Source organism: Salmo trutta, chromosome 22 (assembly GCF_901001165.1).
Source record: "Salmo trutta chromosome 22, fSalTru1.1, whole genome shotgun sequence".
In the NCBI taxonomy this organism is placed as follows: domain Eukaryota; kingdom Metazoa; phylum Chordata; class Actinopteri; order Salmoniformes; family Salmonidae; genus Salmo; species Salmo trutta.
This window is the reverse complement of record NC_042978.1, coordinates 27,142,798-27,286,976: the sequence shown is the minus strand read 5'-3', so window position 1 is coordinate 27,286,976 and position 144,179 is coordinate 27,142,798. Positions and strand designations below refer to the sequence as shown.

The 144,179-nt window shown below is 43.4% G+C and overlaps 6 protein-coding genes across 10 annotated transcripts; 4 read left to right on the top strand and 2 right to left on the bottom strand.

Moving 5' to 3' along the window:
- Positions 1-46,835: 46,835 nt before the first annotated feature.
- On the top strand, positions 46,836-57,656 carry LOC115158494 (sodium-dependent phosphate transport protein 2B). Its single transcript, XM_029707498.1, has 13 exons — positions 46,836-46,910; positions 47,818-47,867; positions 47,977-48,111; positions 49,960-50,088; positions 50,435-50,578; positions 50,949-51,060; positions 51,224-51,419; positions 53,595-53,690; positions 54,558-54,678; positions 55,345-55,512; positions 55,947-56,063; positions 56,235-56,359; positions 56,479-57,656. The coding sequence occupies exons 2-13, from the start codon at positions 47,822-47,824 to the stop codon at positions 57,028-57,030; spliced, it is 1,941 nt and encodes a 646-aa protein (XP_029563358.1). The 5' UTR covers positions 46,836-46,910; positions 47,818-47,821; the 3' UTR covers positions 57,031-57,656.
- Positions 57,657-61,949: 4,293 nt separating this feature from the next.
- On the bottom strand, positions 61,950-74,175 carry LOC115158492 (protein sel-1 homolog 3). The gene is made up of 24 exons (XM_029707497.1): positions 73,909-74,175; positions 72,740-73,310; positions 72,394-72,520; positions 71,628-71,749; positions 71,291-71,406; positions 70,249-70,313; positions 69,922-70,045; positions 69,634-69,766; positions 69,413-69,553; positions 69,057-69,277; positions 68,767-68,946; positions 68,555-68,677; positions 68,282-68,422; positions 68,110-68,172; positions 67,845-68,021; positions 67,610-67,737; positions 65,337-65,420; positions 65,005-65,086; positions 64,729-64,804; positions 64,404-64,507; positions 64,111-64,232; positions 63,886-64,000; positions 63,426-63,489; positions 61,950-62,874 (listed from the first exon to the last, which is right to left on the bottom strand). Exons 1-24 carry the CDS (start codon positions 73,972-73,974, stop codon positions 62,573-62,575), a joined length of 3,447 nt encoding a protein of 1,148 aa, XP_029563357.1. The 5' UTR covers positions 73,975-74,175; the 3' UTR covers positions 61,950-62,572.
- Positions 74,176-77,973: 3,798 nt separating this feature from the next.
- On the top strand, positions 77,974-79,775 carry LOC115159010 (proteasome subunit beta type-11-like). Its single transcript, XM_029708417.1, has one exon. The coding sequence runs from the start codon at positions 77,998-78,000 to the stop codon at positions 79,174-79,176; it is 1,179 nt and encodes a 392-aa protein (XP_029564277.1). The 5' UTR covers positions 77,974-77,997; the 3' UTR covers positions 79,177-79,775.
- Positions 79,776-90,553: 10,778 nt separating this feature from the next.
- On the top strand, positions 90,554-94,682 carry LOC115158491 (proteasome subunit beta type-5). The gene is made up of 3 exons (XM_029707496.1): positions 90,554-90,873; positions 91,485-91,791; positions 94,102-94,682. The coding sequence occupies exons 1-3, from the start codon at positions 90,658-90,660 to the stop codon at positions 94,389-94,391; spliced, it is 813 nt and encodes a 270-aa protein (XP_029563356.1). The 5' UTR covers positions 90,554-90,657; the 3' UTR covers positions 94,392-94,682.
- Positions 94,683-108,725: 14,043 nt separating this feature from the next.
- LOC115158490 (cadherin-24-like) lies at positions 108,726-137,336 on the top strand. 2 transcript variants are annotated; one of them, XM_029707494.1, is made up of 14 exons: positions 108,726-108,855; positions 116,877-117,658; positions 125,123-125,417; positions 125,540-125,659; positions 127,609-127,776; positions 128,897-129,078; positions 130,176-130,432; positions 130,603-130,739; positions 130,901-131,022; positions 134,279-134,396; positions 134,675-134,983; positions 135,139-135,331; positions 135,478-135,919; positions 136,072-137,336. In XM_029707494.1, exons 2-14 carry the CDS (start codon positions 117,056-117,058, stop codon positions 136,969-136,971), a joined length of 3,846 nt encoding a protein of 1,281 aa, XP_029563354.1. In that variant the 5' UTR covers positions 108,726-108,855; positions 116,877-117,055; the 3' UTR covers positions 136,972-137,336. The 2 variants fall into 2 exon arrangements, with proteins under 2 accessions (XP_029563354.1, XP_029563355.1); XM_029707495.1 differs by lacking the exon at positions 116,877-117,658.
- A 3,398-nt stretch (positions 137,337-140,734) lies between these two features.
- Positions 140,735-143,190, bottom strand: mdp1 (magnesium dependent phosphatase 1). Of its 4 annotated transcripts, none has more exons than XM_029707492.1 (6): positions 142,928-143,190; positions 142,061-142,124; positions 141,803-141,910; positions 141,513-141,620; positions 141,159-141,244; positions 140,735-140,869 (listed from the first exon to the last, which is right to left on the bottom strand). In XM_029707492.1, exons 1-6 carry the CDS (start codon positions 142,965-142,967, stop codon positions 140,784-140,786), a joined length of 492 nt encoding a protein of 163 aa, XP_029563352.1. In that variant the 5' UTR covers positions 142,968-143,190; the 3' UTR covers positions 140,735-140,783. The 4 variants fall into 4 exon arrangements, with proteins under 4 accessions (XP_029563352.1, XP_029563353.1, XP_029563351.1 ...); XM_029707493.1 differs by lacking the exon at positions 142,928-143,190 and adding an exon at positions 142,389-142,608; XM_029707491.1 differs by lacking the exon at positions 142,928-143,190 and having other exon boundaries at positions 142,061-142,382.
- Positions 143,191-144,179: the final 989 nt, after the last annotated feature.

Sequence of the window (144,179 nt, the reverse complement as noted above, 5' to 3'; positions counted from 1 at the left end):
AGCGGGGTGGAGAGGGTAACATTGAGATTTTCAGGTCTCTCCTTGGTGCCTACATTACAGACACTAGGGATGACTGTTAGGAGGGGAGAAGTGGGGACCAATCACAGAAGTGAACAGAGTTATCAGGGCTTAATCTCGACTGAGACCCTGGGACACCCTGGGTTACTGAGGATGTTATGGCTATCATTGACAGCATGTTTTAAAAAAGATGAAGATGTGTAATCATGCCTGTAAAAGCCCTGCACTCTGAAATATGAGCCAAATTAAATCTCTGCTTGGCTTGTTTTCTGCTTCACTAACTCAGGTCATTTTTATATCTATGTTTTTAACTACAAGCATTAGAGAAATGACATGCTTCAGGCAAAGATGCTGTTAAATGATATCTGATGAAGAATTACCCAGTGTTTGCACTGGAATTAAGGATATGGGCTATTTCAGTGTTGGATTGCCACATCTTAATCCAACAAGGCTTCAAGGCAATTGGTATTATTCTGTATGTAAATCTGTAATATGCCATTTAGTATGATATGTTACCTTACGTTAAGTTACATTATGAATGGATTAGAGGTTGTACAGTATCATATGAGTTAGAAGACGTATAGTATCATACATCTTTCCCGGATATGCAATAACATACGAATTGGATGATATAATTGAACATCTGTCTTGGGCAACGTATTATATTACACATCTTTCTCTGAGACCAAGTTGCTTGTTGCCCTATAACAAAGGTTTGGGGAATTTACGTAGAAGGTTAGGTGAATTGGGTTAAGTTTAGAACAAGAGTTAAGAAACATGCTACAGTTGTCCCAGACGCAACTCGAACATGCAACCTTTGGATTGCTAGATTGTCACGGATTACGTCCGAACAACCTCCCTACTTTGGATTCTGTTTCAAGTAACTAGACCATTAATAGGTATCATACAGTGTATCTACTTACCCATTAATTAAATACAGTTGAAGTCGGAAGTTTACATACACCTTAGTCAACTACATTTAAACTCAGTTTTACACAATTCCTGATATTTATTCCTACTAAAAATTCCCTGTCTAAGGTAAGTTAAGATCACCACTTTATTTTAAGATTGTGAAATATCAGAATAATAGTAGAGAGAATGATTTATTTCAGCTTTTATTTCTTTCATCACATTCCCAGTGGGTCAGAAATTGACATACACTCAATTAGTATTTGGTAGCATTGCCTTTAAATTGTTTAACCTTTCTGGGGTATGTGGGACGCTAATATACAACTATTATATCCCATTTTAAAGATACACTTCTCGTTAATCCAACCACATTGTCCGATTTCAAAAAGGCTTTATGGCGAAAGCATAACATTAGATTATGTTATGACAGCGCCTAGACAAGAAAACTACACAGTCATTTTCCAAGCAAGGAGAGGCGTCACAAAAACCAGAAATACAGCTAAAATGAATCACTAACCTTTGATGATCTTCATCAGATGGCACTCATAGGACTTCATGTTACACAATACATGTATGTATTGCTCGATAAAGTACATATTTATATCCAAAAAACCCATTTTACATTGATGTGTAATGGTCAGAAATGTTTTTCCTCCCAAAACCTCCAGTGAATGAGCACATCAATTTACAGAAATACTCATCATAAACGTTGATAAAATATTCAACTGTTATTCAAAGAATTATAGATACACTTCTCCTTAATGCAACCGCTGTGTCAGATTTCAAAAAAGCTTTACAGCGAAAGCACATTTTGCAATAATCTGAGTACGGCGCTCAGTCACAAAACCAAACCCGCCATTTTGTGGAGTCAACAAAAATCAGAAATAGCATTAGAAATATTCACTTACCTTTGATGATCTTCATCGGAATGCACTCCCAGGAATCCCAGTTCCACAATAAATATTTGTTTTGTTTCGATAAAGTCCACCCTTTATGTCCAAATACCTCCATTTTGTTTGCTCGTTCAGTCGAGTAATCCAAATCCACTGTGCTCGCGCAGTGAGTTCAGACGAAAAGTTTAAAAAAGTTTAAAAAATTATTACAGTTCGTAGAAACATGTCAAACGATGTATAGAATCAATCTTTAGGATGTTTATCATAAATCTTCCATAATATTCACGTGAGTGCGCGCCAATGAGCTCATGTCATTTTCTCAGTCATCTGATTCCAATGGCTCTTATTCTCTCCCCATTCACAATAGAAGCATGAAACAACGTTCTAAAGACTGTTGACATCTAGTGGAAGCCTTGGGAAGTGCAAAATGACCCCACAGACACTGTATATTGGATAAGGAATCACTTGAAAAACTACAAACCTCAGATTTCCACACTTCCTGGTTGGATTTTTTTCTCAGGTTTTTGCCTGCCATATGAGTTCTGTTATACTCACAGACATCATTCAAACAGTTTTAGAAACGTCAGAGTGTTTTCTATCCATATCTACTAATAATATGCATATCTTAGCTTCTGGGACTGAGTAGCAGGCAGTTTACTCTGGGCACCTTCTTCAGCCGGACGTCAAAATACTGCCCCCTACCCTGATGAAGTTAATTGGGGTCAAACGGTTTGCGTAGCTTTCCACAAGCTTCCCACAATAAGATGGAGGAATTTTATCCCATTCCTCCTGACAGAGCTGGTGTAACTGAGTCAGGTTTGTTGTCCTTAAGCCATTTTGCCACAACTTCTGAAGTATACTTGGAAGACCCATTTGTGACCAAGCTTTAACTTCCTGACTGATGTCTTGAGATGTTGCTTCAATATATCCACATCATTTTCCTACCTCATGATGCCATCTATTTTGTGAAGTGCACCAGTCCCTCCTGCAGCAAAGCACCCCCACAACATGATGCTTCCACCCCCGTACGTCATGGTTGGGTTGGTGTTCTTCGGCTTGCAAGCCTCCCCCTTTTTCCTCCAAACATAACGATGGTTATTATGGCCAAACAGTTCTATTTTTGTTTCATCAACCAGAGGACATTTCTCCAAAAGGTACGATCTTTGTCCCTATGTGCAGTTGCAAATCGTAGTCTGGCTTTCTTATGGTGGTTTTGGAGCAGTGGCTTCTTCCTTGCTGAGCGGCATTTCAGGTTATGTTGATATAGGACTCGTTTTACTGTGGTATATAGATACTTTTGTACCAGTTTCCTCCAGCATCTTCACAAGGTCCTTTGCTGTTCTTCTGGGAGTGATTTGCACTTTTCGCACCAAAGTACATTCATCTCTAGAAGACAGAACGCGTCTCCTTCCTGAGCGGTATGACTGCTGCGTGGGCCCATGGTGTTTATACTTGCGTACTATTGTTTGTACAGATGACCGTGGTACCTTCAGGCATTTGGAAATTGCTCCCAAGGATGAACCAGACTTGTGGAGGTCTACAATTTTATTTCTGAGGTCTTGGCTGATTTCTTTTGATTTTACCATGATGTCAAGCAAAGAGGCACTGAGTTTGAAGTTAGGCCTTGAAATACATCCACAAGTACACCTCCAATTGACTCAAATGATATCAATTAGCCTATCAGAAGCGTCTAAAGCCATGACATAATTTTCTGGAATTTCCAAGCTGTTTTAAAGGCACAGTCAATTTAGTGTATGTAAACTTCTAACCCACTAGAATTGTGATACAGTGAATGATAAGTGAAATAATCTGTCTGTAAACTATGTTGGAAAAATGACTTGTGTCATGCACACAGTAGATGTCCTAACCGACTTGCCAAACATATAGTTTGTTAACAAGAAATGTATGGAGTGGTTGAAAAACGAGTTTCAATGACTCCAACCTAAGTGTATGTAAACTTCTGACTTCAACTGTAAATACTAAAAAAAAGCCTTGAATCTCTTTTTTGAATGCGGACCAGCTACAAAATGTTGGAATTCTATTACATTTGGTCGACACACCTGTTCTGATAGCAGTCGTCACACACACTTTCATCATACAGAAGTGCTCAACAATACATGTATATTTCATATGGCTCTGAGGCCAGGCTGCTTAATCTACTACACATAGTGCCTACCATCTCCACAACACGCACACGCATTCACACTCTCTCTCACACACACACACACACACACACACACACACACACACACACTGTTACGTTCCCCAGTTTCTGTGTTGTAGTTTGTGTATTTGTGAGTGTGTGTGTTTCAGGAAATGGCTTCCTGAAATTCTCCCCAAGCAGCTGATTGGTCGGCCCCCATTGATGATTGGAGAGCTGACCCCGCCCCCTCGTCAGGACGCAGCTGTCTTCAATTACAGTCTCCTTCTGAAGCAATATAAGCCAGTGTTCTGTTGCTCAGAGAACCAGTTGAATGCTGAGAGAGGAGGCTGATGGCTGAGGGTTATATCATGTTGGTTGTTGCTAACAGAGTTGGTATGTGCTATGTTAGTTGTTGCTGGGAGCAGGCTTGGTATCTTCTGTGTTAGTTTGTTGATAGGTCAGATAGAGCTTATTTGATATCCTGTGTTTGTCAGTTTTTTTTTTTGTGAAATTGTTTATAATATTCTGTTTCATTTGTTCCTGGTGGTGAAGGGGAAGGCACCTAGGGAGTGCTTAGGCAAGAGGCCCGCGGGCATATATAGCCAGTAGTTTACTGTCTATGCACACTAGGTAAGACCTGGGTGGACCGTCCCCTGTATTTTGGTTAGTGCACCAGGTGGTGGTAGGTAGGTAGGAGAGGGGACTTTCTTTGCTTTGGTTCCATCCAGCCCCTTTTCCCCAAAATTACCGTGCGACGGAATAAATTCCTTGCAAATGGTAATTCTCTGCCTTTTTGTCATCCTTACTCACACCTACAGTCCCATATCTTTCACACCATGTTGAGTTGTTGCAGGGTGTTGCGTTCCCTCTTCCTAGAGGCGTCACACACACACACGCTGGAGCAGACCCAAGGGGTTTGTCCCTAGTCTGCTGATTCCCTGGGATCCTTTAAGTTGAGTAAAATGAGTCATTCCCCTGACACACAATGGCCCACAGTAACAGCCTGTCCTCCACCGAGCCCAGATAGCAGAAGAATGCCTCTCTAGAAGGGGTGGGCTGAGTGGTTTATATTGTCTCCACACTGAGGTCCTAACCCCCTGTGTTGGCCCTCTCACCTCTTGTGTTCTCTAACATGCCTTTACTGACTGTGACACACTGGCCAGTGAGACGATGACCCAACGATTAAAAGGCCATAAGTCACAAGACATCCCCCACCATCTACCAGGGTGTGTAAAGCGTTTCATTGAAAGTGTGGTGATAAAACCCTAACAATACTGGAACACTGAGATGCTACTACCACCCCTGTCAGGCCATGAATATTAACAAGGGGGTTTTATCTTTCTCCACAAACAGCAGCAGAGACAACGGACACCTCTGTGCTGATCATGCTGCCTTTCATTTAGGATGAATTATCAGCTGAGCCCATTGGATCTCAGGGATCAGACATGTAGAGGGCTACCTCTATTTTTAGCCAACAGCTGCACCTTAAGCTGTAACTGTTTACCTCTAGTATTATATTGTGATTTGTCCAAAGATTATTTCACGAATGTCCATCACTTGCATATGCCTCCATATCTAAGAGCGGTGGTTCAGGACTCCTAACTCAAGTAATCAAAGATTCCAAGTCCTTAAGAGCTAGAGCAAACCTCTGGGATCATATAGATGATCATTTTCAGTCAGGAGTATGTTCAGCTGTTAGGTAAAGCTCTCTCTCTCTCTGCTAGGGCTGGTCTTTAATGAAGTGGAGAGAAAGCCATCTTAGCGGCTAATGCTCTGTAAGAAACACACACACACGTACACACACACATGCCCTTTATACGCACACACACACACAGGCACGCACACCCAGTGCAGTTCTATCAAGCAACGGTGGTGCTTCTATTGCATCGCTATAGAGCCTCCTGCTATATATGGCTGTACCTGTTTCTGCTCTAGCTACCGTGCTAACAGTGCTGTTATTTCTGTGGCATGGAAATGTGAAGTGAAGCCCTGTAATGAGGCTGCTAATAGTCTGGTTGACCTCTGACATTGTGTCTCTGTCAAGGTTCTGCAGGGCGATAGCCACGCCAAATAATCACTTCCACAAAGGACTCCCGGGCCTTTCAAATGTGACTTTTAGCCCTGCTTATAGGAGTAAAACGTTAATTTTGTGAACTTCAGCTAATGTTCACCTGTCACTTGTCATCAGTTTTGATTAGGTTTGTGAGATGCTGTTTGTCCTGCTTTATTAGTTTGCGCTGCGATGAAACGATCTGTGTTTCATTACGGCCTCCTGGAAACAATCCTCTGTGTCATTTAGGTATGGATTACACACACAGGCACAGGTCACACGCACGCATTGACACACACAAACACACGCACAGGGGAGTATACTCTTTCTGTTCAACAGACTAGACTACAAGTGTATACCATTTAAATGTAGATGTTTTTTGCATTGGATATATTTACCATATCATATGGAGACAGAAACATAAACCTTTTACCTTATAAGTAGACAAAATTGCAAATGATTAAATCCTTCCAATAGGAATAAAAAAAACTTTTTAGTTTTGAATTGAACTTTAATTAAATGAGTTGACTCTTCACATGGGATGATTTCACTGAACAACAAAAGAAAAGGAATATTGGATGATCCCCAATGATCCATCGCATCTCCCAAAAACGTTTTCAACATCTGTAAAATGAAGAAACTAAGGCTTTGGTTCTCTTCCTCTCAGGCTTCCATGTCTTCTCCCTGGACCTCGTCAATGTCCACCTCTTGAACATCAGACTCTGAGGCCTCATCTTCACTGTCACTTTCCAACCTTGTTGAGGATGTCTCGTTGTCAGGCTCAAAAAGCCTCAAATTTGCCCGGATGGCCACCATTTTTTTAACCCTTGTATTGGTCAGCCTGTTGCGTGCTTTGGTGTGTGTGTTCCCAAACAAGGCCCAGTTGCACTCTGAGGCGGCTGATGTTGGTAGGATTTGGAGGTTGATGGAGGCAAACAGGGGAAAGAGCCTCAGATCCACAAAGTCCCTTCCACCAGGTGGCTGATGAGATATGTTGGCACGACTGCCATATTTCATCTCCACCCCAAAGCCCTTGCTTGGAAGTGTACATCGCCAGACTGCCAAGAACCTTGCCCTCATCCAGGCCAAGGTGGCGAGACACGGTAGTGATGACACCATGGGCCTTGTTGATCTCTGCCCCAGACAGGATGCTCTTGCCAGCATACTTGGGGTCCAACATGTACGCTGCGGCGTGTATGGGCTTCAGGCAGAAGTCTTCACGCTTTTTGATGTATTTCAAAACTGCAGTATCCTCTGCTTGGAAACACAGTGAAGTGGGCAGGGCAGTATGGATTTCTTCTCTTACATCTGCAAGCAGAGTCTGAACATCATCATGGCATTGTCTCCTTCAATCTGTGCAATGGCTACTGCTATAGGTTTCAGGAGTTTCAGGCTGCTCACCACTCTCTCCCAAAATACATCATCCAGGAGGATCCTCTTGATGGGGCTGTCCATATCGGCAGACTGTGATATGGCCATTTCTTGGAGAGACTCCTTCCCCTCCAGGAGATTGTCAAACATGATGACAACACCACCCCAACGGTTGTTGCTGGGCAGCTTCAAGGTGGTGCTCTTATTCTTCTCACTTTGCTCTGTGAGGTATATTGCTGCTATAACTTGATGGCCCTTCACACACCTAACCATTTCCTTGGCTCTCTGGTAGAGGGTATCCATTGTTTTCAGTGCCATGATGTCCTTGAGGAGCAGATTCAATGCATGAGCAGCAAAGCCAATGGTGTGATGTGAGGGTAGGACTCCTCCACCTTAGACCAAGCAGCCTTCATGTTCGCAGCATTGTCTGTCACCAGTGCAAATACCTTCTGTGGTCCAATGTCATTGATGACTGCCTTCAGCTCATCTGCAATGTAGAGACCGGTGTGTCTGTTGTCCCTTGTGTCTGTGCTCTTGTAGAATACTGGTTGAGGGGTTGAGATGATGTAGTTAATTATTTCTTGCCCACGAACCTTCGACCACCCATCAGAGATGATTGCAATACAGTCTGCCTTCTCTATGATTTGCTTGACCTTCCCTTGAACTCTGTTGAACTCTGCATCCAACAAATTAGTTGATAAAGCATGTCCGGTTGGAGGGGTGTATGCTGGGCGAAGAACATTCAGAAATCTCTTCCAATGCACATTGCCTGTGAGCATCAGAGGTGAACCAGTTGCATACACAGCTCGAGCAAGACATTCATCAGCATTTCTCTAACTACGTTCTTGAAGTTAAGTCAAAATAACTTCTGATTCCAGGAGGACCATGAGCTGCTATCAATAAGGTGTCTGCTTCATCATTTTCACCTCGAATAGAAGTAGAGGAACATTTGTCAGAGGTTTCTTGTTGTGAGCACTGAGGGAACTTTATGCACTTGGCCAGATGATTCTGCATCTTTGTTGCATTTTTCACATGATTTGGCACAGTATTTGCAAATGTACACAGCTTTTCCTTCTACACCAGCTGCAGTGAAATGTCTCCACTCATCGGATAGTGCCCGTGGCATTTTCCTGTAAAGATTAGAAAAAAAAGTAAAACAAAAGCTAATACAATTACATGTACAGATAAATAGTTAAGCAGTTAGATTAGACAATTCCTTTGTAAGATAAATGTTTTAAAATGAAACATGCATGGAAACAGGTGAATTAACACACTAAAACCCACATGGTAGCAAAACTAACTAGCATAAATTGTTAACAAGTTAGATATGATTTAAACACTTTGCTGTAGGCTACTGTTTCCTAGTTAACAAAAAAACATGTATGTCATATAAAATATAATCACCCCACCCAGTATTGTAATCAAAACTTACCAGAAAGCATGTAGTCCTTGGCTCAGACAGTGTAGTAGTGTGGGCTCAATAGCATCTCATTAGTGTGCAAGATCTTGAGAATCAGCTGTACATGTGATGGAAGAATGCACTGTGCATGCAGAGGGTTGCAATTCCATTGAATTGGGGATAGTTTAAGCAAAATATGCCACAAGACCTAGAATTGCCTGATGTGTATCCCACAAAAAAGGTTCACTATTATAAGATAACTTTTCTGATGAATTTAAGCAAAATATCCCACATTTCTGGAAATTTATCAGAAAGTTTCCGACCCTTTGCAACCTTAATCCTCTGTACTCAATATTTATCATGTAATCAAAATTGGTAGTTTGATACTTTGAGTTGAGTATGTTTACTTGGATGGACATAGCACACGATATCTGTTTAGTGATGTCATAGCAAACGGGCGACAGCTTACGAAAGAGGAGTACCCTGAACAAACGATTGTTGAAATCTGAAAGTAATTCAACTGGTACGACCATACTTTTGTATGTCTATATTGTAAAGACATTTTATAGGCTCGTTTCCCATCAGAAGAGCTAGAGATGTGTTTGATAAATCCCTTCATCAACATCTGTTGGCATGCAGCAGCTACTATCAGTAAACTTTATCTGTGTTAAACTTTTACCAGATCCCTCCACTGAGGCGCTTTCTTTACCATCGGAGATTACATCAGTCCATAACGCTCAGCCCTTTCATCTTATTTTTGGATTTCTGAGCGTTTGAACATGACTCCTTTAGCCTGACATGGTTTAAAAGCCAAGACGAGTGGTTTCCTTAATTTTACAGGAGTAATCACAAACAAGCTTATGAAAACCCTCCCCTGTGGACTTGCTTAATATAAACAGACACAGGTGATGTGTTTATAGCCTAAACTACAGAGACCAAATTGGGTGAATATGGATCTGTTAGACAATATTTTTCTCAATGCCTCTCATTCTCCTTTCTATTATCCTGCTTGTCCAGTATTTGGGTAAGGGTTGATCCCCTGTCACAGCCACAGACACATACTGTGTGGTTAACAGTTTCACTTGTCTAGTTTCCTGGAGTTATTGAGAGAGAAAGGCATCTCCACAATATAACGTCCTTCAGATGGTTCTGGAATATTATGTCTCAGCTGTTCTGCAGTTACTAGTGTCTGAATATGATGATCTCTCCCATTTTACCATATGTCTATGGCATGTTACGCTTAGTGCCTTTGGAAAGTATTCAGACCCCTTGACCTTTTCCACAGTTTGTTACGTTACAGCCTTATTCTAAAATAGATTCAATGAACAAAAAATCCTCAGCAATCTACACACAATACCCCATAATGACAAAGCAAAAACAGGTGTTTAGAAATGTTTGCAAATTATTTCCATAAGTGTTCAAAACCAAGCCATGAGGTCGAAGGAATTGTCCGTAGATCTCCGAGACAGGATTGTGTCGAGGCACAGATCTGGAGAAGGGTACAAAAAAATGTCTGCAGCATTGAAGGTCCCCAAGAACACAGTGGACTCCATCATTCTTAAATGGAAGAAGTTTGGAACCACCAAGACTCTTCCTAGAGCTGGCACTGAGCAATCGGGGGAGAAGGGCCTTGGTCAGGGAGATGACCAAGATCCCGGTGGTCACTCTGACAGAGCTCCAGACTGAGCCGAAGGTTCACCTTCCAACAGGACAATGACCCTAAGTACACAGCCAAGACAATGCAGGATTGGCTTCGGGACAAGTCTCTGAATGATAATTCAGTTTTTATATATATATATATATAAATTAGCAAACATTCTAAAAACCTATTTTTACTTTGTCATTATGGGGTATTGTGTGAATATTAATGAGGGAAAAAAACGATTTAATCAGTTTTAGAATAAGGCCGTAACCTAACAAATTGTGGAGAAAGTCAAGGGGTCTGAATACTTTCCGAAGGCACTGTATACATACTCCTTTGGGAGCAGACCTCCATCCATGGGATGAGTCCCAAATGGCACCATATTCCCTATATAGTGCACTATTTTTGTCAGAGTCCTATTGGCCCTGGTCAAAAGTAATGCACTATTTAACAGCACCTCTCACAGAAAAATACTGTGGAACAACACGCCTTTGCTAATTTGACTCACATTCTCAGACACTTTTGAAACGCGTCGTAACCTATTGGTAAGAACAGCACATCTGTAATTATCGCAAACCCTTAGAAAAATATGAAAAGTCCAACTATCCTGCGCAGTCTAGTATTACAGCATGTTACCCCTGTGTCCTCCTGGTGAGTTACCTACTACTGCCATCTGCAGGTGGTTACAGGAACATCTCACTGGTCCTACAAACTGTTACTTCTGCTTTCTGACCATGTAATACTGTATAACTCTAAACAATGCTTTGGACCTTGATAACAATAGAGAGTTCTACCAAGGAGCTGTTAAAATCAAACCCATTTACATTCAAAACGTGTTTACTGGGATTCTCTGCCTCTAACCCTATTACGGGGGCTGAGTCACTGGCTTACTGGTGCTCTTCCATGCCGTCCCTGGGAGGGGTGCGTCACTTGAGTGGGTTGAGTCACTGACGTGGTATTCCTGTCTGGGTTGGCGCCCCCCCCTTGGGTTGTGCCGTGGCGGAGATCTTTGTGGGCTATACTCGGCCTTGTCTCAGGATGGTAAGTTGGTGGTTGGAGATATCCCTCCAGTGGTGTGGGGGCTGTGCTTTGGCAAAGTGGGTGGGGTTATATCCTGCCTGTTTGGCCCTGTCCGGGGGTTTCATCGGATGGGGCCACAGTGTCTCCTGACCCCTCCTGTCTCAGCCTCCAGTATTTATGCTGCAGTAGTTTATGTGTCGGGGGCTAGGGTCAGTCTGTTACATCTGGAGTATTTCTCTTGTCTTATCTGGTGTCCTGTGTGAATTTAAATATGCTCTCTCTAATTCTCTCTTTCTCTCTTTCTTTCTTTCTCTATCTCGGAGGACCTGAGCCCTAGGACCATGCCTCAGGACTACCTGGCATGATGACTCCTTGCTGTCCCCAGTCCACCTGGCCGTGCTGCTGCTCCAGTTTCAACTGTTCTGTATGCGGCTATGGAACCCTGACCTGTTCACCGGACGTGCTACCTGTCCCAGACCTGCTGGAAGCTTGACCTGTTCACCGGACGTGCTACCTGTCCCAGACCTGCTGTCCCAGACCTGCTGGAACCCTGACTTGTTCACCGGACGTGCTACCTGTCCCAGACCTGCTGTTTTCAACTCTCTAGAGACAGCAGGAGCGGTAGAGATACTCTCAAAGACCGGCTATGAAAAAGCCAACTGACACTTACTCTTGAGTTGCTGACTCGTTGCACCCTCGACAACTACTATGATTATTATTATTTGACCATGCTGGTCATTTATGAACATTTGAACATCTTGGCCATGTGCTGTTATAATCTCCACCCGGCACAGCCAGAAGAGGACTGGCCACCCCTCATAGCCTTGTTCCTCTCTAGGTTTCTTCCTAGGTTTTGGCCTTTCTAGGGAGTTTTTCCTAGCCACCGTGCTTCTACACCTGCATTGCTTGCTGTTTGGGGTTTTAGGCTGTGTTTCTGTACAGCACTTTGAGATATCAGCTGATGTAAGAAGGGCTATATAAATACATTTGATTTGATTTGATTCAAGGGTTATTTACATTGTTGTATAAGCTCACAAGACTGGTGTCAGAGTACTGTTGGTCTTAAAACCCAACCCAGAACCGTACACAGTAAAAACATCAACCCAGAGGAACACAGCCACATGAGTCACTAGCTCTAATGAGTTCAGGGCAGACGGCTGCACGTTTCTAATGAGTTCAGGGCAGACGGCTGCACGTTGGGCCTTCCCCGGTTGCAGGTGCCATAAAACCAAAAACTGAAACTCTGGTCTCAGAATAATATCTGAATGATGAATTATTGAAATGTCCTGGCCAACAAATCACCCCTAAGCTAGGTTTAAAACACAAATACCCTCTCAAAGTGACTACTTTCTGAAGGAGATTTAATGAGACTGTTGCTCTGGACCAGTCAGAGACCCATAAAGAGAAAGAGAGTATCACCAGCTTACTGTTTTTACCTCAGTCTAAACTGTCATTCAAAACTTTCAGGCCATTTCGTATGTTCTGTCTGCAAACCGTACCAGGTACACTGTACCCCCACTTATGTTACTATGATTTGGATGGTGTAATGTCGGAACATGGAGTAAATAACAGGGTTTAAATTAATACAGTACTACATGTACAAATACATTATTTCTCAGGTGCTGAGTAAAAAGGACAATGAAGACCAGGCAATGGTTGAAACTTCCGTCAAGCAAACTTTGGGAACATAGATCAGAGTACGGCTGAAATCTGGGTACAAAATCACCAGTTGCAAGGCATTCAGGTCAATGCTGTAACTTTTGAATTACTTTTTGGGTCTAATTATTTTCACACCAAAGCAGTTAGTGGAGCAGTGTTATAGGAACAATGGAACAACACTAATGCCTTTTGAGGCAGTGCCACCTTCTGGAACGGCATAGACAACATGGACCAGTTGTAGACCGTAGAGTAACCTAACACTGACTTCTATCATAGACTTGTAGTAGGCAGGGGTATACGTTGCCTATGACGATGTATTGTATGGAGTGCGTGGATGGTTACTATATCTTAGTATGCTAGGTTAGTGTGGTGTGAGGATGATGGAGGAGTTGGAGAGAAAGGAGGGTGGTGTGTTGACCCTGAAGATAATGGTGTATGGAGAGTAAAGGTGTTAGCATACTGAGGTTCGGTTAGCTCCTAGCAGAACTCGGCTTGTCGAAGCGATCGTCATACTCCCTAAAGAACTTAGTTTGAAAAAAAGTGTCAATATTACTGTTGTTTGTCCCTCTTGAGCCACCATAGCAACAAGATAGCCAGAAACATTTTCACAAAATAGTCCAAATTAATCTAAGATAAATCAAGAAATCTGTCATTAAGTTTTTGCCAAGGAGGTCGTAGTCGCACAATTACATCTAGCTAAGATGTTTGGTGTAGTATTTCTCAAGTACAATTTTTTGGAATGAAAATTAGTAGTACCATTTGGACTAATGATTACACCCCTGTAGACCAATCACTGACGAAGGGGCGTAGACTTCGGCTACCGAACTTCGACTTGCCTCAATATTTTTTTTTGGTGTACATGAACAGCTGAATAAAACCTTGCCGAAGACCAAAGTGAACCCCCCAAAATGTGCATAATATATATGCGCAAACTGTTTAGACTGGGAAGCATACGGTAAGCTTTAGGATTGTGGTCTGTTGACCATGAGGGCAGTGGTGTGTAGGGTATGAGGATGAATAGTTATAGTGGAGTGCGTTGTTCACACCTTTTCTCCTAGGCTCATTGAGCAGTGATTGATGCAGCTCATAACTCAACACGAAATATCTGTGTCCCACCAGGAGAACATTGATTCACTTCAGCCATATCATTCCCGTCACAATACACAACATCACCATAACAGTTCAGAACTACACCATAACAGTCTCTAATTAAACACCTCTAGGAATATCCACATGGATTTGAAGAGATTAACGGAACTGCTTCTCTCTCCTCCTTCTCTCCTCTGCCATGACGAAACCCCAGTGGAATGTCTGTCTGTCCAGAGAGGTTGGTTCCATAGAGATTAGAAGAGTGATGGCTGTGGACAGAAGGTCCTGTGTGAAACCTTCATCCCTGTCTGGAAGAGAGGGGCCAGACACGTCCTGAACCAGGGGTCCTCACTGCTGGGAATCTGCACCTGCTCTGACCAGTCACAAGCCTGACAACCACATCTTATAGTGTGACTACCTCAATTGTAGCCTATAAAATAAACATGCAACAGTACGAGGAAAATATGTGTGATTATAATCCATTGGAACAATAAACCATGGAGTCCATTATGTTTATCCAGGAAGAGATGCTCAGTTTTGAGTCTTGATATTGCATCAACTATCAGAATGATGGGCTATGTGTATAAATGCATATTGTATTTTCTGATAATAATAAAACATGTCAACTCCACCAGGCCATGGTTACTCCCCTGGTTGGTGGCTTACGGGGCTGTCCTCTGGATAACCTTCCCTGTGTCCAAGGAGAATGTGCCAGGCTGTTTAGTGTAAAGACTTTAACAGGGGACAGCAGCCAATCGGCGACCAGCTTGCTTTCTTTTCATCAACACAGTTCTTGCATCACAACCAATCACGTCTCTGAGTCCCTGTCTGACACGAGCAGTGCCCGGCACTGGGCAGTCCAAACATCTGATCCTGTCATCCCGGCACAGCACACAGAGGTGAGGGGAGAAATCACTCGCACATGGGCCCTAACACACACACACTACTGTGTTTGGAGAAATGGCATGCTCCACACTCCTGACGCACAGGATTGCTCCAAACGCACAGGATTGCTCCAAAAGAATATAAATACATTCACCGGGAAACATGAGATGGTATCAGGAGAGGTCCAGACTTTTTGTGGAGTAGTAGGAGAGTCAGGAACCATACAGGAAGCAAGATAAAGAGTGTTCCTATAGACGTACAGTACCTTCGGAAAGTATACAGACCCTTTGACTTTTTCCACGTTTTATGCTACAGCCTTATTCTAAAATGGATTAAATAAAAAAATGTCCTGAGCAATCCACACACAACATCCCATAATGACAGAGCGAAAAAAGTTTTTAGAAATGTTGGCAAATTTTAAAAAATATATACATTTAAATAAGTATTCAGACCCTTTGCTATGAGACTTGAAATTGATCTCAGGTGCATCCTGTTTTCATTGATTATCCTTGATATGTTTCTACAACTTGACTGGAGTCCACCTCTGGTAAATTCAATTGATTGGACATGATTTGGAAAGGCGCACACCTGTCTATATAAGGTCCCACAGTTGACAGTGCATGTCAGAGCAGCAAGCCATGAGGTCGAAGGAATTGTCCGTAGAGCTCCAAGACAGGATTGTGTCAAAGCACAGATCTGGGGAAGGGTACCAAAACATTTCTGCAGCATTGAGGATCCCAAGAGCACAGTGGCCTCCATCATTCTTAAATGGAAGAAGTTTGGAACGACCAAGATGCTGGTGGCAGCATCATGCTGTGCGGATGTTTTTCAGGACCTGTGAAGACTAGTCGGGATCGAGGCAAAGATGAACGGAGCAAAGTACAGAGAGATCATTGATGAAAACCTGCTCCAGAGCGCTCAGGACCTGACAACGACAACAACAAGGTTCACCTTCCAACAGAACAACGACCCTAAGCACACAGCCTAGACAAAGCAGGAGTGGCTTTGGGAAGTGTCTCTGAATGTCCTTGAGTGGCCCAGCCAGAGCCTGGACTTGAACCCGATCGAATATCTCTGGAGAGACCTGAAAATAGCTGTGCAGCAACACACCCCATCCAACTTGACAGAGCTTGAGAGGATCTGCAGAGAAGAATGGGAGAAACTCCCCAAATACAGGTGTGCCAAGCTTGTAGCGTCATACCTAAGAAGACTCGAGGCTGAAATCGTTGCCAAAGGTGCTTTAACAAAGTTCTTTGGTTTTTGCTTTGTCGTTATGGGGTATTTCATGTAGATTGATGAGGGAAAAAAACATTTTAATACATTTTAGAATAAGGCTGTAGCGTAACAAAATGTGGAAAAAGTCCAGAGGTCTGAATACTTTTCAAAGGCACTGTATGTACAGTATGTATGTGTGCATAGAAGTACAGTACATGTGAGTGAACTATGTGTGTATGCTTTATACAGTAATGTTACATTTATATTGTGTGTGTGATTGATTGAGGAATCTAGAGTGTGTAGGGGCATGTGTGAGTGTGTGTGTGTGTACATGGCCCTATTCTGCACAGTAGGCTCTTTGTGTATCCCTGTAAACTTCAAGAGGCACCACCACTCAGCATGCTCCAAGTTTATGTCAACGCATTTCTGACAACATTTATATAACGTTTACATAAACCTATAAATATACAGGTGTATTTACCTGCTGAGACAGGAGAACGGCCTTTTCCCATGTATGCTGTGAGAGCTGGCTCTGTGAAACACATCGCAGCAGTGATTTGTATGTTTTTTTTAAGGTTCAGGTTTCAGGTTGACACGTTGGAGCCATTGGCCATGTGACTGTCTGCAAGGTCAGCTACACTTTTACTTAGCGGTTAACAAACTCTCTTCATTTCTCCTTGAACACACGTTTCTCTCCTGTCATTCCACGGTGGGTTGTAATTACTAATTATTTGCACTCCAACTTTCCCACATAAAGAACCTGTTTTACCAGGATGCTCTGCTCTCACTGCAGTGAGGGTTGATGCTGAAGCGTCGTGGTGACACTGTGCTAAAAGGTTTAAATGAATCACCCAGCACAGAGGTTTTCCTCAGCCTGACCTGGCTGGCTTCTCCCTTCCTGGTCTTAATGCTGTGGTATTAGCTCAGTTGAGACTGATTTACAGACTCTTCACAGCACAGTATATTAAAGCGGCGCAGCCTGCCAATTTTCAGGGGTGTTGCAGGTGTCACTGGGAGAGTGTGAGGTGAGCTGGACCAGTTCAATGGCCCCATTATGAACCTAACACGTGCAGAGAAGCACAAATATACTGCTGAAAAAGATATCTCTCTCTCTCTACAACTCAAACGCACCTGTTCTGGACAAGACACGTTATGTACTTGTATATACAGAGAATCTTTCCCACAAGCACACTGTTCGGCATATACACACACAGGCACACACTCACACACAGATGGACCAACAAAGTTACAGCTGGAGTGTTAATATTGTTTAATCAGCTGTCATTTAGCAAAGAACGATAATCAACCATTTTGTTTGAGGAGAAACTCGGTAAACATGTCTCAGACTTCCATGTTGCTTTTACAGTATTCCCAAAATATTTACAGTTAGCTTTGGCCAGAAGCACTGAAGGGGACTGTGCTGAGCTGTGCTGCGCAGCGAGGTTTCCAGACACTTGACACACTAGATTTGGCTAAACAAAACCGAATACACAGAGGTTACATAAACATGTCTTCTCTTCCTCTTGACCAAAACATGTCTAAACAGTCAAAGACAGACAGAGAGAGAGTGCAGAAGAGTGATAAGGAGAGAAACAGAGGAAGAGGCATGCTTTTGGACTGCTTTATTGTTATATCCACTATGGAGCAGATAACCTTGCTGCTCTGAGACTGTCCATCACCTATACAGCATGCAGCTTCTACATATTACAGTAGGTATCTTGTGGTAAACATCCAACTCTGCTGTCCTGTAATCTGTGTGAGGAGGGTCATCTATTAACAGCGGGTCATCAGCCACTGGAACACAGAGTCTGTGAATCATCTCAATCATGGTGGATCACACATCACCTCTCCAGCCCTGGTGTTACAATGTAGGCCACACACTGACACACTGTGACCCAGAGACAGATTGATGCTTAACATCCCCAACATTAACTATCAAATATCCCATATTTCTCCCCTGAGTGTGACATTTTTGTATGTGTGGGGGGACATTTAAATGCAGCAGAGATATTCATAGAGCACATGTATACCACCCTGCATCCCACTGCTGGCTTGCTTCTGAAGCTAAGCAAGGTTGGTCCTGGTCAGTCCCTGGATGGGAGACCAGATGCTGCTGGAAGTGGTGTTGGAGTGCCAGTAGGAGGCACTCTTTCCTCTGGTCTAAACAATGCCCCAGACACTGCCCTGTGTAGGGTGCTGTCTTTCAGATGGGATGTTAAACGGGTGTCCTGGCTCTCTGAGGTCATTAAAGATTCCATTGCACTTATTGTAAGAGTAGGGGTGTTAACCCTGGGGTCCTGGCTAAATTCCCAATCTGTCCCTTATACCATCATCCCCAGCTTACAATTGGCTCATTCATCCCCTGAAACTGTTCCCCAGGTTGTTGCTGTAAATGATAATGTGTCTCAGTCAACTTAGCTGGTAAAATGTATCATGTTGTGTATCTAATATCTTTCTCTTCGTTTCCCCTATAATTTCCTGCACTTGGTGTCTCATTCGCTCTCTCTCCCTTCCTCTCTGTTTATTTCTCTCTCTACCCACCCCGGTCTCTCTCTTCTGTCTCTCTCCCCACCCCTGTCTCTCTTCTGTCTCTCTCTTCTCTCTGTCTCTCTCTTCTCTCTCTCCCCCCACCCCTGTCTCTCTTCTCTCTCTCTCGACTCTCTCTCTCTCCCCACCCCTGTCTCTCTCTTCTCTCTCTCCCCACCCTTGTCTCTCTCTTCTGTCTCTCTTCTCTCTCTCTCCCCACCCCTGTCTCTCCCTTCTGTCTCTCTCTTCTCTCCCCCACCCCTGTCTCTCACTTCTCTCTCTCCACACCTCTGTCTCTCTCTCCTGTCTCTTTCTCTCTCTCCTCCCACCCCTGTCTCTCTCTTCTGTCTCTTTCTCCCCACCCCTGTCTCTCTCTCCTGTCTCTTTCTCTCTCTCTCCCCCACCCCTGTCTCTCTCTTGTGTGTCTCTCTCTCTCTTCTGTCCTTCTCTTTTCTTTCTGTATATTATAGCATTCCCTTCAAAAGAAATCTCAGCAGCATTTCCCTCTCCATTAATCTCAGCTAGGTCAGTCTTAAGCATTGAGCTCCTTAATGTGACCTGACAGTTGATTGGACGATCATTAGCCATCAGAAAGTTACTACCGTTTAGACCTCATTACATTGATTTCCCTTTGAAGGCTGAGACCCTGAATCACAAATCTGCTAGGACCAATTTAATGTCACGATAACCAGGTGGCTGGGCGCTTGCAGAATAGGTTAATGACAGAAACAGAGGGCATTTCATCATGACCATGTAAGGTTTTCTCCTATTGCTAATTCAAGCCATAATAAATCTCCATTTAAGTCAGTGCAGAGTTTTTATAGCTTCAACACAAAGTAATCTGTGATTAATAGGTTAATTCATACTGTCTAGTTGTAGCATACAGTCACATGTGTTTGTTACTGTTATTAAATGTGGCAACACATTGAAAATAACCTATGGATTCAGTCTTGTATATTTAGATACAGATGTTGGATCTTAATTTGATCACCCTGTTGCAGGATAACTTTCCTGAAATGTAGGAAATGTAAAACTTATAGCGTATTTGAAGTTTAAAAAGACTTCTGAAATGTGCCATTTCCACTTTGAAATTTCAGACTTGATTTTCCCTTATGAAAAATGTATTAACCCCTACATTTCCTGTTGCTGCAGGATTATTTTCCTGCTGTATCAAACTGGTTCAGATTAAGATCCTACATCTGTGTCACCTGCTGCATTCATGAGACATACAAACCCCGCTGTTAACTACACTTCTCACTCAACTTTTAGCAGAATCAAAAATCCCTTATTGTCAATATCCCCCCCTTGGCCAAGTTTGTCTCAAACTTACGCCTGCTTGTTTAGATTGTGTCTGATTGGTTTGTGTATGAGGGACATTACTCCTTCCCTCTCTCTCCCAGTAGGTAGAGCTGACATGTCAGGGCCCGGGGCTGAACCCGGGTTTGATTTGCGAGTTAAAAGAGCAGAGATAATCACAGGGCCTCTGTCTTAAATGACCAAAGCACTTTGTGTTTATGGGCTCATGATGCAAGCCAGAGACACAGACCAAACCGTTTTTAATTTGTCCAACAAGGTTTTAGTTAAGACTCCACAAAGCAGGGACCTGAGGAGCTGGGGGAGGGAGGGAGGGAGGGAGGGAGGGAGGGAGGGAGGGAGGGAGGGAGGGAGGGGAAGGAGAGAGAGGGGAACAAAGGGAAGTGGGGGAGAGAGAAGGGGAGAGAGGGAGAGGGATAGAGGGGGGAAAGGGGAATAACAATGAATCAAGCTGAAAAAGTGTCGCCACTGAGCCTCAAGGTGCCCAAATGGAGCCATTTTTAAGTGAAAACACCCATTGCAGACCAGCCCATTGGGGGACATTAACGGGCAGGGTGGAGGGGTGATGTTTGCAGACACAGGGAGATGGGAGGGAGGGAGGTGGGGGGAGACGGAGAGAGAAAATTGTTATCTTATAACGCAATTATCCTGTGTTTGTTTTAGCTCTGCCGATAGTTCTACAGGCGTTTCTGAAATGACCTTTTTAAGTAAAAAAGTATGCATCCTTGGTCTAGTGTACTCAGCAGGCTAAGAAAATATATCACATAATTTGACTCACTGTGACAAACTAAGTAAATTTCCAAACAGACAGTATAACATTTCACCCAAAGCAGTTCCAACGCGTGGCATTTCTTGGTCATTCCTTCCTTAACACACTTTAAATGGCTCATTTGTAGGGTCAGTCGAGCACACTTTAGTTGGGAATTCCTGAAGTATTTCAGATCCACGCATTGATAAACTCAAGCCAACATATGTGCTAGTAATTAGAAATAAAATGTCTAATGTTTGGCAACTGTAGTGTAGTGGGCTTTAATAAATCCTCTTTGGGCTAGGGGGCAGTATTTTCACGTTCGGATGAAAAGCGTGCCCAGAGTAAACTGTCTGCTACTCAGGCCCAGAAGCTAAAATATGCATATTATTAGTAGATTTTGATATAAAACACTCTGAAGTTTCTAAAACTGTTTGAATGATGTCTGTGAGTATAACAGAACTCATATGGCAGGCAAAAACCTGAGAATAATCAAACCAGGAAGTGGGAAATCTGAGGTTTGTAGTTTTTCAAGTGATTGCCTATCCAATATACAGTGTCTATGGGGTCATATTGCACTTCCTAAGGCTTCCACTAGATGTCAACAGTCTAGAATGTTGTTTCAGGCTTCTACTGTGAATGGGGAGAGAATAAGAGCTGTTTGAATCAGGGGTCTGGCAGAATGCCATGAGCTAAGTCTCGCGCACGGCTGTGAGCACGAGCTGCATTCCCTTTCCTTTCCAAAGACAAAGGAATTGTCCAGTTTGAATATTATTGAAGATTTATGATACAAACATCCTAAAGATTGATTCTATACATCGTTTGACATGTTTCTACGAACTGTAATGGAACTTTTTTGACTTTTCGTCTGAACTTAGTGTTCGTGCATTGTGCATTTGGATTAGTGAACTGAACGCTCGAACAAAAAGTAGGTATTTGGACATAAATATGGACTTTATCGAACAAAACAAACATTTATTGTGGAATTGGGATTCCTGGGAGTGCATTCCGATGAAGATCATCAAAGATAAGTGAATATTTATAATGCTATTTCTGACTTTTGTTGACTCCACAACATGGCGGGTATGTGTATGGCTTGTTTTGGTGGCTGAGCGCTGTACTCAGATTATTGCAAGGTGTGCTTTTGCCGTAAAGCTTTTTTGAAATCTGACACAGGGGTTGCATTAAGGAGAAGTTTATCTTTAATTCTATGCATAACATTTGTATCTTTCATCAACGTTTATGATGAGTATTTCTGTAAATTGATGTGGCTCTCTGCAAAATCACCAAATGTTTTGTAGGCAAAACATTACTGAACATAACGCGCCAATGTAAACTGAAGTTTTTTGGATATAAATATGAACTTTATCGAGCAAAACATACATGTATTGTGTAACATGAAGTCCTATGACTGCCATCTGTTGAAGATCATCAAAGGTTAGTGATTAATTTTATCTCTATTTCTGCTTTTTGTGACTCCTCTCTTTGGCTGGAAAATGGCTGTATGTTTTTTTGTGACTAGGCGCTGACCTAACATAATCACAAGGTATGCTTTCGCCGTAAAGTCTTTTTGAAATCGGACACTGTGGTTGGATTAACAAGAAGTTTATCTTTAAAAGGGTGTATAATACCTGTATGTTTGAGGAATTTTAATTATGAGATTTCTGTTGTTTGAATTTGGCGCCCTGCACTTTCACTGGCTGTTGTCAAATCGATCCCGTTAACGGGATTTGATCCCTAAGAAGTTTTTAAGGAAAGAGAAGCAGGGACTGGGGTGGGCCCAGGTTGCACAGAACCTGACCTGAGGGATCAGACTTTAGCCAGGAACAGGAGATGGGAGAGAGGGGGAGAGAAAGAGAGCAGGAAGAAGGGGGATAACATGTAAAAAAATGGGATTCTAGACTGTTGGCAAACCTGAGGGGTGTGATTCATAGAGCCTCAACTAGACATTACACACTCTGACTGAAGCCGTCAAGACGGTTCTGCCTTACCCTGCTTTTCCATCCACACAGATCCTCAGCCTGGTGGTGCTCATCAGAGCTACTGTAGACATGCACAGATACATACAGACGGGAAGGTGAAAAAGCTACAAATGAATCTTTTTTTTTTCTATACAAAAGACAGGATGGAAACTATGCATGGGAAATGGGGCTGATTATGTTTAAATCTGAAATATCTGCAGTAAGCTAGGGCATTCCTGAAGATGGGCGGTGATGGATGGATGTAAGAAGAAGATGTTTGTGGAAAAGTGTAATTCTACCACTTAATTACCTGATGGGGCAGCAGTGGTTAGAAAGGCGAGCCAGTAGCCAGAGAGTTGCCAGTTCGAATCCAGGGTCCGACGGGAAAAATCTGGCATGAAGTGAGCTGGCAACCGGAGGGTTGCTGGTAACAAATCCTAGATGCCATTGCCTGCTATTGTGCCCTTGAGCAAGGCACTTAACCCCCCACAACAACAGCTCCCTGGGCACCCAGTGTAGCAGCTTCCCGCACCGCAGCAAAACCTGTGTATGTATGTGTGTCTTTCAGCGGGATTGGGTTAAAAGCGGAAGCCACATTTCATCTGGACTTTGTGCAATTAACCAATAAAGTGATCTTAATTGAGTCATCCATCGTTTTGAAATCAATTCCATGTACATTAGCCTACAGTATACCTAAAACAGGACATGCTAATATCAAGGATTCAGTCAAAAACATGAATTCATGCCTAATAAAGTCAATGATTCATGATAAGAAGATATGGGCCCAAATCCTGTAAAAACATGAATTCACCTTATACACATAACCATGGTAGTATTAGTGCTTGTTGCCAAATATAATTCACAATCCTTCTTAAATAAACATTTGATGTATCACCCCTTTCCTCTCTGGGGCGAACGTCTGTTATTTTACGAACTAATTAATGAGTAGCTGGTTTATTCCCTATACCATTTCCTAGCCTCACATTAATGACTGATATCCTTCATGTAAATGACAGGAAACAGGACAACTGATATCCTTAATTTAAATGACAGGAAACAGGACTGCTGATATCCTTAATTTACATGACAGGAAACAGAACAACTGATATCCTTCGTTAACATGACAGGAAACAGGTCAACTGATATCCTTCATTTCAATGACAGGAAACAGGATAACTGATATCCCCCATTTACATGACAGGAAACAGGACAACTGATATCTTTAATTTAAATGACAGGAAACAGGTCAACTGATATCCTTAATTTAAATTACATGAAGCTAGACAATTGATATCCTTAATTTAAATGACAGGAAACAGGAATTCACCACTTTATCTGACCAGTTAAATATGATTTATAGATCAAAGCTGCCCATTTGAATCTATTTCCCGTGCAGTCCCTGGGCTCCTACTGCAGATTCCTGTCATATCTGAAAACCTTAGCAGATATACCTAGCCAGTTGGCCTTACACTGTGAAGGTTGAAGGCACATAATTTATCTTTGTTTCAAACTACGAGTGGACAGAGAGCAGACAAGCTACTGTGGCTGCCAGGCTGACTGTTTTTCTCCTTGGAAGTCTTGATTTACGAAGTATTTCTGAAGGTTACTCTAATAGAAAATAAAAAATGATTACTGATGTTTATGGATAGGCTCAAGTTGTTTCAGCACCCATATTTACTTGACAGGCAGGAATTGCTAGTTTTCTGATGAAAGTCAGATGGAACCCTTGAGCATATAAAGATGGGCAGGCATGTCACACACTCCCAGAGTACAGTATATCTATACTGTACATTAAAGCACGCACGCACGCACGCACGCACACACACACACACACACACACACACACACACACACACACACACACACACACACACACACACACACACACAGAGAGAGAGAGAGAAGCAGAAGACAGACGACATAAATCATAAATCTGTTACATTTTACCCACATGCTATACCTGAAACATACATGTACATTATAAAATAAAAATGTCTTATATCATTGCCCTTCTATGCAAACATTTTGCACGTCTGCTCCATAAATCAGTACACAAAATGTGCCGTGGAGAATTATAACACAGAGAGAAAACATACAGAGCCTGTTAGCTGTCCAGGCAAATATGGATTCGCTGTGCTTCTTTAAAGGGGAAATTTATGGATGTGTGCTGTTTCCTCTAGAGAATGCTGCTAATTCCCCTAAAGAGGAAAAGATACTGTCTCGGAGAGGCGTAAAGAATTGGCTCCAGATTCACTGGGAGCACAGCCCCGGCTTAGACGTACTCCACTTTATTTATTAAAGAAAGAAAAGTTGTTACAGGACTGTTTCTCTTGAACGCAGCCCAAGCGTATCCAGTTCTGCGGTCACAGGAAGAAAATGTATTTCTCAGTCCACTGCATACTAACACAGCTGACAACACTAAGTCCCCCTCTCAATCACTCTTTCTTTCTCCCTCCCCCTCTGTCTTTTTACGTCTCTCTCTCCTGTTCTCTGTCCCTCACACACACTCTGTCTCTCTTTTACAAGAGGTTTCAACTGCTCCCTCTCTCTCTTTTTCCGTCAATGTTGGGAACAGTTTGTACTGTTCAGGCTACTGGTATGGATATGGTCAAGTACTGTAGAGTACTCAAAAGCTACAGTATATGCTGGTTACAGTATGCAGGTTACCAACGTTTTTGGTAAATGGTGGAAACTTCTTTATACGAGTTTGTCCCCCCACCCCCACCCCCATCCCACACACACACACATCCCTTTTCCTTGTCAACATTTCCAGAGGGACATAATACCTCCAGTAAAGTACAGTACAGGTTAGCGAAAGGTGAGCATTAAGGGAACGGGAGGTAATTCCCAGCTAATATCGGCATATGGGACTATTAGAGCACATTGTCTGGGGCTGGACATGAGACAGACAGAGACAGGACTATTAGAGCTGCCTCAGAGCACTACGGACAGCACAATGCTAATACAAACATACCATCATGACTTCTGGCTTGGCAATTTAAGACTGGTTGTGTCACTGGCGGACAAAAGAGCTCACACAATCACAAAAATACTTGTGTGCAAATATATTATGCTACTAAGAGTGCACAGTATGTTTTGCAGCATATGGGTGTGGTACTCCCACCTTCGAACCCAACACCAACCGGATTGTGAATGGAGAGGATGCCTGCGCCCATAGCTGGCCATGGCAGGGGAAAACTGATTACTTCCCTGTGTCACGTTTGTCGTACGAAGGAGACCAAGGCGCAGCGTGTGTATCGTTCCACATTTTATTTAAACTGTGAAACTATGTAAGACATACAAATAAACTACTATACAAAATAACAAACCGTGACGAAGAGGTGAAACATACACTACCTCAAAATAATCTCCCACAAAACCTAGTGGGAAAAACAACTTCAATATGATCCCCAATTAGAGACAACGATGACCAAAATCCCTCCTGAGATGTGTGCAAACCTGGTGGCCAACTACAAGAAACGTCTGACCTCTGTGATTGCCAACAAGGGTTTTGCCACCAAGTACTAAGTCATGTTTTGCAGAGGGGTCAAATACTTATTTCCCTCATTAAAATGCAAATCATTTTATAACATTTTTGACATGCGTTTTTCTGGATTTTTTTGTTGTTATTCTGTCTCTCACTGTTCAAATAAACCTACTATTAAAATTATAGACTGATCATTTCTTTGTAAGTGGGCAAACGTACAAAATCAGCAGGGGATCAAAAGTATTTTTTCCCCCCACTGTAGAAATACATAAACTAGACAAAACCCGCAACATAGAAAAAATAAACAAGATCCAACATAGACATAAATAAACTAGACAAAACCCCTGTCACGCCCTGACCTACTAGCTTTCTATGGTCAGGATGTGACAGTACCCCCCCCCCCCCCCCCCAAAGGTGCAGACTCTGAACGCACAACCTTAAACAACAAAAAAAACAGGGAGGGTTAGGGTGAGTGTCTAATGTCGGTGGCGGCTCTGGTGCAGGATGAAGAACCTTCACATCCCGCTGATCCTCCTGCATCGGAGGCAGTTCTGGTGCGGGACGAAGAACCCTCACATCCTGCTTATCCGCCAGCATAGGAGGCTGGAGGCTCCAGACTGGGGGACGTCACTGGAGGCTCCGGACTGGGGGCCGTCTCGGGAGGTTCCGGACTGTGAGCCGTCTCGGGAGGTTCCGGACTGTGGGCCGTCTCGGAAGGTTCCGGACTGTGGGCCGTCTCGGGAGGTTCCGGACTGTAGGCTGTCTCGGGAGGTTCCTGACTGTAGGCCGTCTCGGGAGGTTCTGGACTGTAAAACTGTCGCCGGAAGCTCTGGACTGGGAACTGTCGCTGGAAGCTCTGGACTGGGAACTGTCGCCGGAAGCTCTGGACGGGGAACTGTCGCCGGAAGCTCTGGACTGGGAACTGTCGCCAGAAGTTCTGGACTGGGAACTGTCACCAGAAGCTCTGGACTGTGAACTGTCGCCGGAAGCTCTGGACTGGGAAGGCGCACTGGAGGCCTGATGCGTGGGGCTGGCACAGGTGGCGCCAAACTGGTAACACACACCTCAGGGCGAGTACGGAGAGCAGGAACAGGACACACCGGACTGGGCAGGCGCACTAGAGGCCTGATGCGTGGGGCTGGCACAGGTGGCGCCAGACTTGTGACACGCACCTCAAGGCAAGTGTGAGGAGCAGGCACAGGGCATACCAGGCTGGATAGACTCCCTGGAGGCCGGGAGCGTGGGGCAGGTACAGGATATACTGGGCCGTGGAGGCGCACCGAAGGTCTCGAGCGTAGAGCTGGCACAACCCTTCCTGGCTGGATGCTTACTTTCGCCCGGCAAATGCGGGGCGCTGGCACAGGACGCACTGGGCTGTGAATGCGCACTGGCGACACAGTGCACTTAGCCGGCGCAGGATATCCTGGACCGAGGAGGCATACTGGAGACCAGGAGCGCTGAGCTGGCACCACCCTTTCTGGCTGAATGCTCACTCTAGCCCGGCAAATGCGGGGTGCTGGCAACGAGCGCACCGGGCTGTGAATGCGCACTGGAGATACAGTGCGCGTCACCGCATAACACGGTGCCCGACTGGTCACATGCTCCCCCCGATAAGCACGGGGAGTTGGCTCAGGTCTCCACCTTGACTCTGCCAATCTACCTGTGTGCCAGTCCCCCCAAAAAATTTGGGACTGCCTCTCGTGCTTGCCTTGATGGTATAACGCCTCGTAATATCGCCGTTCTGCTCTCGCTGCCTCCAACTCCTCCTTCGGACGGCGATACTCCCCGGGCCTTGTCCAGGGTCCTGCTCCATCCAGTATTTCCTCCCATGTCCAACTCATCTTCCCCGTAAACGCACGCTGCTTGGTCTTTTGGTGGTGGGAGATTCTGTCACGTTTGTCGTACGAAGGAGACCAAGGCGCAGCGTGTGTATCGTTCCACATTTTATTTAAACTGTGAAACTATTTAAGACATACAAATAAACTACTAAACAAAATAACAAACCGTGACGAAGAGGTGAAACATACACTACCTCAAAATAATCTCCCACAAAACCTAGTGGGAAAAACAACAACTTAAATATGATCCCCAATTAGAGACAACGATGACCAGCTGCCTCTAATTGGAGATCATCACAAAAAACAACAACATAGAAATACAGAAACTAGAACCCCACATAGAAATACATAAAGTAGACAAAAAAAACAACATTGAAAAAAGAAACTAGATCCAACATAGACCTTAATAAACTAGACAAAACCCCCTGTCACGCCCTAACCTACTTAACCATAGAATCCTGACTGCTGGACACTGCATTTGGTGAGAACCACTGCCAGGATGGAGTCCAGAGTGTCAGGTATTACTAGAGAATGTAAGTAGAAAGAGGTCATTGAGGTCATGAATGTGAAGCAGAATATTGGGAAAGTATAGTGTACTGTAAGTCTGAGTATGCAGATACAGTATCATTCAAGGTAACTTGATGTTTCTCTGTGATGTTTGATATATCCTCCCCATGCATGCCTGGCGATGTGTACCATGTGGTGATGGGAGAACAGGACCAGAGTGTACAGGAGGGAACTGAACAGATCAGAGACGTGCTGCACATCCTGGTTCACGTTGACTGGGACATTCACATGGTTGCCGCTGGTGAGTATCCATCTGATAGACCTAAAAAATGCCAAAGACTGCCACAAACCTTGTATAAAATATGTTGAATTTGTACCTGTGAAACAACGTCAGATCTTCAATATTATATATCCACTATCAGAAAAAAAAACAAGGCTGGGCAGCACTTCCTTCTGGAGAGTTGATTTATCTACAGCTATTAATTTGGTCTCCGAATCCAGGGTTTTAACCAAAGCCAGCATTTAATATTTGCCACTGACTACTACCAATGTGCTATCTTGAGAATGATTATTACGAGATCTCTTAAAGGGAAAGTTCACAATTTTTCTACATCGTAATCATCATTTCCATCACCAGTCCAACATGTGTGAAAATGGCACGTTTCTATGATTAATAGTAAAAAAATAGAGAAAGATAAGTGTTTCCACTGATATCATCAACCAATTACTAGACAATTAGTAGGCGATGCCAACTCACAATTGGTCAAAATCACACGATGCACACCGATGATGTCATTGGAAACACTTATCTTCCTCTATCTTTTTTACTACAAAACATAGAAATACACAATTTTCACATCTGTTGATGTTGGGGTGTTGCTGGAGATGATGAATATGAAGTTCAAAAATGTGGAAGTTTCCCCTTTAATAACTAAATAGATGCACTTTTGCTATTGAAGTCATTGCATTTTTGTTTGAGATGTGAATTTAACATATAAATTATTAATTTGTAGAAACTGAATATTGAACAAACAAACCAAATATCAACATTTGAAGGAGATTTATCTTCTGCTTGGATAGTTCCATCTGTACCACTGACTTAGTGTTTGTCTACAAAATTGATATGTTGGATTCACAATTCTATCTCAAACAAAAAGTTAAAGAATAGGACTAAATCAAATCAAACTTTAAATGCACTTTAAAGAAAAGTTCGATTTGATTTAGTTCTATTCTTTAACTTTGATTCTTGATTGAGATGGAGACGTGAATCCAACATATCAATTATTAATTTGTAGCCAAACTGGAATTAAAGCCAGACTAAGTCAGTGGCACAAAATCTCCTTAAATTGTTGATATTTGGTTGCGTTGAAAACCAAACACAATTCAATATCACTTGAATAGCCTATTAACTTGTTGACAAGCTAACAAATGATATGTTGGATTCACATCTCCAACTAAACCAAAAAAGTTAAAGGATAGGATTAAGCCAGTGACTCAGATTAAACTATACAAGCATTAGATATCCTTTCAATGTTGATATTCAGTTGCCTTGTCAACCAAACACAATTCAATAATATTTTTGTAATAAAGTAAATAGCCTAAACTAATGTAACAGTATTTATTCAACCTTAAAATGACTAACACATCCATGGTAACATTTTGAGGTTAGCCTACTGTAACTATAAATATCTTCTTATGTAATCATAGAAAGCGTGCCTGTTCAAGATAGCATACAAAGGTCGCAGGTCTGTGTAGATCTTCATAATTGCTATAATAATCTGTGCAGAATCTTGAACAGCAATCATTACACTATGTATTTTAAATGTAATCTCAACTGCAATCCAGGTCATTTGGTTGTGCTATTAGATGAAGCACAGTGATAACACATTAAGTTGTTGTATAAATACAACATATCTGACATTGTATTCCCATTTGAACTTTGATGTGCTTTTAAATGGTTGAATACGCAGTGATAACACATTTAGATGACAAGTAAACCGAAAATCAGACATTGTTTTTCCATTGGAATTTGGTTGTGCTTTTTGAAGGCATAATGATACCACATTGGGAAATCAACAAACTTCTGGCTGTCTTTTTGAGTGGGTGAATAAAGGTTGAAATATCATTGATCAACGTCTCAACCAAATATTACCTAGTATGACGACGCTTGCGATGCAAGGATTGTGGGTTAGATTCCCGCTGGGGCCATCCATATGAAAAATATGTAAGCACTACTTTAAGCCACTTTGGATAAAAGCATCTGCTCAGTGGCATATATTATATGTGTGGCTATGAGAAGACTGTGGGCTTGTGGCATGTGAAGTTTCATTTCAGGCTCCCTATTTGCCCCTGTTGATGTTAAGCCACGCAACAGTTTTAAAGGGACAGTGCGAGATTTTAGCAACTAAGCCCTTTTTTCTCTCTACCCAGAGTCAGATTCATTAAAGGATACAAATTGTATGTCTCTGCTTGCAGTTTGAAGCATGCTAGCTGTACCTGCAGACTTCCAGTCATTGCGCTGACGCTAGTTAGCAATGGCTCATAAAACTACCTTCAACTTCCTTCAAACTGCACGCAGAGACATACAAATTGTATCCATGAATTCATTTGACTCTGGTTAAGCTTGATTGCCGAAATCTCACACTATCCCTTTTAAACTGTAATCCTTATTTTCTACATTTATTTTACTTATAAATGACTGATATATAGCCATTTATTCTTGAAGAATATAACTAATAAATGCTTCATGAGTTTAGTTTAACCCCATGAGAACCCAAAATACAAGCTTGTTGTTCTCCAATGTTTGTTGACAATATAAATGTAAACAAACACTGTATATCCTCAAAACATGGTTAAAACTACATAGATCTGTCCATGAATTTGAAAATGGTTACATTTCTCCAGGCCCATCCCTCAGCTTTATACCAAAACAGAGGATTCTAGCTTTAAGATGTATGGAATGTAGACATATACAATATAAACCTGTTATGTAGAATATGAAATGTCGACATACTGTAGTATCTAATCCTGTTACGTAGTGTTTATGTCCTAGTGTATAGTGTGTAACTGTACCCTCCGTGTTCTGTTCCAACCCAAGGTCCAATGCCTGATCAGCTGCAGAAGGCCCTGCTGCTCTTAGTGGGGAACAGTGTGTGAAGCCAGAGTGACTGGCAGGACATGGTGGTGAAAGACACCATGATCTGTGCTAGAGGGGGTGAATTGTCAGGATGAGTGAGTGAGACAACAAAATATCTTGAGATCATATTCTTCTGATAATAGAGTATCACATTCACCATAACCTGTGTCATAGCTAATGTTTGTAAAACAAGTTATCTCTCTCTCTCTTTCTGTCTCTCTCTCTACCCCCCTCCCTCATTTTGTGGTATGTCCAGGGTGTGACCAGCTTCGTGTCCTCTTGTATCTGTAACGAGGTGAAAAAAAACAACTGTCTTCACCCTCATCTCAGGAGGAATAGCAAACTATAGTGTCTACATCTGTGGTGAGGAGCATTGTGGAGGGGGAAAATGTCATGTGAACCTGGCGGTCACATGATGGGGATATTGTTGCATTAGGCTTTCAGATATCAATTACACCTAGTATAAATTGTTTAGTGTAGCGTATCAGGAAACCTTATGATATAAATCATTCATCAGTAGGTTTATTGGAGATCAGCGCATATTCCCATTCCATGAACATTTACAGTCACACACTTTTAATGTGAATGTATAAAGAAACCATACCTGTCAGCATTACCTTTGTCTGAGTAAGTTCTGTCAGCATTACCTTTGTCTGAGTGAGTTCTGTCAGCATTACCTTGGTCTGCGTGAGTTCTGTCAGCTTTACCTTTGTCTGAGTGAGTCCTGTCAGCATTACCTTTGTCTGAGTGAGTCCTGTCAGCATTACCTTTGTCTGAGTGAGTCCTGTCAGCGCTACCTTTGTCTGAGTGAGTCCTGTCAGCATTACCTTGGTCTGCGTGAGTTCTGTCAGCTTTACCTTTGTCTGAGTGAGTCCTGTCAGCATTACCTTTGTCTGAGTGAGTTCTGTCAGCATTACCTTTGTCTGAGTGAGTTCTGTCGGCGTTATCTTGTCTGAGTGAGTCCTGTCAGCATTACCTTTGTCTGAGTGAGTCCTGTCAGCGCTACCTTTGTCTGAGTGAGTCCTGTCAGCATTACCTTTGTCTGAGTGAGTTCTGTCAGCATTACCTTTGTCTGAGTGAGTTCTGTCAGCGTTATCTTGTCTGAGTGAGTCCTGTCAGCATTACCTTTGTCTGAGTGAGTCCTGTCAGCGCTACCTTTGTCTGAGTGAGTCCTGTCAGCATTACCTTTGTCTGAGTGAGTCCTGTCAGCATTACCTTTGTCTGAGTGAGTTCTGTCAGCATTACCTTTGTCTGAGTGAGTTCTGTCAGCATTTTTCTTGGTCCTGGAGAAAGAGCTCCGGGGTCACGGCTTCATTCCTCATCTCCTGTGTGATTTGAGATAAACGAGCGGCCGTCCATACGGAACACCTTGGAAGGAGCGTTGCTGATCAATCACCGCCGAGGCCTGAGAAGTGTCAGCGTTGGCGAGCCTGCCGTGGAACGGGTGGGAAGAGAGCAGAGTCAGGAGTATGGGAGGGTGGCAGTGGATAAATTGGTGCTGATGGCTAACCTTGACTTTAAATTGCTACCACTCTCCACTGGTTGGATCAAACAAGGGAAGATATGGAAAATATAGACCCCCCCAGGCCCCTCCCCTCCTGTTCATTTTTTTCTCTGCCATTATATTAGATTTTTCTAAAACCTTGCTGTGCAGGCCTATATTAAAAGTGTGAAACAATTACAGTCAAAAGACCTTCTGTTTTCCAGTCAGCAGTTTTCTACTCAGGCAGAACTCTGTGATCAGGACCAAGCGTTCACCGCAGTGTGGGGATGTCACTTTAAATAAACCTTTTTCCCCTGGGTAACCTGCAGTGCTCCCAGCACTATTATGCTACATAGCCTGATCCTATAGCGCCATGCAGGATTATATTTGGGATGACAATGGCCCTATTAAAGTAAGCTATAGGCCTAGTACCTATTCTTTTTTCTGTGGTAACCTTATTACCCTCTAGTTTTCCTTCCCTGAAGATACACATTATAGGTATCAGTACAGTATGCAATAAAGTAGGCTATGCCCACATCCACTTGGAAAACATTGTAAAATTGGATAGAACATTGAGACGTACCCTGAGGTATCATGTGACAGCTGGTTGGGATAAAGTTCTACACACAACGAGACTCGGGGTGAATTTCTGCTGGAGTTTCTCATGGCCCTCGCCTCGGCCATGCTTACGTAATGTGTGTGTATGCAGATGTCTGGATGAGTTAGGTCTCCGGGGGGCCACATACTGCACCTTGTGGGGATGCAGCCTGCTGCTGCTGGGACAGAAGGAGCTAGGCTACACAACGCAGTGGCTGTGGGGCTGTGGAGGGTGTTCCATATGTGTTCCCCAGTTAACTCTCAACACAGCTGATCTTCTGTTCTCAGAACACTATGAATTAACTGGAAAAACAAGCAGAAATGTTAGTCCTAACATAATGCTCTTGTTTTGGTAGAAAGTAAAGTCAGGTCTTACCTATCAGATCTACCACATCTAGGTAAGATGAGTATACAGTATGTTCAAGTGTTGCAGTATAATGTGTGTTATTACCAGTCATTCATTACCCTCTGCTGGTGATCAGGGGAATCTCAGGAGCTGGACCACCTTGAGGATAGACTCCTATAGGGAGAGGCTACAGGGCTATGAGGGTGGAAGAGTAACACCACTCATTGGAAAGCAAATGAGCTCCCTAAGTCAAGTCTACTGTCTAAGACTATTTTGATAGAAAAGTCCAAAGGACTGTAATCTATATGAGACCGGCAGGCACAGGGATAGATAAGGGTGTTAATAGTTAACCTAGTAAAGTGGGGCGGCAGGTAGCCTAGTGATTAGAGCGTTGAGCCAGTATCTGAAAGGTTGCTAGATCAAATCCCTGAGCTGACAAGGTAAACATCTGTCATTCTGCCCCTGAACAAGGCAGTTAACCCACTGTTCCCCGGTAGGCCATCATTGTAAATAAGATTTTTTTTTTAACTGACTTGCCTAGTTAAATAAAATAAAGGACACACCTCGTGGAGAGTTCCAACTCTTTAGATTTTTTATTTATTTAACCTTTCTTTAACTAGGCAAGCCAGTTCAGAACAAATTCTTATTTTACAATGACGGCCTACCCCGGCCATTATAGACCGCTCTGCCAGTCCACAGTTTGAGATGGTCACTGCACATCTGATTTAGAACATACTAGAACATGAATGAAAGCTCGACTTGACATTCAGTATCTGAATAAGGTTTTATATTACAGTACTGAGGGCTTTCAGAAAACTTAATCCCGAACCTGAAAAGGTAAATGAGAAGCAGTGAACTCTGTCCAGTCCATAGTGACTGTGTGTGCTGATGCTGCTAAGTAGTTTTCCATCATCCCAATGCAGTGTGCTAGGCCCATGTGGTGACCTTGACTGCAGATACAGCTTCTCTCTCTAAAGCCTCCCAGGATGAACTAGATGAGACGAGTTCAAGCAGTTGAGAGTGTTTATGGCTTTATAGACTCCTAACAGAGTACTATAGTACTGGGTGGACCCTAGCAGTAAGGAGACAAGAGAATAAACTCTGAACCTGCGTGGACAACAGAGCCAGCGTGGCAGATAGCTACGCAGCATCAACTCAAAGGCGCTCTGGGCAATCATTAACCCTTATGCCATAATTGTGCATAAAGGAATAAATAAAATAAGACGATATCAGATGCAATTCAATTGTGAATATATAATTCGATAAGACCTCTTGAAAAAATAGTTAATTCCATGCCAAAGATTTTGACCATGGTCATGTTTCAGCATGTTACATTGTATATGATCGTGCTGTAATCTCAGTTTTAATCCATCCAAATATATATCTGATTAGAGTGTGGGTGGAGGACCAATCCAAGCAGGGTAAAGGTTGTGCCACAGAATGTGGGATTCCTTAAGTCATATGGAAAAAACGAAATTGTATCAGTATCCATGGTTAATAAATGACTGGATGAATTGTAAAACAAAGTCGCATATAAAAGTTTCTGTAGTATTTGAGGTTACATGTTAGTCATGAACCCTTTGTAAAGTGACGTGTATTATAGGGTAGCAGACACTCAACCTCCCCTCCCTTCACCTTTCACACGCTTATCTCAATTGTGGGTGTATTTGTAGGTCATTGAAATTAAAATAATGTGTGCACTCAGAATAGGTCAAGGACATCTATCCTGGGACAGTATACAGACATTTGTATACATTGTCTGGAGGAATGAAGATTAAAGGGCACAAAAATATTCCAGACATTCGCATACATTAAAGTTTAAACACTAGCTTTTGAGACAACATAATCTGGCATTGGATAAATCTGACGGTACCAGTCCTGAAAATAAAATGTATGTTTAAAAAAGGTACTGACAAAGTTAAAGTCTTACTGATTGAGACATTTGAATCTTCATTTTAATCAAGTTCAAAAATAACTGACACTTATTAGGCCTATCTGGTTATTATTCCACCATCTGGAGCAAACCTTATTATCCACTGGGTTTGCTGCAGGCAGAAAATCCTAAGAAATGCACTTTAATTCACACAAGCTGTCACCAATCAATCATTCAATAATTGGTTGTGCTTGAGTGTTTGGTGGGGGGGATCGCCTAAGCCAGCGGAGGCGTAGCTCTATGAAATGTAATTGCACAAAGCCTATTATTTGGCAGGGAATACTATTTGTAGCTCAATGTTTCTACATCTCACTTTGCTCAAGCTGATCCTCTCCAACAGACACAATTCCTGATCATCGGAGGTTATAAAAATAGGCTCATTAGGACAGTTAAAGGGGAGAGACAATGAATCCAGCCAGAATCAGATTATCACTTGAAAAAAAGAGTGTGTCAATACCCCGCTGGGATGTTATTTGCAGATGAAAACAATATATTCTGTAAAATGTATAATTTAGCATTAGATTATACATGGAAAAACAGACTACACAGCAAATGAGGCTGGTGAGGGGAGCTATAGGAGGATGGGCTCATTGTAATGGCTGGAATGGAATCAATGGAACGGTATCAAACATGTGGAAACCACATCTCTGACTCCATTCCAATTATTCCATTCCAGCCATTACAATTAGCTTGTCCTCCTATAGCTCCTCCCACCAGCCTCCTCTGATACAGAGCCATCTGAAATAAAAGAAACACATTATGCTGTCTAGGAAGAATGCTTCTACCCAAGACAGTTTAGATAGCTGACAGGTCATGCCGTGGAGGATATAGCGAAATAGTCTCATCTTTACATAACAAGACAACATCAATAAACAAAATATTTCACAACATATTCACAACATATTCTTTGTCTGTTCTTAAAATATAGGTATGATTGGCATTTTTATATCAGAAAATGTAGAGGGGGAAATGTGGACTATTTTCAGACAGTGATGATTTTAGCATGTAAATCTTGGTGGGGCAAACAAAAAAATGTAGGATGCATGCCAGCAAAGCAACAACACAACACTAAACAATACATTAATTGCACTATAACGGTGACAAACGGTACCCACAAACTGTTTGGGCCTACATAAAGCTGTCCCAACAGCAGGGTGCAAACAGCAGTCCCAACACCTTACCACTGCTACAGTTTATTCAGCCTCATTTACTTCCTTTAAAAAAACACAGCTGATATGGCTGACTTGCTTAAACAAATGTGGTTTCTACTGACAATTGAGATGTACAAACTATGGTATAAGGGGACGACAAGCGGATAAGAGGCAATCCGTAATTTCGATTAAGACATTAATGAGCGAGCTAGGACGGACGTAATCAATATAACTATTTGTTCAGCACTTTTGAAATGTACAGCGACAGAATTCAGAACATTGGACGTTCTTACAGTGTACTCCCTGTACAACAAGTCAGAACCGTAGGATAAATAAATGGCGCATATAAACAGACAATGAAAGCTCTTACAATACTCGATGATTACATTTCTCTAAAACAGATTATAGGCAAACAAGCACACACTGGCCACGAACGATGTGTTTACAATACAACAGACAATTAATAAGTTAAATATTTATTTTGATAATGGCCTTAAGTTAGGCAGCTGATGAGAATAATTGTTGGCAAACATTTAATTTGAAGTCAATCCACATTGTTGCCAATTTATTTTGGACTAAATGGATAATTATGTTAGATGATGATGGTATGCACACGTGACAATTCATTCACACTTGCTGTGAGGAGGCGCTATATAGGGCTCTTGAGGTCGGATGACCGAAATGCTCTGTCGGAAAAAATGACCAAAACGCCTATCCCTACCCATTGTTACATCTGCACCTGCCACACCCTCTACTGCTCATCCTGTGTCTCCCTAACCTGCCACCCCTCCCCCAGTGCTCTCTCCCTGTGTGTGTGTGTGTGTGTGTGTGTGTGTGTGTGTGTGTGTGTGTGTGTGTGTGTGTGTGTGTGTGTGTGTGTGTGTGTGTGTGTGTGTGTGTGAAAAAAAAAAATTATGAAATGTATGCATTCACTACTGTAAGTCGCTCTGGATAAGAGCGTCTGCTAAAATGTGTAAAGTGTAAAGTGTGTGTGTGTGTGTGTGTGTGTGTGGGTGTGGGCAGAGACAGGTGTGCTGGAGGCAGAGCAGATCCCCACCAGCTGCAACATGTTCCATAATCAAGACCTCTACAAAGACTCAGCCCTGTCACTTCCACACTGCCAGATCGTAAAATCTGCTCAGTCTGCGTTTTTAGCTGTTTGTTCCTGCATAGATCCGGATTTCGTGTTGTGCCTGTTGTCCCTTGCCTGATGCTGTTTTCCTCTCAGCTACAGTTCTGTCCGCTCTAACTCTGGTCTCTGTCTCCAGTCCCACATCTTGTCAGTCCTGCTACCCTGTCGCGGACCCCCCACTTTACTGCTCCGTTGGATTCCTCTCCGGACCTGCTTACCTAGCTCCAACTCCCCTCACTCCAGCCTTAGCCTCAGCATCTGGCTCCCTGCAACCCGTCCAAGCCTTTCCTGGCCTGCACACCATCTTCCCACTGTTTTCAATAAATACCATGGTTACCTTATCCCAGTCTCCTCATCTGAGTCTGCTCTTGGGTTCAGCTGCTCTGCTCCGCGTAACACCCATAACACTAATCACCTTTAATAGAAGATGAACTATATAGCCTGCCAGGGGCAATAATAAATCACACCCGTATTTGTTTTTATTATTGTATTGCAGTAGTAATAGTAATCTGTGAGTCAGTGATTATGCTCTTGTGATAAGCGTATTAATGCCGTTCTCATCAGTGGGCAATGGGCATCTCTCTATGCCATCATGATATGAACTTTAGTTACTGTCATAGCCACTGTATGATGTCATGGGACTGGAGATGAGACAAATTTTATGCAATGTTTGTTGTACATGATCCCCGTCAAAAAAATGTAAGATTTTGAGGTAAATATTGCAATTGATATGGCCAAGCATTAAATATTGTAGTTACTTTTGAAGTCAGGGCACGCATGGAGGCCTACATCAAATCAAAGTGAATTGTTCATGTACACAGATTGCAGATGTGATTGCAGGTGCAGCGAAATGCTTGTGTTTCTAGCTCCAACAGTCCGTAATAATACCTATCAATACAAAACAATACGTACATAATTCAAAAAGTAAAAAGAAAGTCATTAAGAAATATCAGAACGAGCAATGTCAGAGTCCGGATTTTATATATATATACACTGCTCAAAAAAATAAAGGGAACACTAAAGTAACACATCCTAAATCTGAATGAATGAAATAATCTTCTTAAATACTTTTTTCTTTACATAGTTGAATGTGCTGACAACAAAACCACACAAAAATAATCAATGGAAATCCAATTTATCAACCCATGGAGGTCTGGCTTTGGAGTCACACTCAAAACATAACACTCACACTACAGGCTGATCCAACTTTGATGTAATGTCCTTAAAACAAGTCAAAATGAGGCTCAGTAGTGTGTGTGGCCTCCACGTGCCCGTATGACCTCCCTACAACGCCTGGGCATGCTCCTGATGAGGTGGCGGATGGTCTCCTGAGGGATCTCCTCCCAGACCTGGACTAAAGCAGCCGCCAACTCCTGGACAGTCTGTGGTGCAACGTGGCGTTGGTGGATAGAGCGAGACATGATGTCCCAGATATGCTCAATTGGATTCAGGTCTGGGGAACGGGCGGGCCAGTCCATAGCATCAATGCCTTCCTCTTGCAGGAACTGCTGACCCACTCCAGCCACATGAGGTCTAGCATTGTCTTGTATTAGGAGGAACCCAGGGCCAACCGCACCAGCATATGGTCTCACAAGGGGTTTGAGGATCTCATCTCGGTATCTAATGGCAGTCAGGCTACCTCTGGCAAGCACATGGAGGGCTGTGCGGCCCCCCAAAGAAATGCCACCCCACACCATGACTGACCCACCGCCAAACCGGTCATGCTGGAGGATGTTGCAGGCAGCAGAACGTTCTCCACGGCGTCTCCAGACTCTGTCACGTCTGTCACATGTGCTCAGTGTGAACCTGCTTCATCTGTGAAGAGCACAGGGCACCAGTGGCGAATTTGCCAATCTTGGTGTTCTCTGGCAAATGCCAAACGTCCTGCACGGTGTTGGGCTGTAAGCACAACCCCCACCTGTGGACGTCGGGCACTCATACCACCCTCATGGAGTCTGTTTCTGACCGTTTGAGCAGACACATGCACATTTGTGGCCTGCTGGAGGTCATTTTGCAGGGCTCTGGCAGTGCTCCTCCTGCTCCTCCTTGCACAAAGGCAGAGGTAGCGGTCCTGCTGCTGGGTTGTTGCCCTCCTACGGCCTCCTCCACGTCTCCTGATGTACTGGCCTGTCTCCTGGTAGCGCCTCCATGCTCTGGACACTACGCTGACAGACACAGCAAACCTTTTTGCCACAGCTCGCATTGATGTGCCATCCTGGATGAGCTGCACTACCTGAGCCACTTGTGTGGGTTGTAGACTCCGTCTCATGCTACCACTAGAGTGAAAGCACCGCCAGCATTCAAAAGTGACCAAAACATCAGCCAGGAAGCATAGGAACTGAGAAGTGGTCTGTGGTCACCACCTGCAGAACCACTCCTTTATTGGGGGTGTCATGCTAATTGCCTATAATTTCCACCTGTTGTCTATTCCATTTGCACAACAGCGTGTGAAATTTATTGTCAATCAGTGTTGCTTCCTAAGTGGACAGTTTGATTTCACAGAAGTGTGATTGACTTGGAGTTACACTGTGTTGTTTAAGTGTTCCCTTTATTTTTTTGAGCAGTATATGTGCAGCGAAATATATATATATACAGATACAGTATATACTGTAGCTAAACAGTGCATTTGGAATATATATACAGATACAGTATATACTGTAGCTAAACAGTGCATTTGGAAAGTATTCAGACCCCTTCCCTTTTTCCACATTTTATGACATTTAAGCCTTGCTTTAAAATGTATTATTTGTTTTTCCACATCAATCTACACACAAGACCCCATAATGACAAAGCAAAAACTGGTTTTTGGAATTGTTTACAAATATATAAAAAATGAAAGACAGAAATACCTTATTTACATAAGTATTCAGACCCTTTGCTATGAGACTCAAAATTGAGCTAAGGTGCGTCCTGTTTCCATTGATCATCCTTGAGATGTTTCTTCAACTTGATTAGAGTCCACCTGTCGTAAATTCAACTGATTGAACATGATTTGGAAAGGCACACACCTGTTTATATAAGGTCCCACAGAGCATGTCAGAGCAAAAACCAAGCCATGAGGTAGAAGGAATTGTCTATAGAGCTCCGAGACAGGATTGTGTCGAGGCACAGATCTGGGGAAGGGTACCACAACATTTCTGCAGCATTGAAGGTCCCCAAGAACACAGTGGCCTCCATCATTCTTAAATGGAAGAAGTTTGGAACCACCAAGACTCATTCTAGAGCTGGCCGCCTGGCCAAACTGAGCAATCGGGGGAGAAGGGCCTTGGTCAGGAGGTGACCAAGAACCCGATGGTCACTCTGACAGAGCTCCAGAGTTCCTCTGTGGAGATGGGAGAAACTTCCAGAAGGACAACCATCTCTGCAGTACTCCACCAATCAGGCCTTTATGGTAGAGTGGCCAGACGGAAGCCACTCCTCAGTAAAAGGCACATGGCAGCCTGCTTGGAGTTTGCAAAAAGGCACCTAAAGTACTCTCAGACCATGAGAAACAAGATTCTCTGGTCTGATGAAACCAATATTGAACTCTTTGGCCTGAATGCCACACGTCAAGTCTGGAGGAAACCTGGCACCATCCCTACGGTGAAGCATGGTGGTGGCAGCATTATATTGTGGGGATGTTTTTAAGTGGCAGGGACTGGGAGACTAGTCATGATCCAGGGAAAGATGAAAGGAGCAAAGTACAGAGAGATCCTTGATGAAAACCTGCTCCAGAGCACTCAGGACCTCAGACTGGGGTGAAGGTTCACCTTCCAACAGGACAATGACCCTAAGCACACAGCCAAGACAACACAGGAGTCTCTGAATGCCCTTGAGTGGCCCAGCCAGAGCCCGGACTTGAACCCGATCGAACATCTCTGGAAAGACCTGAAAAAAGCTTTGCGATGCTCCGCATCCAACCTGACAGTTTGAGAGGTTCTGCTGAGAAGAATGGGAGAAACTCCCCAAATTCAGGTGTTCCAGGCTTGTAGCGTCATACCCAAGAAGACTCAAGGCTGTAATCGCTGTTAAAGGTGCTTCAACAAAGTACTGAGTAAAGGGTCTGAATACTTATGTAAATGTGATATTTCAGCTTTTTTTGTATAAATTTGCTAACATTTCTAAAAACCTGTTTTTGCTTTGTCATTATGGGGTATTTGTAACGGCTGTCTGAAGTAGTAGACCAAGGTGCAGCGTGGAATTTGTTCATCTTTTATTTTAGATGGAAAAGGCACTTCACAAAGAAGAACAGCCAACAGCCAAACAGTCATGTCAGGTATCCTAACACACTAAACAGAAAACATCTACCCACAAAACCCAAAGGAAAAACATGTTGCCTAAGTATGACTCTCAATCAGCAACAACGATGTACAGCTGTTCCTGATTGGGAGCCATACCCGGCCGAAACAAAGCAATCCCCAACATAGAAATACAGACATAGAATGCCCACCCAAATCACACCCTGACCAAACCTAAATAGAGACATAAGAAGGCTCTCTCAGGTCAGGGCGTGACAGTATTGTGTGTAGATTGATGAGGGAATAAGGCTGTAATGTAACAAAAAAGTCTGAATACTTTCCAAATGCGCTGTATGTAATGGTGTGAATAGACTGTATGGGCAGTATATGAAGAGAAAAGGTGTTTACAGCAGCATTTATATAGGATGAGCCTTGACTAGAATACGGTATATACATATAAAACAGTATGTAACGTAAACATGATTAAAGTGACCACTGTTCAATGACTTTATGTGCATAGGGCAAAGCAGTCTCTACAGTGCAGGGTAGCGTACAGGGTGGGAGCTGGCTAGTAACAGTGGCTAAGGTTCAGGGCAGGGTAATGGGCGGAGGCCGGCTAGTGGTGACTGTTTAACAGTCTGATGGCCAGGAGATAGAAGCTGTTCATCAGTCTCTCGGTCCAAGCTTTGATGCACCTGTACTGTCTCCTCCTTAGATGGTAGTGGGGTGAACAGGCCGTGGCTTGGGTAGCTGAGGTCCTTGAGGATCTTCTTGGCCTTCCTGTAACACCAGATGCTGTAGGTCCTGGAGGGCAGGCAGTGTGCCCCTGGTGATGTGTTGGGCTGACCGCACCACCCTCTGGAGAGCACTGCGGTTGCGAATGGTGCCATTGCCGTACTAGGCAGAGATACAGCCCGACAGGAAGAGGTGTAGAAGTTTGCAAAGGTCTTAGGGGCCAAGCTGAATTTCTTCAGCCTCCTGAGGTTGATGAGGCGCTGTTGCGCCTTCTTCACCACACTGTCTGTGTAAAGGGACAATTTCAGGTTTTGACCCTCTCCGCTGCTCAGCTCCTTCATTTTGTTGAGGGAGAGGTCATTTTCCTCAGCGAGAGCCTCAGCAGATGAGTTGTGTTTTGCAAATAGAATTTTGTTTTTACTATTTATCACTATATCTTGAAAAAATGTATCTTTAGTTGAAAAACATGTAAGCACAAAACAGTAGGGGAATATCCTTGATCAAGCATTTTCCATTGATTTGAAGTTGGTTGGTTGCATGGTTATGAACTTCAAATGTCATTCATCACAAATCAGTCACCAATTATGTGTAGGCTTGAACTGAAGTACACTTGGATTTATGATGGCACAAACAAGGTCCTAAACCTGATTCTAAATAAATGATACCTCTCTGCAACATGCTGTAATACTCAACATGTATTTTATTTAAAGGATTTCAAGCAAAAATCAGCTACTGATGCAAGTGACCATGTCACCCAATGGTTTCAGGGATTGATTTATATGAATTCAACCAAAACTGAATGTTGATCTGATATGCACTGAGTGTACATAACATTAGGAACACCTGGTCTTTCCATGACATAGACTGACCAGGTGAATCGAGGGGAAAGCTATGATCCTTTATTGATGTCACCAGTTAAATCCACTTCAATCAGTGTAGATGAAGGGGAGGAGACCGATTTAAAGAAGGATTTTTAAGCCTTGACACAATTAAGACATGGATTGTGTGTGTGCCATTCAGAGGGTGAATGGCCAAGACAAAAGTTTTAACTGCCAGGGTGGCGCAGCGGTCTAAAGCACTGCATCGCAGTGAGGCGTCACTACAGCCCGGGTTCAATTCCAGGCTGTGTCAATGCCGGCGGTGACACATGGAGACCCATGAGGCAGCGCACAATTGGCCCAGCATTGTCCGGGTGGTTTGGCTGGCCGGGATTTCCTTGTCCCATTGTGCTGTAGCAACTCCTTGTGGCGGGCCGGGTGCCTGCAAGCTGACTTCTGTTGCCAGCTGGTTTGTGGTTTCCTCTGACACATTGGTGAGGCTGGCTTCCGGGTTAAGCGAGCAGTGTGTCAAGAAGCAGTGCGGCTTGGCAGGGTCGTGTTTCAGAGGACGCATGGCTCTCGACCTTCGCCTCTCCCGAGTCCATAGGGGAGTTGTAGTGATGGAACAAGACTGCAACTACCAATTGGATATCATGGGCTGGGTTTTTTACGCTCAACAGTTTCCCGTGTGTATCAAGAATGGTCCACCACCAGCCAACTTGACAGAAGCATTGGAGTCAACATGGGCCAGCATCCCTGTGGAATGCTTTCAACATTTTGTAGTCCATGTTTGTTTGTTTGTTTATTGGTTGGTTGCTTGGTTTGTTTTTGCTGGACAACATGTGGGAAAACTTAAAGTACATTCAAATGTATGATACATCAGATTGATAAGAGAGTGTGTGTGTGTGTGTGTGTGTGTGTGTGTGTGTGTGTGTGTGTGTGTGTGTGTGTGTGTGTGTGTGTGTGTGTGAGCATTGGTGAGAGAGAGAGAGAGAGAGAGAGAGAGAGAGAGAGAGAGAGAGAGAGAGAGAGAGAGAGAGAGACTAAATTTAATTACATTTGCCAAATTGGATTCATAGTCTATCTTTGCCATACTGTATTACATTTTAAAGTGAAGTTACTTACTGTAGGACTATCATGTTTTAGACTTTTCTTTCCTCACAGTTGCTTAGACTGTTATAGTAATGTGATAATCACAGTTGAGCTCTTCAACCCTGTATGATTCAGTATGAAACTGTTATTTTAAATTCCCACATACTGCCAGAGCCATAATAAGAGTGTCAACATGATAATATTGTCTATCTTATAGTCCTGATCAAGCCAAGCCATATCAAACATTAATCAGATAATAGTCTTATCTCTGATATACTAAAGTGTATTGCCTATGGTCCTTTGGTTGTTTACATAATAAAGTAGGCCTATATAGATCTTAAACATTTTTTACCCACAACATACTTATCTGTTGTTTTTGTTCTCTACAATATTTGCCAAAGAATTTGGCTTAACCTACAAAGGCCACCACAAGCCACCACCAGAGAGCATGTTTTCTCCACTCAGAAGAGAAATGCATTACCCACAAATGCAAACTGAGCCGGCCAGGACAACCTAAAAACATGCCACTTTGATACAGCAGGTTCTAGGGGAATTTACGCAGCAAGTTAAGATAATTAACGTAGCAGTTCAGGATAATTAGGTTAAGGTCAGGAAAAGGGCTAGGGTTAGCAATAATCTAGATGGTCTAAACCTCCTTAAAGTCTTCATTAAATTTGGAAGACATATTAGTGAAAACTTCTATAGATCCGTTATTTGAATACCCTATTCTCAATCAAAGTGTGATAAATATTCACAGACTGGCTTTTTAGATATTGTCAGGGGTGTCGAAAGGGACAGACCAAGGCGCAGCGGGTATAGTGCTCATCTTCTTTCTTTATTTTGATAAAGTGAACACTTAAACAAAATACTAACAAACGACAAAACGACAGTTCCATAAGGTACAAGACTATAACGGAAAACAACCACCGACAAACCCAAAGGAAAAAAACAGGCTGCCAAAGTATGGCTTCCAATCAGAGACAACAAGAAACACCTGCCTCTGATTGGAAACCATACTCGGCCAAGCATGGAAAAAGAAACATAGAAATAGAAAACTAGAACCAAAATCCCCTAGAACCCAAAAAAAAACCACACAAAACAAACACCCCCTGCCACGCCCTGACCATACTACAATTACAAATGACCCCTTTACTGGTCAGGACGTGACAGATATTAGAAAATGTGGCAATACTGTAAATCCATGTCGAAATCATCAAGGTTATTTGGTTAAGCCTAGTTCATTTGCTACTTTTCTTTTCAGCATATTCTGAGATTGACTGCTACTATCATCCCGCAAAAAAATTAAAAAAAATAAAAGTTTATGACAGGCATTAGCCTACTTTTTACCTAGTGCCAACAAAGTTGTAAAAACCCATGCCAGAGTAGTAATATTCCATCATACACTAATAATTTGATGTTGCCTGGCCTACATTCACTGCAGATGCTCAGGTAAGATCACTCACTCACTGTCAGAGCGCCCCTTTTGCCACGGACTTTGAACAGTCAGGGTCCAGCGTGTTTTGCACTTTATAAGCAGCATGCGGTAGGTATCCAGGTAGCTCAGGTGAAGGACTCCTGCAAAAGCCTCCACCGCAGGTGCGTATTACCACTCTTCACACTGCAATACACCACACATTAGAAACAAGACTCATTCAGGTAATATCACAACAAAATAAAACTCCAACAAACAAACAAGGTTATGTTAGGAATTGTTACCTATAGCTGTATGCGCTTATAACATCTAAATTATTATTATTATTATTATCATTGTTGGCACGCAGCTACACACAATGTGGAGCCAATGACTGGTCGAGCTTGTTTTCAGGAGTGCTTCCTTCTGCTGTTTTACCTCGCTTTCTTTTTTTGTCAAATGCTGCAAAGTTAACGATGATATAACTGTTATTGTTATTATTAGAATAATAGGTATTCATTGTATTAGTTATAGCCTAGTAATAGGCATAGTATGCCTCTGTTGTACACTATTGTTGTTTGAGATAACACATTTGGATCCTTGGAAAATGTGAGCTTAGAGAGCTTTACTGATTCAACTTTTTGTATGGTTTCTTGAGGATTGTAGGCCCCTAGCATACAGTCATATTTGTATTTCTCTGTGGACTTTATCAACGTGGATGTGAAAAAGCAACATCACCATGAGTTCTTGCCATGGAATAAGTTTCCATAATTTAAAGGAGAAATTGTCATATTTGGTAACATCTTGTGACAGGCACAAGATTGCTTGGCTATGCGTTGGAGGATACAAAAATACAAACAATTTAGGAACTATCAAATAGAGGTGTCTCAATATAAAAGGACTGTGCATTTGTTTCCTCTGAGAGAGAAAACGATTTAAAAAGTGAACAGGTACTGGCTTTTAACATTTAAATGTTTTTCTTTCCAAATTGATTTATTTAAGTCAAAACTGTTTAGCCTTACTCCAATATACCTTGAGGTTTGCTACATGATCTTCATGGTTTACCGCAAAGTAAGTTATTTTTTCCTATAGGGCAATGCCTCTTCATCCAGAATTCAGAGATACTCTGTCTCCCACTCTTGGTATGTACAGTAGGCTACGCTTTACTATCTATGAAATCCATACCTCACCACCAGGCAGCATCACCGCACACAGAGGCAACCTCCACTCACAATTATCCTAATCTCACAGATGATGCTGGTAACGCACCTAAAGACTCAGTCGTCCTGTCGGCATATTCTACCATGGACCTGGTGGACAAGGACCCGGATGAGGATGACCCCTGGAACCTCCCTGAACTGCAGGACACTGGACTCAAGTGGTCAGGTGAGATAGAGTGTGGTTGCATCTGAAATTGTGTCGGAAATTGCACCTTATTCCCAACAAGGTGGACAGCTTTTGACCTCTGGGCGCTCGTCAAACGTTGTGCAATACAGTGCCCCTTGGCGTTTTTCCTATTTTGTTGCGTTACAACCTGTAATTTAAATAGATTTTTATTTGTGTTTCATGTACAAAATAGTTAAAATTGGTGAAGATAAATGAAAAAAATTACTTGTTTCAAAAAATTCAAAAAAATACAAAACGGAAAAGTGGTATATGCATATGTATTCACCCTTTTGCTATGAAGCCCCTAAATAAGATCTGGTGCAACCAATTACCTTCAGAAGTCACATAATTAGTTAAAATCCACCTGTGTGCAATCTAAGTGTCATATGATCTGTCACATGATCTCAGTATATATACACCTGTTCTGAAAGGCCCCAGTCTGCCACACCACTAATCAAGCGGCACCACCAAGCAGGTGACACAATGAAGACCAAGGAGCTCTCCAAACAGATCAGGGACAAAGTTGTGGAGAAGTACAGATCAGGGTTGGGTTATAAAAAAATATCAGAAACTTTGAACATCCCACGGAGCACCATTAAATCCATTATAAAAAAATGGAAAGAATATGGCACCACAACAAACCTGCCAAGAGAGGGTCGCCCACCAAATCTCATGGAACAGGCAAGGAGGGCATTAATCAGAGAGGCAACAAAGAGACCATAGATAACCCTGAAGGAGCTGCAAAGTTCCACAGCTGAGATTGGAGAATCTGTCCATAGGACCACTTTAAGCCGTACACTCCACAGATCTGGGCTTTACGGAAGAGTAGCCTGAAAAACGCCATTGCTTAAAGAAAAAAATAAGCAAACACGTTTGGTGTTCACCAAAAGGCATGTGGGAAACTCCCCAAACATATGGAAGTTGGTACTCTGGTCAGATGGCCATCATGAAAAACGTTATGTCTGGCACAAACCCTACACCTCATCACCCCGAGAACAGCATCCCCACAGTGAAGCATGGTGGTGGCAGCATCATGCTGTGGGGATGTTTTTCATCGGCAGGGACTGGGAAACTGGTCAGAATTGAAGGAATGATGGATGGCGCTAAATACAGGGAAATTCTTGAGGGGAACCTGTTTCAGTCTTCCAGAGATTTGAGACTGGGACGGAGGTTCACCTTCCAGTAGGAGGGTGAACCTCCGTCCCAATGACACTAAGCATACTGCTAAAGCAACACTTGAGTGGTTTAAGGGGAAACATTTAAGTGTCTTGGAATGGCCTAGTCAAAGCCCAGACCTCAATCCGATTGAGAATCTATGGTATGACTTAAAGATTGCTGTACACAAGCGGAACCCATCCAACCTGAAGGAGCTGGAGCAGTTTTGCCTTGAAGAATGGGCAAACATCCCAGTGGCTATATGTGCCAAGCTTATAGAGACATACCCCAAGAGACTTGCAGCTGTAATTGCTGCAAAAGGTGGCTCTACAAAGTATTGACTTTTGGGGGTGAATAGTTTTGCACACTCAGGTTTTCAATTTTTTTGTCTTATTTCTTGTTTGTTTCACAATAAAAAAACATTTTGCATCTTCAAAATGGTAGGCATGTTGTGAAAATCAAATGATACTAACCCCCCAAAAATGAATTTTAATTCCAGGTTGTAAGGCAACAAAATAGGAAAAATGCCAGGGGCGGTGAATACTTTCGCAAGCCACTGTATGTGGGGAATAGGGTGCCATTTCAGACACAGCCTAGCTCACCTTCTTCACCTATCACTGGGATGAAAATCAATGTTGAAGTGAGAACCTGTGTGACTACACAAACAAAAATTCAGTCTCTCTTTGGAAACAGAGTTGGATGTCAAAGGGAAGGTTATGCGGGTTCTGACTTCCATCGTCAAGTTTATTCTGCTGGTTGGATTTCTCTACATGTTCGTCTGCTCTCTGGACGTACTGAGCTCTGCTTTCCAGCTAGTTGGAGGTAACATTAAACCCGCTCTTTCTCTCTGTCAGAGTAGACAAAATGAATTCAACCCAACCCAATCATATAATATACAGTCATAATCAAATTAAGGTAATTAAAAGTGAATCTTTGTTGTCAACCAGGTCCTGATAAGGGACCTATTGTCCCTACTTATGTATTAGCTCTGCTCATTTAATGATACTCTCATACTTTCATGTTGATGACATTACACAATATTATTCACAATTCCAACTGTCCTCTTATTCTGTTTCTGAATACCATAACATGGGCTGTTTATGCATATCAAAGCATTTATGGGATGTTTTCATGATGAATTTGGCTGTGTGTTGCTATGTATCCATAGGTAAAGCAGCCGGGGACATCTTCCAGGACAACGCGGTGCTGTCCAACCCTGTGGCTGGCCTGGTAATTGGTGTGCTGGTCACAGTGTTAGTCCAGAGTTCCAGCACGTCCTCCTCTATTGTGGTCAGCATGGTGTCTTCTGGATGTGAGTATACACACACATACAAGTACACATGGGACACATACACACATGCACACATAGACATTCACGCATGTACAGGATGCACATACACACACAAACAGATAGCCTAGCGGTTAAGAGCGTTAGGCCAGTAACCAAAATGTTGCTAGTTTGAATCCCCAAGCCAACTATGTGAAAAATCTGTATGTGCCCTTGAGCAAGGCACTTAACACAAATTGCTCCTATAAGTTGCTCTGGATAAAAGCGTCTGCTAAAATATAAACAAACACATTTGCACTCACTTATACATACACATCTGTATACATCACTACATGATCAACGCCAAGTGATTATTGTCTCTTATAAACCTAAAGTGATTGTATCTTCATTGAAGTGCTGGAGGTCCAGTCTGCAGTGCCTGTCATTATGGGAGCCAACATTGGAACCTCAGTCACCAACACTATCGTGGCGATGATGCAGGCAGGAGACAGAAATGAGTTCCGCAGGTACATCTGACTGGATAACTTTCTAAGCAGCCTAAATTGATAGAAGTTTACTTCACCATGTTGGACTATAAAAAAACCATTCTAATTTGTTGCTTGGTAACAAGCAGAATTGTATCATGCTGGATAAATAGTGAGATGTAGATCCTGGTGTTATTTCTTCCAGGGCATTTGCTGGTGCCACGGTGCATGACTTCTTTAACTGGCTGTCTGTGCTGATCCTGCTGCCGCTGGAGGCGGCCACTGGTGTCCTGTATAAACTCACCAAGATTGTCATCAACTCCTTTAACATCCAGGGCGGTGACAATGCCCCTGACCTGCTAAACGTCATCACTGACCCCCTCACCAGTGCCATCATAGAGGTAGGAGCAGCATTTCACCATCATGAAGCATCTTGTTAATCACTATATAAAATGCTATTCTGGATGATGTCATCTGGTGTACATCATGTGATTTTAACTAACTATGAGCAAGCAAAGGTTAGTACTTTTACTCCTGCCCAGACATTGCAGACATCAACCAATGGTTGCGTGCTACGTTGTCAACTGTGTCATCGACTGATAGATTGCTATAACATCGGTGGTCCTGTGTGGCTCATTCGGTAGAGCATGGCGCTTACAACAGCAAATATTGTCGGTTCGACTCCCGCTAGGGCCACCCATATGTAAAATGTATGCACGCATGATTGTAAGTTGCTATGGATAAAAGTGTCTGCTAAATGGCATTTATTGTTATTACATGAGTGTCCCTAATGCACCTGATAAAGTATTAACTACAATATGAGAAGTGAAACGTATTAGAATGTATTTACAGTGCATTCGGAAAGTATTCAGACGCCATGACATTTTCCACATTTTGTTACGTTACCGCCTTATACTAAAATAGATTAAATAAAAATAATTCCTCAACAATCTACACACAATACCCCATAATGACAAAATGAAAACAAGTTCTTAAAAATTTTCGCAAATTTTGAAAACATTTTAAACAGAAATATTTACATAAGTATTCAGACCCTTTGCTCTGAGACTCGAAATTTAGCTCAGGTGCATCCTGTTTCCATTGATCATCCTTGAGATGTTTCTACAACTTCATTGGAGTCCACCTGTGGTAAATTCAATTGATTGTACATGATTTGGAAAGGCACACACCTGTCTATATAAGGTCCCACAGTTGACAGTACATGTCAGAGCAAAAACCAAGCAATGAGGTCTAAGGAATTGTCCGTAAAGCTCCAAGACAGGAATGTGTCGAGGTACAGATCTGGGGAAGGGTACCACAACATTTCTGCAGCATTGAAGGTCCCCAAGAACACAGTGGCCTCCATCATTCTTAAATGGAAGAAGTTTGGAACCACTAAGACTCTTCCTAGAGCTGGTCGCCTGGCCAAACTGAGAAATCGGGGGAGAAGGGCCTTGGTCAGGGAGTTGACCAAGAACCCGATGGTCACTCTGACAGAGCTCCAGAGTTCCTCTGTGGAGATGGGAGAAACTTCCAGAAGGACAACCATCTCTGCAGCTCTCCACCAATCAGGCCTTTATGTTAGAGTGGCCAGACAGAAGCTACACCTCAGTAAAAGGCACATGACAGTCCACTTGGAGTTTGCCAAAAGGCACCTAAAGACTCTCAGACCATGAGAATCAAGATTTTCTGGTCTGATGAAACCATGATTGAACTCTTTGGCCTGAATGCCAACCGTCACTTCTAGAGGAAACCTGGCACCATCCCTACGGTGGTGGCAGCATAATGCTGTGGAGATGTTTTTCAGCGGCAGGGACTGTGAGACTAGTCAGGATTGAGGGAAATATGAACAGAGCAAAGTACAGAGAGATCCTTGATGAAAACCTGCTCCAAAGCGCTGAGGACCTCAGACTGGGGCGAAGGTTCACCATCCAACAGGACAATGACCCTAAGCATACAGCCAAGACATCGCAGGAGTGGCTTCGGGACAAGTCTCTGAATATCCTTGAGTGGCCCAATCAGAGCCAGGACTTGAACCCAATCGAACATCTCTGGAGAGACCTGAAATAGCTGTGCAGCAACGCTCCCCACCCAACCTGACAGAGCTTGAGAGGATCTGCAGAGAAGAATGAGAGAAACTCCCCAAATATAGCTGTGCCAAGCTTGTAGCGCCATACCCAAGAAGACTCAAGGCTGTAATTGCTGCCAGAGGTGCTTCAACAAAGTACTGAGTAAAGGGTCTGAATACTTATGTAAATATTATATTTCAGTTTTTTTTTTTTTTTTATAAATTAGCAAAAATGTTTTAAAAAATCCTGTTTTTGCTTCATTATTATGGGGTATTGTTTGTAGATTGATGAGGAAATATTTGTTTAAATACATTTTAGAATAAGACTGTAACGTAACAAAATGTGTAAAAAGTAAAAAGAATACTTTCCAAAGGCTAGCAAGACACCTATACAACCCTGAAACATATTTGAAACATCAGCTTAATATTACATTTGAGTTGATAGAGAACTTTAGTAGGCTATAATAAAATGATATACAACTGAACAGAAACCTTTCTTTTCCTCTAGCTGGATAAAACGGTCATCAGTGACATTGCCACGGGTGACCCAGCGGCCAGAAACAAGAGTCTGATCAAAATCTGGTGCAAAACCGAGAAAATCACGGTAAGACCCTGTCATAAATGCCGTGTCACACCAGGAATTATTCATCAGATAGTGAAACAATGGGTTATTTTTGACCAAGTTTGTGATGATTGATGATGAAGACTTTTCCGACAGTAAAAAAACAAGATAACACTGTAGTAGAGCTGGGAGTGCTATCTCTTAAGCCCTTTGTCGCAGGGTTAAAAACTGAAACAGCTAAAAACGGACAGCTTTTAGCTTGGCCAGAGTGATTCTACTTATAAGGACCAGTGCTTTATTGCCACTATACCATGATGAAGGTGGGATTTTCTTAAAGGCCCATTGCAGTCAAAAACGTGATTTCCTGTGTTTTTATATATATATTCCACTATGAGTTTGGAATAATACTGTGAAATTGTGAAAATTGTTATAATGCCCTTTTAGTGTAGGTGCTGTTTGAAAAGACCGCCTGAAATGTCAGCCTGTTTTGGTGTCAGCCTGATTTAGCATGCCTTGTGACATCACCAGGTAGTAAATCAGTTAATAGACCAATAAGAGAGTTCCAAACCTTTCTGCTAATAATAGCACATTTTCAGTTTTCCCCTCCCAACTCAGACCACTCCCAGACAGTCCTATCACAATTCCAACTTGAAAAATTGCTCTTTGCTAAGAAGCTATTTTTGTTTCTTTTTGACCATTTTAATTGAAAACAATTACAGTAAAGTACTTAACTGTTACCCAGAAAGGATTTGATATTGAGATAAAAACGGCTGTGTTGGACCTTTAATAAAATGCCCTTTAATTACTAGACAATGTGGATGTTATTGTTTCCATAGGTTTTGATTACAATGATTATGCACTGTGCATTTTATCTGTATTGGCGAAAAAACTATTATTATTCTTTTTTAGACTCTTTTAAATATAACAGTTCCCTCAGCTGCCAACTGCACGATCGGCGTCCCCTGTTGGGTGGAAGGCAACAAGACATGGACGCAGATAAATGTGACTGAGACGATCAATCTAGAGAGATGTAAGTACAGCACAATCACTGTGCCCATGATCCCATAAAAGGCCTATACAAAGCAATTTGGATTACCTGATACGCTCAGCCAAACATCTGTGAAACCAGAGAACAAGCCCCCCACCACCACCACCACCACCACCACCTGGCACAAGGACAATGACTTCCATTCAGTCTATTTAGGGACTCCCCTCACCTCTTCTACCTGCTCAAATACCCTCCCCTCACCCCCCTCTACCCGCTCAAAAGTCCCGTTCATTCTGGCCAGCTGAAGCACCTGAGTGGCCCAAGGCCGAACGATGGGCCAGCACTCCCAAGTCTAACACAGCCAAACAAAATTAATAACTGTATGCTAGGAAAATCAGCCAATCAAAACAAGGGAAAGGGTCATCACTCTCATTTTGGCTTGGATCAGATCCTGTTGTAATGTAACCCATTACTTTGGGTCACCAGACATGTCAGGGCTAAGTGTAGAAGCTATAGGAAAAAACATGTTGACTGTTGAAGTAACATTCTTCCTATCCTTTCCATCAAATCGGTGGAAGTCCTGTCAGGACAGAAAAATGACCTTATCACTAATCTCACCAAACTAATTACCTTCTCTCTAATCTTTTAGCTTTATCCCACCTTTGTCCCAGGTATATCTTTAATAACATTTGGCATCTTCCCATGCAGGCAACCATATCTTTGCCTATGCTAACCTGCCTGATCTGGCTGTGGGCCTCATCCTGCTGGCCCTGTCCCTGCTCATCCTCTGTACCTGCCTCATCCTCATCGTTAAGCTGCTCAACTCCATGCTCAAGGGACAGGTGGCCGTGGTCATCAAAATGGTGCTCAACACAGGTGAGAAGACATTGGCTATCTTCCCATACTACTCAGAACGCTGGTAGAACATACGCCCTGTTTGATAACACAGGATTAGCCACTCTGCAGATTGAAGGTCACATCAGGTGCTCTGGTCCTGTTACATGACTATCCTGTGATTCTTACGGTCACTTTGATGTTTATGTTGAAAGTAATCAACTTTTATTTAACTAGGCAAGTCAGTTAAGAACAAACTCTTATTTACAATGACAGCCTGCCCCGGCCAAACCCTAACTCGGATGACGCTGTGCCAATTGTGCGCCGCCCTATGGGACACCCAATCACGGCCAGTTGTGATACAGCCTGGAATCACACCAGGGTCTGTAGTGACGCTTCTAGCACTGAGATGCAGTGCTTAGACCGCTGCGCCACTCGGGAGCCCATGCTTAACCTGCTCTGTCTTGTCTGTTCAGACTTCCCCTTCCCCTTCGGCTGGGTCACTGGTTACATTGCCATCCTGGTCGGAGCAGGAATGACCTTCATCGTTCAGAGCAGCTCTGTCTTCACCTCTGCAATCACACCCCTTGTTGGTGAGTAGTTAGGCATATTTGTTTAGCGTCTATCTATCCATTTACCTTTAGCTGTCTCCTATTGCATCCGAACCTACTGGTACACTCAAGTATTCTTTCAGTATCATGTAACCCTGCATGTATTATTTTTCTCTGCCCCATGTCTTATTCCTTCTCTCTATCATCCAACAGGTATTGGTGTTATTAGCCTTGAGAGAGCCTATCCCCTGACATTGGGCTCTAATATCGGCACAACTACCACTGCTATTCTTGCTGCTATGGCTGCTCCAGGGGAAACCCTGGCAAACTCTCTGCAGGTTTGTTGTAGTAATCATTTATTTTTTATGGCGGTGTCATATTGCTCTCTGTCCACTCTGTCTCTCTATACATCAGTGTTATTGATGTCTCACTCACCCTGTTTGCATCTCCTCTGCAGATTGCACTGTGCCATTTCTTCTTCAACATAGCGGGGATCCTGCTGTGGTATCCTATCCCCTTCACTCGGATCCCCATCCGCTTGGCCAGAGCCCTGGGGAACCGCACAGCCAACTACCGCTGGTTCGCAGTGGTCTACCTCCTGCTCTGCTTCTTCCTCATGCCCCTGACCATCCTGGGGCTCTCCCTGGCCGGCTGGCAGGCCCTGGTGGGGGTGGCCGTGCCCATCGTTGTCCTGGCCATCTTCATCATCATCGTCAACCTGATGCAGACGCGTTGTCCTCGGTACCTGCCCAGCAGGCTCCAGAACTGGGACTTCTTGCCCCGCCCCCTGCACTCCATGGCCCCCTGGGATCGAGTGGTGATGTCTGGCATGGCCTTCTGCGGCATCCGCTGCTGCTGCTGCTGTAAGTGTTGCCAGAAGACTGAGGATGAAGAGAAGGGTGGTAAGGAGAGGAAGAAGAGTCAAGAGATGTATGATAACCCAGCCCTAACCAGAGACGATGAGCCACTAGAAGTTCCCAAGGAAACTGTGAAAGCTACACAGCTCTGACACGGTTATGAATTCACTGTAACATATCTGTAAGACATATATAACCTATTTGTTACATATATGTAATCCTCCACATTTGCTCAGGCTTTACGGAGTTAACACGTCTCTGTTTCGGTGATACTGTATCATGAAGTGGTGAAGGCCCGAACACGGCAACTGTACTTCTTGTCGGAGAACATCACCAAAAAGTGATGAGTATCCACTGCATATATTTATTGGGGCGTAATACATATATTGCTAAAACCACTCCATGGAATCATACAACAGACTCATTATGCACATCCGTCATATATTTTTGATCATGTTTATTGAATGTATCATTTCAACTTTCATGATGAAATAGAATGGGATAAACATGCACTTTTTATTGAATTGATGTATCACTGACTATTTAAAAATGTTTTACCTTTTGATATTTGTAAATAATACAAATTGTTAGATGTAAACAGAATGTTGTGATATATTTCCAATTAGTGTAATGTTCCTATTTGATCATTTACTGTATTGCATTTGGTCGTATCATGACAGACTGTAATTTTACATTCTGTCAGACTGAATACATGTTGGTATTTGTTTTATATGGAGTTTCACAGTATATTCTCTCATCAATAAATGTTAGAAACCAATGCATCCGTTTGTGTCATGCTTATAGGAAAACAACTGAAAGGGTATTTGCATGGTTGAGTTGGTATTATGATATATTTGTGTTGTAGAATATATATTTTAGATTTCAAAATTCCTAGTCATGTGATTGATAATGCATAACTGTAAGCTAATGGGTACAGTAGACTGGTTACTCCAGGGGAGTTGTGCTCCAATGCTGTAGCTGGTTTTTGGGTGGTTGTATCAGTGTGTACTACTGATAGTCGTAAGTGAAATGTATCAGATGTGCCTTTGGACAGTAGCCATCTGGGCAGAACTTTTCCCTGGTCAGGAGTGAAGGCCAACATCCTGCTGGCCCATAGAGACCAGCAGGTACACTGTACGCACGCTGCATCACCTCCTGCCACGTACATTCCTGTCCTGCCCTATAGTTCACCTGGGAGACCACCCCTGCTCAAGCCAAGGTGCACTTCATGAGTAGAACTCTGAATACGGTGATAGTACTTTATAGTTAACTACAGCATCTAAATCAATTGGCACAAATGGCAGCAGATCAGAAAACCAAATACAAGGTTATCATTGCTATGATTTCTCAAATATTGATTCGTACATTACCAATTCAATCTATTCTTTCAGACTGAGTAATGTTTTAGTAATGAAAGAAAATATGCAGGTAGAGAAAGTTCTGGAACTGGTGATAACCTTGGATAAATAGTTGAATACTCAGCTGTTTCAAATAAATGTTGGTCTTTATTTTCTGAAAAGACAGTTTATTGACTATGGTTTAATGCATGGCTTAGACCACGCATCAACTCAATCTCTGTATGTCCTGGATGTTGACAAAGTCGAAAAGTCTAAATGAATAAAAAATAACCATTAATGATTATGAAGGTTGCCCGTGGGAAACATTTTTATTAAATGAGTTTGACTAAACAGAATAGTATTACAAAGCACAACGTGATAGCAGTTAAACTGTCTCATTTATTACATTTGGCCACAGTGTTTGTTGGCAATTACTCTTGTTCATCAGTGTTTGTTGTTGCCAAGATTCAAGGTAATATCAATCGTCATATAATGATTAAATAACTACATATTAATGAGAGAGAAAGAGAGAGCCACAGTTGTAGTTTATGCTGTAAATAACAGCTGATCAAGCAAATACTAGAAAGGATGCTGCTGTTTAGCTCCTAGAAGTTCCCCAACCTATTATGATATCCATAAATCAGATACAGAGTAGCAGTTCTACCATCCCCATAATACGAAATCCTTATCTGAAGTACTGCATCTACATATGCAAAATCTGGACCCCTACAAATCAGCTGGGCTAGACAATCTGGACCCTTTCTTTCTAAAATTATCTGCCGAAATTATTGCAACCCCTATTACTAGCCTGTTCAACCTCTCTTTCGTGTCGTCTGAGATTCCCATAGATTGGAAAGCAGCTGCTGTCATCCCCCTCTTCAAAGGAGGTGACACTCTTGACCCAAATTGCTACAGACCTATATCCATCCTACCCTGCCTTTCTAAGGTCTTCGAAAGCCAAGTCAACAAACGGATTACCGACTATTTCGAATCCCACCGCACCCTCTCCGCTATGCAATCTGGTTTCAGAGCTGGTCATGGGTGCACCTCAGCCACGCTCAAGGTCCTAAACGACATCGTAACCGCCATCGATAGGAAACAATACTGTGCTGCCGTATTCATTGACCTGGCCAAAGCTTTTGACTCTGTTAATCACCACATCCTCATCGGCAGACTTAGTAGCCTTGGTTTCTCAAACGATTGCGTCGCCTGGTTCACCAACTACTTCTCTGACAGAGTTCAGTGTGTCAAATCGGAGGGCCTACTGTCTGGACCTCTGGCAGTCTCTATGGGGGTACCACAGGGTTCAATTCTTGGGCCAACTCTTTTCTCTGTATACATAAATGATGTCGCTCTTGCTGCTGGTGAATCTCTGATCCACCTCTACGCAGACGACACCATTCTGTATACTTCTGGCCCTTCTTTGGACACTGTGTTAACAACCCTCCAGACGAGCTTCAATGCCATTCAACTCTCCTTCCGTGGTCTCCAACTGCTCCTAAACACAAGTAAAACTAAATGCATGCTCTTCAACCGATCGCTGCCTGCACCTGCCCGCCCATCCAGCATAACTTCTCTGGACGGTTCTAACTTAGAATTTGTGGACAACTACAAATACCTAGGTGTCTGGTTAGACTGTAAACTCTCCTTCCAGACTCACATCAATCATCTCCAATCCAAAGTGAAATCTAGAATTGGCTTCCTATTTCGCAAACAAAGCATCCTTCACTCATGCTGCCAAACATACCCTCGTAAAACTGACCATCCTACCAATCCTCGACTTCGGCGATGTCATTTACAAAATAGCCTCCAATAGCCTACTCAACAAGCTGGATACAGTCTATCACAGTGCCATCCGTTTTGTCACCAAAGCCCCATATACAACCCACCACTGCGACCTGTATGCTCTCGTTGGCTGGCCTTCACTTCATAATCGTCGCCAAACACATTGGCTCCAGGTCATCTACAAGACCCTGCTAGGTAAAGTCCCCCCTTATCTCCGCTCACTGGTCACCATAGCAGCACCCACCTGCAGCACGCGCTCCAGCAGGTATATCTCTCTGGTCACCCCTAAAGCCAACTCCTCCTTTGGTCATCTCTCCTTCCAGTTCTCAGCTGCCAATGACTGGAACGAACTACAAAAATCTCTAAAACTGGAAACACTTATCTCCCTCACTAGCTTTAAGCACCAGCTGTCAGAGCAGCTCACAGATCTCTGCACCTGTACATAGCCCATCTTTAATTTAGCCCAAACTACTACCTCTTCCCCTACTGTATTTATTTATTTTGCTCCTTTGCACCATATTATTTATATTTTAACTTTTAACTTTCTTCAAACTACAAATCTACCATTCCAGTGTTTTTCTTGCCATACTTTATTTACTTTGCCACCATGGCATTTTTTTGCCTTTACCTCCCTTATCTCACATCATTTGCTCACATTGTATATAGTCTTATTTTTTCTACTGCATCATTGATTGTATGTTGTTTTACTCCATGTGTAACTCTGTGTTTTTGTATGTTGTCGAACTGCTTTGCTTTATCTTGGCCAGGTCGCAATTGTAAATGAGAACTTGTTCTCAACTTGCCTACCTGGTTAAATAAAGGTGAAATAAATAAAATAAATAAATAAACATAATGATGGGGCTTAGTGTGTTTCACAGAATACAATCATATCTCACTCATTGACCCACATACGGAGAACAGACAGTTCATTGCATGAAGAAAATTCAGACTTAAACCCTGTGTTACGTTCATCGTAAGAACGAGACCAAGGTGCCGCATGGTAGGCGAACATTTTCTCTTTATTCAAATGAACACCGTCAAAACAACAAAAATACAAGAACGAACGTAAAGTTCTGCAGGCTACACAGAAACTAACAAAACAACAGCAGCTATACAAAATCAAGATCCCACAAAAACCCAGTGGGAAAAGGCTGCCTAAATATGATCCCCAATCAGAGACAACGAAAGACAGCTGCCTCTGATTGGGAACCATATCAGGCCAACATAGAAATACATAATCTAGAATGCCCACCCAAATCACACCCCGACCTAACCAAATACAGGAATAAAAAGGATCTCTACGGTCAGGGCGTGACACCCTGGGCAAGGGTCAAGGAATGCTGCACACACTGCACATACTCTTGCGGACCCACCATATTTACTCTGAGTAACCCATCATAGTTACAGTTGAAGTCGGAAGTTTACATACACTTAGGTTGGAGTCAATAAAACTCGTTTTTCAACCACTCCACAAATTTCTTGCTAACAAACTATAGTTTTGGCAAGTCAGTTCGGTTGTGCATGACACAAGTCATTTTTCCAACAATTGTTTACAGACAGATTATTTAACTTATCACAACTGTATCACAATTCCAGTGGGTCAGAAGTTTACATACACTAAGTTGACTGTGCCTATAAACAGTTAAACAATTTAAAGGTAATGCTACCAAATACTAATTGAGTGTATGTAAACTTCTGACTGGGAATGTGATGAAAGAAATAAAAGCTGAAATAAATCACTCTACTATTATTCTGACATTTCACATTCTTAAAATAAAGTGGTGATCCTAACTGACCTAAGACAGGACATTTTTACTAGGATTAAATGTCAGGAATTGTGAAAAACTGAGTTTAAATGTACTGTATTTGGCTAAGGTGTATGTAAACTTCCGACTTCAACTGTACGTATGATTCATAACCCTTACCAATAAATCAAGCAGATTCTGGACAACTGCTCAGACAAAAACTGTAATAAGTTAACCAGCAGAAACTAGTCCTTCTAATCAGCCTTGGACTAAACTAACGTACCGGCCCCAAACAGACAGACGTTTAGGAGCCACAGAAAAAACGTGTGATTCAGCACCATGCGGCTGAAACAAAACAACCAGATAGCAGACTCATACACCTACAGATGTAGGATCTTAATTTGCCCTATATTGCCACAGTAAAATAATCCTGCAGCAACAGGTTTTGAACATTTAGTCCACAATGTTGCTCGGCGGTTAGGCTATTAGCTGGCCAAAAGTAGGCTACATGAAAAGTGCAATACTGTTTGTAAATGTGAGTTTTCAGTGAATTTATGCAAATCACAAAGTTCATCTGCATTTCCTGCTGTACAGAAAAATTCTCAGCAACAAAAGAGTGATCAAATTAAGATTCTACATCTGCATCAGTCATATGATTCTGTTCACTCCCACTTGTCAGTTAAAATTAGTCAGATATCTCAGAAAATGCAGTTTTATAATATTTACATGCTTGCTTCCCAACATAAAGCATATACATTCCTTTATATGTTATCTCCTGTCTCAGGCATTTCCTGTGTTGTAATTTCCTGTGCTGTGTAAGACAACTATCAGAGCAGATGATGGAGGATCAATGTGCAGAGGACACAGAGACACACCCCAGACACAGTAACAGCCAGGTCAACCGTCTGCTGCACTCTCTGTCCATCCCTCAGTAGAATGGACCATAGACCCTGGGCCATTCTAACAGTTCTGGACATTCTGTCTTCTCTCCTGATGGGGTCATTCTGATCCTGCTGTCCATTCCCATTGACTTCTGCTTGATTGACAGGGGATGTCCCTGTCCTGTCATCTACTGCACGGTCAGGTGTATGCCTACGTTGTCTAGCTGGGATGTGCACTTGGAGACACTCTGGGGGCAAAGAAACAGTCTACCAGTCAAGCATTGATGTAATAAATCACAAGAGTTTGTCATGAAAAAACAATGGGTCAGTTTTACAATTTAACATAGGCTTTCTATATTTACAAAAGAGGGGACAAATATAAATATGACACATGCAGAACGGTACAGTATTCCAATGGTGACTGGTGTTGCTTTAAATCGGAGGACGTTCTCATTGTAATGGCCGGAATGGAATAAATGGGACAGTATCAAACACATGGTTTCCAAGTTTTTGATACCATTCCATTGATTCCAATCCAGCCATTATTATGAGCGGTCCTCTCTTCACCAGCCTCCTCTGATGTATTTAACAGTAGGCTGTAGCTGTAACACAACAAGTTTGTGACAGATAACCAACTGAGGCAACAGTACCACCGTGTGGCATTCATATGTAGATGCCTATACAGAGGTGGTGATAAGATATGGAAATGTGATCATGATAGGTGGACATTAAGACTATTCACTATTACACTGAAATGTAACAGTATTTTAGCAAGGAGGTACTCAGGAAACTGACTTACCCAGAGCACTTTGGATTAGCACAGTAACCAGAGCAATGATGAGAGTAACGACAGATATATAAACCTGGAAGACAGGATTTACAGGATAACATTTGCATTACCATTAGACAACTTTGAAATTGTCTTGCATTTTATTTTGTTAAAAACCATGAGCTATCCCACTTGGCAAAAAACAGGTTGAATCAACTTTGTTCCCATGTCATTTCAACCAAATAATCAATGTGAAGAGGTTGAATCAATGTGGAAAACTGATTGGATTTGCAAAAAGTCATCAACGTAAGGCCATTTCACCCCAAATTTAACCTAAATCCAATGACATGACAAAATTTGAACTGACGTCTGTGGCCAGTGGGATGTGATTGATATAGACATTGCCATATGGGTCTGACTAGTCATGGTCAGATCACATGGTGAGCAAGAGAAACACTGATCCTTGTCATACTTAAAGATAAAGGCCTACCAATGACAGCTGTATAGGGTCTTGAGTCATTTTTCTCCAGGATTTTCCCATGCGGACTCTGAGTAGAGCTAAAGTACATGGTGTCAGATCCTCATCTTCATCCAACTCTACACATCTATGGGGGAAAAACAGAACAAAACAAAAACAAAGCATTGGCCTACACAGTCTATTATTCATTAGTCATGATGAGTCTGATATGATTCTGCTAAGTAGAAGGGGAAGTACCTTTGTAAGAGTCTCTCCACCACAATGTCCAGCCCGTCATGAATTGATATGTTTAATCTGTCTCTGATGATCAATGGGACATCATGTCCCTCTTCTGCCAAAACCACCAACTTATATATTCCCTGAGAGTTCATAAGGGAAAAAATCATTATAAGAACAGTAATCAAAAACATGCAAACTGACATGTATGAATGCATTGTAATTCTGATTACTGTTACTTTTACAGAAGGCTCAAAGATTCTGGAGGCTTAATTGTAGCATGTAAATGACAGTGATAATACATGGTAAGACACCTGAGGACTGCCTGCCAGGGCTGCTCTGCTGTACAGTGATATAGCCTGATCAACAGCTCCTAGCCCGCTGCTTGAGTAGTAGTAGTCGCCCATCTTCAGCAAACCTGGAACCAGAGCGATAGCCTGAGTGTCAGTCTGTGCCATCATGCCAACTCATTGTCACTCTTTGTAATGCCAAATGTTTGGCTTGACAATGAAAGCAATGGAGTTGGCAAGAGCACAAACAGATCTGGGACCAGGCTAACAGAGAAACAGGTGCTTTATGTAAACTAGCTTTTCCACTACTGACTAGAGGCTGTGATGACACTGTAGGACAGGAACTCACCAGAATCATGTGGGGCATAGTTCATTGTGGAATGGTTATAATACCTCCATTGACAATCATAGCTCTGCTTCAACTCCTGCAATCAAAAAAGAGTGGTAACTCAAGTGTATGATATGGCTTATGGTAATGAATGTCTCTCTGTCAAGGCCCTGGGGTGTCTTTGTGTGTCTCTCAAATGAATGTGTCACTAAATCTGAACTAATTGGCTTTAGAAGAATATGAGAGATGTAGTACCTTTCCATGAGAAAATAAGAACTCAAATACCAGACTCCTTACCTCACATAGGTAGGCGACATTATTCTGGGCCACTCCCAAACCTGTTTCAGCGGCAAGGGCATACCTGACCAGAGCCTCGCCCCTTTAGGAACAATACAGAAAAAACTCTACAACAATACAACAGGCTAATATTAACCCATACCCATGTACACACACATGCACACACACACACACACACACACACACACACACACACACACACACACACACACACACACACACACACGCGCGCACACTCACAAACACTGTAACATCAGTAACTCGATTTGACAAATCAAATGAATATGAGGGAAATTGGACTGATGAACTAGAGTCTATTTTGCTTCTCTCACCGGGAGCCCTGGAGGTAGACTTGGAGAGCCTCTCTTACGATGTATCCCAGGTAACCATTCTGCTCACAGATCTGTTTCAGCATGCTAGAGGGGAGGACAACATAATACATAAAACAAGTATTGAATCAGAGAGGTTCATCACATAATGACATCAACAAAGTATTGTTATTATCATGACATCATTATTACCATAAAACAACAGAAAGTACAGACGTGGCCAAAAGTTTTGAGAATGACACAAATATTAATTTCCACAAAGTTTGCTGCTTCAGTGTCTTTAGATATTTTTGTCAGATGTTACTATGGAATACTGAAGTATAATTACAAGCATTTCATAAGTGTCAAAGGCTTTTATTGACAATTACATGAAGTTGATGCAAAGAGTCAATATTTGCAGTGTTGACCATTCTTTTTCAAGACCTCTGCAATCCACCCTGGCATGCGGTCAATTAACTTCTGGGCCACATCCTGACTGATGGCAGCCCATTCTTGCATAATCAATGCTTGGAGTTTGTCAGAATTTGTGAGTTTTTGTTTGTCCACCCGCCTCTTGAGGATTGACCACAAGTTCTCAATGGGATTAAGGTCTGGGGAGTTTCCTGGCCATGGACCCAAAATATCAATGTTTTGTTCCCCGAGCCACTTAGTTATAATTTTTTCCTTATGGCAAGGTGCTCCATCATGCTGGAAAATGCATTGTTCGTCACCAAACTGTTCCTGGATGGTTGGGAGAAGTTGCTCTCGGAGGATGTGTTGGTACCATTCTTTATTCATGGCTGTGTTCTTAGGCATGTGAGTGAGCCCAATCCCTTGGCTGAGAAGCAACCCCACACATGAATGGTCTCAAGATGCTTTACTGTTGGCATGACACAGGACTGATGGTAGCGCTCACCTTGTCTTCTCCGGACAAGCTTTTTTCCGGATGCCCCAAACAATCGGAAAGGGGATTCATCAGAGAAAATGACTTTACCCCAGTCCTCAGCAGTCCAATCCCTGTACCTTTTGCAGAAAATCAGTCTGTCCCTGATGTTTTTCCTGGAGAGGCCATCCTCCAAAAGCCTTCGCCTCACTGTGCGTGCAGATGCACTCACACTTGCCTGCTGCCATTCCCGAGCAAGCTCTGTACTGGTGGTGCCCCGATCCCGCAGTTGAATCAACTTTAGGAGATGGTCCTGGCGCTTGCTGGACTTTCTTGGGCGCCCTGAAGCCTTCTTCACAACAATTAAACCACTCTCCTTGAAGTTCTTGATGATCCGATAAATGGTTGATTTAGGTGCAATCTTACTGGCAGCAATATTCTTGCCTGTGAAGCCCTTTTTGTGCAAAGCAATGATGACGGCATGTGTTTCCATGGCTGACAGAGGAAAAACAATGATTCCAAGCACCACCCTCCTTTTGAAGCTTCCAATCTGTTATTCGAACTCAATCAGCACGACAGAGTGATCTCCAACCTTGTCCTCGTCAACACTCACACCTGTGTTAATGAGAGAATCACTGACATGATGTCAGCTGCTCCTTTTGTGGCCGGGCTGAAATGCAGTGGAAATGTTTTTTTTGGAATTCAGTTCATTTGCATGGCAAAGAGGGACTTTGCAATTAATTGCAATTCATCTGATCACTCTTCAACATTCTGGAGTATATGCAAATTGCCATCATACAAACTGAGGCAGCAGACTTTGTGAAAATTAATATTTGTGTCATTCTCAAAACTTTTGGCTACGACTGTACACATTTGGTACAGAACACCTAGGACTACAATAAACTCAGTGACTAAAGGTTTACTCTTACTCTGACACATCAGCCCTGATCTAAGATATTTTTGTGACACTAACAGCTTCATCTGGGGATTGATAAGACATGAGTAACTCAGCACTACGCAGGGTCTCTCGCTCTAAGCCATGCTGTGACAGTGGCACTTATTATTATATATGCAAATACACAGGTCCTTGAATTAGTCCAGCATTTAGTCAGATGACACTTTTCTGCAGGCTACCCTCTGGTGCAGTGGACCAGAGGGTAGCGGCAGGGTAGCCTAGTGGTTTGAGCGTTGGACTAGTAATTGAAATGGTTGCAAGTTCGAATCCCCGAGCTGACAAGGTACAAATCTGTTGTTCTGCCCCTGAACAAGGCAGTTAACCCACTGTTCCTAGGCCGTCATTGAAAATAAGAATTTGTTCTTAACTGACCTGCCTACTTAAATGGTCAAAGGTCAAATAAAAAAAAAGTAAAAAAACAGGAGTTTTCTTCACTCCCTGAGCGGATAAGAGACTTACATCACAGCCCTCTCTGTGTCCTGGGAGACCCCCTCCAGGTTTCCTGTGGACAGGTACCAGGCCGCCTCCACCGCCCCATCCACGTGACCATAGAGGGAGGAGTTTAGGAAGAGATGAAACGCAGCAGTCTGGGGAGTACAGAAAACACAATGAAAACACCCTTCATAAATCTGTAAAAGGTTTCCAACTTAAAACTCAAGTTGCTTTCAAAAAGGGTGGATGAGGTTGGTCCTACCTCATTCTTTTCTGGGTTGTGTGGGTTCTTCCCATTTAAGTGATACACACCCAGGTTAAACATGCCGTCATGACTGCCATTGTGGGCAGCCTGTTCAAAGTACTTGTAGGCAGTCTTGTAGTCTCTCAGTATGGTGCTGTAATACCATCCCAGCCCATTCAAGGCTTGGACTGAACCCTGGGGGTCAGCGATGCACATTAAAGGCAAGACACACATAGACACACATAAACACACATCACAAGGTAGAGTATTACAGCACACATACCTTGGCTGCAGCTTTCTCCAATATCTGAAGACCCAGAGTCATGTTCCTCTTCACCCCCTGTCCCTGGAAAGACCATTATCAATCAGTCCTCTAATCAGTCTACACATACACAACACATATCTGGCAATATTGAAGTCCTATATCCCCTACTTACACAAGACATTATGCTTACCTTAAATAATAAGATAGAGTACTCATACATGGCTGCAGGATCCTCCAGCTCCATGGCACTCTTAGTGTACCACTTAACTGCACTCCCAACGTCCTTAGAGACACCATTTTGACCCCAGAATAGAAGCTTTGCTAAAAGTTTCTGCATAAATGAAGTTGTGTCATTTTCAGATGAATTCCCTTGAATTATTCCTAACTTGACGTAGAAGACACTTCTAAGTACTTTCTAGACTAAAAGTGCAATGATTTCTAAGTATTTTGATATATACTGTACCTGTGACTCAACGTCTCCTCTGTCAGCTTGAAATTTGATATACTGAAAGGTGTCACCTGTCTCATGAGTTAGGCTGTTCAGGTGGTCCTCATTGCTTATAAGAATATGCTCAGTGATATATTGCTTGGGGTGAGAGGAAATGTATGGTTAACAGTTATACTAATGTAACAGAACAACTAAAGTTCCTCAAGTCCTTTTTTTTATAAATTCACCTGATTCCCCAGTACCCGCCCTTGGTCAATACTGGTCTGTGCCCCAACATTGGAGTAGTAACTGTACGCCATGTCAAAGTCTTTGGGGAACCCGTCAATTCCTTGTGTGTGTTTGTAGCCCAAATGCATGAGGGCTAAACGGTTGTCTCCCAGTGCACCAATCAGACTGTAGACATGACCCTGGAATACACAGAGGTCATAACAAGGTCACTCATCATGGGTCCGGGGTCACATACAGCTCATGACAAAGGTGGCATTACCAGTGATGAGGTCAGGTGACTGGTCGCTACCTGCTGTTGGTCCACAGGGGCCCCCAGGCCAGCCAGGTGGATGGTGGAGAGCAGCAAGGAGGCGTGGTGGTAGCCATAGCAGGAGGACATCTGCAGTAGGGCTATCAGGGAGGAGGTGGTGGTGGAGTCCATCTGGTTGCTTCCTCTATTGGACAGTCTATTCACTACCTGCTCAAACAATCTTCTTCCAAGGTGAAGGGGTGTTCTCCTGTTCTTAGTTCCTACAGGTATCAATGGAGTAGATACTGTAAATGTAACCAAGAATATGTGAGGTGCAGTAAAACACTACCTGCAGGTGATGTAGGTTTAAGTACATAAGGCACCTGTATGAGATGGGTAGCCTATAGGTAATATACCTGTGGTGAAGTCCTTTTGCTGGGTCTCTAAGAAGGTGAAAAGTGCACGGTGCTTCTTCTGTGCTTCCCAGGTCCATGTCTGCCTACATGTATTCTGTCCAAACCTTCTCCATAAACTGATGTAGTGAGAGTGACACAAACCTGAAAAATCTAACTCAGTCAGATCTGGCACACCACTCACACAGATGACTAAACATGAATCTACACAGTATAGAGCTCACCTGTCATAAAGACTTCCTGGTTGTGTGTCACAGCCTGAAGAAAGGCTGCAGTGACTTCTCTGATAACATCACACTCTCTGTGAGTCTTTTCCAGGCCCTCTAATGTCTTGGCAGGGGAAAGGAAGTTGATCACCTGTAATATATCTAACTGTCATTATACTGTAACAACATGAACATATACCTCTTAATACAGTAGTACAGTAAGGCCTATATAGTACATTTCTGTGCATTTTCATTTCTCATATTGAACAATTGTTTAAAAAAAAGTTTCAAGGCATTTGGACACACCTTTTCTGTGCCCAAACGATAGTATTTGATTGGTCCAAAATATCCATGGAAACCTGGCATGAACCTGCCCCCTCCAATCACAAAGTATCCACCAGTGTCATTGTAGTGGATGTCACTCTGAAAGCTGCAAAATATTCAGAACTCAACATTCAAAAGAAATATTGACACTAAGTTATGCAAAGCCCTCCTCAAGGCTTTTGGTGCAGTTTGAAGTGTGCTAGTCTTAAAAACACCAAAGTTCACTCCAATCCCATTTCTGTGTTTACATATCAAAATATTTATGGCTAAAAAAAGTTTGTAATTATCCAAAAAGCTTTGATGGCTTACTCAAATATGTGTGTGTGCTCCACCATTCCTCCCAATGTCATTTCAGGTTTAACTTGCAGTGTCACCTGAAAGACACACAAGACATACATTTATAATCATAGCCCCAAAACTCCAAACTCCAATATATAAAGTATGTATAAATATCATGATGTGAAAAGATGGGATGTAGATTCTGACATGGGACTTTAATGATATACCCCATTCCTAACTGTAGCACCCTAAGCTACCAATTGTGTCTCTGATGTACTGTATGCATATGTTGTTGCTGTATGTACACTGAACAAAAATATAAACAAAACATGTAAAGTGTTGGTCCCATGTTTCATGATCTGAAATAAAAAATCCCAGACATTTTCTATACACACAAAAAGCTTATTTATCTCAAAGGTTGTGTACAAATGTGTTTACATCCCTGTTAGTAAGCATTTATCCTTTACCAAGTTTATCCATCCACCTGACAAGTGTGGCATATCAAGAAGCTGATTAAACAGCATGACCATTACACAGGTGCACCTTGTGCTGGGGACAATAAAAGGCCACTTTAAAATGAGTAGTTTTGTCACACAACACAATGCCACAGATGTCACAAATTTTGAGGGAGCGTGCAATTGGCATGCTGTCTGCAGGAATGTCCACCAGAGCTGTTGCCAGATAATTCAAATGTTCATTTCTCTACTATAAGCTGCCTCCAATGTCGTTTTAGAGAATTTGACAGTACGTCCAACCGGCCGCAGACCACATGTAACCACGCCAGCCCAGGACCTCCACATCCGGCTTCTTCACCTGTGGGATCGTCTGACGGGCGGTGGGTGATGAGGATTATTTATGTCTGTAATAAAGGTCGTTTGTGGGGGAAAACAAATTCTGAATGGCTGGGCCTGGCTCCCTAGTACCACTGCCCAGTTTATATGAAATGCAACTTAGTCACATATTTTCAATTGATGCATGTTGCATGTAGATTTCTGTTCAGTATATCTTGCTGGTGACATATCCAATTTCCCATCATTGGAATAATAGTTTATTAAATTCAATTGTATGGTACCTTGGAGCCTTGTATGAAGCAGTCTAGTCTGATCCAGGTCCAGAGAGGCAGAGCTGTGTGGGCTCTGAATGCCTGATCTCCCCCAGACACCACACGAACCTGAATTATGATATCTCCTAAACAGTAGACAGTACTTTATTAAATCATAAGACAGACATCTACCATAATGCATGCTGATATCCAATCATAACACTACCTACCGCTCAAAGACACAGCAGCTTGATCACATTCACAGCCCAACATTACATCATAAGTATCAAGTGAGACTGAAAGAGAACAAATACACACTGACATCCTATCAGGTGAATCCACAACAAGCTTCCATGCTATGCCTCACCTGTGTTAGTGAGCTGCATCAGAGGAGTGTCGTATTTGCTGTTCTGATCAACATGATGGATGATTCCACACAGTTTCTTGTCACACCACTGCACCAGAAAGACCCATATAGACACTGTGATACTGGGGAAAGGGAGATTAATGAGATCTTTCACATTCCATTTTCTGTGTCACTGTTCCATAGCTGCCGCAGGGAGGAGATTTAATGAATTTGTGTAGTTGTAATCTGTGATTATATCTTGATTAGATTTTTGATTATGCATCCATCCTTAAGCATCCATAAAGCATGTCCACTGGTATCATCTTCTACATAGGATCTTTCAATGCATTGTTTAAAGCATGTAAACAATAAAGAACTGTAGCATATGGAAATGTATATGCTAAGTGAATTCAAAATGGAAGTGAAATGAGCTGTCAGCATTGAAATGACAGAGATCTTTCTGTAACTGACCTAAGGAGGTGCATGGAGTCAGAAACATCAGATGACTGAAACTATCATTTTCAAAATGCTAAATCATGGACCCTTTTAGTTGAACTTTAAAATAACTCACTTTGTAAGAGAGGTCACAATATATTGTATAATTAATTTGGCATTATACTGGTTATAACTATTCATGTTTATGTGAGTCATTCCAGGTGACATTGTCAGTGCACTTGCAGAGAGTTGTTGTCCACAAGACTACCCAAAGGATCAGCTCTCATGATAATGTAGGGAAATGTGTCATGAATGCAAATAAATACTATTTAGAGGGAAGTTAAATCCAAACCTGGGCTGCTCCACAGTGAGGACACGATCTCTCTCAAGATCTCTGTTGATGAAAGGGTGGATCTTGCGAATCACTCCAAAACTCTTTCCAGTGCTAACCATTGGAAATGTCAACATATCCACAGTGTCTACAAATCAATTCAAGAAAATATTAGTATACACTACAACTATAACAAGGACAGAGAATACCTTCTTTAACAAAATAAATAATATGTCAGTATTTTTCTTTCTATGTCTCAATTCACTGGCACCAAACTGTTTATCATAAAGTGTACGTGACAGCAATGTGAGTCTAATTGTAACACACACATATAGTACAAAACATGATTGGTTGATTGAGACCAGACCTGACTCATGTGGGCACTGGTGGATTCTGTCTCTGGTCAGCTGCCACATAAGATCAGCCATCCAGGAGAAGCACCCAGGATAAAGTCTAGCTGGACGCTCAGAGGGAAGTACTGCCTGAAGCACTTTGAACGTCCTCACCAGGGACCCATTGTATGTGTTGGTCCTATTCACATGGCCTTTGTCTCCTTTGTCTTGCTCAAGGTGGTCCAACCAGGCTCGAACCATCACATTATGGACGTCCAATGTGCGCCTCATGAAGAGGTCCTTTCTGTAGGCCATGCCTGGAGGGAACCAAAGCTTCACTGGATGAGTCCTGGGGACATGGAGGTGTCTGTGGTTGGTCCATCTCCTCCTGAAGACAGCCACTTCTGTCTTGGTCTGTGTGGAGACCACCACCTCCACTCCCACCTCACAGGCCCTGGAGCACTGGTAACTAACTTGGACCACTGAGCCATGCATCACTATGTCTGGGACCAAGTCAAACTGTATGGAATCGCCATGCAGCACTGAGCTCTCTCCAGCTGGGGATGAGGAGGTAGACATGGTGTGGGTTGAAGACTCACATAGTGCCTGGTCGAGATGAATTACATATAGGTGGAAATTAGCTGGATTCAACAGTAACGTTATGTCCATTGCATAGCATGCTTGCTTGGTGTTCAGAATACCTCTCCTTGAATGGTTTACTATAATAAATGGGCAATGTCTCTAGTGTATTATCCCTTTATAAAACCAAGAAAACTGAAATAATGAGTAAAGCCTGGGGGAATTTTCCTCACTCTAACTTGTTTGAAAGATTCATTCGGAGATGCCTCCAGGCTGCACTGGTGACTATCAGTGTGTTATGGCTGGAATATAATCACTTTTGTTGGAATTTAAGACTGGTAAAAGGCATATTCATACAGATTTAAATTGCTGAAAATGGCCAAAAGCATCGTGGGCCTAGTCTGGTATGTACATATTAAACATCACATTTGAAACGAGGTAAGCTAATGACCAGGCACTAAATGTGACATTTGAGGATATTAGTTGTGAGTTGTGATGTGTGGTGGTAGTCTGTAAACTACACACAAATATTTACACAAGTTTGCAATTTATTCAAATAGACTACAGTTTACATAGCCATATTCATTATCCTTGTATTAGATACTCAATTATGTATATTTCTTACCAGCGACAAAACAATTACAACGGTGACAGCATGTCCACAAAGGTTAAAACTTTCAAAAACGTTCATTTTCAAGTGTGCATTTCATACAATCCTTGAATTCTGTCTTGACGATTTTTTAGGACTATATCGAATGTTATTTAATGTTCAAATAGTGGTTATAATTATATTAATGTGTTAAATTCAATGTTATTAATCCAAATACAGCTTTCTGTTGCGTTGCCTCGTTACTCCTCACTTCCGTGATACAGGTGGAGCTATCTGGTAGCACCTGTTCTGCAGGTGGAGCCTATTACGCCGTGCAAAAGTAGCCTGACGACACACTAAATCCTTCCGCTACTCTGTCGTTCGCTACATACTTTATAGTAAACCTGTTGGACACAGCCCCCGACAGAGCCAGTGACCCTTTGGCGAGGTTGTGCAGAGTGGCAAAAAATATGATTTATTAAACATCATCATTGGATACATTTGTAGGCAGTATTTCAGCAACACGTTTCTCCTCATACATCATAATCTCACATCACCAATGTTCTATAAACACGAGGAAATCAGTTTATCACACAATAAAGCGAAAGAAAGTACAGTGTGAAGATAAGCAGAAAGTGCTTCTCCAACAGAAATCCCCGATCACACTTGTAGGCGATGTCTTGGCTGTGCAGAATCACATCAACTGCGCATGTGCAAGTCTTAAAATCCTAGGCACTCCTTCGATATAAAGTTGTTTTTGACGCAAATGAAAATGTGTCAGTTTGTCACTTTCACGAGGTTGTAGTAATAACATTTTCAACTATGTAAAACATTTGCTGGAATCTAGGTTGTGCCTTTCGATTTTGAAAAAATGTACAACTAAGGAAGAATTGTTCACCTCTCTCATTGACTTCTCAAACCCCTGCCTGGTCTGTTTCACAATCGTTCCCGGAAGTCTCGCGATGTTGCGGCTCTGGGTTTAGAAACTGTCCTTACCTTCAGCAGCCTGGCGTCAATATTATCAACAGATATTATCAACAGAGTATCAACTACCATTCGAATTTAAGACCTAATTTAGCACAAAACAGACACTGGCAGAACATACACTTACAGAAAGGGAGAAATACAGTCCCTAGTGAAAGTCTACACACCCCTTGCTTAGTCTAAATATTTTGCTGCCTTAAAATAAAATCTCAGAGAGAATAAATTAGATTTTTTTCTCCTACTGAACTACACAAGTTACTCCACATTTTCTAAGTCAAAGAACAAATATAGAACACTTTCCAAGGTCACACATTGTTTTCCAGTATATTTTTCATCAGGAGAATTTGCATGCATGAAACCAAAATTCAGACAATCGATACTTCAGAAATGTAGGGGCAAAAACAAACAAATGGCCAGGCCTTAATTAATTGGGAGCTCCCTTAATGGCCAGTTTTGGGTACCTTTATAGAGCTGCAGAATTTCACTAACTGCTCTCTCAAGGCAGCAGGCCTCAGGAAGCCTTTTAAAGGGAGTGATATATAATAATTGTTAAACTCATCAGAATACTGGGTAGGGGACCCCACATCCTCTCCTGGAAGAATATATTTTTTTTACATTTGTTTTCAGTATGCTAAATCTGAAATCAGTCCAAAAAAGTCACTATTACTAGGCCTATGTACCTCCCTCTCTTTTCTAATCAATCTTACTGCATTTTGTCAGGAAGCCTAGATAAAACCATACATATACTCATACTGGAGACACATCAGACAACACAGGGTCCCATTAAGCAAATAGGAACCTACTAAAGTAAACAATCCCAGACCTCCTTCCACTTGTAATCTTATCGTCTAGACCTGTTGCATTGACGTATGGCTTGAGTTCTGTACTTTCTGTCCCTGGGAGATCAAATAGTCAAAATATGAATCCTGTTGTTTAACAATTCTGCAAAGGCCTGAAAAAGTTGGTGAAGGCTTATCAGCTCTTTTTGTTTCACAACCCTTGTACTAAAAACATTTCTTTGGATCTATTTAACTACATTTTCAAATCAAATCTTATTGGTCATGTACACATATTTTGCAGATGTTATCGCAAGTGGGACGAAATGCTTATGTTTCTAGCTCCAAAGGTGCAGTAATACATAATTCAAAGCAATACATACAAAACCAAAACAGAAAAAGAAACACATTAAGACATTTTGGAAAGTGTTCCACGCAATGGAAACATTTTTTTTATATGAAATTACCGTCTTACTTAAATCACTGGAGTTATTCAAACTCTATCGAATTGAGAAATAAAAATTTGAAATCATGTCAGATTGACAAAAACTGTTACAGTGATGCTTGTACGAACTCGATCCCAGTAGCAGAGAAACACAGCAAGCAGAGGTAAGGGTAAATCCAGATCTTTACTTAAGTCTTGACAGAAACAAGGCAATAGCACAAGAATGCACTAAACAAAACATAAGACCTAAGCTAGGATCCAGGCCAACAGAGGAACCGAAATAGCCAAGCAACCAGGTGAACAGAGGGCAATCAAACACAGGCGAAACCAATAAGAAACAATTAGTGTAAACTGGAAACTAGAAACAAGGTAAAGGTGCCCTCCAGCAGTAACCCAAGGAAACACACTCAAAATAAATCAGAAACTGTGACAAAAATGCATACTATTCAATTATTTATATACCCTATGTATGTTAAACATTTTCCACTGTGTCTCTTAAAGCCTGTTTGAGTTCACAACGCCAGGGGCACATCTTATCTTTCACCCAAACACCAGAGATGTGCTCTGTTCGATTAGGAGCGTAATAAAATGAAACAATGGAATGCTGTCAACACTTGATCTTTTCAAATTACTAAGATATTGCATTATTAAAGTGTTTGCTGAAAGCTACTAATAACATATTACTATGAACCATACAGTCAACACTCATTTCACTTGACTTCAACTGATAGACCATGAGTACCATGATGCATGAGATGTTTAATAAAGTATAATTGATGTGATGTTGATTTTTGCCCCTCTGCACAACATCGCTTCAGGGTCACTGGCTTTTTTTCCTATCTAGTGCAATTATTCAATAGAGTAGGTTAGTTCCATGAAGTCTATTTACCTTCCTTATATCATTCTTCATTTTCTGGAAGGATTTTTGGGTTCATGGAAGCTGCTTTCATTCTCCCACTGTTTGAAATGTCCTGATAGAAAGGAGGTAAAGAGAGTCACTTTCCTCCAAAAAAAAAGCGTGTAACGTTAAGAATAAAAAATGTTTATGCTTATTCCCAATTGGAATTTAGCCTCTGTGTAACCTCTCTAGGGTCAGAGGTCACCATAAAGCAGAACCTGCTTGGTATCCGGGCCCTTAGCTGTAATCCAGTCAGGGTTATTCTCAAGCAATTAAGATGTTCAAATGTATAGCCTACTTTGACCAGAGTGGTCTCAGCTCTGATTTAATGTTTTGACCAGGGGCCCGGAAAACTTGGAGGATGAACGTGTTTGTCTCCCCATATGGATATGTCTGTCTATTGTTTGTCTAATAAACCTTTATAGAATTTGTTCGCCTTATCCTTGTATACAGAATTTCCACACCTTGGGCAAATTCACGATTCCTGACCAGTGTAGCCTACTTTTTTTGAACACAGGTGTGCAAGTTTTTGGCTCACCAATAGGGGGATAGACTGAACTACAGACACATAATCTAATTTCATCAATCTAAATCAACGCCAGTACAATCAGCACATCAATATGATTTACGAGACAGGTATCGTGTTCAAAAGCACAGTTTTTGATGACTGGCGTGGCTTACTCCACACTTTTTATGCGTCCCAGTAATGAGGTAATGTAATGCTATTGATGTCATGCTACTTGTTTGGACAATACAACTGAGGGATCATTTACTATATAAAAAGGATGTGATTTATTACATTTAGGTCAGTGCATCCCCAGTCACAGAGACAAACAGACCCCGACCTGGACTCTCAAAGAAAAAACATAAGAATCAATGATTAACAGTGGAGGGGAATTAAATATGGATAAATAGGTTACTTTACATATTGAGGGACACATTTTTCAATGGCATTACAGGATCTGTGCGGTTTCAAGGACTCTTTTCTCAACTCTAGATGGAATTTTCAAGCTTCACATCGCATGGCCCAGGAAGACACCTGCATGCTTTTTGGGAAGAGAACCAGAGATATATCAAGCAGGGGATTGTCGTGGAGCAACAGTGAGAGCCCACTGCATCTTTATATACCAGCTGCGGAATACCTCAGTGAAAGCCCGATACAGTTTGGCCAAATCAACCCCAACACTGCACCAAACCATATCACCCCCCTTCACCAGGATTCAAACCTACCTTTCCTCTCTTTTCCTCCTGGCTTTCCTCCCTCCTCCTCCCCCTCTGTCCCTCTGCCTTTCCCCATGTCTCATGGCACCACCACCCTGGCCTTCATGTTCCAGGGGGGAGTGATAGCTGCAGCAGACACACGGTCCAGCTGCAATGGGCTGGTGGCCTGCCCAGCCTCCCAGAAGATCCTGCCTGTCCACTCCCACTTGGTGGGCACCACCTCGGGCACATCCGCCGACTGTGCCCTATGGAAGAGGATCCTGGCTCGGGAGCTCCGGCTTTACCAGCTCCGCCATGGCAGAAGGCTGTCCACAGCTGGCGCTGCCAAGCTACTAGCCCACATGCTGCACCCGTTTAAGGGCACTGAGCTGTGTGTGGCAGCCACTCTGTGTGGTTGGGATGGAGGTGAGGTGGAGACATGTCCTCTTGAGCATGGCAGCAAAGGGGCGGATCAGCAAGAGAACAGATCAAAGATGGGGAGTGAAACAGATGATCTGGAAAAGACATCAGAAAGTGACTCAATCTCTCAAGCAGAGGCACGGGGAAGGAATCCGTGCCTCTCACCAGCCATGAGTCGGCAGCACTGTTCTGCTGGAGGTAAACAGTTAGTGCTCTCTGGCCCCAGCTTGTACTATGTCTGCAGTGACGGGACTCGCCTGCAGGGAGCGCTGTTCTCTGTGGGATCTGGCTCGCCCTATGCCTACTCTGTGCTGGACGGAGGGGTACAGTGGGGGCTGACGGTGGAGGAGGCCATCTCACTGGCCAGAGAGGCTGTGTACAGGGCCACACACAGGGATGCATACTCTGGGAACTGTGTGGATGTGTACCATATCACCTCACATGGGTGGACTCGCAGGGACAGAGAGGAACTGAGAGAGGAGTATTACAGAGAGAAGGAGAGAGAAAGAGTGAAGGTGAAGGGAAGGAGGGAGAAACAGGAAGGAGTGGAAGATGGGCAGAGCAGTGGTAGAAAGAAGTGAAACTAAAGAAGGCAAAAGAGAGTTGGAAATAAAGGCTTAGAAGAAGAAAGAAAACAAGAAACTTGTAAGGGACCAATAACTGTACCCTACAGGGTTTTAATGAGATTGTTTGTAGACCGATGAATATTGATCCTTTTTGTAAACATCAGAGGTCAATTTAATTTATGTTCAAAACCAGATTATGGACTAGATTATTCACATGATTCACATTTATTCTTGATAGAAATGTAGTGCTTGATTTAGAATTTAGTCTTGAACCACAATGGCGTTGAATTAAAAACATAATAATTTCTGAGAATTGCCAAGAAGACTCTGGAGGCATTAATGCAAGATGTCCCTGGACTGCAGAAGGAAGGTGGGCCACAACCTGGTCCTCAACCTGCATCTACCTTGTTTCCTGTGAATGGGACAACCACGGGGAGTCTATGGTAAGGCTCATAGAGGTTTTGAAGGAGGCTCCTCTCCTCTGGGGTCGGCCCATGCTGCAGGGCTGGATGAGGATGTGCGGGCCCTGTCCACATGCTGGAGGCTCTGTGCCACTCGGGAGATAAAAGGGGCACGATCTGCCAGTAGAAAGAAGTAAGGCCAAGAGGTCACTGTTGGGTGCGCCTGTATCTTATCAAAGGATATGCATGGTTCCTTGGGGTAGGGAGGCGGGATAGGTTAATAAGAATAATAATAATATGAATTTATTACATTTCTATAGCGCTTTTCATAGAATCTCAAAGCGCATAAAGAGCAAAAAAACAAACAAGCAATATATCATGACAGGTCAACCAAGGTTGAAGATCAGGTGAGGCTGTAAAATCCATTAAAGTATTTTTTAAGGTAAATCAATCATACTGTGTGTTCAGAGATCTTCAGTACAGTAAAACTACATGTAATTTCTCTCAACAAATAAGAAATATGTGTCATGAAGCCTAATACTGCATTTTCATCATTGTGAACCATCATATTTTCATAAATATTTTTTTTTATCATGTATTAACAAACTTCTACTAAATAATAACCCATAATGAACTTCTATAATATCGAAATACCCTTTTCCTCTCTGCCTATAGACGGGTTGGTTGTTTAGCAACAAAGCCGGCATGTGCGCAACTATGGGACAGAACAGAGGGCGTTGGCTTAGATTGTTGACAACATATAAACCATATTTCGTCTCTAATGTTTATTGAACATTTTTAAATAAATGTGCACAATGAGCACTTGTTGTCTCTCAAATACATTGTTACAGTTGTTGGTTAGCTAGCGGGCAAATGTTTGCCATATTAGCATAGACTTGACATCAGTCAAAGCATCTCAAAACAAGACATGGTATCAAGAACGAGCCACCTACGATTCCACCCATGGCAGCTTCTGACATTGTTGCTAGCTATCTGGCCATCCAGAATCACAACAACACACAGACTTCTGCCCCATTGAAGCATGTGAATCGTTTTCGTAACCCATCTATAGCTGACAATGAACTATAGGGAATCATCCAAATATCTTAGTGGGGCCAACTACAGTCACTGGGTCATCTCTTAGAGATGAAGGACTCTAATGTCCAAAATCCCATTTTAGCATGGGCAGCCCCATTGAGGACTTTCACAATTTTGAAGTAGTCAGCTGGGTGCGATTTCCTATGCGTTAAGGAAGGGTCACATAATTCCACGCAGGTCATCAGGAGGGATCGGCAAATGCATTATACTTGTGAGCAAACATTCCATAACTGCAGGTGGCAGTAAATCGCCAACCTTGGCTTTATACCGGTTCAAACAACACACTCCAAGTGGCAGTACATACCCTTTTAGTTTGTTTACCAACCTATAGAAGTAGATGGCCTCAATGGCGGTGCCCATGCTTTCACAGACGCCATAATGGGACAGATACAACACAGATAGGATCATGCCAAGCTATACAGAGGGCACTCTAGCAAACAAACCGCAGAGACCTGAGGACACCATCCAACCTAGAACTGAGTGAGTAGTGTTTGGTCTGGTGCTATTTTGAAAGCCAAGAAGAAAAATAAAAATAAAGTATGATATATTTTACTTTATGGGGACTGAATGCTGAGTTAAGGCTCCCAGGCTTGCAAGGACAGACCAGATACAAATTCAATTAGCACTAAGGAGTGGATTAAAATGTGTCGAGGCCTTTGGGCCCAACAAGTGGCAGGAGTCTTTGAAGCATCCTCTGAAGCCCCCTCCTGTCACGATTGTGTGTAGGAACGAACTAAGGCGCAGCGTGAATATCGTTCCACATATTTTATTTTAATGTGAAACTATGCAAGAATACAATAAACCATAAACAAAACAACAAACCGTGACGAAGAGGTGCTACATGCACTAACTCAAAATAATCTCCCACAAACAAAGGTGGGAAAAACAACTACTTAAATATGATCCCCAATTAGAGACAACGATGACCAGCTGCCTCTAATTGGGAATCATCCAAAAACCCCAACATAGAAAAACAGAAAATAGAACCAAACAACATAGAAAAATAAAACTAGAATAAACCCCCCCCCCCCAGTCACGCCCTGACCTACTCTACCATAGAAAATAAGAGCTCTTTATGGTCAGGACGTGACAGTACCCCCCCCCCCCCCCAAAGGTGCGGACTCCGGCCGCAAAACCTGAAACCAAAAGGGAGGGTTAGGGGGGGTGTCTAGTGTTGGTGGTGGTTCTGGTGCTGGACAAAGAACCTTCTCATCCCGCGGATCCACCCACATCGGAGGCGGTTCTGGTGCGGGACAAAGAACCCTCTCATCCTGCGGATCCGCCAGCATAGGAGGCGGCTCTGGTGCAGGACGAAGAACCCTCTCACCTGCAAACCCGCCAGCATCGGTGGAGGCTCCGGATCGCGGACCGTTGCTGGAGGCTCCGGGCCGCGGGCCGTCTCAGGAGGCTCCGGGCCGCGGGCCGTCTCAGGATTTTTTTACATTTTACATTTTAGTCATTTAGCAGACGCTTTTATCCAGAGGCTCCGGACCGCGGGCCGTCTCAGGAGGTTCCGGACCACGGGCTGTCTCAGGAGGTCCCAGACCATGGGCCATCTCAGGAGGTTCTGGACCGTGGGCCGTCTCAGGAGGTTCTGGACTGTGGGCCGTCTCAGGAGGTCCCGGACAGTGGGCCATCTCAGGAGGTCCCGGACTGTAGGCCGTCTCAGGAGGTTCCTGACTGTGAAACGTCGCCGGAAGCTCTGGACTGGGAACTGTCGCCGGAAGCTCTGGACTGGGAACTGTCGTCGGAAGCTCTGGACTGGGAACAGTCGCCGGAAGCTCTGCATTTTTTAAAATTTTTTAGTCATTTAGCAGACGCTCTTATCCAGAGCACCAGACTGGGCAGGCGCACTGGAGGCCTAGTGCGTGGAGCCGGGACAGGTGGCACCAGACTGGTGACACGCACTTCAGGGCGAGTGCGAGGAGAAGGCACAGGACGTACCTGACTGAGGACACGCACTCCAGGGAGAGTGCGAGGAGGAGGCATAGGACGTACTGGACTGTGGAGGCGCACTGGAGACCTGGTGCGTAGAACCGGTGCAGGATATACTGGACCTTGGAGGCGCACTGGAGGTCTGGAGCGTAGAGCTGGCACAACCCGTCCTGGCTGAACGCTCACTTTAGCCCGGCAAATGCGGGGCGCTGGCACAGGACGAACTGGGCTGTGAATGCGCACTCTCCCAAGCTTTCGCTCGCCACCAGCACACACACATTGTTGGGGTGAGTGACTCTGCACTTACAATGGCTAACCCCAAGTCATTACATATTTTATTTTTTTCTTATGCATTTTGCTATTTGCCTCATGACTTCTGCATGCTTTGTTGACTACAAACGTTCTTTACCCAACCGTGGGACAGACTATGTTTGTTCCCACACTCAGGACTCTGACTCTCTATTGGTTACACTGACTTTTGGCCTCCCATCCTATTCTAACCACCTCTCGCCGGCTTTGTATTCATGTTGCCTGATGAAATTGCTGTACAATATGATCTTGTTGCCATCTGATGCACATTCAGATGTCATAAATCAGCACTGCAGAGCTCTCCCTGTCCTATGCCGTGCCTTGATTGTATTAATGTTGATGATATCTGGAAATGTGCATGTACACCCTGGCCCATCTTCTGTTGCTAGCCCCAATTCTGATTTGTGCTCTGATATCTGCTTCACTGATTTCTGCTCTCATAAAAGCCTGGGTTTTCTGCATGATAACACAATAAGCTTATTACCTAAATGGATCAATTGAAAGTGTGGGTTCACAGATCCAATCCAGATGTGTTGGTCATTACTGAGACGTGGTTAAGGAAGAGTGTTTTGAATACTGATGTTAACCTTTCTGGATATAACCTTTTCGTCAAGACAGATCTTACAAAGGTGGGGGAGTGGCAATCTTTACCAAGGATCAACTTCAGTGCTCAGTTGTCTCCACCAAGTCTCTCCCCAAACAATTTGATTTGTTGGTTTTAAGCATTAAACTTTCAAATAGCTCTTTGTTGACTGTTGCTGGGTGCTATCGTCCTCCATCAGCATCGGCCTGTACCCTGCCTGTCCTAAGCTCTCTCCTGGCCCCTTACACTAAATCTGAATTTGTACTGCTAGGTAACCTAACCATGGGACATGCTTAAACCCCCTGACCAAGACCTAAAGCAATGGGACTCCCTAAATCTTTCTCAGATTATTACCAATCCCACAAGGTATGACACCAAACACCCAGAAAAGGCTACTCTCCTTGATGTTATCCTCACAAATAATCCTGATAGGTATCGGTCTGGTGTTTTCTGTAATGACCTTAGTGATCACTGTTTTACAGCATGTGTTCGCAATGGCTGCTCAGTGAAACGACCTGTCCTGATTTGTCATAGACGCTTGCTAAAAAACTTTAATGACCAAGCCTTCCTTCATGACCTGACCTCTGTAAAATGGTATAGAATCAGCTTGATCCCCTCTGTCGAAGACGCTTGGACCTTCTTTTTTAATATTTTCAGTGGTATTGTTAACAAATACGCCCCCATAAAGAAAATGAGAATAAAAAACAGGTTCAGCCCCTGGTTCAACCGTGATCTTGCAATTACTCGAACTCAAGAATTACATTTGGCGAAAGGCTCGGCACACACATACTCAGGCTGACTGGCTATTGTTCAGGCAAATGAGAAATAAGTGCACTCAGGCTATCCGGAAGGCCAAAGTTAGTTACTTTAAGAAGCAATATCCTCTCTTTATTTATTTATTTTATTTCACCTTTATTTAACCAGGTAGGCAAGTTGAGAACAAGTTCTCATTTACAATTGCGACCTGGCCAAGATAAAGCACAGCAGTTCGACAACATACAACGACACAGAGTTACACATGGAGTAGAACAACATACAATCAATGATGCAGTAGAAAAAAATAAGACTATATACAATGTGAGCAAATGATGTGAGATAAGGGAGGTAAAGGCAAAAAAATGCCGTGGTGGCAAAGTAAATAAAGTATAGCAAGAAAAACACTGGAAAGGTAGATTTGTAGTTTGAAGAAAGTTCAAAGTTAAAATATAAATAATATGATATGGTGCAAAGGAGCAAAATAAATAAATACAGTAGGGGAAGAGATTGGGCTTTGTACAGGTGCAGTGATCTGTGAGCTGCTCTGACAGCTGGTGCTTAAAGCTAGTGAGGGAGATAAGTGTTTCCAGTTTCAAAGATTTTTGTAGTTCGTTCCAGTCATTGGCAGCAGAGAACTGGAAGGAGAGACGACCAAAGGAGGAGTTGGCTTTAGGGGTGACCAGAGAGATATACCTGCTGGAGCGCGTGCTACAGGTGGGTGCTGCTATGGTGACCAGTGAGCGGAGATAAGGGGGGACTTTACCTAGCAGGGTCTTGTAGATGACCTGGAGCCAATGTGTTTGGCGACGATTATGAAGCGAAGGCCAGCCAACGAGAGCGTACAGGTCGCAGTGGTGGGTAGTATATGGGGCTTTGGTGACAAAACGGATGGCACTGTGATAGACTGCATCCAGCTTGTTGAGTAGGGTGTTGGAGGCTATTTTGTAAATGACATCGCCGAAGTCGAGGATTGGTAGGATGGTCAGTTTTACGAGGCTATGTTTGGCAGCATGAGTGAAGGATGCTTTGTTGCGAAATAGGAAGCCAATTCTAGATTTCACTTTGGATTGGAGATGATTGATGTGAGTCTGGAAGGAGAGTTTACAGTCTAACCAGACACCTAGGTATTTGTAGTTGTCCACAAATTCTAAGTTAGAACCGTCCAGAGAAGTTATGCTGGACGGGCGGGCAGGTGCAGGCAGCGATCGGTTGAAGAGCATGCATTTAGTTTTACTTGTGTTTAGGAGCAGTTGGAGACCACGGAAGGAGAGTTGAATGGCATTGAAGCTCGTCTGGAGGGTTGTTAACACAGTGTCCAAAGAAGGGCCAGAAGTATACAGAATGGTGTCGTCTGCGTAGAGGTGGATCAGAGATTCACCAGCAGCAAGAGCGACATCATTTATGTATACAGAGAAAAGAGTTGGCCCAAGAATTGAACCCTGTGGTACCCCCATAGAGACTGCCAGAGGTCCAGACAGTAGGCCCTCCGATTTGACACACTGAACTCTGTCAGAGAAGTAGTTGGTGAACCAGGCGACGCAATCGTTTGAGAAACCAAGGCTACTGAGTCTGCCGATGAGGATGTGGTGATTAACAGAGTCAAAAGCTTTGGCCAGGTCAATGAATACGGCAGCACAGTATTGTTTCTTATCGATGGCGGTTACGATGTCGTTTAGGACCTTGAGCGTGGCTGAGGTGCACCCATGACCAGCTCTGAAACCAGATTGCATAGCGGAGAGGGTGCGGTGGGATTCGAAATAGTCGGTAATCTGTTTGTTGACTTGGCTTTCGAAGACCTTAGAAAGGCAGGGTAGGATGGATATAGGTCTGTAGCAATTTGGGTCAAGAGTGTCACCTCCTTTGAAGAGGGGGATGACAGCAGCTGCTTTCCAATCTATGGGAATCTCAGACGACACGAAAGAGAGGTTGAACAGGCTAGTAATAGGGGTTGCAATAATTTCGGCAGATAATTTTAGAAAGAAAGGGTCCAGATTGTCTAGCCCAGCTGATTTGTAGGGGTCCAGATTTTGCAGCTCTTTCAGAACATCAGCTGAATGGATTTGGGAGAAGGAGAAATGGGGAGGCTTGGGCGAGTAGCTGTGGGGGGTGCAGTGCTGTTGAATGCAGTAGGGGTAGTTAGGTGGAAAGCATGGCCAGCCGTAGAAAAATGCTTATTGAAATTCTCAATTATAGTGGGCTTATCGGTGGTGACAGAGTTTCCTATCCTCAGTGCAGTGGGCAGTTGGGAGGAGGTGTTCTTATTCTCCATGGACTTTACAATGTCCCAGAACTTTTTAGAGTTGGAGTTGCACGAAGCAAATTTCTGTTTGAAAAAGCTAGCCTTGGCGTTTCTAACTGCCTGTGTGTATTGGTTTCTAACTTCCCTAAAAAGTTGCATATCACGGGGGCAGTTCGATGCTAATGCAGAACGCCACAGGATATTTTTGTGTTGGTTAAGGGCAGTCAGGTCTGGGGAGAACCAAGGGCTATATCTGTTCCTGGTTCTAAATTTCTTGAAAGGGGCATGCTTATTTAAGATGGAGAGGAAGGCATTTTTAAAAAATAACCAGGCATCCTCTACTGACGGGATGAGGTCAATATCCTTCCAGGATACCAGGGCCAGGTCGATTAGAAAGGCTTGCTCGTTGAAATATTTCAGGGAGCGTTTGACAGTGATGAGTTGAGGTCGTTTGACCGCTAACCCATTACGGGTGCAGGCAATGAGGCAGTGATCGCTGAGATCTTGGATGAAAACAGCAGAGGTGTATTTAGAGGGCACGTTGGTTAGGATGATATCTATGAGGGTGCCAGTGTTTGCGGCTTTGGGGTTGTACCTGGTGGGTTCATTAATAATTTGTGTGAGATTGAGGGCATCAAGCTTGGATTGTAGAATGGCTGGGGTGTTAAGCATGTCCCAGTTTAGGTCACCTAGTAGCACGATCTCTGAAGATAGATGGGGGGCAATCAGTTCACATATGGTGTCCAGAGCACAGCTAGGGGCCGAGGGGGGTCTATAGCAGGCGGCAACGGTGAGAGACTTGTTTTTGGAGAGGTGGATTTTTAAAAGTAGAAGTTCAAATTGTTTGGGTACAGACCTGGATAGCAGGACAGAACTCTGCAGGCTATCTCTGCAGTAGATTGCAACACTGCCCCCTTTGGTCGTTCTATCTTGTCTGAAAACGTTGTAGTTAGGGATGAAGATTTCACAGTTTTTGGTGGACTTCCTAAGCCAAGATTCAGACACAGCTAGGACATCCGGGTTGGCAGAGTGTGCTAAAGCAGTGAATAAAACAAACTTAGGGAGGAGGCTTCTAATGTTAACATGCATGAAACCAAGGTTATTACGGTTACAGAAGTCATCAAAAGAGAGCGCCTGGGGAGTAGGAGTGGAGCCAGGTACTGCAGGGCCTGGATTCACCTCTACATCCCCAGAGGAGCAGAGAAGAATAAGTATGAGGGTACGGCTAAAAGCTATAAGAATTGGTCGTCTGTGACGTCCAGAATAGAGAGAAAAAGGAGCAGGTTTCTGGGGGCGATAAAATAGCTTCAAGGTATAATGTACAGACAAAGGTATGGTGGGATGTGAGTACAGAGGAGGTAAACCTAGGCATTTAGTGATTATGAGAGAGATATTGTCTCTAGAAACATCATTGAAACCAGAAGATGTCATAGCATGTGTGGGTGGAGGAACTGAGAGGTTGGATAAGGTATAATGAGCAGGGCTAGAGGCTCTACAGTGAAATAAGCCAATAAACACTAACCAGAACAGCAATGGACAATGCATATTGACATTAAGGAGAGGCATGCTTAGCCGAGTGATCAAAGGGTCCAGTGAGATTCAGACAGCTGGCCGGGCCATAGGTAGCAAGCTGGTGGAAGATGGGAGGGAGGTCTGTTTTTAGCCACCTCGTGCGTTTCCGTCTGTGGGTTAGTGGGGTTCCGTGTGGAAGGGGGGACCTGTCCAAGTTGGCAAAATAGTTAGTTATAGTGGCCCAAGAAAAGTGTCCGATAGACCTATTCAGATCGCAGCCGAAAAGACAGCTAACGATTAGCCGGCCGCAGATGGGCGATCAGGTTACCCCAAGAAGTTCTGGAAAAAGGCTAAAAACCTGGAGAATAAACCCTCCTCCTCACAGCTGCCCATGTCCTTTAATGTTGATGATGTGGTTGTTACTGACAAGAAGCACATGGCTGAGCTCTTTAATCACCACTTCATTAAGTCAGGATTCCTATTTGACTCAGCCATGCCTCCTTGCCTGTCTAACATTTCCTCATCTCCCACCCTTTCCAATGCGACTATCCCTGATGCTTCTCCCTCTTTTTCCCCTGCCCACCTACAAAGTTTCTCCCTCTCCTTTATTTAAAAGGTAGAGATCAAGCTGATCCTAACTGTTATAGGCCTATTTCTATGTTGTCCTGTTTATCAAAAGTGTTGGAAAAATTTGTCAATAATCAACTGACTGGCTTTCTTGATGTCTATAGTATTCTCTCGGGTATGCAATCTGGTTTCCGCTCAGGTTATGGATGTGTCACTGCATACTTAAAGGTCCTCAATGATGTCACCATTGCCCTTGATTCTAAGCAATATTGTGCTGCTATTTTTATTGACTTGGCCAAAGCTTTTGATACGGTAGACCATTCCATTATTGTGGGCCGGTTAAGGAGTATTGGTGTCTCTGAGGGGTCTTTGGCCTGGTTTGCTAACTACCTCTCTCAAAGAGTGCAGTGTACAAAGTCTGAAAATCTGCTGTCTCAGCCACTTCCTGTCACCAAGGGAGTACCCAAGGCTCTATCCTAGGCCACATGCTCTTCTCAATTTACATCAACAACATAGCTCAGGCAGTAGGAAGCTCTCTTATCCACTTATATGCAGTCATACTCAGCTGGCCCCTCTCCAGATTTTGTGTTAAATGCTCTACAACAAAGCTTTCTTAGTGTCCAACAAGCTTTCTCTACCCTTAACCTTGTTCTGAACACCTCCAAAACAAAGGTAATGTGGTTTGTTAAGAAGAATGCCCCTCTTCCCACAGGTGTTATTACTACCTATGAGGGTTTAGAGCTTGAGGTAGTCACATCATACAAGTACATGGGAGTATGGCTAGACGGTACACTGTCCTTCTCTCAGCACAAAACTGGAGGCTAAAGTTAAATCTAGACTTGGTTTCCTCTATCGTAATTGCTCCTCTTTCACCCCAGCTGCCAAACTAACCTTGATTCAGATGACCATCCTACCCATGCTAGATTACGGAGACATCATTTATAGATCGGCTGGTAAGGGTGCTCTCGAGCGGCTAGATGTTCTTTACCATTCGGCCATCAGATTTGCCACCAATGCTCCTTACAGGACACATCACTGCAATCTATACTCCTCTGTAAACTGGTCATCTCTGTATACCCGTCGCAAGACCGAATGGTTGACAATTATTTATAAAACTCTCTTAGGCCTCACTCCCCCCATCTGAGATATCTACTGCAGCCCTCATCCTCCACATACAGCACCCGTTCTGCCAGTCACATTCTGTTAAAGGTCCCCAAAGCACATACAGCTAGTGACTGGAATGAGCTGCAACAAACACTCAAACTGGACAGTTTTATCTCAATCTCTTCATTCAAAGACTCAATCATGGACACTCTTACTGACAGTTGTGGCTGCTATGTGTGATGTATTGTTGTCTCTACCTTCTTGCCCGTTGTGCTGTTGTCTGTGAACAATAATGATTTTACCATGTTTTGTTCTGCTACCATGTTGTTGTTATGTTGCTACCATGCTGTGTTGTGTTGTCATGTGTTGCCGCCTTACTATGGTGTTGTCTTAGGTCTGTATATGGTGTTGTGTTGTCTCTCGTTGTGATGTGTGTTTTGTCCTATATTTATATTGTATTCATTTTTTATTTTGTATCCCGCAGGAGGCCTTTTGCCTTTTGGTAGGCCGTCATTGTAAATAAGAATTTGTTCTTAACTGACTTGCCTAGTTAAATAAAGGTTAAATAAAACGAAAAACGTTCAATAAAATGCCGCATTTAAAACAACTTGGAACTCGGAAAAATACGACGTCAAATCATGACATCGGTGATCCGTTCCGGTTGAAAAGTCGGAGCTCCAGAAAGAGGTCTAAGTTCCCGAGTTGAAATTCAGAGTTGTATGACCATACAAATAAAAAAAAATCCAGTCGGAGCTTGATTTTTCCGAATTCCCAGTTGTTTTGAACGCACGGAAGTCGGAGATTTCCAAGTTCCCAGTGATTTTGAACGAGGCATTATTTATAAATAATCATTGGCTACAATGCTGCGTCCTTTGGCCATCTTGAGAAAACCCCGAACGATGTTCAAAACAGTGACGTATTTCCTTTTAACGGCAAAATTGGTTCGATAACAACATAAGCCCTACCCTATCGTCATCATCCATAGTTCAAAGATGGCTCTTGCTAGTGTGTTGCAGAGTGAGTCAGTAGATTTTTCCAACTATGGTCGCCAGCGTCGTGGCTTCGCCAGTGGTTTGTATGAAGCAGAGTTGGGTTTGGAGTCTGTTGGAGGAGATCTCTCTTTCGCTCTGAGAACCCCGTGCTCTAACGGAGATGGACCAGATAGAAAAATTGAATTCCTTCATGGCACAACCACTTTAGCCTTCAAAGTAAGTTTGCTAGCTAATTTTCTTTGTAGTTAGCTAATATGCTTGTTTGCTAGCGAACGGTGGCTAACGACAAAGCTAACTTTAGTTAGTTAAGAATAGTTCGCCAACAGTTTGCACGATAGCTAGCTAGCTTGTATCACCAAGGAATTAACTAACGCTGACGTTATGAAACGCCATTGTCACAGTTTAAGTGAAGTTCATCACGCGTTCACGCACATTTTACTTTCTAGACCTAGCTAACGTTAGTTAGATCTTTAGTTGGGCCATGTATTACTGAATATGAAATAGCTAACTACAGCGTTCCAATGCTAAAACATGAACTTACTGAACCAACGTGAGGTGCATCCCATAAGAAATTCTCACCTGTGACAGCTAAATCTTCCAGGTCACCTGTGTAGTTACATCAAGTGACCTATAACCCCATGTGAAAGGGCCCCTAGTAACATCCTTAGACAGACAACACAAACAACATATTGAATGAGAACATAATCAGACTAAAATGGCTCCTCCATGACCATTTTAGCTATCTCGATAGGCTACTTGTTTAAACAATTACATCTGAAATAATCAAGGCTAACCATTGTCTTCTGCCTCATATCCATTCTCCCTAGTTCCAGCATGGTGTCATTGTGGCTGTGGACTCCAGAGCCACAGCCGGCTCCTACATCGCCTCCCAGACAGTGAAGAAGGTAATAGAGATCAACCCCTACCTGCTGGGCACCATGGCTGGAGGTGCAGCTGACTGCAGTTTCTGGGAGCGCTTGCTGGCCCGCCAGTGCCGCGTCTACGAGCTCCGCAACAAGGAACGCATCTCAGTGGCAGCCGCCTCAAAACTGCTAGCCAACATGGTGTACCAGTACAAAGGCATGGGCCTTAGCATGGGAACCATGGTGTGTGGCTGGGACAAGACTGGACCAGGTATGAATATGATATGAACTGTGTGCATCAGGCGTTCTAGCTTAATAGCAGTATAGCATCCCTCACTGTCGATATCCTCTACTGGGCTCAAACAAGTGATCCTCTGCTTCGCAAACACACAGGACCGCCCACTTGACAACTTGCTAGCCAGTTGCGCCACCAAAAAGTAAGCCATTCGGCAACATGAGTGGAGACATTTGAAGCTGTGGAGTGAGCTTACAGTACGATCTTATCTCTAATACACGTGCACCAACCGACATCATAGTCTAAGCTGGATAGGGACAATAGAATGGGTTAGCCTATATATCACACAAGCTCAGCCGTGATAAATTTAGGGCTAGGTTCAATCTGGATGGAAGATCCATGTTATAGCGCGATTGAAATGTAAAGGGATTTTCCGATTGAGCCGACGTGCAATTTTTACCGCAAACATCTTTAAATTTCAATCACTGAAATAATCAAGGCTAACCATTGTCTTCTGCCTGTAATCTAGACCCAAATCTCTATCCGATCTTGGACACCTAGGGATTTGAATTTTGAATTACACACGTGAGCCACAAACTCAGCAAAAAAAAGAAACGTCCTCTCACTGTCAACTGTTTATTTTCAGCAAACTTAACATGTGTAAATATTTGTATGGACATAAGATTCAACAAATGAGACACAAACTGAACAAGTTCCACAGACATGTGACTAACAGAAATTGAATAATGTGTCCTTGAACAAAGGGGGGGGGGGTCAAAATCAAAAGTAACAGTCAGTATCTGGTGTGGCCACCAGCTGTATTAAGTACTGCGGTGCATCTCCTCCTCATGGACTGCACCAGATTTGCCAGTTCTTGCTGTGAGATGTTACCCTACTCATCCACCAAGGCACCTGAAAGTTCCCAGACATTTCTGAGGGAAATGGCCCTAGCCCTCACCCTCCGATCCAACAGGTCCCAGACGTGCTCAATGGGATTGAGATCCGGGCTCTTCGCTGGCCATGGCAGAACACTGACATTCCTGTCTTGCAGGAAATCATGCACAGAACGAGCAGTATGGCTGGTGGCATTGTCATGCTGGAGGGTCATGTCAGGATGAGCCTGCAGGAAGGGTACCACATGAGGGAGGCGGATGTCTTCCCTGTAATGCACAGCGTTGAGATTGCCTGCAACGACAACAAGCTCAGTCCGATGATGCTGTGACACACCGCCCAAGACCATGACGGACCCTCCACCTCCAAATCGATCCCGCCCCAGAGTACAGGCCTCTGTAACGCTCATTCCTTCGGCGATAAACGTGAATCCAACCATCACCCCTGGTGAGACAAAACCGCGACTCGTCAGTGAAGAGCACTTTTTGCCAGTCCTGTCTGGTCCAACGATGGTGGTTTTGTGCCCATAGGCGATGTTGTTGCCGGTGACGTCTGGTGAGGACCTGCCTTACAACAGGCCTACAAGCCCTCAGTCCAGCCTCTCTCAGCCTATTGAGGACAGTCTGAGCACTTATGGAGGGGTTGTGCATTCCTGGTGTAAATCAGGCAATTGTTGTTGCTATCCTGTACCTGTCCCGCAGGTGTGCTGTTCGGATGTACCGATCCTGTGCAGGTGCTAAATGTGGTCTGCCACTGCGAGGACGATCAGCTGTCCATCTATCTCCCTGTAGCGCTGTCTTAGGCGTCTCACAGTACGGACATTGCAATTTATTGCCCTGGCCACATCTGCAGTCCTCATGCCTCCTTGCAGCATGCCTAAGGCACGTTCACGCAGATGAGCAGGGACCCTGGGCATCTCTCTTTTGGTGTTTTTCAGAGTCTGTAGAAAGGCCTCTTTAGTGTCCTAAGTTTTCATAACTGTGACCTTAATTGCCTACCGTCTGTAAGCTGTTAGTGTCTTAATGACCGTTCCACAGGTGCATGTTCATTAATTGTTTATGGTTTATTGAACAAGCATGTTTAGATCCTTTACAATGAAGATCTGAAGCTATTTGTTTTTTTACAAATTATCTTTGAAAGACAGGGTCCTGAAAAAGGGCTGTTTCTTTTTTTGATGAGTTTACATATTGCAGTAGCATAAATGTCATATCTCCCATGATTTTTATAAATGTATGGCACATCCTTCCCCTTATGTAGGGAAAGCTCCTATTAAAGTGCACTAAAGACAAAAATCCAAAAAGGGGGAACATCACCACAGTACAGCAGCCATCATTTATTTTTATTTCCCAACGATTCTACATGTTCAATCTCCTCCATTCGTCGACACCAACAGGTGATTTACTGCACATGGCTAACGTTCGCTAATATTAACATTTCACTTTCTCATCCTTCCAGGTCTCTACTACGTGGACTCTGAGGGGAACCGTGTGTGTGGGGACCTGTTTGCTGTGGGCTCTGGCTCCATGTACGCGTATGGCATCGTGGACAGCGGTCTGAAGCAGAAGGACCTGACAGTGGAGGAAGCCTGTGATCTGGGTCGCAGGGCCATCTATCAGGCCACATACCGTGACGCTTACAGTGGAGGACAGGTCAACCTCTACCACGTCCACAGTGAGGGCTGGACCAGAGTGTCCCAGTCAGATGTCCTAATGCTGCACCAACAGTACCAGGCAGAGAAGGCATAGAGAGGAGATGGTTCATGTATGGCGAGAGAAGGGCAGGGGTTAATAGAATGTAGGGAACGGTAGATGTTATGTGACAGCCTTGGGAGACCATTCAATCAAAAAATAAGTGTTTACACACATCCAAGCTTGGCACAGGATCTGGATGACTGAAAATGACCTTTAAAGATATTTGTAACCTGGTTGTCACTACATTTTCCATGCTCTGCCAGGGATAAAGGGGTGTTGCTGACTTTTATTTTTTTATTTTGACTGCTCTGTAACATTTTCAATAAATGTTTTCATTCATTCTCATCTAACGTGTGCTTTTTAACAAACGTTTTTATTGGTAGCAGTAAATTGAACAGACCAGTAATTTAAGATTCCATTATTGTCATGAAGGATTAGGGCAAAGGAAATATGAGCTGTTTTCAGTGAAAACAGCAATAGCGCTACTCTCACTTTCAAGGCTAAAGGAATTAACCAGGTTCAGTACGCAGCCCAGACATCAAGTTTTATTTGTCATGTGCACAGACCTTACAGTGAAATGCTTACTTACAAGCCCTTTTAACCAACAATGCAGTTAAGAAAATACCGAAAGGGAAAAAACATAGCAGTAAATGGCTATATACAGTGGTTATAGAGGTAATATGTAGAGTTAAAGTGACTGCATAGATGAGAGTAGCAGTAGTGAGGGTGTGTGTGGGGGGGGGGGGCAATGCAAATAGTCTCGTTAGCCATTTGATTAGATGTTCGGAAGTTATGGCTTGGGGGTAGATGCTGTTTAGAAGCCTCTTGGACCTAGACTTGGCGCTCCAGTACCGCTTGCCGTGCGATAGCAGAGAGAACAGTCTATGACTAGGGTGGCTGGAGTCTTTGACAATTTTTAGGGCCTTCCTCTGGCACCGGTTGGTATAGAGGTCCTGGATGGCAGGAAGCTTGGCCCCGGTGATGTACTGGGCCGTTCGCACTACCCTCTGTAGTGCCTTGCAGTCGGAGGCCGAGCAGTTGCCGTACCATATAACAATAACATGCACTTGGGAAGTTGTGCAGACTTGGTAAAACATTGTTTATTTCCTGTGTCATGTTTCCACATGTAAAAATGGAAATGATTCATGTTCTTATCACACTAGTATAGGCATACTATATGTATTCACCACAGGAGGCTGCTGAGGGGAGGATGGCTTAATAATGGCCGGAATGGAAAAAACAGAAACCTGAGCTGTGTTTGAATACCCATACTAACATACTTAATGCGAATATATGATGTAGTTGAGGACTTGGTGGACTGTATATTCTTACGGGTTAGGTTTTACTTAGCACTATGTGTTCTCTCCTAAGTGCTTGTAAGGGCACAGATGACAGACCGGTAGGATTCCAGTTGTGGTTGTTTAATGACGCTGATTCACATAGAGCAGTAACGGCACAGCACAGTGTAAACCAAGAGTGTGTGAGGTTCTGAAAAAGGAAAAATGAAATAAAATAGCAAATGGCAGGTATAGGCTTAATACAACCTCCAATTACATAACCTATTGTAGCCATATTATTTATAGCTTATCTTCTGCACAGTACAATACAACCTAACAACATGGCTGTGACTAAATGTCTGAAATGAGATGACAAAAACAACAGAGTTAGCAAGCTTACAGTTGCTAGCTCGCAGTAAAAACTATAATTAGCATAACAAAGGAGTGCGTCCACAACACATGAATTGTGAGAAATATGAACTTACATTTCTGAAGGACGCACACTGGCCTTGGCTAAAACAAAGAATACTAACTAGTGGTAATCACAGACTCATTTTCCACCAATTTCTTCAAATCTGAAAACGTTGTGAAGCCACGCCCATTTTATGAAGAATTGCATTATGGGCCCTAAAAGCACGGAAATGGTGTCCACTGCGTGTATACTACGTGTTTTGGAGAATTTAGTACGATATCCGGGATCTTTTGGCATATTAACTATATCCATACTATGACCAATAAACATACTATATACTCAATTTACATCACAAATAGCACGGTTAGTATGAGTATTCAAACACAGTGCATTTGTTTGATGTATTTGATACAATTCCGCTCCAGCCATTACCACGAGCCCGTCCTCCCAAATTAAAGTGCCACCAACCTCTTGTGGTATTCACCAACTTCAGTTTTACTCTACTCAGCATATTCCTACCTCAACAGCCTCCACCTCGAAGAGTCCATTGAAGAGTGACTGATGGGGAGATGACTAATGCAGGGCATTCTTATTTGTGAGGCTGCAAGGTGACGGATTATTTTCAGATTCAAACTATTGCACTTTCCCATAACAAAAACACCATATTGTTTACAACTGGCTGATGGCTGCACCCTCTGACTTCAGTGATAATGTGTACTGGGTCACAGGTGCTAGGATGAGTGTACAAGAATAGGCTATATCAGCGGTTCCCAAACTAAGGGTTGCGTCCCTGAAATGAAAATGGGGTCATGGGAGAATTTCCAGAAATCTGAAGAAAAAATATATACAGTGCATTCAGAAAGTATTCAGACCCCTTGACTTTTTCCACATTTTGTTACGTTACAGCCTTATTCAAAAATGATGAAATAGTTTTTTCCTCTCAATCGACACGCAATACCCTATAATGACAAAGCAAAAACAGGGTATACATTTTAGCAAATGTATTACAAATACAAAAATGAAATATCACATTTACATAAGTATTCAGACCCAGAACCCTGAAGACAAAATATATACAGTGCATTCAGAAAGTATTCAGACCCCTTGACTTTTTCACATTTTGTTACGTTACAGTCTTATTCTAAAATGTATTGACATAGTTTTTTTCCTTCAATCTACACGCAATACCCCATAATGACAAAGCAAAAACAGTTTTTAGCAAATTTATTGCAAATACAAAACTGAAATATCACATTTACATAAGTATTCAGACCCATTACTCAGTACTTTGTTGAAGCACCTTTGGCAGCGATTACAGCCTTGGCACACCTGTATCTGGGGAGTTTCTCTCATTCTTCTCTGCAGATCCTCTCAAGCTCTGTCAGGTTGGATAGACCTGAAAATAGCTGTGCAGCGATGCACAGCTATTTTCAGGTCTCTCCAGAGACATTAGATCGGGTTCAAGTCTGGGCACTGGCTGGGCCCCTCAAGGACATTCAGAGACTTGTCCCGAAGCCACTCCTGTGTTGTCTTGGTTGTGTGCTTAGGGTCGTTGTTCTGTTGGAAGGTGAACCTTCGCCCCAGTTTGAGGTCATAAACACTCTGGAGCAGGTTTTCTTTAGGATTTCTCTGTACTTTGTTCTGTTCATCTTTCCCTCGATTCTAACTACTCTCCAAGTCCCTGCTTCTGAAAAACATCCCCACTGCCTGATGCTGCCACCACCATGCTTCACCGTAGGGATGGTACCAGGTTTCCTCCAGACGTGACGCTTGGCATTCAGGCCAAAAAGTTCAGTCTTGGTTTCATCAGACCAGATAATCTTGTTTCTCATGGTCTGAGAGCAGGCTGTCATGTGCCTTTTGCTGAGGAGTGGCTTCCGCCTGGCCACTCTACCATAAAGGTCTGATTGGTGGAGTGCTGCATAGATGGTTGTCCTTCTGGAAGGTTCTCCCATCTCCACAGAGGAACTCTGGAGCTCTTCTCCCCCAATTGCTCAGTTTTGCCGGGCTGCCAGCTCTAGGAAGAGTCTTGGTGATTCCAAACTTCTTCCATTTAAGAATGATGGAGGCCACTGTCTCCTTGGGGACCTTCAATGCTGCAGAAATGTTTTGGTACCCTTTCCCAGATCTGTACCTCTAGACAATCCTGTCTCAGAGTTCTACGGGCAATTCCTTTCGACCTCATGGCTTGGTTTTTGCTCTGTCAACTGTGGGACCTTATATAGACAGGTCTTATATAGTCTTTCCAAATAATGTCCGATCAATTGAATTTACCACAGGTGGACTACAATCAAGTGGTAGACACATCTCAAGGATGATCAATGGAAACAGGATGCACCTGAGCTCAATTTCGAGTCTCAAAATAAATGGTCTGAATATTTCAGTTTTACATTTTTTATAAATTATCAAAAATGTAAAAACCTGTTTTCGTTTTGTCATTATGGGGTATTGTGTGTAGATTGATTAGGAAAATAATTATTTAATCAGGCTGTAACGTAACAAAATGTGGAAAAAGTCAAGTGGTCTGAATACTTTCCGAATGCACTGCATATACTGTACAGTGGGCAGAACCAGTATTTGATACACTGCCGATTTTGCAGGTTTTCCTACTTACAAAGCATGTAGAGGTCTGTAATTTTTATCATAGGTACACTTCAACTGTGAGAGATGGAATCTAAAACAAATATCCAGAAAATCACATTGTATGATTTTTAAGTAATTAATTTGCATTTTATTGCATGACATAAGTATTTGATCACCTACCAACCAGTAAGAATTCCGGCTCTCATAGACCTGTTAGTTTATCTTTAAGAAGCCCTCCTGTTCTCCACTCATTACCTGTATTAACTGCACCTGTTTGAACTCGTTACCTGTATAAAAGACACCTGTCCACACACTCAATCAAACAGATTCCAACCTCTCCACAATGGCCAAGACCAGAGAGCTGTGTAAGGACATCAGGGATAAAATTGTAGACCTGCACAAGGCTGGGATGGGCTACAGGACAATAGGCAAGCAGCTTGGTGAGAAGGCAACAACTGTTGGCGCAATTATTAGAAAATGGAAGAAGTTCAAGATGACGGTCAATCACCCTCGGTCTGGGGCTCCATGCAAGATCTCACCTTGTGGGGCATCAATGATCATGAGGAAGGTGAAGGATCAGCCCAGAACTACACGGCAGGACCTGGTCAATGACCTGAAGAGAGCTGGGACCACAGTCTCAAAGAAAACCATTAGTAACGCACTACACCATCATGGATTAAAATCCTGCAGCGCACGCAAGGTCCCCCTGCTGAAGCCAGCGCATGTCCAGGCCCGTCTGAAGTTTGCCAATGACCATCTGGATGATCCAGAGGAGGAATGGGAGAAGGTCATGTGGTCTGAGACAAAAATAGAGCTTTTTGGTCTAAACTCCACTCGCCGTGTTTGGAGGAAGAAGAAGGATGAGTACAACCCCAAGAATACCATCCCAACCGTGAAGCATGGAGGTGGAAACATCCTTCTTTAGGGATGCTTTTCTGCAAAGGGGACAGGACGACTGCACCGTATTGAGGGGAGGATGGATGGGGCCATGTATCGTGAGATCTTGGCCAACAACCTCCTTCCCTCAGTAAGGGCATTGAAGATGGGTCGTGGCTGGGTCTTCCAGCATGACAACAACCCAAAACACACAGCCAGGGAAACTAAGGAGTGGCTCCGTAAGAAGCATCTCAAGGTCCTGGAGTGGCCTAGTCAGTCTCCAGACCTGAACACAATAGAAAATCTTTGGAGGGAGCTGAAAGTCAGTATTGCCCAGCGACAGCCCCGAAACCTGAAGGATCTGGAGGTGGTCTGTATGGAGGAGTGGGCTAAAATCCCTGCTGCAGTGTGTGCAAACCTGGTCAAGAACTACAGGAAACGTATGTTCTCTGTAATTGCAAAGGTTTCTGTACCAAATATTAAGTTCTGCTTTTCTGATGTATCAACTACTTATGTCATGCAATAAAATGCAAATGAATTACTTAAAAATCATACAATGTGATTTTCTGGATTTTTGTTTTAGATTCCATCTCTCACAGTTGAAGTGTACCTATGATAAAAAATTACAGACCTCTACATGCTTTGTAAGTTGGAAAACATGCAAAATCGGCAGTGTATCAAATACTTGTTCTCCCCACTGTATGTATACAAAACAAAATATATGGTCTTTGTATTTTAAAGTCATTGTAATGTGGTTAACCTTAAAAATCTAAATGAAAATCAGTCAAATCTAAAAGACAAAATTCAACCAGAGAGCGTCCTTAGATCATGAGAACGCCGCAGTTGACCATTGCACTTGAATCATTCCCACGGTGAATGGCTAGGCCTGCTACGCTATGAAACCACACACTATTGCAGAGACTATGATATTACTGGCCACAATTGATATAGTAAAAACAATGTGTGGGAGACAGAGGCACAGAAACCCACATCGATACCTTTGTCAGATAACACTGTTAAAAGAAGAATTTATGCTATTGCTAGCAATCAAAAGGAAACTGACTGAACAACTCAAAAACTCCCCAGCTTATGCTCTCCAAGTGGACGTTAGCTGTGAGGGCTGAGATGCCCATGTTTTGACCTTAGTTCGCTATACATGTCAGGGGATGGTATTCATGAGGACTTATTGTTCTGTCTCACAATTCCCGAGCATGAAACAGCACAGGGGATGTTCAATGTGCTGCGTGGCTATATTGATGAAAAACAGATTCCATGGGATCGAATGGTGGTCTTTTGCACGGATGGGGCTCCATCTATGGCGGGACGGCGGGCAGGCCTCTGCACTTTAGTTATTAATGTGTCTCCCTCTGCCATATGGACGCATTGTATGATACACCGAGAGCAACTGGCGGCAAAAGAGCTGAGCACAGAACTCGGAGATAAACTGCAGCAGGTAACTTCGATTGTATAGTACACTGAACAAAAATATAAACGCAACATGCAACAATATCTAAGACTTTACTGAGTCACAGTTCATATCAGGAAATCAGTCAATTGAAATGAATTCATTAGGCCCTAATCTAAGGATTTCACATGACTGGGAATACTGATATGCATCTGTTGGTCACAGATGAAGACTTGATCAAGATGGCGCCGACAGAGAGGGCTGGCTCTCTTCTAGTCCTTAGAACTCTTTGCAGTATTTTGCATGTATTATTTCTTACATTGTTAGCCCAGAAAATCTTAAGTGTTATTACATACAGCCGGGAAGAACTATTGGATATCAGAGCGACGTCAACTTACCAGCATTACGTCCAGGAATACGACTTTCCCGAAGCGTATCCTTTGTCCGAACCACCCAGGGCATTTGAACTGATTCCAGAGGCTGACCCAAAACAACGCTGCCGGAGAAGAGGAAGACGGAGCGGTCTTCTGGTCTGACTTTGGAGGCGCACACACCACCCACCGCTTCCGAGTATATTACTCGCTAATGTCCAGTCTCTCAAGGTCGACGAAATCAGGAAAGGGTTGCTTTCCAGAGAGACGTGAGGGATTGTAACATACTCTGTTTCACAGAAACATGGCTCTCTCGGGATATGCTGTCGGAGTCGGTACAGCCACCTGGATTCTTTGTGCGTCACGCCGACAGGAATAAACATGTCTCCGGGAAGAAGAAGGGCACTGGTGTATGTTTCATGATTAACGACTTATGGTGTAATTCTAACAACATACAGGAACTCAACACCTTTTGTTCACCTGACCTACAATTCCTCACAATCAAATGCCGACCGTATTATCTCCCAAGAGAATTCTCTTCGGTTATTGTCACAGCCGTGTATATCCCCCCTCAAGGAACTTCACTGGACTTTATGCAAACTGCAAACCATATATACTGAGGCTGTATTTATTGTAGCTGGGGATTTTAACAAAGCAAATTTGAGAACAAGGCTACCTAAATTCTATCAGCATATCGACTGTAGCACTCGCTCTGGAAAAACACTGGATCACTGCTACTCTAACTTCCGCGATGCATACAAGGCCCTCCCCCGCCCTCTTTTCGGCAAATCTGACCACAATTCAAATTTGCTCCTCCCTTCCTATAGGCAGAAACTCAATCAGGAAGTACCCGTGCTAAGGACTATTCAACGCTGGTCTGACCAATTGGAATCCACGCTTCAAGATTGTTTTGATCACGTGGACTGGGATATGTTCCAGGTAGCCTCAGAGAATAATATCCACGTATACGCTGATTTGGTGAGTGAGTTTATAAGGAAGTGTATAGATGTTGTACCCAGTGTGAATATTAAAACCTACCCTAACCAGAAACCGTGGATAGATGGCGATATTCACACAAAACTGAAAGTGCGAACCACCGCATTTAACCATGGAAAGGTGACTGGGAATATGGCCGAATACAAACAGTGTAGTTATTCCCTCCACAAGCCAATCAAACAATCAAAATGTCAGTATAGAGACAAAGAAGAGTCGCAATTCAACGGCTGTGGCAGGGTCTACAGACAATCACAAACAACAAAAGGAAAACCAGCCACGTCTCGAACACCGACGTCTTGCTTCCAGACATATTAACTCTACAGGATCGGTGTCCCCACGGGACGGTTGAGCTAACGTAGGCTAATGCAATTAGCATGAGATTGTAAGTAACAAGAACATTTCCCAGGACATAGATATATCTGATATTGGCAGAAAGCTTTTAATCTAACTCCACTGTCCAATTTACAGTAGCTATAACAGTGAACGAATACCATGCTATTGTTTGAGGAGAGTGCACAGTTATGAACTTGAAAAGTTAATTAATGAACCAGTTAGGCACATTTGGGCAGTCTTGATACAAAATCTACCAAGGACTGTGGGCTCTCCTTCTCCGTGGCCGACGTGAGTAAGACATTTAAATGTGTTAACCCTTGCAAGGCTGCCAGCCCAGACGGCATCCCTAGCTGCGTCCACAGAGCATGCGCAGACCAGCTGGCTGGTGTGTTTACGGACATATTCAATCTCTCCCTATCCCAGTCTGCTGTCCTCACATGCTTCAAGATAGCCACCACTGTTCCTGTACCCAAGAATGCAAAGGTAACTGAACTAAATGACTATTGCCCCGTAGCACTCACTTCTGTCATCATGAAGTGCTTTGAGAGACTATTAAAGGATCATATCACCTCCACCTTACCTGTTTCCCTAGACCCACTTCAATTTGCTTACCGCCCCAATAAGTCCACAGACAATGCAATCGCCATCACACTGCACACTGGAATACCTATGTAAGAATGCTGTTCATTGACTATAGCTCAGCATTCATCACCATAGTACCCTCCAAGCTCATCATTAAGCTTGAGACCCTGGGTCTCAACCCTGCCCTGTGCAATTGAGTCCTGGACTTCCTGACGGGCCACCCCCAGGTGGTGAATGTAGGAAACAACATCTCCACTTTGCTGATCCTCAACACTGGGGCCCCACAAGGGTGTGTGCTCAGCCCTCTCCTGTACTCCCTGTTCACCCATGACTGCGTGGCCATGCACGCCTCCAACTCAATCATCACGTTTGCAGATGGCACAACAGTAATAGGCTTGATTACCAACAACGATGAGACAGCCTCGGAGTGTGATGACAGGAAAACCTCCCACAAACCTCTCACTCTCACTCAACATCAACAAAACAAAGGAGATGATCGTGGACTTCAGGAAACAGCAGAGGGAGCATCCCCTTATCCACATCGACGGACAGCAGTGGAGAATGTGAAAAGTTTTGAAGTTCCTCGCCGTAGACATCATGGACAACCTGAAACAGTCCACCCACACAGATAGTCTGGTGAAGAAGGTACAACAGCGCCTCTTCAACCTCAGGAGGCTGAAGAAATTTGGCTTGTCAACTAAAAACCTCACAAACCTTTACAGATGCACACTTGAGACTTGAGACTGTTGGGCTGTATCACCACCTGGTACGGAAACTGCACCGCCCACAACCACAGAGCTCTCCAGAGGGTGGTGCAGTCTGCACAACGCATCACCGGGGGCAAACTACCTGCCCTCCAGGACACCTACAGCACCCGATATCACAGGAAGGCCAAAAAGATCAGCAAGGACAACAACCACCCAAGCCACTGTCGATGCACCCCACTACCATCCAGAAGACGAGGTCAGTACAGGTGCATCAAAGCTGGGACTGTGAGACTGAAAAACAGCTTCTATCTCAAGGCCATCAGACTGTTAAACAGCCATCACTAACACAGATAGGCTGCTGCCTACATACAGACATGAAATTATTGGCCACTTTAATAAATGGATCACTAGTCACTTTAATAATGCCACTTTAATAATGTTTACATATCTTGCATTACTCATCTCGTATGTATATACAGTCGTGACCAAAAGTTTTGAGAATAACACAAATATTAATTTCCACAAAGTTTGCTGCTTCAGTGTCTTTAGATATTTTTGTCAGATGTTACTATGGAATACTGAAGTATAATTACAAGCATTTCATAAGTGTCAAAGGCATTTATTGACAATTACATGAAGTTGATGCAAAGAGTCAATATTTGCAGTGTTGACCCTTCTTTTTCAAGACCTCTGCAATCCGCCCTGGCATGCTGTCAATTAACTTCTGGGCCACATCCTGACTGATGGCAGCCCATTCTTGCATAATCAATGCTTGGAGTTTGTCAGAATTTGTGGGTTTTTGTTTGTCCACCCGCCTCTTGAGGATTGACCACAAGTTCTCAATGGGATTAAGGCCCGGGGAGTTTCCTGGCCATGGACCCAAAATATCAATGTTTTGTTCCCCGAGCCACTTAGTTATCCCTTTTGCCTTATGGCAAGGTGCTCCATCATGCTGGAAAATGCATTGTTCGTCACCAAACTGTTCCTGGATGGTTGGGAGAAGTTGCTCTCGGAGGATGTGTTGGTACCATTCTTTATTCATGGCTGTGTTCTTAGGCAAAATTGTGAGTGAGCCCACTCCCTTGGCTGAGAAGCAACCCCACACATGAATGGTCTCAGGATGCTTTACTGTTGGCATGACACAAGACTGATGGTAGCGCTCACCTTGTCTTCTCCGGACAAGCTTTTTTCCGGATACCCCAAACAATCGGAAAGGGGATTCATCAGAGAAAATGACTTTACCCCAGTCCTCAGCAGTCCAATCCCTGTACCTTTTGCAGAATATCAGTCTGTCCCTGATGTTTTTCCTGGAGAGAAGTGGCTTCTTTGCTGCCCTTCTTGACACCAGGCCAACCTCCAAAAGTCTTTGTCTCACTGTGCGTGCAGATGCACTCAAACCTGCCTGCTGCCATTCCTAAGCAAGCTCTGTACTGGTGGTGCCCCGATCCCGCAGCTGAATCAACTTTAGGAGACAGTCCTGGCGCTTGCTGGACTTTCTTGGGCGCCCTGAAGCCTTCTTCACAACAATTGAACCGCTCTCCTTGAAGTTCTTGATGATCCGGTAAATGGTTGATTTAGGTGCAATCTTAATGGCAGCAATATCCTTGGCTGTGAAGCCCTTTTGTGCAAAGCAATGATGACGGCACGTGTTTCCATACAGGTAACCATGGCTGACAGAGGAAGAACAATGATTCCAAGCACCACCCTCCTTTTGAAGCTTCCAGTCTGTTATTCAAACTCAATCAGCATGACAGAGTGATCTCCAGCCTTGTCCTCGTCAACACTCAAACCTGTGTTAACGAGAGAATCACAGACATGATGTCAGCTGGTCCTTTTGTGGCAGGGCTGAAAAGCAGTGGAAATGTTTTTTTGGGGATTCAGTTCATTTCCATGGCAAAGAGGGACTTTGCAATTAATTGCAATTCATCTGATCACTCTTCATAACATTTTGGAGTATATGCAAATTGCCATCATACAAACTGAGGCAGCAGACTTTGTGAAAATTAATATTTGTGTCATTCTCAAAACTTTGGCCACGACTGTACTGTATTTTATACCATCTATTGCATCTTGCCTATGCCGCTCTGTCATTGCTCATCCATATATTCCATTCCTTTACTTAGATTTGTGTGTATTAGGTAGTTGTGGAATTGTTAGTTTACTTGTTAGATATTGCTGCACTGTCGGAACTAGAAGCACAAGCATTTCGCTACACTCACAATAACATTTGCTGACCATGTCACGCCTGCTCCCGCTTCCCCTCTCTGGCATTCGAAGGCACCAGGCTGCCCATCATTACGCACACCTGTCACCATCATTACGCGCATCACCGCTCATTGGACTTACCTGGACTCCTTCACCTTGTTGATAGCCCCATCTATATCCGTCTGTTCCTCCGTTGGTTCGCCGTGTCAGCATTATTGTCGTCATGATGTTTTGTTCCTCCCGTCCAGACGCTGTTCTTGTTTTGTTTGATGTCCCTTTTCCATGAAATGTTCACTCCCTGTACTTGCTTCTCGTCTTCAGCGTCAGTCCTTACAGAATACTGACACCACTATTTGAAGCATCAGGGAGTTCTTGTTTTTTGTTTTTGGTGGTGACATCGGGTCCGGGTGCCGCCGCTTCCACTCCTTAGCTGGCTCGATAGGTTTCCTTGCCTCGGTTGGCTCGGTAGGCTCCCATCCCACGTCATGCCTCAGCCGGCCCATCAGGCTCCCATGCCTCAGCCAGCTCGTTAGGCTCCCACACCTCAGCGGGATCGTCAGGCTGTCACGCCTCAGCCAGGTCGTCAGGCTCCCACGCCTCAGCCGGCTCGTCGGGCTCCCACGCCTCAGCCGGCTCGTCAGGCTGCTACGCTTCAGCCGGCTAGTTCAGCGCCATGCCTCGGCCCGTCAGGCTCGCCCAGGTGGGACGCCGGGTGGCACCTCTAGAGGGGAGGTACTGTCATGCCTGATCCCCCTTCCCCTCTCTTGTGCTCGAGGGCGCCAGGCTGCCCATCATTACGCACACCTGTCACCATCATTACGTGCATCAGCGCTCATTGGACTCACCTGGACTCCTTCACCTTGTTGATTGCCCCATCTATATATGTCTGTTCCTCCGTTGGTTCCCCGTGTCAGCATTATTGTCGTCATGTCGTTTTGTTCCCCCGTCCAGACGCTGTTCTTGTTTTGTTTGATGTCCATTTTCCATTAAATGTTCACTCCCTGTACTTGTTTCTCATCTCCAGTTTCGGGCTTTACAAACCATGTGTATGTGACCAATACAATTTGAATTGATTTGATTTATGCCCTTAAAAAAAACAGGGCATGGATCAGAAAATCAGTCAGTATCTGGTGTGACCACCATTTGCCTCATGCAGCGCGACAAATCTCCTTCCCATAGAGTTGATCAGGCTGTTGATTGTGGCCCGTGGAATGTTGTCCCACTCCTCTTCAATGGCTGTGCGATGTTGCTGGATATTGGCAGGAACTGGATCACGCCATCGTACTTGTCGATCCAGAGCATCCCAAACATGCTCAATGGATGACATGTCTGGTGAGTATGCAGGGCATGGAAGAACTGGGACATTTTCAGCTTCCAGGAATTGTGTACAGATTATGGCAACATGGGAGCTTGCAACATTGTCATGCTGAAACATGAGGGGATGGCAGCGGATGAACGGCGCAACAATGGGCCTCAGGATCTCATCACGGTATCTCGGTGCATTCAAATTGTCATCGATAAAATGCAATTGTGTTCGTTGTCCGTAGCTTATGCCTGCCCATACCATAATCCCACTGCCATCATGGGGCACTCTGGTCACAATGTTGACATCAGCAAACTGCTCACCCACACGACGCCACACGACGTCTGCCATCTGCCCGGTACACTTGAAACCGGGATTAATCCGTTGAAGAGCACACTTTTCCTCCAGTGTGCCAGTGGCCATCAAAGGTGAACATTTTCCCACAGAAGTTGGTTACGATGCTGAACTGCAGTCTGAGACGGTTTCTGACAGAAATTCTTCGGTTGTGCAAACCCACAGTTTCATCAGCTGTCTGAGTGGCTGGTCTCAGACGATCCCTCAAGTGAAGAAGCCGGATGTTATGAGGTCAGTTGGACTTGCTGCCAATTTCTCTAAAACGACGGCTTATGGTTGAGTAATTAGCATTCAATTCTCCAGCAACAGCTCTGGTGGACATTCCTGCAGTCAGCATACCAATTGCACGCTCCCTCAAAACATGGGACATCTGTGGTATTGTGTTGTGTGACAAAACTGCACAGCAGAGATGAGGTGTGCACTGTCATCCACGCCCCCGGACTTTGAGAAGCTCAGACATGACATGCATCAAGCACACCCATCTTATTAGTGGTGGTGAGATAATATACATTTTGTCAGACTAATTTGTAATTGACTGTCATAGCCAAACATTAAAAGTATGTGATTGTGAGTTGAGAAGACAATCTGAAATACTGTTAAAATGTTTTTCAATTGACTGCCATAGGCCAAAATAAAAAAGTCTACATAATTTGTTCCACATGGTTGGGGTCCCAAAAATGTTCAGATATCAAAATGGGGTTGTGGGGAAAAAAGTTTGGGAACCCCTAGGCTAAATGCATTCACAGGATGCAAAGCAAACATGCCCACAATTACATTATGGCATGAAGGCTGGCAAAATAGTAGCCTAGTCTACAATATCCCAAAAATATGACAATCAAACTGTCAGCCCCGCAAGGACGAGGAAGGGGTCTGTGAGGACAGAGGGGGAGTGATATGTAATTTTCAGGGACAATCTCACGAGCACCAGAGAGAGTGAGAGTAGAGAGAGTGAGAGTAGAGAGAGTGAGAGTAGAGAGAGTGAGAGCGGGCGCATAGAGGCACACAGGGAACACAGGCTTCTCTTCAACGTTGGATTCTAGTTGTATTTCATTCAGTGCGTTCACTTAAATCACAGGCAGTCGAAGAAGCTATGAGATGATATCTTTATTGAAAGGTAAGATTGAAATTGGTGTGAGAAAAATGCATCAGGACAAAATGTTTTGTTCTTCTTAATATGGTTCAGCTAATTTGTAGCCTACTTTCACTTTAACCCATTTATCTTGCAGAATGAATGGGGTATTGATGGTTAGTTCACAATTTATCATGGCTATTGACTGTTGACAGTGTTATGCATGCCCAAATGTTTTTATTTTAATGTCAATACAAAAAGCCTATTCATTTCAGTCTGAATATATATAATCTGAAATACAGCCTAAATTGTGTGGTGCACGTGCTTATACCAAAATAAAGATGTTCGCCTTCAAATGTCAGGAACAGATGTCAGCTGTTTTAACGTTAGGCTGAATGCAGACATAATACAGAGTTATCCAAGAGATCTGTTGGAATTATGGGACCAAACTGTGGCTATTCTGGTTGACTGAACTAAACGCCGAGATTTGACAGATGGTACCAATGTGATTGTCATCTTCCCTTCCTTCCTGGACTAGGCTACGTGTGTGTGTGTGTGTGTGTGTGTGTGTGTGTGTGTGTGTGTGTGTGTGTGTGTGTGTGTGTGTGTGTGTGCGTGCGTGCGTGCGTGCGTGCGTGAGTGAGTGAGTGAGGCGCTACTCTCAGAAACGCTCACCTGCAGCCTGCACTGGTTCCACAGTCCACACGGATTTACTCATGCTTAAAGGGTTAGTTCATCAAATTACACATTGGTTACCTTACCCTGTAAGCAGTCTATGGACAAGCTATGACAGCAATCCATCCATTGGACACGTTTCCCTGGCACTGTTCCCACAGTGTTTACATTTTAGCGTTTGTGTGCAAATCACAATAACATGCGTCAGAGGGGTCACAGCTCCAACGTTCTCTAACAAGACAAGGTCATGCTCCAGGCTGTTCAGTTTACCTAAAGTATGCTAATGCCCAGCTTTGAAGTGTGTGTGTGTTTGTATGTGTGTGACACAAGAGGAGAGAAAGTAGGGAGATAAATAACAAACTCTTGGAATGAGAACGAGTGAGACCATGTACCACATTCGCACATCAACAACACTTTGACTTTAGACATCAAAGAGAAGATCATTATCAGCCAATTTCACTCAGCATATAGGCTAGGCTTTACACACACACACACACACACACACACACACACACACACACACACACACACACACACACACACACACACACACACACACACACACACACACACACACACACACACACACACACACACACACACACACACACACACACACACACACTATCCAGCCAGCCAGTATAGATATTCCCTAGTCCCCGCTCACCGAAGTCTTTGTTGAACACATTTATTTGTCAAGTGAATGTACGGCTGACTCGTAAGCACTAGCACATTGTTAGAGCATACGTCTGCCACAACACAGAGCTTTGATTGGGTGTTGAATTACTACTTACTGACTGTCTGAATGTAAGATGGTGACAATAGCAAGATGGGTGATGTGCCGAGTACAGTCACAATGAGGCCTCTCCTCATCAGTTTAATTTGGACAGGCTGTGAAGACTGAGAGAGAGAGGGAAAGAGAGGAGGGAGAGAGAGGATGAGCAGTCTTAACATGTTCAATTGAATGGAAGGAAGAAGAGAATGCCAGGGAGATGCATGGGTGGAGTAAAATCTCTTTGCCTGTCTTTGTTACTTAAAGGGGCAATGAACAGTTGCTACATACATTTTTGGACGTAAATTAATTATATGTACCCATTGATTCTCAACTTATAAATGCCTCATTAGCTTACTTTACCTGTCGTACCCCATCAGAACCCAAAATATAGGGCTCTATTCAATCTGTATCGCTGAAGCGTTACAGATTGTGAGATATAAATTTAAACTCCGACATATGCAGCATTTACCATGAATGCAGTATCCGCTAACGTGGGAACTTTGTCTTAAAATTCTTATCACACTGTATGTCACGACTTCTGCCGAAGTCGGTTCCTCTCCTTGTTTGGGTGGCGCTCTGCATCGCCGGTCTACTAGCCATCGCCGATCCACTTTTCTTTTTCCTTTGGTTTTGTCTTTGTTTTCACACACCAGTTTTTTATTTCACAATTATTTATATCCTGTATTTAAACCCTCTGTTTCCCCCATGGTTTTGTGCGGGATTATTTATTGTTCAGTTCGGTTTATGATGGCTGGGTATTTGACGGGTGCTGTGTTCTCCCGTGCGTAATATTTACCGTATTGTTATTGGTCAAGTGGAATTGTTACCTTGTGCCTTTTTGAGTAAAGAACGTTGCCCACTCATTTTGCTCTCCTGCGCCTGACTTCATGCACCAGCTACACTCACCCTTCTGACACTGTAACACTTAACTTCCACAATATGGATTGAATAGAGCCCATAAGCTTGTTATACTCCAATGTTTGTAAACAAAGTAAATGTAAACAAACACTGTATAGGCACAAAACATGGTTAAAACTGTAATTTTACATTTTAGTAATTTAGCAGACACTCTTCCAGTTAGTGACTTCCAGTTAGTGCATTCATCTTAAGATAGCTAGGTGGGGCAACCACATAACACAGGCATAGAAAGTACATTTCTCCTAAATAACATAGCTGTCAGTAGAGTCAGAGCTAGAAGGGAGGGGATGGAGGGGGGGTGGCGTGTAAAGTTCAAGTGCTGGTTAAGTGTTTTAAAATATATTTTTTTTGGGGGGGGATTGAGGTGAGGTGAGGAGGAGGGTTATTTAAGAAAATGTTTGAAGAGGTAGGGTTTCAAATGTTTTTGGAAGATGGGCAGGGACTCTGCTGTCCTAGCTTCAGGGGGAAGCTGGTTCCACCATTGGGGTGCAGGACAGAGAAGAGCTTGGACTTGGCTGAGCGGGGGGGGGGGGGCCCAAGAGACCTGAGGTGGCAGAACGGAGTGTTCGGTTGGGGTGTAGGGTTAGAGCATAGCCTGAAGGTAGGGAGGGGCAGTTCCTCTTGCTGTTCTGTAGATAAGCACCATGGTCTTGTAGTGGATGTGAGCTTCAACTGGAAGTCAGTGGAGTGTGCGGATGAGCAGGGTGACATGAGAGAACTTGGGAAGGTTGAAAACCAGGCGGGCTGCTGTGTTCTGAATAAGTTGTAGGGGTTTGATGGCACAAGCGGGGAGCCCAGCCAACAGTGAGTTGCAGTAGTCCAGACAGAAGAGGACAAGTGCCTGGATTAGGACCTGCACCGCTTCCTGTATGAGGAAGGGTTGTACTCTACAGATGTTGTAGAGCATGAACCTGCAGGAGCGGGTCACCGCTTTGATGTTTGCTGAGAACGACAGGATGTTGTCCAGGGTCATGCCAAGGTTATTTGCACTCTGGGAGGGCGACACTGTGGAATTGTCAACCGTGATGGAGAGGTCTTTGAGCGGGCAGGCCTTCCCCACTGGGGGACACCAGTAGTGAGAGTATGTGGTGCAGACACAGATCCTCTCCACGTCATCTGGTAGGTGCGGCTCTGCCAGGTAGGATGCAATCCAATAGTGTGCAGAGCCTGAGACACCCAGCCCTGAGAGGGTGGAGAGGAGGATCTGATGGTTCACGGTGTCAAAGGCAGCAGATAGATCTAGGAGGATGAGAACAGAGGAGAGAGTCAGCTTTGGCAGTGCGGAGAGCCTCCGTGCCACAGAGAAGAGCAGTCTAAGTTGAGTAACCCGTCTTGAAGCCTGACTGGTTAGGGTCAAGAAGATAGTTCTGAGAGAGATAATGAGAAAGTTGATCAAAGACAACACGCTCAAGTGTTTTGGAAAGAAAAGAAAGAAGGGATACAGAGCCCAGATTCACAAAACACTTCTTACGCAAAAACTTTAGAAGCTTCTTAAGGAAAAATATACATAGTTTGGAAGTGCAATTCCTCAACAATGTCTTAAGATTTAATGATTTTCTTATGAACTTTTCAAATATGTTCTTACAAATCTTCTTAAGATGTTTGTTGCTAGACAAACCTTTTAGGTAGCTACCTAGCTCGCAATGGCAATCATTTTAGCATATTTATTACTGAGGTTGCTGTTCTAAAACATGTTCTTGGGTTTAAAATAATCTATACTGAAACTTTCAGATGAAGTTTGTGAGTGAATGAAATATGTTCAATTGCTTTTAAAGGGTTTAGCTATCTTGGAATTAAGAACGTTTACAATAACTTTATTTTCAAGAATCTTACTTAACTTTTTGCTTAAGGAGAAACATAAGAAATACCGCAAGAACATTTCCAATAAACTTTTTTAGGAATAGCAACTTTCCTTAACTTTCTTCTTAAGTCTATAGTTAAGGAAAAAATGGCAGTTAAGAAGACATTTCTTCTTAAGAAGATTTTGTGAATCTTGGCCCAGGTCCATTTTTTGACGTCAGATGAATCGAGGGTTGGTTTCTTGAGGAGGGTGAAACTCGAGCCATTTTGAAGTCAGAGGGGATGCAGCCAGTGGTCAGGGATGAGTTGATGAGGCAAGTGAGGAATGGGAGGTCTCCAGAGATGGTCTGGAGAAAAGAGGAGGGGATGGGGTCGAGCGGGTATGTTGTAGGGTGACCAGACCTCACTAGTCGCAGGATTTTATCTGGAGAAAGAGGGGAGAAAGAGGACAAGGCATACAGTAATTCTGTGTGTGTGGGACCAGTGGACTCAATAGGCTGAGTGACTGAGGAGCGGATGTTGTCAACCTTCTTTTCAAAGTGGTTGACAAAGTTGTTTGCAGAGAGGGAGGAGGGGGGGGAGGGGGAGGGGGGGTGGAGGATAAAGGAGGGAGGAGAGGGTGGAAAAGAGTTTCTTAGCATTTGAGGCAGAAGCTTTAGAGTGATAGAAAGTGGCTTTAGCAGTGGATGCAGAAGAAGAGAAGGTAGAGAGGAGGGAGTGAATGGATAATAGGTCCTTTGGAAGTTTATTTTTCCTCCATTTTCGCTCAGCTGCCCACGTTGGAGGAAAGGGAGACAGATAAGGAAACAAAGTAGAGACCTGGAGGGGGTTGCAGTGAGATTAGTAGGCAAACAGCCTCTAGTGAGGTCACACGTATTGCTTTGCTTGTGAGTTGGAGTGGATTGGGAAAGGGTGCAATCAAAAGAGGCAAGGAGGGGAAAGAGAGAGTTAGAAAGAAATTAATCAAAGGCAGAAGTCAGGGGATTGAAGTCGCCAAGTACGAAGAGCGGTGAGCCATTGTCAGGAAATGAGCTTATCAAGGTGTCAAGCTCATTGAGGAACTCTCCAAGGGCACCTGGTGGGCGATAGATGACAACAATGTTAAGGTTGAGTGAACAAGTGACAGTGACAGCATGGAATTCAAATGAAGAGATGGCCAGTTAAGAGAGGGAGAAAAGAGAAAATCTCCATTTGGGAGAAATGAGTAGGCCTGTGCCACCACCGCAATGACCAGATGCTCTCGGACTATGAGAGAAAACATAGTCAGATGAAGAAAGAGCAGCTGGAGTGGCAGTGATTTATCCAATGTTGATAACATGGATGGTCAGTCCATGCATCCATAGCTCTGTCTATGAATTTGAGAGTGATGACATTCTCAATCCCTCTCTCTCTCTCCCACCCACCTCCCTCTCTCTTTCTCTCTTTCTCTCTCTCTCCTCCCTCTCTGTCTCTCCCTTTCTACCCCCTCTACCTCTCTTCTCTCTATATAACTATGTAAAGACCTGACATGCACAGGCTATTTTTAATAAAAATAAAACAGCTGCCTTGCAGTGAAGCGAAACACAGAGTGAAGGGAGACTGAAACAGCAATTTGCAATTTAGGCCTGTGTCACCACTCATCAGCCAGCAACAGTAAATCGCCCTGACTCTTTTTTTCCCCTATCTTTATCGTTCTATCTCTTTCTAGCTGTCATGACTTCCGCCGAAGTAGGCTCCTCTCCTTGTTCGGGCGGCGTTTGGCGATCGACGTCACTGGCTTTCTAGCCATCGCCGCTCTATTTCTCATATGTCCATTTGTTTTGTCTTGTTCCATACACACCTGGTTTTCATTCCATAATCACACTGTATGTATTTAGTCCTCTGTTCCCCTCCATGTCTTTGTGTGTAATTGTTTCGTGTTACGTGGTTATCATTACCCGCCCGACTGGGTTTTCATGTTTCCGTGTTTTTTGCACACGGTTTGTTTATTTTGTATTACAGTGTCTTGAATTGAACATTTATCGCGCCTTACACTTTTGCCTTGTGGGCTGGAGGTTTTCAAGAAGCTGCATTCTTCTGTTATTTTCTCTACTGCCATAATAAAGTGTGCGCTTGTTCAATACTCCCTGATCTCCTGCACCTGACTTCTCCACCAGCAGCGCACAGCCCTGACACTAGCCATGATCCATCCCCTCACCAACACTTACATCTCAAATACTGAAAAACAATATTAAATGGCATGTTTTTTCTTTAATTGTGGAGCGGTAGACATGAAAAACAATATGAAAAACACTCAAACTAACTGTTTTAAAATGGGCCAAGAAGTGGATTTAAAGATGCAACATTATACAGAAGAAAGAGAATAGCTCTAAAAGCGCCAGAGCGGAGATATAAGGGATGGTTTAAAGATGAGGGAACAGACACATCGGCTCAGAGAGACTGAGTGCACATCTGGCATTCATATTGATGAGGTGGCATTAATATGTGCAAAAAAATTGCCTTATTCCTTTTCAACAGTCATTTTTTTCTTCTGAGAAAGAATTGATGTGAGGAGGGGAGAAGGGTAGAACAAAGCGACAATATTTCTTATGATCAAAAGCTCAAATTAGTACTTTGTTCTCAAGTATTAAGAAACTAGGGCAATTGCTGAATTGGAATGAATGAGTATTGTGTCCCTGTTGTAAACATTCTAAAATTGGATAAATTAAACATTCTGATAAATATTACACAGTAATTTTGGGTTAATGATATTTTAACTTACGCCCTCATTTGCATCTAAATGTGAATGGGTTTTGTAATACAATTGCAGACATTTGAATTGCACTGTATAGTACAGATAAGGCTATTCAATATAAAAAGAGGATTACTAAATCAGGGATTGTAGGGATGCAGCCATTATATCATGTGTTATCGAGAGAAATAAATGTACCTTTGAATATGAGTGTGTGTTTGTGATTGTGTGTTAAATGTGAGAGAGGAAAAAGGTAAAGAGTGACATTGACAAATTCACAGATAGAGAAGAAAGAGCGGCGATTGCAGAAAATAGAGGGAGATAGATAGAGAAATTGGGATTACACATTTTCAGTCTTGTTAAATTGGTGACAGCCTTCATTGTACAAAGCCTGGAAGAACGATGCCCGGGGTCTGACTCTAATACTAACGAAACTTGGATCGTTAAACTTTTGGGAAATGAGGACAGAAATGTATTCAAATATTTATGAGTCCAATTAATCTCTTAAGGGTAACTTCTTCTACTAATGGGCATTGAAGTATGAGGAGGCCATCTTTAGGATGAAATCAATCATCGGATGGACTGACAATTGTGTCTGACACAGTAAAGTAGTGGGCTATACCACACCCTCTGCCCTTCAGGTCCAAAATCAGCCTCCAGAAACAAAGCTCCATTACAGGCTCTACATTGAGCTCATAACTTAACCCAATAGTCTCATTATTCTTTGCCCCATTCTGTCAATAAGTATTAAGTGACATTCTTTAACTAACCAGTGTTATGCTTTATCACTGGTTATGAGCATGTCTGAGCCCTTGTAATGTTTTATTATGTTACAAATAAACATTAGATATTTCTATGCTGCAATTTTACAACAGACTGACAATAGCCTCTGGTTTTCTATTAGCTATGACTATGGTGTCTAATCCTTCAATTCACCAAACACTAAACAATGGACAAATCTGAACATAGACAGTAGGCAAAAAAACTGTGCAGACAGAACAGTGCTATTACAATATATTCCCCACAATGTGGAGTTGTAAAATGGCAGCCAGCTTTCCTCAGGTCTCGAGGAGTTAATGAGAATACTGTCAACAGCTCTGCATGTCTTCATGCCTCCTGCACCTCGGAGCTGTTTGCTCTCCTTTTAATTAAAACAGCTGAGATTACTCTAATTATCTCTCCTCTCAGGTAATCCAGCTCTGAATGAAAACCAAACAGAATGGAGACTGACCCTGGACATAGCAAAGGAAAGCGCAATGTGGCGAGAAGACATATCAGAATCCAAGGAGAGGAACAAAAATCTCTGGAGAATTCTTTGTTGAAATGAGTTGACTAACATACCAACATACCAACATACCAACTCCGCTATGACCACCCCAACGGTGCTTCTTCTAGTTTTGGTTTGTATGTGGGAGGAGCACAGAGGTGAGAGCTCACTAATTGTTAGTTTACCAATTCCAGGTCAGATCAGTGAGGAAGCCCTAACAGATGTCAGGGCTGGAGAAAACACTGTCTCTCTGGTGAATCATGGTGAAAATGCTGAGGGTCTTATGACTACCCACATCCCACTGGCTCCTGGATTAACAGAAAAAGGAAAGAATGGCCTGGATGAACTGGTACAGATATCAACCCAAACTGCCTTTACCCTTCACACCACTTGGAATGTAATTACATCCAAGAGTGAAGCTGTGGGTAATGTTCACACTCAGTCACTGGAGGCACAAGAGTCCATGGAGACATATCCCAATGGAGACCCCAGCCATCATTTGAAACTCCAGACTGACTTCCATCCAGAGTCCAGAGTTCTTCCAAAGAGCATCTCTAGCCGGGGCTTGGTGTCTCAGGCGGGGGTGGTGGGGCTAACTCTAACTTGGGAGCGGCCTCGCTCTCGTCATAGGCGGAGTTGGCAGTGGAACCAGTTCTTTGTGATTGAGGAGTACAGAGGACCAGAACCAGTGCTCATCGGACGGGTAAGGCCTCATCAAAACAAATGCTCATATACTGTATGTCATTAAAAGTACAGTGTGAATTAAAGTGTTATAAAAGTTTTCATACTTGTAGCTTTGGTTCATAAAAATGTCATACTTGTAGCTTTGATTCAGTTATTCACAGAACAATAGCCTGATGATACAGTACTCTACAAGTCAGACATACTGTAGTTCACTAAGGTTAGTCAATAAATACGGTAGGTCGCACCACACCAACAACACAATAGAGCTGACAGGAAGTCAGTGTTCAACCAGTCTGATGATGAGATGATTGAATATATTTTAAGCCAGTTCGCACCTGATCCATCTAGATCCCTGGAGGTTACTTGTAGCACATCACAGGCAAAGCGCTGGACTGTTAATGCAGCTGCTGGCAGCTTTAGTGTGTATGTGAATTATATTAGCTGTAACGCTAACAGGGAACTGTGCCAGCCACAGTAGAAGCAGCCATATAAATGTTTCATCTTCCTCTCTGCCTTTTATTGATACAGTCACGAAGGGATGGTAGTCCAGCGGTGGAGACATGACTTTTTCCAATGTTGCAGTTAGTGCACTAGTCTGATTCTAGGCTTGAGATTGCTATGACGTCATAAGGGATCTCACATAGGGAGGAGTTGTTTTTTGTGCAGCTTGTTAGGGCTTTAAGAGAGTTTTTATGATCAAATCCAATCAAATCAAATTGTATTAGTCACATGCGCAGAATACAACAGCTGTAGACCTTACAGTAAAATACTCACTTCTGAACCCTTAACCAACAATGCAGTTGAAAAAAAATATGAGTAAGACTAAGAAATAAAAGTAACAAGTAATTAAAGAGCAGCAGTAAAATAACAATAGCGAGACTATACACAGGGGGGTACCGGTACAGAGTCAATGTGTGGGGGCACCGGTTAGTTGAGGTAATATGTACATGTAGGTAGAGTTATTAAAGTGACTATGCATAGATGATAACAACAAAGAGTAGCAGTGGTGTAAAAGAGGGGGGGCTATGCAAATAGTCTGGGAAGCCATTTGATTAGATGTTCAGGAGTTTATGGCTTGAGTATTGAAGCTGTTTAGAATCCTTTTGGACCTAGACTTGGCACTCCAGTACCGCTTGCTGTGCGGTAGCAGGGAGAAGAGTCTATGACTAGGGTGGCTGGAGTCTTTGACAATTTTTAGGAACTTCCTCTGACACTGCCTGGTATAGAGGTCCTGGATGGCAGGAAGCTTGGCCCCAGTGATGTGCTGGGCCGTACGCACTACCCTCTGTAGTGCCTTGGGTCGGAGGCCGAGCGATTGCCATACCAGGCAGTGATGCAACCAGTCAGGATGCTCTCGATGGTGCAGCTGTAGAACCTTTTGAGGATCTGAGGACCCATGCCAAATCTTTTCAGTCTCCTGTGGGGGAATAGGTTTTGTTGTGCCCTCTTCACGACTGTCTTGGTGTACTTGGACCATGTTAGTTTGTTGGTGATGTGGACACCAAGGAACTTGAAGCTCTCAACCTGCTCCACTACAGCCCTGTTAATGAGAATGGGGGAGTGCTCGGTCCTCTTTTTCCTGTAGTCCACAATCATCTCCTTAGTCTTGATCATGTTGAGGGAGAGGTTATTGTCCTGGCACCACATGCCAGGTCTCTGACCTCCTCCCTATAGGCTGTCTCCTTGTTGTCGGTGATCAGGCCCCGAGTAGTCCCCTCCACTGTTGTGTCATCGGAAAACTTAATGATGGTGTTGGAGTCGTGCCTGGCTCGCAGTCATGAGTGAACAGGGAGTACAGGAGGGGACTGAGCACGCACCCCTGAGGGGCCCCTAGTGTTGAGGATCAGCGTGGTGGATGTGTTGTTACCTACCCTTACCCTTACCACCTGGGGGCAGCCCGTCAGGAAGTCTTGGATCCAGTTGCAGAGGGAGGTGTTTAGTCCCAGGGTCCTTAGCTTATTGATGAGCTTTGAGGGCACTATGGTGTTGAACGCTGAGCTGTGGTCAATGAACAGCATTCTCACATTGGTGTTCCTTTCGTCCAGGTGGGAAAGGGCAGTGTGGAGTGCAATAGAGATTGCATCATCTGTGGATCTTTTAGGGGGTATGCAAATTGGATTGGGTCTAGGGTTTCTGGGATAATGATGTTGATGTGAGCCATGACCAGCCTTTCAAAGCTCTTCATGGCTACAGGCGTGAGTGCTACAGGTCGGTAGTCATTTAGGCAGGTTACCTTAGTGTTCTTGGGCAAAAGGGACTATGGTGGTCTGCTTAAAACATGTTGGTATTATAGACTTGGACAGGGAGAGGTTGAAAATGTCAGTGAAGACACTTGCCAGTTGGTCAGCGCATGCTCGCAGTACATGTCCTGGTAATCCGTCTGGCCCTGCGGCCTTGTGAATGTTGACCTGTTTAAAGGTCTTACTCACATCGGCTGTGGAGAGCGTGATCCCACAGTCTTTCGGGAACAGCTGGTGCTCTCATCCATGTGTCAGTGTTATTTGCCTCGAAGCGAGCATAGAAGTAGTTCAGCTCGTCTGGTAGGCTCGTGTCACTGGGCAGCTCTCGGCTGTGCTTCCCTTTGCAGTCTGTAATGGTTTGCAAGCCCTGCCACATCCAACGAGCGTCAGAGCTGGTGTAGTACGATTCAATCTTTGCCCTGTATTGACGCTTGCCTGTTTGATGGTTTGTCGGAGGGCATAGTGGGATTTCTTATAAGCTTCCGGGTTAGAGTCCCGCTCCTTGAAAGCGGCAGCCTTTAGCTCAGTGCGGATATTGCCTGTAATCCATGGCTTCTGGTTGGGGTATGTATGTACGGTCACTGTGGGGACGACATCATCAATGCACTTGGTGATGAAGCCAATGACCGATGTGGTGTACTCCTCAATGCCATCAGAGGAATCCCGGAACATATTCCAGTCTGCGCTAGCAAAACAGTCCTGTAGCTTAGCATCTGCTTCATCTGACCACTTTTTTATTGATTGAGTCACTGGTGCTTCCTGCTTTAATTTTTGCTTGGAAGCAGGAATCAGGAGGATAGAATTATGGTCAGATTTGCCAAATGGAGGGCGAGGGAGAGCTTTGTATGCATCTCTGTGTGTGGAGTAAATGTGGTCCAGAGTTTTTTTTCCCTCTGGTTGCACATGCTGATGGAAATTTGGTAAGACAGATTTAAGTTTCCCTGCATTAAAGTCCCCAGCTACTATGGTCTGGGTGAGCATTTTCTTGTTTGCTAATGGCGGAATACAGCTCATTCAGTGCGGTCTTAGTGCCAGCATCAGTCTGTGTTGGTATGTAGACAGCTACGAAAAATACAGATGAAAACTCTCTAGGTAGATGGTGTAGTCTACAGCTTATCATGAGATACTCTACCTCAGGCGAGCAGAACCACGAGACTTCCTTAGATATCGTGCACCAGCTGTTGTTTACACAAATTCATAGTCTGCCGCCCACTGTCTTACCAGATGTTGCTGTTCTACCTTGTCGATATAGCATATAACCAGCCAGCTGTGTTGATAATGTCGTCGTTCAGCCACGACTCCGTGGATATTACAGTTTTGAATGTCCCGTTGGTAGTTTAATCTTCCGCGTAGGTCATCGATTTTATTTTCCAAAGATTGCAAGTTTGCTAGCAGAATGGAAGGAAGTGGAGGTTTATTCGATCTCCTACGAATTCTCAGAATGCAGCCCGCCCTCTGGCCCATTTTTCTCCAACTTCTCTTCACACAAATGACGGTGATCTAGGCCTGTCCCCGGGAAAGCAGTATATCATTCACGTCGGGCTCATCAGACTCGTTAAAGGAAAAAAAGGATTCTGCCAGTCCGTGGTGAGTAATCGCAGTTCTGATGCCCAGAAGTTATTTTCGATCATAAGAGACGGTAGCAGCAACATTATGTACAAAATAAGTTAACAAATAAATTACAAACAACGCAAAGAAACGAACATACATCAACGCCCAGACTCACATACATGATTAGAGTGTATGTTCTACGCTGTTTGAAAGACATTGATAGTAAGCATTGAGTTGGGTAAGATAAAAGTACATCATGGCAATGAATGAGACATTTTCAGAAAGAGAAAATCAACAAGCAGAATACAGACTGAAGATCCTTGCAATACTGTAAGCGAGGAGGAGAGAAAATTACAATTAAAAGAGAGTGAGGAGAGTGACAACAGGATAGGGAAAGACAAGTAGCCCTCTGGGAATTCCATCAGAGATCATTTCAAAAAAGAATTCCCCTCCACTCTTTTGTTTTTATGGATTGGATAAGTTTCAACCCCACAGAGAAATATTTTGCCATGGCGACTGACGCACAGCAGGACTGAGCTAGCAACTGGATTGAGAGTAGGGGGGTATGGGTTGGTGAGAGGGTGGGGGAGGATGTGTGAGATGAAAGTGAGATGAAAGAATGACAAAGATGTCTCTTGTGGTGATGCGTGGGATCCAAATAAAAGCAGATTTAAGGAGGAAGAAGAGGAGGGGGTGTTGGAGAGAATAAACCCCCTACTCTCTCATCTAGCATTTCTTATTGTGTGTTATCATGTGTTTCTTTAATCCCTAACTGCACGCTCAACTACACACATATACACACACTGTTTATCTCTTTTTCTTGCTCTCTCTCTAACACACATATCCCACACACACACACTCGCACCCAGAGACACTTGTGGCTGTATACACCTGTGGTTTATGAATTACAGTTGACATGTTTACCAATGTGTTTTTGCATCCCTTTGGTGTTTTTGTGAAGAAGAAATGCACATCTATGTGATTTAAGTCCTATGGGGCCATAATACTATTTTGCTCTTGCTCTCTCCAGGCTTATGTGACATAATAATATGAACAATGTTCCTTGCCTATGGCTTGTCTTGAATTTAATTATCATGTGATAAATATAACTGTGTCCATATTAATGTAAAAACCTGCAGTATACTGCTCAGTAAATATCAAACAACCCATTCTGTTATTATAAACTCAGCAAAAAAAGAAACGTCCCTTTTTCAGGACCCTGTCTTTCAAAGATAATTCGTAAAAATCCAAATAACTTCACAAATCTTCATTGTAAAGGGTATAAACACTCTTTCCCATGCTTGTTCAATGAACCATAAACAATTAATGAACATGCACCTGTGGAATGGTCGTTAAGATACTAACAGCTTACAAATGGTAGGCAATTAAGGTCACAGTTATGAAAACTTAGGACACTAAAGAGGCCTTTCTACAGACTCTGAAAAACACCAAAAGAGAGATGCCCAGGGTCCCTGCTCATCTGCGTGAACGTGCCTTAGGCATGCTGCAAGGAGGCATGAGGACTGCAGATGTGGCCAGGGCAATAAATTGCAATGTCCGTACTGTGAGACGCCTAAGACAGCACTACAGGGAGATAGATGGACAGCTGATCGTCCTCGCAGTGACAGACCATGTGTACCAACACCAGCACAGGATCGGTACATCCGAACATCACACCTGCGGGACAGGTACAGGATCACAACAACAACTGCCCGAGTTACACCAGGAATGCACAATCCCTCCATCAGGGCTCAGACTGTCCGCAATAGGTTGAGAGAGGCTGGACTGAGGGCTTGTAGGCCTGTTGTAAGGCAGGTCCTCACCAGACATCACCGGCAACAACATCGCCTATGGGCACAAACCCACCGTCGCTGGACCAGACAGGACTAGCAAAAAGTGCTCTTCATTGACAAATCGTGTTTTTGTCTCACCAGGGGTGATGGTCGGATTTGCATTTATTGTCAAAGGAATGAGCGTTACACCGAGGCCTGTACTCTGGAGTGGGATCGATTTGGAGGTGGAGGGTCCGTCATGGTCTGGGGCGGTGTGTCACAGCATCATCGGACTCAGCTTGTTGTCATTGCAGGCAATCTCAATGCTGTGCGTTACAGGGAAGACGTCCTCCCTCATGTGGTACCCTTCCTGCAGGCTTATCCTGACATGACCCTCCAGCATGACAATGCCACCAGCCATACTGCTCGTTTTCCTGCAAGACAGGAATGTCAGTGTTCTGCCATGGCCAGCAAAGAGCCCGGATCTCAATCCCATTGAGCACGTCTGGGACCTGTTGGATTGGAGGGTGAGGCTAGGGCCATTCCCCCCAGAAATGTCTGGGAACTTGCAGGTGCCTTGGTGGAAGAGTGGGGTAACATCTCATAGCAAGAACTGGCAAATCTGGTGCAGTCCTTGAGGAGGAGATGCACTGCAGTACTTAATGCAGCTGGTGGCCACACCAGATACCGACTGTTACTTTTGATTTTGACCCCCCCTTTGTTCAGGGACACATTATTCCATTTCTGTTAGTCATGTTCCACATGTCTGTGGAACTTGTTCAGTTTATGTCTCAGTTGTTGAATCTTGTTGTGTTCATACAAATATGTACACATGTTAAGTTTGCTGAAAATAAACGCAGTTGACATTGAGAGGACATTTATTTTTTTTGCTGAGTTTTGTTAAAATAAAGGGTTGTGGTTTAAGATAGAGGTTGTGTTGGTCTTTTACGGAGGGTCCGCAGCAGAGTGGAGGAAATGATGTGATGAATAAACCTAGTGGATTATGACGTGTGCAGATGTGCCTGAAGGGGAGTGAGATGTTGAGGTTTCTGGTCAGAAAGCCTTCCCTGTGTGATGAAGGCTGAGTAATCCTTGTAGCTTTCTATTTCTGTGTGTCTGGCCTTTTACCCAACCAGCTCCCTGTAATATCCCCCTACTGCCATTAAATACTGAACAAGCAAGCACTGTTTACTGCAAAGTAACATGGGCAGACACACAGAGACAAATAGAGATACAGATGAAGAAAGAGAGAGAGAGAAAGAAACAGATGGGCAGATGGACTGTCAGAGAGAGAGGCATGTTCCCAGAGAGAGAGAGAGGGTGACAGAAAAACAAAGTTAAGGGGAGATACAGAGACAAGCAAACAGATGGATTCAGAGAGGGAAAGGAAACAGACAGATGGACAGAACATAACTCAACAGAACAGAAGACAGAAAGAGCGACACATGCAGATGGACACATTGGGCCGTCAGTGTTCTGCATGTGTGAGCAGGACATTTGGGGCCACTGTCCACAGTCATGTGCTTTCACCCCCTAACAATCCCACAGTGGCCTGCTTGGTCCAATGAGTTAATTAACAGTATGCATCAGTACTCATTCAGCTCCCCTCTGTCCACTTTCACACCTGGTGCCATTCAATTCACACTCACTGAATACCACATCTTGAGCTTGATTCAATCTCTCATTTCACAATCACATGTTTTTGTTTAGGTTGATGATAAATGGCGCTGATGAGGAATGCATTGTCTGTGTCAGTGGTGGCTCGGAGACAATATGTCAAAAGCATCAGTTAAACGATAAACCCTGGCGTTTTAGAGAATAGAGCAGAGAGAACAGAAGTCGCTCATTAAGCTAGGCTCAAAACAGAATGCATAGATTACTGTTCTGACTTTATTTTCTGTCCATACCCATCTCCTCCAGCTGCACACAGACATGGACAGGGGCGATGGACGTACTAAGTACATATTAGAAGGAGAGGGGGTGGGGTCTGTGTTTGTCATCGACGGGAACACAGGAAACATCCACGTCACCAAGTCCCTGGACCGAGAGGACAAGGACCAGTACCGCCTGATTGCTACAGCAACCAACCGCCAGACAGGCCGCGCCCTCGAACCCTCGTCCACGTTCATCATCAGAGTTCAGGATATCAACGACAACCCACCTGTCTTCCAGAACGAGCCCTACACCGCCACGGTGCCCGAGATGGCCAATATAGGTACTACATATGACTGACAGGTCTCCGGTCCTGATCTGTGATTTACATTACAGTCTAGTCAGGCTATCTCAAGGGCTTATTTGTCATTCCTGTAGTCTCACCACTCCATCTCTCGCTAACAGGAACATCCATAATCCAGGTGACAGCCACGGATGCAGACGACCCTACGTATGGTAACAGTGCCAGGCTGGTGTATGCTGTGACCCAGGGCCAGCAGTATTTTTCTGTGGATCCTCAGACAGGTCTGATGGGCCTATAATATACACTCCTATCAAGCTACATGTTACAGTGCCTTGTGAAAGTATTCTGCCCCCTTGAACTTTTCGACCTTTTGCCACATTTCAGGCTTCAAACATAAAGATATAAAACTGTAATTTTTTGTTAAGAATCAACAACAAGTGGGACACAATCATGAAGTGGAACGAAATTTATTGAATATTTCAAACTTTTTTAACAAATAAAAAACTGAAAAATTGGGCGTGCAAAATTATTCAGCCCACTTAAGTTAATACTTTGTAGCGCCACCTTTTGCTGCGATTACAGCTGTAAGTCGCTTGGGGTATGTCTCTATCAGTTTTGCACATCGAGAGACTGACATTTTTGCCCATTCCTCCTTGCAAAACAGCTCGAGCTCAGTGAGGTTGGATGGAGAACGTTTGTGAACAGCAGTTTTCAGTTCTTTCCACAGATTCTCGATTGAATCAGGTCTGGACTTTGACTTGGCCATTCTAACACCTGGATATGTTTATTTGTGAACCATTCCATTGTAGATTTTGCTTTATGTTTTGGATCATTGTCTTGTTGGAAGACAAATCTCCGTCCCAGTCTCAGGTCTTTTGCAGACTCCATCAGGTTTTCTTCCAGAATGGTTCTGTATTTGGCTCCATCCATCTTCCCATCAATTTTAACCATCTTCCCTGCCCCTGCTGAAGAAAAGCAGGCCCAAACCATGATGCTGCCACCACCATGTTTGAAAGTGGGGATGGTGTGTTCAGGGTGATGGGCTGTGTTGCTTTTACGCCAAACATAACGTTTTGCATTGTTGCCAAAAAGTTCGATTTTGGTTTCATCTGACCAGAGCACCTTCTTCCACATGTTTGGTGTGTCTCCCAGGTGGCTAGTGGCAAACTTTAAACAACACTTTTTATGGATATCTTTAAGAAATGGCTTTCTTCTTGCCACTCTTCCATAAAGGCCAGATTTGTGCAGTATACGACTGATTGTTGTCCTATGGACAGAGTCTCCCACCTCAGCTGTAGATCTCTGCAGTTCATCCAGAGTGATCATGGGCCTCTTGGCTGCATCTCTGATCAGTCTTCTCCTTGTATGAGCTGAAAGTTTAGAGGGACGGCCGGGTCTTCGTAGATTTGCAGTGGTCTGATACTCCTTCAATTTCAATATTATCGCTTGCACAGTGCTCCTTGGGATGTTTAAAGCTTGGGAAATCTTTTTGTATCCAAATCCGGCTTTAAACTTCTCCACAACAGTATCTCGGACCTGCCTGGTGTGTTCCTTGTTCTTCATGATGCTCTCTGCGCTTTAAACGGACCTCTGAGACTATCACAGAGCAGGTGCATTTATACGGAGACTTGATTACACACAGGTGGATTCTATTTATCATCATTAGTCATTTAGGTCAACATTGGATCATTCAGAGATCCTCACTGAACTTCTGGAGAGAGTTTGCTGCACTGAAAGTAAAGGGGCTGAATAATTTTGCACGCCCAATTTTTCAGTTTTTTATTTGATAAAAATGTTTGAAATATCCAATAAATTTCGTTCCACTTCATAATTGTGTCCCACTTGTTGTTGATTCTTCACAAAAAATTACAGTTTATATCTTTATGTTTGAAGCCTGAAATGTGGCAAAAGGTCGAAAAGTTCAAGGGGGCCGAATACTTTCGCAAGGCACTGTATATGCCATATGATAGCCATGATGATGAACAGACTACTGTATGCTCGTGATCTGTAAAGATACCACATTGTGTACTTCTGTGGTCTGTATGTACAGCCATAGACAGTCCACAGGTATTCTATGTACATAAAAGCTTGTGACATAGCGATATGTGATAATAAAGCAGATAACTCATCCTAGTGCAGTCTGCTTGTCCCTTTAGCTGTGATCCTTGTCATTGTAATGCATCATGGGGTTATTTACTGTCCTATGTCCTCTCCTTGTCCTCTCTGCCAGGTGTCCTACGTACTGCTGTAACTGACATGGACAGGGAGAGTCAGGACACCTATCTGGTAGTCCTTGAGGCCAAAGACATGGGGGGGCACCTGGGGGGGATGTCAGGGACGACCACAGTCACTGTGAGGCTGAGTGATGTCAACGACAACCCCCCTCACTTCAGAAAGAGTGAGCAACATTACTGTTACTGTTTTGTTATTGGCATATGTCATGTATTACAGCCTAGTAACGCTCCATTTGTGTGTGTGTGTGTGTGTGTGTGTGTGTGTGTGTGTGTGTGTGTGTGTGTGTGTGTGTGTGTGTGTGTGTGTGTGTGTGTGTGTGTGTGTGTGTGATTAGAGTGATGAAATGCCTTGTACTGTGGCACTTGCGATGGTGCACTGATCTCTCTGCTGCTAAGAGCACCTTTAGGGTCTCCTCTGCCAGGGTTGTCACACAGCAGCTGTGAGAAGAGACTACTGTGCTAATAGTTGATTTTGATTTAATTTCAGGTAGTGTTGCTTGATATGTGCATGTGGCTCTTCCTTCATCATTGCAAACTAATGAATACATGAATGAGCTGCTTACCTCTTCATCCTCCTCCTCCTCCTCACCACCATCATCATCATCATCATCACCATCATTATTATTATCATTGTCATCAATCTGAATTAATAACATCTTGAGATTGCTCTATTAGGGTCAACAGCACTAAGCTAGCTCAACAGCACTAAGCTGGCTCTTCATGAAAAACAGTGAGAGATAATGTCAGTCTTTTCTTATCCAAGCGCTTCTACATTCTATTCTATTAATATTTCATCTAAAGTTCAGTCGTTTCTGCTCCAATAGACAATAAAATCACTGCCAAATATAATGCTCTGAGACACAATACATTCCTCTATACTGTGTCCCTATTTTTCTGACTTTCCCTCTCCTCTCTTGCTGTCCCTATCCTCTCTTGCAGTCCCTCTCCTCTCTTGCTGTCCCTCTACTCTCCCTCCACTCATCATTACTGTAAACATTTTCCCTGAGGACTACTGGATGACTACTCTATCATTTTATGGTCTAAACGGTATGTTTAGTTAGTCCATGCCTGTCACTCATCTGTGTGGTCTGTATGGTCTGTGTGGTCTGTATGGTCTGTGTGGTCTGTATGGTCTGTGTGGTCTGTCTGTCTGTCTGTCTGTCTGTCTGTCTGTCTGTCTGTCTGTCTGTCTATCTGTCTGTCTGTCTGTCTGTCTGTCTGTCTGTCTGTCTGTCTGTCTGTCTGTCTGTCTGTCTGTCTGTCTGTCTGTCTGTCTGTCTGTAGGTGCCTGGTCGTTCTCTATCTCTGAGCTGGCAGCACCAGGGGTGGAGGTGGGTCGCCTCTCAGCAACAGATGCTGATCTGGGAGATAATGCCATGCTGGAATATACCATCCTGGACGGAGAGGAGGGAGACACATTTAACATCACCGGAAGAGACCAAGAAGCTGTCATTGTACTAAACAAGGTGAGAAATAAATAATGGAGACAAGATGTATACTGTATGTAGCTCTTAATCAGACTCAAGTCAAAAACATCCACAATGGCGTAAAATGAGGGGCTAAACTAAGCATAGCTCCTCCAAGGCACTCTTACCAGGAAGTTAATTCAGTGAAAAACATTTAAAACAGCAGGACAGTGTAGAGACTTCAGTCAGTCACGATCAGGCCTGGTAATAGGATGCTTTGAATAAATATTTGGTCTGGAAACGTTCATTTAACAGTTTTTCCTTGCAATCCTGTTGTGTGGTTGCACGAGTCCTGCATATTTAAAGACATCCTCTGGAATATTGGTGACTACTAAGTGTTTTTTAAACCTCCCGCTTTTGAACACGAAAATCCCAAATTTGAAGGCAACTGTTTTTCTGGATGCTGTGCTGCTCCATTTTCCCCCACATGGGCCAGACCCCAAGCAATTCGAGTTCAACCAATGAGCTTCAGCCCCTCGCCATATGAGTGACAGCTAGCAAGATGCACATGATGCACACAGAGCAGAGCGCGAGAGAAAATATGTGATGTACTACGCAATTTTGGGGGGCAGATTTTGGCTCGAGTGCTACTTTCTAATCTACTGGCTAAAAAGTATATAAGAGTTCCAAAGAATCCCTTTAATTATCTCAAACAAAACATTGTCTCACTGTGGGTAACTTGAAAATAAGTAATAGACAAAAAGGGTATTCAAATACAATGGAATTTATGCACAACTAACTCATAAATGAAAGATTCCGACTAGCAGTTGAATTTAAATCACCAACCGGAAAATAGGCTGTGAGCCTGTGCATTTTTCAGTGGGGTGTTGAGTACATGGGGCATCGCAAGCTCCATTTAACAAAGTTTGTGTGACAAGCGTGAGAGTATGAGATAGAATGAGGTGATGATGAGTGAATGTGGGAGCGAAATAATTATGGAACAAGGGTAGGAAAAGGGCATGATGAAAAGAGAGAGAGAAAGAGTGTTCAAGTTAGGGAGGGTGATAGAGAGGAAGCAAAGGAGACAGACAAATAATAGACAAAAATTGTTATAGAAAAGTATAGTAAAACATAATTGGCTGTATTTCTCTCCTCAGTTGCTGGACTATGAGAGTCGCAGTTCATTCTCGTTGTCAGTGGAAGTTGTGAACCCCATGGTGGATGCACGGTTCCTACGGAAGGGTCCCTTTAAGGACTGTGCGACCGTATGGGTCATGGTCCTCAACGCAGACGAGCCCCCCCGCTTCTCCCGATCCCGTTACCATCTGGACGTGTCTGAGAACTGTCCTCCTGTCTGCAGCGTGGGCCGAGTATCTGCTGTTGACCCAGACACAGGACAAAGCACCAACATCAGGTCGGCTACACTCACTTAGTCAGCCAGCCAGCCAGCCAGCCAGTCAGTCAGTCTGTCTGTCTGCCTGTCACTCTACTCACTCACTCACTCACTCACTCACTCACTCACTCACTCACATTTTCTTTACTCAAACTATTCTCTCTCCCCCTCCCCTCCCGTCTCTCTCTCAGGTACTCCATTGATCCCCAGTCTGACCTGGAGGCTCTGTTCCGTATTACTTCTGACAGCGGCCTTATCACCACGGTGATGGAGTTGGACCGGGAGCGTGAGCAATGGCATAATATCACTGTCATCGCCACACAGAGAGGTATGAGGTTCAAGTCCTTTCAGACTCAGCTGCCCACAGACAATACAAGCACTCTGGCTTAGTACAGAGTCATGTTTTCCCTCATATCACTCATTGTAGCCCTGGTGATGGCTGTGATGAAGTTGAAATTAAACTCACTAGGCACTCCTTTCCTTTTCTAGACAATCCAAACCTTGTGACCAGGGTTGTGGTTGCCATAGAGACACTGGACCAGAATGATAATGCACCAGAGTTGGACAGGCAGTACACAACGTCTGTGTGTGACTCCAGTACCCCTGGACAGGTCAGTGCTGCTAACACTTACCCACGTAACTCTGACACTGCACTTTATCAGTCTGTCTATCTATGGCCCTGCATGCTGATAACCATAATGCTAATTTCTGATTCCAACATTCAGGACAATTATTTGTAGAAGTCTTTGAAGATTTCCTATTCCTTTTATTGCGTCTCCTTTTATGAAATTGACTCAAGAGCAATTGATGTCAGATCACTGTTTCTGTTTTTCTTCTTCACCTTATTGGTGTCATGAGTCCTGTTTCTCCAGAGTTCTTTTTATCCAATGACATTGGCTGAGTTATTTTTATCCAATGACATTGGCTGAGTTGTGTGGCTGTAACCAGGTTTCCATCCAACCTGTTTATGTGATTAAAGTACATCAGATAAAAAATGTAATGATGGAAACAGCAAATTTGTCAGTAAAATTTCCGGTCTGGAGCGTGAAGTCACGAGCTCTGCTGGACGGCTACTGCGTAGCAACTGTTCTTATTATACCTCAGTAGTAGTGACCTAGCGGTGTCAAAAGCCCTGGTCTGACCTAGAAAGCCTATGTAAATTACGATCACCAGAACGGCCAAACACCCCGAAAAATTGACCCCCATTTTGGGATCTAAAATTTGCTTATTATGATCAAATTCGATCCCCACTGTGAATTATTTTCAAGTTCGCTACAAATCGAGATTAAATTGTGATCAATTCTGACTACTACATTTGTTGTCACGCAGGACTACATGCTGACACAGACCAATCATAGGCTGGTAGGCTACAATGAGGTTCCCAGTTAACTCTCTCAGGCAGGATGAAAACAATTACATCAACCTTGATCCTGTGCTAGTTACGGTCACTTTCACCATGATTTTATGGTGCCATTCAAACCCATTCAGCAATATCAAAGATTTTTATAACTAACCCAAGATAGACCACAGCCTGTCGTTTCCAATGGGAGCAAATTAATCATAGTGGGAAAAACAAGCAAGGAGGTGGGCCAAGCCAAGCACGAGCTAGCGAGATTCTTTTGGCGTGTTCTAGCATGTATTTGAATATTTCCGTTAGGAAACGCCTACTCTATAAAGTGAGCGTCTGCAATAACTAAATTCGCCCTTGCACTCCTACTAAACAATAAAACAAATTGAAACTTTGGCAAAGGGTAAAGTCTACAAAACTTAGTCCACTACAGATTATAGTTTTCGGGAAAAGAAAACTGTATTGAGATCAAATGTTTCATTGATGAGAGAATTAGCAGAATGACAGCCAAAATCCATCTCTCTCCACCTTCTCCCACTTCCGGCCACTGGGCAATTTGTTGGTGAGGGAAAATGTCAACCGGAGGCTTCAGATTTATACATCTGTTGAAACATCTAGCTCATTGTTCTATCTGTGGCAATATGGTGTACTTCAAATTCAAATACACTGCTCAAAAAAATAAAGGGAACACTTAAACAACACAATGTAACTCCAAGTCAATCACACTTCTGTGAAATCAAACTGTCCACTTAGGAAGCAACACTGATTGACAATAAATTTCACATGCTGTTGTGCAAATGGAATAGACAACAGGTGGAAATTACAGGCAATTAGCAAGACACCCCCAATAAAGGAGTGGTTCTGCAGGTGGTGACCACAGACCACTTCTCAGTTCCTATGCTTCCTGGCTGATGTTTTGGTCACTTTTGAATGCTGGCGGTGCTTTAACTCTAGTGGTAGCATGAGACGGAGTCTACAACCCACACAAGTGGCTCAGGTAGTGCAGCTCATCCAGGATGGCACATCAATGCGAGCTGTGGCAAGAAGGTTTGCTGTGTCTGTCAGCGTAGTGTCCAGAGCATGGAGGCGCTACCAGGAGACAGGCCAGTACATCAGGAGACGCGGAGGAGGCCGTAGGAGGGCAACAATCCAGCAGCAGGACCGCTACCTCCGCCTTTGTGCAAGGAGGAGCAGGAGGAGCACTGCCAGAGACCTGCAAAATGACCTCCAGCAGGCCACAAATGTGCATGTGTCTGCTCAAACGGTCAGAAACAGACTCCATGAGGGTGGTATGAGGGCCCGACGTCCACAGGTGGGGGTTGTGCTTACAGTGCAACACCGTGCAGGACGTTTGGCATTTGCCAGAGAACACCAAGATTGGCAAATTCGCCACTGGCGCCCTGTGCTCTTCACAGATGAAAGCAGGTTCACACTGAGCACATGTGACAGACGTGACAGTCTGGAGACGCCGTGGAGAACGTTCTGCTGCCTGCAACATCCTCCAGCATGACCGGTTTGGCAGTGGGTCAGTCATGGTGTGGGGTGGAATTTCTTTGGGGGGCCGCACAGCCCTCCATGTGCTCGCCAGAGGTAGCCTGACTGCCATTAGGTACCGAGATGAGATCCTCAGACCCCTTGTGAGACCATATGCTGGTGCGGTTGGCCCTGGGTTCCTCCTAATGCAAGACAATGCTAGACCTCATGTGGCTGGAGTGTGTCAGCAGTTCCTGCAAGAGGAAGGCATTGATGCTATGGACTGGCCCACCCGTTCCCCAGACCTGAATCCATATGAGCACATCTGGGACATCATGTCTCGCTCCATCCACCAACGCCACGTTGCACCACAGACTGTCCAGGAGTTGGCGGATGCTTTAGTCCAGCTCTGGGAAGAGATCCCTCAGGAGACCATCCGCCACCTCATCAGGAGCATGCCCAGGCGTTGTAGGGAGGTCATACAGGCACGTGGAGGCCACACACACACACTACTGAGCCTCATTTTGACTTGTTTTAAGGACTTTACATCAAAGTTGGATCAGCCTGTAGTGTGGTTTTCCACTTTAATTTTGAGTGTGACTCCAAATCCAGACCTCCATGGGTTGATAAATTGGATTTCCATTGATTACTTTGTGTGATTTTGTTGTCAGCACATTCAACTATGTAAAGAAAAAAGTATTTAATAAGATTATTTCTTCCATTCAGATCTAGGATGTGTTGTTTAAGTGTTCCCTTTATTTTTTGGAGCAGTATACTTCCGGCTTCATACGCCATCGAGAGTTTTCCAAAGGAATACATGGATGACGTCAGCGCTATCACTATCTACTGGCTTTAATGTCTATGCTTCATGCACAGAATTTTATCCGCAACAAGTCAATTTGATGGAATCACATCTCTGGTGGGAAAATTTGCATATATTATTTATGCAGATTTGGAATATTCGTATGAAAATCTGTCGCCAATTGGATGGAAACCTAGCTTCTGAGGTTCAATAGAAGTTCTCCTCTCTCTAATCTGTCTCCCAGGTTGTTCAGGTGGTGAGGGCAGTGGATAGGGACCAGGGAGGACAGGACGTCACCATCCACTTCAGCATCCCTCCAGAGTCCAGCTCTGCTCTAAACCTCACCATCAGGGAGAGTGGAGGTGCATTCTAGCTATGTTCAACTTCTATGTCAAGCTGTCACCCTACTCAAACCTCTTATGTCAAATCAAAAATTCTGCAACTGGATTTTCATTGACAATATGCTTATTTTTATTTTACATGCTTGATGACAGTGCGCCTGCATCTTACAGTAACGATATAGGCCTGTTGAATTTAACTGAAATTCATATTATGACGTATAACTGGAGAATGGCATTCATGTACAAGTGACCTGATGACTGACTTGAGTTTCTGGTGTTATTGTCTTATTCAATCCCAGGTGCCACAGCCAGCCTTGTTCTCCAGTCGGCACTGCAGCCCCTCCCTGACTTCTCCTCCTCCCTCCTCACCCTGTACGTGCCCATTGTGCTGCGGGATGGGGCGTCCGGCCTCACCAACACCGGGACGGTCACCGTGAACGTATGTCCCTGTCTGAGAGGTGGCATGCGGGCCGAAGAGCGGGGGAGACAGAGGGACAGGGGCTGGGAGAGACAGACGGTATGTCTGCCCCTGCCCTCAACCTCTCCATCACTGATCTTCAGTATGGTCACCCTGCTGGCCCTGCTGGCCTGTGTCACTACACTGCTAGGTAAGACTTGAGGTCTACTGTCTGATGTATAGTACATGCCTGTTTCTACTGTTTTCAGTATACTGCCTGTGTCTGTCTGAAGATCAGTATCCCGTGAAATGGACTGTAGTGTCAGTGTGTGGTATTTACGATGTGCCTCTCTCTCTCTCCCCCAGTGGTGTGTGCTCTGTCTCTGTCTCTGCGGCATCAGAAGCAAGACTCCCACTCCCCATTTGAGGAGGAGGATGTGAGGGAGAACATCATTACCTACGATGACGAAGGGGGAGGGGAGGCAGACACTGCTGCCTTTGACATCACCGCGCTCCAGAGCATGCACAGAGTACCGCGCATGCAGGATAGCAGGAACATGTGAGCTGTGACGCCTGTTTGTGTAGTGTGTGTTTGTGTGCGTGTGTGTGTGGCCGTGTGGGTGTGAGCATGTGTGAGGGAGTGTGGGTGTGCACATGTCTCTGTGTGTGTGTGTTGCTCTGCCTTATGCTCTTCTCTTCCTCCAGATGGTACACCCAGCAGAATCAGGCCAGGGACAGGACGTACAGCTGGAGCCGGACCCCACACTCTACTGCGGACCCACAGCGTCCAGGCTCAACCCCTGTATACGGACGCCTCTGCTACAGCATTCACACCCTGCCTGTCCTCAGAGACTGTCACAAGGGGCCCACACCATTCCAGTCAGGTCTGCAGCTGGTCAAACTGATGGGAACCTATGGGCTTCCTGGCAATCACATGGATAATAACTCCCTAGTCATCCAGAAACAGGACACCTTTGATCTACTGGAGCCTGAGGCGATCCATCTCAACTCTGCTGAGCCATGGTGCCCCAGCAGAGATGGACCAGAGAGCTGGGTGGCTAACAGCAGACCCACAGAAAAAGAGGGAGGCAGGGAGACCAACACTGGCACCCAGCAGCAGCTGCATCCAGAGCAGGAACCAATCAGAGTCAGATATTAACTTTCACATATAATGGGTGTAACAATGTTGTTATTATCAACCTCAGCTGTCTCAATGTTATTTTGGTAAATCTCTCAGGTTATTTTTCATTTTAAAGTATTTGATATTCGTTATAAAAGTATTTTGTATTTCCTCCCCAGACACAGCCTGAGTCTGTACTGACAGATGAAGCACTGGTTCTGACCTATTCTGTCCCAAATGGCTCATCCTCTCAGAGTCACAGCAGCAGCATCTCTTCATCAGAGCAGCAGGAGAACAATCCAGACCTCTTTCCCTCCCACACTACCACCACCACCAGAGCTTCTAGCTCTGCAGTAGATGACACAGACACAGAATCCTCTACTCTCCCCAGCTCAGAGAAGAATGAAGACACTGTTGGTGTTAGCCAGATAAATACTAATCACATCCACACTAATCAACTGGGGGACTCAACATACAGCATTGTGGGTTCACTAAACCAGGGCAGTGGAGGGATACCTGTGACCGGGACTACTTTGTATCCAGGCAGTGCAGAATTCCTGAACATGTATGCGCTGAGTAGGAGGGACTTGACCCCACAGCTACTTCCCCTCTCTGGAGGCATGCTGGGATACGGCAAGGGGTGGGGTTGTGGGCGGGGACTGGTGGCTGACATGGCACGAGGTGGGGCTAACTGTAACTCCTCCCTGCCTGTGAGGATCGAGGATTTCCTGAAGCACCGTCTGGACCAGGTGACCTTTGACCTATCCCAGCCACCCTACGACTCACTGCAGACCTACGAGTTTGAGGGGGGGGACTCCCGAGCGGGGTCGCTGAGCTCACTGGAGAGCGAGGGAGAGAGGGAGGAGGAGAGAGTGAGGGAAGCAGTAGACAAGTTGGACCAAAAGTTCCAAAGGCTGGTGAAGATAATCGAAGCAAGAGAACAAGAAAAGGAGTGTGACAGAAGGTCAGTGGAGGAGGAGACACTGGTAGGAGATAGAAGCCAAGGCTTGGTTGTCAATAACACAAGCAAAACAGAGAGTGTGGGTGAAGAGAAAGAGGTCTCAAGGTGGGATTTTTAGAGAACCTGCGAATCAAAGACACTGAATAGGAGTTTGGAGAGGAGAGAGAAACTGCAATGGATTCAATTTAAAAGCAATACGAGGGTGTTATGCACAACTTCAGACAGATAGTTATGTTCTGTTCAATGACTAAACTTCCTGCTCATTGGCAATGCAGCACAGCAGAGACATGCCAGAGGATCCATTCAGCACACCTCATGAACTCACCCTTCTGTGTTTATTAAAGAGCATATAAAATCTGTCACTTTTAGACTTCTCTTGTAACTGATATGAATAATTCACTTAGCTAAAGTTATGAAAAATGTACTTTCTGAAATATTGATTCCCAGCCCTGAAAGCTGCATTGTTGGAAAATAGGCCTCATGAAAAATATAATGGAATTGTGATATTTAATATTGATAGTTTAATAGGGGCACTCTCACTCAGAACACTGTGTTCCCAAATGCATCATTTAAACTGAATGGAACCAATTTTAAAAAGCACACTTGCGTAATGCATACACAACGATACATAGAGTTAATATAAATATATAGACATGACTGAAGAATCTGTCCACATTACATCCAGTCAAATGGAAGCTGTTCTGATGATAACATCTTAGTAGACACACTGTAGTATACAGGTGCTATGTTACGTCCCAATCAGGAGGGAGCTCCTCTGAATTTAATTGTGTAGCCAACCAGCTATGTATTGTGTAACTCCCAGTAATTATAATCACAGTAGTACATTCTATGAAACACTATGCAATTTGCACACAGACCTGAGATAATATGTCCTTGAAGAAAGGGGCCTTGTAAAAAGTTTAATATGTTTCCTACTATAGCGACATGATTATGTGCATTTTGTAAATATCAACCTCTGCAATGTGGCGATTATTCAGTGGAGGATTTCACACAAACCAAGAAAGCGTCCATTTATGAGTAACACTGTCATTATTTCACTCACTCTATACAAAAAATGACATCCATAATTTGTAGTGATTAAATGGTTGGTGTTGAATATGTCTCATGACATGTTTATTTCCCCTAGATAGTTCAGATATAAACATTTTGGGCAAAATAAACCTGTTCATTGATTGAGGGCTGTAGTGATATTCTGGTGTGTTTTCATCTTTGCAACCCTTCCTACTGCACAAGCTCTTTCTTTAAAACCTGAGATGGAACTGGGAAAACGTATACACGCAATCTTACTGTTGACTATACTATGAATCATTTAACTGAAGAATGATTCATATGACCAACAATCAATATTTCTCGATCTTTTGATGGGATGATCTGAATTGCAAACAATATGGCTAATTTCTACTACTACTGCAAAAAACTCATCGCTTTTAGAATGAGCTATTAGAATGATAACAATGTTACTTTCGATTACTATGTGACGACTACATTTAGCATAGACCAGGAGCCTTGGCCAAACTGACATTTGTTTGTTCCACCAGGCCTCTATGTGATCACCAAGGGGAATTAAATCTCAATCAACCAACCATCTTAATGAGAATTAGATTTGTACTTGATACATTTGACAAAGAAATCCTTAGCTCTTTGGGTAGAAAAATAAGGTGTGGAGATTGTCCTGGGGCTTCTAGGAAGAATAGGCAATGAGAGAGGAGTAAATTAAAACTATGAATGAATAGTCTAAGGCTAAATTAGAGAAAATAACAGTGCATAAATTATAGAACATGCGAGTTGAATATTGAGCATTAATATCAAATAGAATACATAATGATGAAAATGATTACCACGAACGACTATGTACAGTTGATATGGAATACCTAAAGGAATAGAAAATAAATTCATATGGAAATATGACAAAATGAAGCCGGCTATATTCATAAAAAAGACTTTTATATATATTCTCTGCAGCAGTAATAAGTGTAATAGAATTGGTCAAATTCAAGAACAACACAGAGAACGTTATGTCATGTACCTTGAATTCCAATTCAATACATGTATAACATATTGATTGCATGGCTCTGACCACCCTTGAAGTATTGTTGATTATACACATAAAAAGCCATGAAGAAAAACATTCGTCCATCTTCTCAAACATTGCTCTTTCATCTTGCAGTAACACTGAATGAAGTGAAGTAATGAGGTTTGAGATCACAACCTGGAGTTTAAAAAAATTCTGTACGAATCAGGTTTTTGGCAGTACAACAATGTCCCAAGAGGTAAAGTATACAGTGGCTTGCAAAAGTATTCACACCCCTTAGCATTTTTTCCTATTTTGTTGCCTTACAATCTGGAATTAAAATATATTTTTTGGGGGGGGGTTTAATCATTTGATTTACACAACATGCCTACCACTTTGAAGATGCAAAATATTATTTATTGTGAAAGAAACAAGAAATAAGACAAAAAATGTTTACCTTGAGCGTGCATAACTTTTCACACCCGCAAACTCAATACTTTGTAGAGCCACCTTTTGCAGCAATCATAGCTGCAAGTCTCTTGGGGTATGTCTCTATAAGTTTGGCACATCTAGCCACTGGGATTTTTGTCCATTCTTCAAGGCAAATCCGCTCCAGCTCCTTCAAGTTGGATGGGTTCCACTGGTGTAGAGCAATCTTTAAGTCATACCACAGATTCTCAATTGGATTGAAGTCTGGGCTTTTACTAGGCCATTCCAAGACATTTAAATGTTTCCCCTTAAACCACTTGAGTGTTGCTTTAGCAGTATGCTTAGGGTTATTGCCCTGCTGAAAGGTGAACCTCCGTCCCAGTCACAAATCTTTGTAAGACTGAAACAGGTTTCCCTCAAGAATGTCCCTGTATTTAGCGCCATTCATCGTTTTCAATTTCCCAGTCCCTGCCAATGAAAAAAAAATCCCGACAGCCTAATGCTGCCACCACAGCTGTGCTGTTCTCGGGGTGATGAGAGGTGTTGGGTTTGCGCCAGACATAGCATTTTCCTTGATGGCCAAAAAGCTCAATTTTAGCCTCATCTGACCAGAGAACCTTCTTCCATATGTTTGGGGAGTCTCCCACATGCCTTTTTGGCGAACACCAAACGTGTTTGCTTATTTCTATCTTGAAGCAATGGCTTTTTTTCTGGTCACACTTCCGTAAAGCCCAGCTCTGTGGAATGTACGGCTTAAAGTGGTCCTATAGACAGATACTCCAATCTCAGCTGTGGAGCTTTGCAGCTCCTTCAGGGTTATCTGTGGTCTCTTTGTGGCCTCTCTGATTGGTCCGTGAGTTTTGGTGGATGGCACTCTCTTGGCAGGTTTGTTGTGGTGCCATATTCTTAAAAAAATGTAATAATGGATTTAATGGTGCTCCATGGGATGTTCAAAGTTTCAGATATTTTTTTTATAACCCAACCCTGATCTGCACTTCTCCACAACTTTGTCCCTGACCTGTTTGGAGATCTCCTTGGTGCCACTTACTTGGTGGTGCCTCTTGCTTAGTGGTGTTGCAGACTCTGGGGCCTTTCAGAAGGTGTATATATACTGAGATCTTTTGACAGATCATGTGACACTTAGCTTGCACACAGGTACTTTATTTAAGTAATTATGTGACTTCTGAAGGTAATTGGTTGCACCAGATCTTATTTAGGGGCTTCATAGCAAAGGGGGTGAATACATATGCACTCACCACTTTTCTGTTTTTAGATTTTTTTTAAAATAAGTTATTTTTTTAATTTCACTTCACCAATTTGGACTATTTTGTGTATGTCCATTACATGAAATCCAAATAAAAATACATTTAAATTACAGGTTGTAACGCAACAAAATAGGAAAAACGCCAAGGGCGATGAATACTTTTGCAAGGCACTGTATGTATTGCATCAACTCTGTCCTCAAGTCCTCATTTTGCACCCTGGGAGAACTGCAGAAGCGCTTCATTGACTAATTTCATAGTCACTCCTTCAGGGACCAGAACACAGTGCACACCTAAGAGAGAAACCAGAGTTCAGGGTAAGGTAAAGTAAAGTTTCTTGTGTTATCTCCTTTGGGTGTGAACGGTTTATGCAACATACAGTACTTGCTAAGTTGCTATACTTCAAAACAGATGTCATGTCATAATGTCTGTGGTCAACTCATGATATGGAATCATTTTAAAATCATCTATATTTTTACCTACCCTGTTGTGCATGCATTTAAATGACTTTACGAAGTTCAAGTGGACTTTATGAAATTATAAATTGGTTTGAGTTGAGGTGGAAAGTTATGAAAGTAGTACCTAGTCGACTGACTGCTGTGATGTTCCTGTGTTCGTCATCAAAGAACATCATCTCACTGAATTTGAATCCACTGTCTGTCTGGAGCCTGAACAAAGACACAATGACAGTGAGTTCCACTATAAAACACTCTTTCACGGCCAGACATGAACACAAACACACACTTCCATCCTCACAGAAGAATCGTCCAGCAGCAGTGGTTGTTAATGCTGCATTCACATGCTAGAAATTTTAGATTTGCTAATTTGTTGAACGTGGCACGTGATTAACTACAACCAGTTAGCAAGTCAGAAATGTCAGAGTTTTCTAGTTCCAACAAGCACGTGAACACGGCAATCTCAAATTCAGACACTTACTTTTTGAAGTGAGGGACCTTTGACCCCGGGTATATTTCCTTGAAGGATATGTATTGGTTGAGATTGAAGAGGGACAACAGCTGATTGGCTCCATCCACCTCACATGTGCTGAGAAATATAAATAAAATGTTGATTATTTACAATGGCATGTAATTTCAATCATCTAGAGGCTAAAAACAGAAATGCCCGTTGTCTAAACACGTTTTACATAATGTTAAAACATATGTTTAATCGGATTATAAAATAGCATGATTTTTTTTTACAATTCCTTGATCACTGTATGAACTGACCGTGATGCCACTCCAATCTGGATCCCTTGGCCATGTAGAGAAGTCAATATGTCCACTGTTTCCGGGAACAGTTGGATTTTCTCCCTCCTTGCATTTAACACCACTCCCCTGTCGGGAAAGGCAGATGAGATATTATTATAAATCTGGAAAGACATGGCTGATGTGTGTAAGAGTTGGAAGGGAGAGGATTTAGAGAAAGACATAGCCTAAAGCCATCATTAGCTTGATACTCATCAAGATTTTAACCAATAAACTCACGCTTTGTCTTTGTGAAATTGTGGGTCCACATAGCTACTCACCCAGAAGGGCCAAAGAGTATAATCTGAGACAAGGAAAAAACAAAACAGAGATGGAGGATGACAGAAACACATGACATAGCTAGACAAGCTACTTTAGATGGAGGATGACAGAAACACATGACAGATAGCTAGACTAGCTACTTTAGCTGTGACAATCTTCTTGTTCTGCTTTGGTATTAGCAAGGTATGCTATTTGTTGAGTCTTTATTCTCATAACATTGCTAGCTAGCTACATGGCTAGATAAAGTTAGCTAGCTAACGTTACAGTAGCTATATTTTCAATTTACCCAGGTCAAACACAACAAACTTTGGTTTGGACATAGCTAGCTATTTCCTGAGTTAAGCAGTAACTGTTTCAATTATCTAGTAGCTAACTGATCCTAATAACCGTCAAATCTACGACTAGCTAGCTACATCCAGTGTAGTAGTTGTGGTTATGTGCTCAGAAGATCTAGATGCGGAAGTAAAAGTACAAATATATCACACAAGTCATTGGTAACTATACCAGTGATACCTTTGAGGAGATGGGGAAACTACATTGGAATCATATGTGCCAGAGCACAGATTAACTGATGAATTTACGAACACAAAACACCCTTTGAATATGACATGTGTCAGTAAAGGTTGACAAAAAAAACGGAATTAATTGTTGCTAGCAACACAGTAAGTCACTAACGCTCTAGATAACACGAAAACAGCCTAACTAGCTTTGCTATGGCGAGCAAATAGTCAGAGTGAAGTGTTCTCTATGTCTGGAAGTAATTTACGTTCGCAAGCTATCAACCCCCCCAAAAAACTAGCAGGCTAGCCAACTTTAGCCAGTTACCTTGGGCGCTTAACTGCCTTTGGTATGGTCGTAAATTCATCAGTCATTCTGCGCTCAGGCACACTCGGGCGAGAGTACTCTTAAAGCGGAGTAGATAGCCAGAGCGAATTTACGAAGGCACCCTTTGTGAGGTCGGAACTCATAGCGCTCGCTCAAAAACCCAATATTAGCATGAATTTCGTGAACAAGAAGTACACCATTAAATATTTTCCGATATTTAAGATAAGTTAATTATCTGTAATATTGTATCGTTTTTAAATAGTGACATTGCGTACTTTCGATGAAAATAGTCAGGTTTATTGACTCATAACCTGACTTTGAGAAGGACTTGCGTGACGATTTGCTTAGGAACCACGTGATGCAGAATGACAACGTGAACGCGATTGGACAACAGTTAGTTTGGTGGGGCGTGAGCTCGCCAGCTTGTAGTCCTAAAACCAGGAAATGAGTTCCCTCTGGTTTGTTCCGCCATCCCCATGGGAAAAATGAATGGGGGAAGAATAGGGATTTGGAATAAATGCAGAAAATAAGGTACGAGGTTAACACATGCTTAGGAGATCTTATACGTTTTCTATGAGATAATAGCAGTCAGTTTACATGACCTTTTATTTATGAAGCCTTAATTCACAAAAATTGACGTTAACTGATGAAGATGATCTCAGAACAAAACGTATAAAATATCCTATGCCTGTGTTTACCACATACCTTATTTTCAGCGTTTATCCAAAAACCCTATAAAACGCCATTCATTTTCATCATGGGCTTTATCCAATGAACCATGGCGAAGTTAGTGCCTACAAAAAGACGCAATTACTATTTCTCTGTCTATACGGTCCTCCATTCAAAGTCCAATGGATGTCTTTAAAAAATATATATTTAACCTTTATTTAACCAGGTAGGCTAGTTGAGAACAAGTTCTCATTTACAACTGCGACCTGGCCAAGATAAAGCAAAGCAGTTCGACACATACAACACAGAGTTACACATGAAATAAACAAACATTGGACTTTGAATGGAGGACCGTATAGACAGAAATAATAATTGCGTCTTTTTGTAGGCACTAAATCCCCCATGGTTCATTGGACAAAGCCTATGATGAAAATGAATGGCGTTTTATAGGGTTTTTGGATAAACGCTGAAAATCAATAAATACAGTGGAGAAAGTATATATACAGTGTGTGCAAATGAGGTAGGATAAGGGGGGTGAGGCAATAAATAGGCCATAGTGGCGAAATTATTACAGTATGGCAAA

Excerpts from the sequence above, each read along its gene's own strand:
- LOC115158491 (XM_029707496.1), top strand. The coding sequence starts at position 90,658 with ATGGCTCTTGCTAGTGTGTTGCAGAGTGAGTCAGTAGATTTTTCCAAC. Across the intron at positions 90,874-91,484 it reads CAACCACTTTAGCCTTCAAA|TTCCAGCATGGTGTCATTGT; the intron begins GTAAGTTTGCTA and ends CATTCTCCCTAG. Across the intron at positions 91,792-94,101 it reads CTGGGACAAGACTGGACCAG|GTCTCTACTACGTGGACTCT; the intron begins GTATGAATATGA and ends TCATCCTTCCAG.
- LOC115158490 (XM_029707494.1), top strand. The coding sequence starts at position 117,056 with ATGACCACCCCAACGGTGCTTCTTCTAGTTTTGGTTTGTATGTGGGAG. Across the intron at positions 117,659-125,122 it reads AACCAGTGCTCATCGGACGG|CTGCACACAGACATGGACAG; the intron begins GTAAGGCCTCAT and ends CATCTCCTCCAG. Across the intron at positions 135,332-135,477 it reads ATGCAGGATAGCAGGAACAT|ATGGTACACCCAGCAGAATC; the intron begins GTGAGCTGTGAC and ends CTCTTCCTCCAG.
- LOC115158492 (XM_029707497.1), bottom strand. The coding sequence starts at position 73,974 with ATGAACGTTTTTGAAAGTTTTAACCTTTGTGGACATGCTGTCACCGTT. Across the intron at positions 68,022-68,109 it reads TGGAGAAAGCTGCAGCCAAG|GGTTCAGTCCAAGCCTTGAA; the intron begins GTATGTGTGCTG and ends GCTGACCCCCAG. Across the intron at positions 64,001-64,110 it reads GTGGAGAGACTCTTACAAAG|ATGTGTAGAGTTGGATGAAG; the intron begins GTACTTCCCCTT and ends TTTCCCCCATAG.
- LOC115159010 (XM_029708417.1), top strand. The coding sequence starts at position 77,998 with ATGGCCCAGGAAGACACCTGCATGCTTTTTGGGAAGAGAACCAGAGAT.
- LOC115158494 (XM_029707498.1), top strand. The coding sequence starts at position 47,822 with ATGCCTCTTCATCCAGAATTCAGAGATACTCTGTCTCCCACTCTTG. Across the intron at positions 48,112-49,959 it reads CACTGGACTCAAGTGGTCAG|AGTTGGATGTCAAAGGGAAG; the intron begins GTGAGATAGAGT and ends CTTTGGAAACAG. Across the intron at positions 51,420-53,594 it reads TCACCAGTGCCATCATAGAG|CTGGATAAAACGGTCATCAG; the intron begins GTAGGAGCAGCA and ends CTTTTCCTCTAG.
- mdp1 (XM_029707490.1), bottom strand. The coding sequence starts at position 142,220 with ATGTGTTTCTGTCATCCTCCATCTAAAGTAGCTTGTCTAGCTATGTCA. Across the intron at positions 141,621-141,802 it reads CAGATTGGAGTGGCATCACG|CACATGTGAGGTGGATGGAG; the intron begins GTCAGTTCATAC and ends TATATTTCTCAG. Across the intron at positions 141,245-141,512 it reads AAGGTCCCTCACTTCAAAAA|GCTCCAGACAGACAGTGGAT; the intron begins GTAAGTGTCTGA and ends GTCTTTGTTCAG.